We start from the raw sequence: 144,179 nt of genomic DNA on the forward strand, positions 1-144,179 counted from the left end.
GATTTCTGTGCATTGATTTTGTATCCTGCCACATTACTGAATTGCTGTATGAGTTCTAGTAATTTGGGGGTGGAGTCTTTTGAGTTTTCCACATAAAGTGTCATGTCATCTGTGAAGAGAGAGAGTTTGACTTCTTTGCCAATTTGAATACATTTTATTTCTTTATTTCTTTTTGTTGTCTGATTGCTGTTGCAAGGACTTCTAGTACTATGTTGAACAATAGTGGCGAGAGTGGGCATCCCTGTGTTCTTGATCTTAAGGGAAAGGCTCTTAGTTTTCCCCATTGAGGATGATATTCTCTGTGGGTTTTTCATAGGTGGATTTTATGAACTTGAGGAATGTTCCCTCCATCCCTATACTATGAAAAGTTTTAATCAGGAAAGGATGTTGTATTTTGTCAAATCTTTTTCTGCATCAATTGAGAGGACCATATGGTTCTTCTCTCTCCTTTTATTAATGTGTTCTATCACATTGATTGATTTGTGAATGTTGAACCACCCTTGCATCCCAGGGATAAATCGCACTTGGTCATGGTGGATGATCCTTTTAATGTACTGTTGGATCCTATTAGCTAGGATTTTGTTGAGAATTTTGGAATCCATATTCATCAGGGATATTGGTCTGAAATTCTCCTTTTTGATGGGGTCTTTGCCTGGTTGGAGAAAGGGGAACCCTCTTACACTGTTGATGGGAATGCAGGTTGGTATAGCCACTTTGGAAAACAGTGTGGAGGTTCCTCAAAATTTTAAAAATAGAGCTACCTTATGACCCAGCAATTGTACTCCTGGGTATTTACCCCAAAGACACAAATGTAGTGAAAAGAAGGGCCACATGTACCCCAATGTTCATAGCAGCAATGTCCGCAATAGCCAAACTGTGAAAAGAGCCGAGATGCCCTTCAGCAGATGAATGGATAAAGAAGATGTGGTCCATATATACAATGGAATATTACTCAGCCATCAGAAAGGATGAATACCCAACTTCTACATCAACATGGATGGGACTGGAGGAGATTATGCTAAGTGAAATAAGTCAAGCAGAGAAAGTCAATTATCCTATGGTTTCACTTATTTGTGGACCATAAGGAATAGCATGGAGGACATTAGGAGAAGGAAGGGAAAAATGAAGGGGGTGGAAATCAGAGGGGGAGATGAACCATGAAAGAGTATAGACTCTGAGAAACAAACTGAGGGTTTTAGAGGGGAGGGGGTGGGGGGATGGGTTAGCCCAGTGATGGGTATTAAGGAGGGCACGTACTGCAGGGAGCACTGGGTATTATATGAAAACAATGAATCCTGGATCACCACATCAAAAACTAATGATGTATTGTATGGTGACTAACATAACATAATACAATAAAATTAAAAAAAAAACAACTAAAGGACTCTCTCTCACAAAGAAAGGAAGATAGGTATACATGAATTTGTTCCAACTGGTGATGAATTTGGTGACCAAACTAGATTCACTAAACTTATTATATACTTTCAGTTTGATGTCTTGTATGGGTTAATTGAATAAAATTGCCACTCAGGGGGGTTAATAGTGCTGGTTTAGGCAGTCACTTTATTTAGGCCCTTTTATGCACACTTGTTTGCTTGTGAGCATGTGAGGTCTTGACACATCATAGGCCTTTAATCCCATCCTTCACAATACCCTCTGTCACCAGAAAACTCCCTCTCTCCCATCTGTTGTTGAATTATCCCTGACCACTGGTCAACATGAATTTTTGGAAGTTAATGGAGCACTTTTGTAAAGAAGAAAAACATAACAAAATCTCCCTGGATTGGCTTGGAAAGTAATCTATCTTCTGACAGCAAAAATTCTGTATCAGATAGGGCCTGTTATTTGGTGGTTAATAGAATATAATTCATATTGTTTCCTTCCCATGTAGCAGCGAACATGAAACTGAGCAATGGAGATTTTTCCTAACAGGATGTGTTGTGGTACCTTGGGTAACTGGCACACTGACAAAGTTAATGAAGTAAGAATTCCAGGCAAGGAATGTTTAGAAGGTAAGGGGCCTTCTGAAAGCAAAGCTGAGGCTGTAACTCAACACTACCAGCCTAATGGATGAACCAAATATCTAAGTCAATCAAATTAAGTCCCAAGAGAAGCAGTGGAAGGAACAGGTAGGAATGCAGGGGTTTCTCTAAGCCAAAAATGGCATTTGCTGTCAGAGTCAATTTAATTCAAACAAGAAAATAGTCCATCTGGAATTATGACTTATTTTGAAATTACAGGAAGATTATTTTTTCTCCTGTTACTCCCCATACAGTAAGTTAGTCCTTAATGATCCTATTTTAAAATCCTAGTAAATACACATTAAGAGATTGAAGAGATTCATAGTTTGTTTCAATACCTCTATATTTTTTTCCTTGTGAGTGAGGCAATATTATTTCTGGAAGCTGGGGGGAAAATTGCAATGAACTTTTTCAGTGATGGTTTTTGAAAGAAACTTCCAACAGCAGAGCTTTTATAATCTCTAACACAATGATAAACTATGGTTTGATTCTTCCAGCTACATATTCCATTGTTGTCCACTTATGAGTAGCATTGAACTCCCTCCTTCAGAAGGAAGCCACTTTGGGTAGACACTTTATTGAGCCCCTAGTGCGGGCAAAATCTCCAGGCCAGGTTATAATACGCAATACCACACAACTCTTGTTGTGTCCATAGTTTGCTGTTGCATTTATTTGTAATTAATGTTGAATGAGGGATAGGAATATTTTGATCTGATCTAATTCCATCAAGAAGATGAACTGCAACAAAGTCACTATGTTTGCTATGATATAGTGAATAATGGAAGATACAGGTGAAAAGAAACTGCTTATGTATCATTTCAAATGAAGAAATAAGAAATGAAGATGAAGATTTGCAAGTACTGCTAGAGTCTCTATAAGCCACAGTGAAATAAATTAAGTCTATTCAGAAAAGTCTTCGATAGATCAGGAGTACCAATTCTCAGCCTCCTTTATTGGTTTCTCTTTGCGCCATCTCCCACTCTCCCTACCCAAGGTATACATGGGGCTGAGTTCTACCTGAATTCCTTTTCTTCATTTAATACTTGGGAAAGGGAAAAAATACACTTAAAAGGAAGGCTTGTTCCTAGCCTTCTATAGGAATGGAATAAATTTACTCTTTTGAGCTTCTTTCTCCTGTCAGTCTCCTGCCCTGCTTTCACCTGAAACCGAAGAAGGGACTCTTCAGAACTTCCCATTTTCAGTCTTGAGCACCTACACTGTCCCAGCCAGTGTTTCCGATTCAAAACCATCTTACATCTACCCTTGCTTTGGAATCAGAAATGAATAATTTAGGGACTGGGAGATTTAAAAAAAGAGACTCTTTGTTGCAGCATTATTTACAATAGCCAAGATATGAAAGCAACCCAAATGTCCATTGATATATGAATGGATAATAAAGAAGATATGCTGTGTATACAATGGAATATTACTCAGCCAAAGAAAAGGATGAGATCTTGCCATTTGTGACAACATGGATGGACCTAGAGGTTGTTATGCTGAGTGAAATAAGTCATACAGAGAAAGACAAATACCATATGATTTCGATTATAGGTGGAGTCTAAAAAACAAATGAAAAACAGAATAGGCAAACAAAAAGTAGAATCAGACCTGTAAATACAGAGAACAAACTGATGGTTGCCAGAGAGGAAGGGAGTGGGGGAATGGGCAAAATAGGTGAAGGGAAGTGGGAGATACAGGCTTCTAGTCTGAATGAGTAAGTTACAGGAATAAAAGGTATAGCATAGGTAATATGGTATTGTAATAGCAATATATGGGGACAGATGGTAGTTATACTCGTGGTGAGCATAGTATAATGTATAGGGTTTTTAAATTGCTATGTTGTACACCTGAAACTGATGTAACATTGTGTGTCAACTATACTCAAAGAAAATAATAATGGTTATCATTATAGTCATAAAATTATCATAAAATTGATAATAAAATGATAATAAAAAAGAATCTCTGTCACCCCTGCTTCTAAGTTTGGGAGCTGGCAAGGATCTGAGCTATAGGAGGTCAAGGCATAGATAAGATTGCCCAAGAAGAGCAAATTTAAAGTGGTAAAGGATAACTAGTCAGAGAAGGCAAGTGGGTGTTATGAATCCAAAAGAAGAAGTAGGGAAAGAACTAAAGCGAATGATGGATCTATTTGTCTATGTATCATCATATTGATGAAGAAATTTGTTTCCCAATGATATGAAACACAACAATAAGACATGCAAGGAGATGATAACTTACTAATGTTTTCTGAGAAAAACACCATGACATAAGGAAGCCCTTCTGACATCTGTTAGTGAACTCTGTCTTCATCACAGCCCTGGTCTCCTCTTCCCTTCCTGAGCATCTTGACACTTATTTCCTGCTAACCATAAGGCAATGTGTGTTGAAGGTTTTAGCTGAACAACATTATATAAAAAAGAGAGAGATCCTATAATTTTTCTGTTTTAGAGAACTTGGGTGTGGTGGTTACCAGCTTCTGGTGAGAGGGCTCTCACTTTCTCCCTTCACTATAGAAATTCAAATGGGAGTCTTAGTTCTAATTTTGATTCTGAAGTCTCTTACTTTCCTCAATATTACCTATATTCATGCCCACTACACTAAAAAATTTTTTTAAAGATTTTATTTATTTATTTGATAGAGAGAGAGAGAGAGCACACAAGCAGGGGGAGCAGCAGGAAGAGGGAGAAGCAGGCTCCCTGATGAGCAAGGACCCTGATGACCTGAGCCGAAGGCAGACACTTAACTGATTGAGCCACCCAGGTGCCCCTAAAATTTTTTTTTTTTTGAGGAAAATCAGCAGTCAAAATATCCTAGACCTAGCATATTTCCACAGAAAAAAATAAAAAAAGGGTTGGAGGAAGGATGAGAGAAAGAAGGGAGGGGTGAGGGAGGGAAGGAGGTAGAACAATCATGGAAGAGCAGATCTATTGTTCTGACTGCTGAGTTAATTAACTTTAAGTACATTATCCTCTTTGAATCATTGTAAGATTTCTAAGCTAGATGTGACTATCTCTCTTTTATAGACAGGGAGGCAAAGATTTAGAGAAATTAAATTTTCTCAAGATTATAGACATTGGGACCAAAGGGAAGAGGAGGGGGAAGAGGATTGGGAAGTAGTTGTACCTCCGAGAACACTGCCCAAAATTGATCTTTCCCAACAATGGTCAAAGTTTATGATTATTGGGTGCCTGGGTGGCTCAGTCATTAAGCATCTGCCTTCGGCTCAGGTCATGATGCCAGGGTTCTGGGATGGAGTCCCACATCGGGCTCCCTGCTCGGCGGGAAACCTGCGTCTCCTTCTCCTACTCCACCTGCTTGTGTTCCTGCTCTGGCTATCTCTGTCTCTGTCAAATAAATAAAATCTTTAAAAAAAAGTTTATGATTATTGAAAGACTTATGGAGAGGGGAAGCTGAGTGAACTCAAGGGCCCCCCCAGTAGTCACAAGGCATGAACAATGGTGTGTGGAAGAGGTGCTAGCGTGGTCAGGAGGCAAGGATAAGACAAGTGACTCCTATTCTGGCAGCCCACACAATCCACTCTGGTCTTCCCTTCCCCCAGTCTACCAGACCATCAGCATGCATGTCAGCTTTGAGGTGTGTGAAGACACAGCCTTTCTACATCTAATGAAAGGGAGGGGAACAGTGACTGCAGCTAGGCCCAGCTACATAATTTGTGGGGTTCCATATACAAAAATGAATTTCACCACAGTGACAGTAGAGCTTTAACCCAAGTGTAGGCTTTCTGAACACAGGCTCTTGTCATCTTCATATGCATGCCCATGAAGCTGACCTGGATGCACATGGTTTTTGGTTAGCAACTGCTCAAGAACTGAGAAGGACTATCCAGGTTTCATCACATTCAGATAACAAAGCACTTGACAATTTGTGGTTCCATCATTTGTCTACAATTATCTGATTCCTCTTTTCTAGTCTGTGAGAAAGGGGTTGACATGAACATCTAGCCTTTGTGCCTTGGCCTGCTCACTTTCATCTGCCCCCTTTTGCTCAATTTATTCTTGCTCCCTTATATAAAATTCTATTTTCCTTATAAATTTTCCTGGTAAAACCAGGCAATTGGATCATTTTGCCTCTCATCTCCTGCTATTTTCTATATTATGTATGTTTGTTCCAGATGGTATCCCCTCTAACAGTTTATTTGCTTAACCTTATTTATGTCTAATTATTTATTGTATGAGGCTTGTGTATCCCCCAAATGTCTGTATATTTCCTTGAGTCTGGGTTTCCACCAAATACTAGCGAGGGAATGAGGCTAAGGGAGGAAAGGGTAATGGGGGGCTGGGCTTCCTCATATCTTCAACAGGTTTTCCGGGAGTTGGGAAGTGCCACCGTGTGGATGTCCCAATGGCAGTGGTTTGAGCTGTATGGCCCTAACATAATTTCTGAGTAGTCTCATACAGGAGTGGGCTGATTTCCCTAGAACTGTCCTTCTCAGTATGGTTCACTATGAAAACACAGAAGAGGCTAATTGCTTTCTGACAGATTTATAGTTCTACTTAATCAAATGTCACTGTTAAGACCAGATAGAAAGCTGTGGATCAGCCCAGAAAAGAGAAATATGGGCCTCAGCTCTCCTTTTCCCATCTTGGAAGACAGGCAAGCCAGAGAGGGAGCCACAGGGAGGTGAACTTGGGTGAACTGCTGCTGCCATTTCCTCATATGTGGGATGATGGGGAAGTGGTGATATCATGTGGAGTGTGTGAATATATATTTAATATATTAAGCAACAATGCTGTGTTGCATATTGCTCTGTATTCTCTTCCAGACACCACACACTGTGGGTATAACAATAACCGCTCAGCTGTAGAGCTACTTATAATTATACACAGTTGAAACCTCTCTGAGCCACTCTCCTTCCCTGCTGCAGTCTATGGGAGGCAAACGTATAGTGCCTTTGGTTCTTCCCATTCATTTTGACAACTTTTTTAAAAGGCATCAGGATAATGTTCGCTTGTATTTTGTAGCTAAAAGAAAGAGAACTCCATTACAAGATCTGAAATTACGATGCCTCTTAAATTGACATAAATCGGGCCCTTTGGACATTACCCTTTCAAGCACTCATGTGGCAGGCACTGGGCAGAGTATGCAAATGCAAAATGTTGCCTCCTAGTGACTGAGAGGGTGAATCTTCAAACAGAAAGATTTAGAATGCAGCCACATCTGAAGCCCAAAGATATGAAAATATGCTTCCTCTCTTTGGACACAAGTGAGTGTTTTTGGCTATTTTAACTGCCAATGATCATAACGGCTTCATGGTGGCTTATTGATCTGAGGGTTTAATATCCTTATCTAATGGCATGCAGACCATATGAGATGTTCATTACCCCTGCACTTCCCAACAGATAGTAATGTACACTTGGCTATAAGTAATAAGGCTAGAATTCCCTCATGGGCTTCCAGCACATCCTAACTTACAAGAAGCTCCCATGATTTAGTAACACCATCAGCAATCTGGAGTGGAATTATTTTTATTTTTATTTTTTATTTTTTAAAGATTTTATTTATTTATTTGAGAGAGAGAATGAGAGATAGAGAGCACATGAGAGGGGGGAGGGTCAGAGGGAGAAGCAGACTCCCTGCTGAGCAGGGAGCCCGATGCGGGACTCGATCCCGGGACTCCAGGATCATGACCTGAGCCGAAGGCAGTCGCTTAACCAACTGAGCCACCCAGGCCCCCCAAGGAGTGGAATTATTTTTAAATATGCAGTTGTACACATGATTGTTTATATTCTGCTTTGTTAAAATTTTAATGATAATGGAGTATCACTTTCCTGCTTCAGCGGTACTTCTTTATTTGCTTTAAAAGGTGAAACTATCTGTTTAATTCTTTTTTTTTAAGCTTTTATTTATTTATTCATGAGAGACAGAGACAGACAGAGAGAGAGAGAGAGAGAGAGAGAAGCAGAGGGAGAAGCAGGCTCCCCACTGAGCAGGGAGCCTGATGCGGGACTTGATCCCAGGACCCTGGGATCATGACCTGAGCCGAAGGTAGACTCTTAACCATCTGAGCCACCTAGGCGCCCTATCTGTTTAATTCTTTAAAACATTTTCTACTGGTAGTTTTACCGCCTTAAAAGTTCAAATCATAAAATAAACTATTCTAGAAGCTTATGATTTCTTAATAGAACATAAAATCCCAAAGCCAAATATTTTGGATGAAAGTATTGATATAAAGCTTCTAGTGTGATCTTTTCAAGATGATCTTGGTCTGAATTTTCTTTTCTTTTTTTTTTTCAAGAGAATATTAAATCGTTTATTGATTACACATGATAATGGATGATACACAAGCTTTAAACCCATCTATAATTTTATCTGATACCATAATTCAATTTAGATATATTGCATAGGATGTGCCAACAATCATATTAATAACCAAATAAACTCCAAGACTTTGCTTGGGTGACCCTTTTAATGGTGAACTCCAGGTCACAACACATTAACTGTCAGTTCAACTACACCAAGGTTTGTGGAGACAATGGCTTCTGTGCCCAAGCAGGTTGCAAATCAATTTCGAATGGAACCTGGCATCACCCTGAAGGAATTCTTTTTTTTTTTTTAAGATTTTATTTATTTATTTGAGAGAGAGAGAGAGAATGAGAGATAGCATGAGAGGGAAGAGGGTCAGGAGAAGCAGACTCCCTGCTGAGCAGGGAGTCCGATGCGGGACTCGATCCCGGGACTCCAGGATCATGACCTGAGCCGAAGGCAGTCGCTTAACCAACTGAGCCACCCAGGCGCCCACCCTGAAGGAATTCTAACTTCACCCTGTTGGGGTAGTATACCAAGATGGCTTCAGAGTAGACTAACTTTACACAACACATTTAAAAAAAGACACATTTATTCAGCATCATGATCAGACTATTACATTTAGCAATCAACAGCATGGGTGCAAAAAAAAAAAAAAAAAAATCTACATTAAAACCCTTTATTGGAATGCTTTATACTTTCCACAGAACAGAAACTAAAATAACCTGTTATACAATTAGTCACAAATACAGTCCTCGAGTTTTTTGCCCATACACATGAGTATTGTCTAAAACATGTCTTCTTTGTAGCAGCTAGGCCCTGCCACCACTGTGCTTGGCTGAGTTCACAAATCTGTTGTAATCTGTAGCTTCCCTGTCACTTCTCTGGCTCTCCTCTCCTGCTAAGCTTTGTTTCCTGGCAGTAATTAAAACCGTCTGCCACTGCTGTAGCTCCTGCTGCTGCTGGAACCACCATAGCCACCTTGGTTTCGTGGTTTGGCAATGTATTGGCCTCCACCACCATCGGGCCAGAGCTTCTGCTTCCAAAATTTCCTCCTTTCATGGGTCCAAAATTTGAGGATTGATTGTTGTAATTGCCAAAATCATTATAGCTTCCGCCACCTCCAAAGCTGCTTCCATCATTACCAAATCCATTATAGCCATCCCTACTGCCACCATGTCCACCACCACCTCGACTCCCACCAAAGCCACCTCGACCACTGAAGTTCCCTCCACGACCAAAGTTGTCATTCCCACCAAAACCACCTCCACGACCACCACCAAAGTTTCCAGAACCACTTCGACCTCTTTGGCTGGATAAAGCACTAGCCATCTCTTGCTTAGATAGGGCTTTCCTTACTTCACAGTTGTGGCCATTCACAGTATGGTATTTTTGAATGACAATCTTGTCTACAGAGTTATGGTCATCCAATGTTACAAAAGCAAAACCTCTCTTTTTGCCACTGCCTCGGTCAGTCATGATCTCGATCGCTTCAATTTTCCCATACTGTTGAAAATAATCTCTTAGATGATGTTCTTCAGTGTCTTCTTTAATGCCACCAACAAAAATCTTTTTCACAGTTAAGTAGGCACCAGGTCTTTGAGAGTATTCTCTTGGGACAGCCCTCTTTGGTTCCACAACTCTTCCATCCACCTTGTGTTCATGGCTGCATCCACCTCCTCCACAGTGGCATACGTGACAAACCCAAAGCCTCTGGAGCGCTTGGTGTTTGGATCTCTCATTACCACACAGTCCGTAAGCGGTCCCCATTGCTCAGAATGGCTCCTCAGACTCTCATCGGTTGTTTCAAAGCTCAAACCTCCGATGAAGAGCTTCCGCAGCTGTTCAGGCTCTTTGGGAGACTCTGACTTAGACATGACGGCGGTGGGAGGGGAGACTTTAACAATGCTTACTCTGCGGCGTCCACGGGCAGAAAGCTGGTCTGAATTTTCTTAATATTTCTGTTCTTTACCAAAGATATATAAGTGAACATTATTCTGTTGGAGTGTGTGTGTGTGTGTGTGTGTGTGTGTGTGAGAGAGAGAGAGAGAGAGAGAGAAAGAGAGAGAGATGTCTTAGTACCAAATATAAAGATCATCTTTATTTTGAAATACATTTTTACAATAAAAATTAGAAAATTAAAGTAACAAAAATACTCCCTTAGCTATTCAGTTTCTTTTAAAATTAAACATACACATTACTTTCATTGTTTTAAAGGACAAAATCAGAAAGGCTAAGTTAATTTCTACAAAGACCTTTTAAACTCATTCTTCCCTCAATATTTTATTTGTTTAGCCATAAACAAAACAAAAAACTGAAGTAAGCTCTGTGTATGCACATTATCATGTGTGCACAAAAACATTTGTGAGTATACTTGTGTGCATATGTATGAATATCTGTGCTTTTGCATGTGTAAAAATTATTGTGTGTGTGCCTGTGTTTCTGTGTGCACAATTTTATAGTTGTGTGCATGTGTAGGCACATGTGTTTGTGTTCATGTGAGCCTCTGTGTTTGTGCATATGCATTTGTAAACATGCATATGTGTGAATCTGTACGTATAAATAGAAACAGCTTGTGCAGATCACATATTGTTAATTTCCATGTCAACATAAATTCACTGAGCACATACTTATGTCCCTAGCATTTTGTAAAACACCTAAGATGCAAAAGTGAGTATGACCCTGTTCTGGACCTTGAAAATGTCAGAACAGAACAAGAGAAATAACTTTGCATATAAATAGCAATAAAGCAGTGGAATGCGTGTTTTACTAATTTAATCAACGGAGTGCTAGTTAAGCTAATAGGATGGAATTATACATTCAGAAGAAGGATAGACAGCAGAGGAAGATGATGAGTGAGATAGCCTTGAAGCTTGAATAGAATTTGCCCATTGGAGAAAGGAGAGGGAGGTAATTTAAATAAAGGGAGTTAGCAGAATGAACAGGAAAATGGAGTTGTGAAAGTTCATGTGCGTTGCAGGGAGGAATGGGTATTTAAATGACAGGAGCATAAGGTACATGGAAACAAAAAGAAAATTAAGTTCCTACTGCCAAGTAGGGAGATACCATGGTGAAAAAGTGGGCTTAGGCATCAAGTTGCCTGGGGGTGAATCTCATCCCTTTCATTTACTAGCTGTGTGGTTTTGTGAAAGTGACTTAACATCTCTGAGCCTCAGTTCCTTTTTCTGATGGTAACTATAGTGAGGGTTTGTTGAAATAATACACTTAATACAATCACCGGTATATAACAAACATATAATAAAGGTGGTTATTATTATCTTGTGCTTGGCCTGGAGATAATATTAAATTGACAAGATTATTGAGCATACTACAAGACAGACACCAAATTATACATCGTTCCATTTAATTTTCACAATAGCCCTTTGACATGGTTACTATTACAATCTCCTCTAATGGATGAGAAAACTTCTCAGGGAGGTCACAGAGAAGAGCAGGACCAAACCTGGGTTTGCCTGATTCCGGAAGCTTGCCATCATGTCTCAGGAGGAGGACACTGATAAGAAGTAAACTATAATGGGACCGTGGGGCTCAAATGGTGAAACACTGTGATAAGGCAGAGAGTTTGGATTTTCTTCCCTTCGTGGTAGAAAAGAGTGAAAAAAATTTTTTTGAGAAGTGACATTATCATTTGTTCATTAGTTCACTCATTTAACAGCTACGTATTGAACTCTAAAATATACATAGCATTGTTTTAATCCTTTCAAATACAAAGTTCTCCTGTTTGCGATAGTCTGACATTCTTGAGTCCTGACTTGTATTTTATTAATCTTTGCAACCCAAGTTACTATATACCAGACACGATGCTAAACACTGGGGGGAAAATGGTGAGCAAAAGCAGACGCGGTCTCTGCTGTCATGGAACTAGCAGTCTGGTTGGAGGGTGGATATCTAATAAGTACACAATGGTAGAATTGCCCCTGTGACAAATGCTACAAAGGTGAGGTTCACAATGGTGTGAAAGCAGATAATAGGAGAATTGAACCAAGACAAGGGGGTCAGAAATGTTTTCATTGAGAAAATGAGGCTTGAACAGAGAGCTGAAAGATGAGTAAGAATTAAATGGGAAAAGATTAGAAAGGGATAGGAACAGCACATGCAAAGGCCCTGTGGGAGAGGAAGTGCCATGAATATAAGAGCAAAGAGGGAACTGGAGTATCTAGAGGAAACAGATCTAAATTAACACTGTCCAATAAAAATATGAGAGCCAGATATGTAATGTAAATTTTCTAGTAGCCACATTAAAAAAACTGAAAAAAACAGATGAAATTAATTTTATTAAAAGTATTTTATTTTAACTTAATATATCCAAAATATTATCATTACAACATAAACCCAACATAAAAATTATTAATTTGATATTTTTACCTTCTTTTTCTAGTCCTAAGTGTTTGAAATCCAGTGTGAATTTTAAATTTAATAGCACATCTTAATTCAGATGCTAAATTTTCATTGGGAATACTTGATCTATATTTAGTTTATAGTTGAAAAAAATAACTGCACACACCAAGTTGTTCCAAACATACTTAAAGTTTTCTGATAACTGGATCAAGTATCTATTTTTAAATTTAAAATTAGTTGAAATTGAATAACTTTAAAAATTCAGTTCCTCAGTCACACTAGTTACATTTCAAACGCTTAGTAATTGCAAATGAAACTGGTGGCTACTCTGTTGGACAGTGCAGAATGGGAGTGTGAAATCATGCCAGATCCTACGAGCCTTCTAAATCCCATTAAGAATTTTATCTTTCTTTCAACATCAGTGGAATACCACTGAAGGGTGCTAAGCATGGGATGACATTAAGAGATTTGAGTTTTGAAATCAGATCACTTAGCTAACAATGTGGAGAATGGTTTGGGGTTAAGCTGGAGGCAAGAAGAAGAGGGCTGACCAATAAGAATGCCATTGCCATAATTTATACTAGGTATTTACCCAAAAAATACAAAAATACTAATTCAAAGGGATACATGCACCCCGATGTTTGTAGCAGCTTTATCTACAATCATCAAATTATGGAAACAGCCCAAGTGTCCACTGAGTGATGAGTGGGTAAAGACGAAGTTGTATATATATATAATGGATTACTACACAGCCATAAAAAAGAATGAAATCTTGACATTTGCAAGACATGGATGGAGCTAGAGAGTATTATGTTAAGTGAAATAAATCAGAGAAAGACAAATACCATATGATTTCACTCATATGTGGAATTTAAGAAAGAAAACAAATGAGAAAAGGGGAAACACAGGAGAAAGGCAAACCAAGAAATGGACTCTTAACTATATAGAACAAACTGATGGTTATCAGAAGGGAGGTGGGTAGGAAGATGGGTTAAATAGGTGTTGGAGATTAAGGAGTGCATTTGTTGTGATGAGCACCGGGTTTTGTATGGAAATGTTGAATTCTGTATTGTACACCTGCAACTAATATTACACTGTACGTTAACTGGAATTAAGATAAAAACTTAAAAAAAAAAAAAGAATGCCATTGCCATAATTTAGACCAAAGATAATGGTAATGTGGACAAGGATGCTATTGATAGAAGATAGTTCACAGATTCAAAAGATATTTAAGGGACAAAATCCACGAGAGTTGATGATGGAATTGAAACAGAGGGAGACATTGAAAGAAGACCAGAGTTGCTGTCTACTAAGGCATTACCAATTGGCCAAAAAAAAAATTTTTTTTAGAAGTAGCATGATTTTATTGAAATGTTTTAGTACAGTGTTGGATGATCTTAAAATCCTATATTCTAAACCAATACAAGCACTGCAAATGATACATTCCCGAATCTAGTGGGCATCTAAACAAAGGTAGGTTCTAATAGGAGTATCTGCAAGTTGATTAATACACTTTCAGTTGGAAGATGAGCAGCTTTGGTGTATGTGTATTTCTGTGGCTCTCCTTTTCAGCTAGATACACATAAGTCCAGCCCCCATTCAGCAGAGCTGGACAGAAATGAGACATTTGGTGGTTTCACAAGGTGGCCAAGTATCTTGGTAAGTCTCAGCGGGGATGGCTTTTCTTTGTTCCATTGGTATCTGGAGTCTTAGCTGGGAAAAATCAAATGGCCAGAAGTGGTTTGAATGGCTGATCAGTGGAACCATCTGCAGGTTTCCTCTTTCCTCTCTGTAGGTGGGTTTGAGATGACTCAATGATTTAAGCTCAGCCCTGGCTGTCTAGAAGAATGACTATACATGTCCTCTACATACTTTGGGATTCCTCATATCATGGCAACCTTGTGGTTATTGGAATTCTTATACAGTAACTTTCCATAAGCATTTCATCAAATAAGGTGAAAACTTGAAGACCTTTTATATTCTAGTCCCAGAAATCACATACTTTCACTTCCAATGTACTGTATTAGTTGAAACGGTCACAAGATTACACAGATTCAAAGAGAGGGGACAGAAACCACACCTCTCAATGGGAAGAATTTCAAAGAATTTGCAACCTGTTATAAAACCACCTAAGTGCAATTTGGGACATTGTCATTTTAAGGTGCCTTGGAATCATTTAAGAGAGGTAGTTGGATATTCTTGTCTGGAGTTCAGAGGACAAGTCTAAGATGGAAATAAAAGTTTATAAACCATCTGATGGGATAATTAAGGTATGGATGAAACCCCTACGAAGAGAATCTAGGTTGACTAGAGTGCCTTGAGGAATTTCAACCAGTTACTGTTCTACAGGATGAGCAAAAATGGAGAACCCAGAGTAGCAGGGAGAAGACAGGCTCATGTCTTGCCCTGGAAGCCAGGAGAAGCATGTGTTTCAAAATAGAATGAGTAGTAACAATTTTGTATCTTCTGAAATGTCAGGAAGGGTAAAGGCAGATAAATGTCTGTTGTTTTTATTGACAGGGCAGCTATGTTTATCTCTTAAGAATGATTTTAGTGTTAAAGAAAAAAAAATCTGTATGCAATATGAAAGATGAGTTGCTATAGGGAGAGCCTGAAAGCTGGAAGAGACGGGGGACTGGTTGATTCTTGCTGAAGAGTGGTAGCTGCATTTCATCAAAATGACAATATTAACTGGTTTGCAGAGAGGTACAAATAGATGGATAAAATGCACATTTCCCCCTTGTCTTGGATCTTAAATAAATTTTTATCCATAATAGTTAGAGTAAATAAAATTCTATACTGAGTTCTTTTCATACAATATTATAGACTTGAAACTTATAAATACTCTTACAAATCTGACTAAATTTTGTCATCAGATTTGGAAAAAATATCTAGATACTGTGGGTTTGATTCTGGATGTAACCAATATAAGACTGCTAAAATAGACCAGAATTTTTAGATATGACTGAAATAATGCTTTCCATATCTAGATTCTGTTCATCTGAAAATTTTGTCTGTAGTAAAAGTTTCCTACAGTTTTAAAAGAGGACTCAAAGCTTAGTTACTTAAAATATACATGTTCAGCACGTACATACACAAGTCTAATATTGTGAGATAAGAATATTTTATCTCAGCATAAATGTATATATACTCTTAATGTACATTTTGATTTGACATTTTATATGCACATAATTATTCAATGAATTTTAAATATCTGTCATTAATTCTTAGAAACCTAAATTGATATCATCTCCTATTGGAATACAAGAATTTAAAGAAGATTCTAGAAATGTAACTTACTTCTAAAATCTTTTAAAAACTTGTTATACCAATATGAAATGATGTTTAATGCACTGAAACTGAAGTGTTTTCTGTTTTATTATCAAGATAAAGCCTTCAAATCCCTTTTGCCTCTGTGACTACTTAGCTAGATGATGCTCTATCTGATCCAATTTCATAATTTGTCTTCATGATCTATATTTAGAACTGTTGCTGAATAAATACCGGTTCCAAAGAATGATCATAATGGTCATGATGACTGTGTCGTGTTATCTTATATGTTTGCTTTAAATTCACATTCCTGCCAAAACCTGGAAGGGAAGTCGTAGAAGTGGAAAATGACAGTTTAATTTTCTGGATAGACTGGCTTCTGTCACAACAAAAAACATAGCTCAGTGAAAAAAAATTAATTATATACTGAACAAAGAGTCATCAAATATGTTTGTGTTATAAAGATTAATCAACCATTTGATTGATTTTCAACTTGTTTTCCTTGATACACAGGCTCAGTTTTCCTTTCTTTTTTCAATCCCTGTGAAAAGAGAACATTTTTGTCTCAGGAGATATCCCTAAATGAAGAAAAACACAGATTAATGAAGCTATATTGGGCACTACATCTATCTCCATTCCCTCTTTTCCTTTACTAAATCACTTTTCTTCTGCTGTTTTCTTTTATAATTTGGCTTCGTTACTTTTACCCTGTTTCTTTTTTTCTCTTCACTCTGCTTCCATATCCATTAAATTTGGCAGTTCATTGAATCTTCCTATTGATAATAGATTTGTCTGTAGCTGATGACTTTTCTTCTAGTGATGCTAAATCCTGAATATTGCATGATATAGATTACTGCCTTTTAGCATTACTGGTCAAAACTGGTTATTTTAGGATTAAGCCACTATTCTCTTTAGTCTAAAAAGATGAAGGTAGTATACTGTACTACCACAGTGTCATTTTGCCATGTAACCGAAGTTTTGGTTTATTAAAATAATTCAGAAATTAAATTCTTTTTTGTGGAAATATCTGTCGAATGTGATTACTCATGTAGAGGAGACATTTTATATTTATTTCTAGTAAAATGATTCAGTATGAGAACAGTAACTTAGATCAAATCTGCTGTTGGATCCAGATATATTCACCAAAAGTTAAATATCCTTATGATTACTTGCCACAAATATGACTGTAAACAAATACAGAAATATGGACATCAAAATCTTGTGGTAAAACTTGGTAATAAGATGATGATCCAGATAAAGTAGAATAAATAATTTTTAAAATAAATTTTTAATTTTAAGGTAGTTTTAGATTTTCAGAAAAATCGAGAAGATAGGACAGAGAGTTCCCACTATACCCCACACTCAGTCTCCCTTATTGCTAATATTTTATATTGGTATGGTACATTTATCCAATTAATGAACCAATACTGACATTATTATTAACCAAAGTCCTCAGTTTATTCAAATTTTCTTGGTTTTGCCTAATTTTTGTTGTGGTTGTTCCAGCTTCCCATCCAGGATACTACATTACATTTTATGGTCATGTCTCCTTAGGCGTCTTGTGGCTGTGCTGGTTTTAAGCACTTTCCTCGTTTTTTATAACCTTGACAGTTTTGAAGGTACTGGTCATGTATAGGGTGTCAGTGTATTGGAATTTATCTGATATTTTTCTCATGAATAGTCTGGGGTTAAGAGAGAGTTTTGGTGGGGAAGACCACAAAAGTAAAGTGCCGTTCCTATCATATCATATCAAGGGTACATACTATCAAGATGACTTATCACTATTGATGTTAATCTTGATCATCTCACGGAAGTAACATTTGTCAGACTTGTCTACTTTAAAGTTACTTTTATCTTCATTTTTATACGTTACTCTTTGGAAGGAAGTCACTATGTGCAACTCACACTTAAGGTGTGGAGAGTTATGTTACACCTCCTTGCACATCAATTATTTGTAATTCTGCACAAGAGATTTGTTTCTTCTTCTCTATTTATTTAATTATTTATTTATTGTAGCATGGATTCATGAATATTTATTTTAAAATCCAATAGTATGTTATAATCCAATAGTATTTTATTTAGTTCATTGCTCAAATTATTTCAGCTTTCACCACTATGAGCTTCCAGTTGTTTCTTGTGTCTCTTTGATATGTTACCACCATTGTGTTTTTTTGTTTATTTTAGCATTTCTTTACTTCCTGGAACTATAAGATGCTCCAGGGTAGTCTTGTATATTTCCTTTCCCAGTCCTAGAAACAGGAATATGTTTGTCCAAGGAATCTACAGTCCCAAACCTGCTATCTGGGTCCAGTAGTACTAAGGGGTATCATTGCTACATGGATGTCACTGCTTCTGGGCCCTCTCAGCTGACAGAGCAAGGAAATATATGTATGTATGCTAATCTGTGCACACACATATTTGAGGGCATGGAATGCATTCTTCCCTAGAGCCTGCAGAAGGAATGCAGCTCTGATGACACCTTGATTTTCACCCCATAAGATCCATTTTGGACTTCTGACCTCTAGAAGTCTAAAAGAATAAATTCGTGTTGGGTTAAGTCAGTAGGTTTGTGATAATTTATTACAGCAATAATAGGAAACTAATACAGCTAAAGACAATGTTGAACATCTTTTCATATGCCTATTGACCTTTGTATCTTCTTTGTTGAGAGGTCTATTCAGATCACTTGCTCATTTATTAAATTGTGTTGTTTTCTTGTTACTGAGTTTTAAAGAGTTAAAGAACTTAAAGAACTTAAAGATTAAAGAACTTAAAGAGTTCTTTGTATTTTTGCAAATTCTATTATACAATTATTTTCACAAACTCTTTTTATCTTTTTATATTAATCCCTTATCAGATTTGTATTTTGCAATTATTTCTCCCCCCCCAGTCTGTGGTTTGTCTATTCATGCCACTAATATTATCTTTTGTAGAGCAGACAATTTTCATTTTATTAAAGTCCAATTTTTCCTCATTGATTATGCTTTTGATGTATCTAAAATTCATAAACAAATTTAAGATCATATAGATTTTCTTTTATGTTTTCTTCTAGAAATTTTATAGTTTTGAATTTTGTGTTTAGGTCTATGAGCCATTTTAAGTAAATTTTTGTGAAAGGTTTCTGCCTAGGTTCATTTTCTTGCATATTGACAGACTCCCTTCTTGACCAAACTTTAGTCAGACACCTCTGAGCCTCCTTCTTGACTAGGTCCTGACTTTTCCCACATCATAGTTTTTAATCCCATCCTCCAATAAAAACAATTTTATTTTTTCTTTCTACTTTGCCTAGTTTTTATTTCTTTTTATTTTCTTATTGCACTAACTAGAACTTCCAATATGATTTCAATAGGAATAGTTCCATGTTCCTGATCCTAGGGAAAAAAAATCTCTAGTTTATCACCATTAAGCATGTTGTTACTTATATCATTTTACATATTCTTTATCAAGTTGAATAAGGTTTCCTTTTTCCTAATTTGTTGAAAGTTTTTTTTTTTATCATGAATTGGTATTAGCTTTTGCCATTTGCCTATTTTTTTTTAAAGATTTTATTTATTTATTTGACAGAGAGATACACAGCGAGAGACAGAACACAAGCAGGGGGAGTGGGAGAGGGAGAAGCAGGCTTCCCGCTGAGCAGGGAGCCTGATGCAGGGCTCGATCCCGGCACCCTGGGACCATGACCTGACCTGAAGGCAGACGCTTAACCATCTGAGCCACCCAGGCGCCCCATGCCATTTGCTTTTAATGCATCAATTTATATGACCATACAATTTTTCTTCTTTAGCTGGTTGATATGTAAATCATACTGGTTGAATTTGGAGTGTTGAACCAACCTTGCATACCTGGAATAAATCCCATTTGGTCATGATGTATGATTCCTCTTATACATTGTTGGGTTAAATTTATAACATTTTCTGGAGGATATTTGTGTTTATGTTTATGAGAGATATCAATTTGTAACTTCCCTCTCTTGTAAAGACTTTATCAGGCTTTGGTATTACAATAATGCTGATCTCATAAAAGGAGTTGTGAGTTAGTTGTGAGTTAAAAAGTGGTCTCTCTACTTCTAGTTTTTTGGAAAAGACTGTGGAGAATCCCAATTCTCCACAGTGCGTGGTAGAAGACTGTGGTGATGCAGTCCTTCCCTGTGAGAGAAAGTACCTTCCTCATGTTTCATGATACTTATAGATGAATATAATACCTCATTATATTTTCAATTGTGTCTCATTGTATGTAATTAACCTATGTGTAAAGTTATCCCTTATTAATTCATGTTTAAAATGTATACAGGCTATATTATCTATTTTTCCTTGTGTGAGTTTTGGTAGTTTGTGTCTTTCAAGTAATTGGTCCACTTCATCTAAGTTATCAGATTTGTGGGCATAGAGTGTAACATTCTTTTCTTATCCTTTTAATGTCTATGGGTGCTGGAGTTTAGAATTAAAGTCTATTCAATAGATTAGTCAAGAGCATCTCATCAGTTGTTTCTATTGGATGAGATAGAAATTGAGTGAAGACCAAAACACCCACATAATTGATAAACACAGAGACAGCTCAGGTCACTGACCCTGCAAATTATTTTTTAATGCATAGACACATCAGTTCCTCTGATTTTGTCTCCTTGGATGATTTCTGGGATGTGATTTCCATTGGAGTGGAAAAGAAATCATATTTGACTGAATTCCAGAGAGAGATGTCTCTGCATTGTTCTGTATATATGGGTGTGTGCATGTGTGTATGTATGCTCGTGCACACACATACGTACGTACCCACCTATGCATACGTGAACAAAGGAAAAGTAAGATCCACTGCTTTGTGCTCAACTTAAATGCTTCACTATTACTGCATTGAAATGGATAAGGGTGTCATTCACCAAAAATACCTCAAATCTTTTTTTTGTTTGTTTTTGACATCACGAGCCTGATGAACTAACACCTAGTGTTTCCATGAGGTAAGAAGTAGACTGAGGAAAGTGGCCTAGGGTTAGAAACTCAGAATGGGACTGATTGCACACTGGTGATAAGCATGCAATGACTTGCGTGGAAGCTCTTGCTGATGGTTTTCCTCCTAGGCGGACCACCACAACAACCTCTTATAACTTGCTTTAATTTTTCTCCACCTGAAACTATTTGTACCACTTTTATGGTTTTTGCCATGTCTGTGTATCACTTCTAGCATTATTTATTTAACATATCTTTTTATTTATCTCATAAATATTTAATACATGTATTAGCAGCAGTTAATATTATTACAGGACATTTTGTGTTACTTCTGCCAATGTGAAACCAATATCTCATGGCCTTCAAAGAAGAATCTCATTTTAAGATTTTCCCCCAAATAAGCAAAATATCAAAAAACACCTAAAATTAGTTCATGTTCCACTACCAGCACACAGATAATATTTTGAGAAGTATGGACATATAGAATAAGGTCCACACTAGCAAAGCACACAAAACTTCAGTGATCTGGCCCTGATTTCTCTCCAGCTTCATTTCTTTTGTAACCATGCTTCACTTACCATTATTTGGCTTGTTTGAATAATTCGTATTTTCCCAATTCATCCTATTTTAGATATCTGGCTCACAACAATTCCTAGGTGCCAGAAAACATTTCACTCCTTTGTTTACTTAGAAAATATCTGTGCACCTTTTAGACTTAGAGCATCATCTCTTCCCTGAAGCTTTTATTGCTACCCTAAGGTAAATTTGCTTATTTTTCTGTGTCTCCCCCGTAACACTTAAATGATTTCCTTGTTTGGAGTCTCTCTTCCTCTACTAGATTACAAATGCCTTTGGATGTCTTGTAGGCATGCAATGTGTATAGAATGAGAAAATGAAGGCCGGATAGGTGACTGACAGCATGGGTTGATCTCTGTGGTACCCCCCAAATTAGTGATTCTACATATTTGTCCAAGCCTGAAATTCTGCAAATGGAAATACAATTCCTTACTTGAAGAGTATATGTTTGCTGTTAAAGTTCAATTATCCTTAGGATCAGAATCACTCAATCATGTCAAAATGTTTGCAGATTCATGTGACGGTTCTACACACCCTCTCCTGAGAGTAAGTTTTAACAGGAGGGGATTGGGAGAGAAGTAGAAATAAGGAGAAGATGACACCAGAAAGACATGAAAAAATGTGGAAAGAGATTGTCCATTTTGAGTGTTTACCTATGGACCATCATATTGGTAATTTCAATCAGAGCAGACTAGGACAATACGGAGCTTAGGTCATGGGGAAAGTGTTAGCCCCCCACTTCTACCTTGACCACAAGCTCAATCCTGGTCCAAGATACAAGTGGCTGCAGGTTGGAGGAAATTCCATGGAAAGAACACACTGTCTGGGCTAGTAGGAGGTAGAGTAACACATACCTCAAGGAGACTTAATTTCTGATATTTTGACAAACAACAGAAACTGTATTCACTGAAATTGACCAGAAAGGCAAAGGTGTGGCACCATGAGATGGCAAAGATGTTCACTATTCTTTAGATATGCTTACAAGCTCCTATGTAAGAAGGGAACAGGAAAGAAAATAAAATATTATATTGGAAAATCTAAACATAATTTCACGGTATCACAGCTGAAGACCGGACAAGTCCATGGAATTGAAATAATGTTACAGCAAATAGCCTGTGTACCTCTTCAATATGATTTTCTTAGACCTCAGGCAGAAGGAAGTAATTCTGGCCTTTACTGAGCATTGGAAGGTATAATGCTTCCAATTTAGAACAAACTCGTATGTCTGTTTGCCACATGTTTTTGTTTTTGTTTTTTAATAGTCATTTAATTTTGGTGAAATAGCTTTGTGGAGCTATTTCTCTTGTTTCTTTGCTTGCCTTTTTGAGACCATTAATTTTCACAACTAAAATAAGATCCTGGTATGTCATAGAACATATTTAAAACATATAGCATCTGAATTATTTCTATAGTGAAAAAGACATAAAGCCATGAAAGAGCCAAGGCAAAACTTTCCCCAAATTTAAGGAGATTATGGCTATTTTTTCTCTTTAGGTAAATTCACTCCTTTTCTACAAAACATACAGTGTTTCCTTCTGTAGTCATAAGGAAGATGTGAGGTTTCTGATGGTGAGGTCTATAAGGGAGAATGTGGTCTTAATTAGAAGACCATGTGAGCCTGTGATAGATATTCTTAGCTGTTATATGGATTATGTTTCTCCCCTTTTTCTCTTTCAAGAATCCTGTGCAGTGTGAAAAGAATTGTAGAATTGATAGCTTTCTATATACCTATGTATTTCAATGACCTGAAACTAGAAATGCACTAGATTATAGAAGCAAATGTCTAAATTAATGAAAGACACTGGAAATAGCAGTTTGGTTACCATCCCTGCAAGGGGGCCAGCTGTCATAATTCTGGCTCAGTTGGGTTTTTAACTTGGGGGGTCCTATTCATTATCTTTGGAATGCCACATAATAAGTGATTCTCTGAGGATACCATCTAATAAAAATACCAACCAGACATGTTCTGTTATTTTTGCCTCTTCCTTCCTTACTAGTTCAAGTCTCTAATTACTAACAGCAACTAAATTCAAGAGCATTTTTACCCTTACAGCAGCTGGTAGCATCTAATCTTTCCTGTTTGCAATCACAACCTAAACAATGGAAGAATAGCTTATATTTTTAAATAAGGTTATATTATACAGTTGTTCAGAAAATGTAATGCTTGCCTCAACTTAAAGTTTCAGAGAGGCATACTGTGCTCTGACATGTCTAGGCATTATCTTAGAGTGATACTTTGCTTGGACAGTATTTTACAGTGTCCAGCTTCTTTTCATTGGCAAATCCCTTGTCACTATTATTATTTCACACCAAGAGCCCATATCCTGCTACAAAACACAGTAAATAGTAGCATATGAAAAAACAATTTGTGTTGTGGAATTTATATCCTAAAATTCTTTTCCTTTGAGATAAGTGAAATCTGAGCTTCAGAGCTTGATCCTGTGACAGATATTTGTGTGCTTGTGTGTGTTTGTGTGTGTGTGTGTGTTGGTGGCGGGGTGGCAGAAAGGCAGTGAAACAGTTTGGGTTGAAAAGATTCTTGTGACACATGGGCTGATGGAAGTGAAGCAGTAAATTCCTGGGCATTCTGGGGCAGCTTTCCTCTGCGTTCAAACTCCTAGAGATTACCATAATTTTTCAGAGGAGAGATGATTTTTATTTTCAATTTCCGAAATAGTCAGAATGATGCAAAAGCCCAGTGGAACTTTACCAGGTTGAACAGGGGGAGGGCATCTAAACAGAAGCCCTTCATCATGTCTTGTGTTTTATTATATGCTACATGGCATGAACATAATCCTTGTTTCATTAAATTCTAAGCATGTTTCCCATACAGAGAAATGTGCAGTCTAGCAGATATTTTAAATAGCTGTAGCATAAAAATATAAAAAGATTCAATGTATCTATCTAATCCAGAAATGTGGAGCTATGGCTTATACTGTGTGCTTCAAGATGAACAAGGAGACAGTTCCCAGAGCTGCACCACAAAATAAAAAACTTCCAGGACGTTTTCATTTCAGCAGCACTGTAAGCAAACACCTACTAACCCTTCCTCTTCTGCTGAATTATAACTTCATTTTCCAAGCACCTGGAAAATTCCCAGGAGTTTAGTTGGAACAGTTGTGGCCCAGAACTCCTCAAACAATCCCAGGGAGCAAACTCTCTGGCCTGAGAAACCCCAGTGCTGGAAGAATCCAACTCTACACCTCCACATCTGTGCCCACACAGTCAAGCACGGACAGAAACCAACAACAATAAAACCGGGGGAGATTTGTGCCATTTGAAATCCGTGGTCACCCATCTTAATAGGAGCTTTTAACACTTCATAGAAATTCTAATGAGATTTTTTGTTAGCTTGCTTCCCCACTCTCTGGAATGGCAATTTAAAACATTTTCCACTCAACTCACATCTGCAATTTGCTTTCTTCTTGTTCTTAGCAGATGTCTTACTTCACAGAAAATTTAAATAGAAACCATGAAAGCAAACCACCTCAACTTCCTGCCAGCATATCTAGGAATCTACCTCAATTGCCCCTTTCCTCTTCTCCTCCACTCCTGTCACAAAGTAGGAAGTGTCCCTTCTCCAAGTTACCTTTCCAGGGTATGCTCACCTTAGCCGCAGTCTTCAGAAAGGAAAGCTGGGCTCTGCCCAGCAAACCTCTCTGCTGGATTTCAGTGGAGGGCTCCTCCATGGCACACAGTCTTTTCTTGCCCCTCCACTCTATCCAAACTGCCACCACAATAAACATGTAAAGCAACACTGGGGCCATGTCACTGCCCCGTGTTAAACCTTCTGTCGTAGGCAGAATTGAGTCCCCCTCACAAAATTCATGTGTTGAAGCCCTCAATCCTTGTACCTCAAAATGTGACTATATTTGGAGATAGAGTTTTAAAAGTGGCACTTAAGTTAAAATCATGGCATTAAGGTGGCCTGTAAGTCAATGTGGCTGGTGTCCCTTAGGAAGAGGAGAATAATAAAAAGAAAAGCAGGAGAAGACAGACTCATATAGAGGAAAGACCACTCGAGGAAAGCCAAGAACGGAGGTCTCGGCAAACACCTCTGCTAACACCTTGATCTTGGACCTACTTCCGGCCTGCTGAAGTGTGAGAAAATCAGCGTCTTGGTTAAGCCACGCAGTCTGTGGCCCTATATTGTGGTGGCCCTAGCAAACCAATATACCGTCCAATGACTGTCATCTCTAAGGTAAAGTCCATAAACTCTATAATGTGGTTTCTAAGGCTCAGGGTGATCTGGCTCATGCTTGCCTCTCCCACCTCATCTTTGGCCACTCTCTGCCCTTCATTCCACTCCAGCTACACTGACTTTGTGTAGTTCATTGAAGAAGATGCCATTATCTTCCTTATTCTGGAAACTTTTGGATGTACTGTTCCTTCCACTTGGAATGTTCCTACCTTCTCATGCTACTTACTCATCTAGGCAGCATGTTCATCTTTCAAGTCTCAACTTAAATATCACTCCTGGGAGAAGCAACACTAGCTCCCTAAGACTAGATTAGGTCCCTCTGTGGTAATCTTCCATAGAATTCTATGGTGTTCCTTTATAGCCCATATCACTCCCCAGTCATTTGGTCAAAATACATCTTCTCACAAAATTGTAACCTCCACAGACTCAGGAACCATTTCCATCTTGTGCACTGCCTACTCACAGTATGTGTGCCTATATCTATCATATATTGGATATTCTATTTGTGTTTGAATGAAGCATCAGAAGGAACAGGCAAACAACTGACAGGATCATGACTTCTAGAAGAAAAAATAGGCAACTATAGAACTGCTTTGAACATGGCATTAGTAAGCTTTCCAACGCTTAGCAAAATCCAGTTAGGTGGATATTTGTTGCTGAAGTTGAAGTAGTGAAGTAATTACCTATAAAAAAAAAAGGAGTGTTATCAATTCAATTCAGCTTATCAGAGACAAAGGTTATTTTTTAGTTTCTCAGGAGAATTTATCAAATGTCCAGAATTTGTTGTGCTAAACATATACTATGTCTAATTTATTTTGGGATATAGATGAAACAATTCTATGAAGGACTGATTTTATTTTCTCACCTGGAATTTCACATCTTTACAGAAACATCCACAATGTGTAGGAAATTTGGGCACCATCATTAGAACATATAGTGATGCATATCTTCCTATCACTAGAGACTGGGTTTATTGCTGCTCTTCATCTCTGGTTTCTACCAGAAGGTGGAGACCCTTTAAAGGAACCACTTAGAGGTTCAGAATTTTTCTTGAGGTGTACTGTGGGAGGTGCTAATCATATAGGAGTCACTAGTATGCAACTGTGGAAGGAGTACTATTAGGGACCATTTATTTCGGGGTGACCCACAGTTACTGGAAGAGGGAACTTGTAGAATATGTGTCTCACTCTTATGGTCAAGAGGAGGGAGGATGTGACAGCAATACCATGTTAAGAGAAGCCTTTTATGACACTTGTGTAGTAATAATGGTGCCATCTATTTGTGACTGATATTTTTGATGGGGTTGACTGTTCCCGAGTGGGTTGGGGACAAAAAGAGTAATGTAGCCTGCCATCATTCGCACATTTATTTACATGTCAGGGCTTTTGTTCGGATTGTGACTGAAGCCCATTTGTAGAGTCAGGCATAATGAAGTAAACCTCATTGAGATTCACTTCAGGACATATCCAAACAAACAAGATCTTCATTCTGAGCCCATCCAAATGTCCGTAATTTGGTAAATTACTCATTCTATTTGAATGCATTAGTCATCATTTATGAATGTCAATGAAATTGAATGGACTTCCCTCAAAGCACTATCGAACATTTCCATCATGTTACACATGCCTGTTTTTTTTTTTTTTCCAAGACATATTTTTCTCCTGCATTTAAAATTTCTGGCCCATAAGCCAAATAGGCATTCTGAAAAATAAAAAATCATGTCCAAATAGCTAATGGGTCTTTATAAAATATATATTTTTTAGATTTGAGCGGATTGAGGTCGCACCATATATTAAAATGTATAAACCTTCATAACCTTTAGATTAGGCAGTATTTATTAAGCACTTTGTAAATCTTAGTAACCTTCAATATAAACAGCTGTCAGTGAGAAATAAAACAGGAAGCATCTTAAGAAAGACAATGCCTCAATGGTTCATCTCCTTGAAAAAAAATAAAAAAAACAATTTTGGAGTGATGAAAACTTTTAATTGAGTATATGACTAATAGAAAAAATTAAATTTAAAATAAAAAAGGCCCTGAAAAGAAACTTTCCTGATACTTTGACATTTTATGTTCTCTTTAAAGGCGAAGAGTTTTAGTAAAACAGCAAAGAGAGAAATTTGACATTTTGCCATACATCAAATGTTTACAGTATTTTAAAGTTATACCAATTAAAATGTACTATGCCAACACATTTTACTTGCTGTATGTCAGCTGTAAGTATTTATAATGTATTGCAAATGTATGGTGAAGACAGAAGATTGCCAAGCTTACCATTGCATTTCCGAGTACATTTATGGCGATTCCTTAAGTTCTGAATTATATGGGCCAAAAGATGTCCTGAGTTCTCTTCTACATTTATTTAAGACGTATAATAGAGTCAGTGGTGTCTATAAAGTATTATTGCTCAAATGACTAGAATTCTTATTAATTTAGCAAGGAAACATTCTTCTCAGGAAATGATCTTTTTAACTGTTCTCTTAGAAAATTTCATAAATCAGGAGCTGAATTTTTAAATGAAGTGTGAACAAACTGTCACAGGTATACTAAGCCAAAGATGGACTTTTGTCCTTATTCTGTATTGCGGAATTTTCCTTATGCTCTACCCGGGCACTAATTTTTCTAAGGGGAATGAATGCTTTTTATTCTTTTAAAATCTCTTTGCAGAATATTTTATTTAATTCATTTATTATATTCCAGCTGCACATGTGCTGTCCACTCTCCTTACGCATTCCATGTATTTTAAATCTTAGAGGGCTTTCAATATAAGAAACATGTCTCCATTTTAATAATTCAGACTTGAAGATGATTTGATTCATCATTATATGTATAGTTTGCATTTGTATTTAAGCATGTGTGTGTGTGTAGCAAGTATTTATTAATGTACCATATTTCATCTTGAAATTGAAAGCCTAGATAATTCTTGGAAGGGATATTAAACTTCCTCATGCAAGCATTCTTAGACTCAAATGCTTCAAGTTTCCAGAGAGGAAAGGAAATGAATAAAATGATTGTGGACACAGTGGCTGAAGAGCACTTGCCTTGTCTTAATGCACCAGCATCTACTCAGCTGCAGTCAATTGCTGCCATGCAAAAGTGGTCCCGATGTTGTAAAATCATCCAGGTTACACGAGTAGTCAAAAATTTGGATTTTCATTTGAAATCTCCCAATACGTAAATTTTGGTAACTAATTCTACTTAAAACACTGTGTGAGCCAAACAAATAAGTTTGTGGGTGCCCAGTATGCAATCACTCCTGTAAAACAAAGAGAATATCATATCTAGAAGGAAAATACTATACCATAAGACTTACCAAGTTCATTTAATAGCTATATAAAAGGTCTATAAAGAAACATCAATGTAAAATGCATACCTAGGTAACATGTTTTAGAGAAGTATCTTGAGTAAGAGAAGAACTCCTTCCCTCTACCCCTGCCATTGAAAAGTTCTGTTTCTGGGAACTGGTTCTATTGAACACCACCTAATTCTTCATCCCAACTCCCACCAGCACAGGTTCAGGGCCTTTACATTTCTTCAGTGCCTTCCTCCTTGCTTGCTGTGCAGGGAAACATGTTTTTTTTTTTTTTTTTTTTTTTTTGGTTTATAGATCTCTTGGAATGGGAGTAAAAGAGGTTACTCAAGGAAATTTTCAGGTTATGAACAACATCATTCATGCTGGGCACACACCAAAGGAAGTGATAGCAGAGAAGAGAACTCCCTACCAGACAGCAGCAGGGAATTGGAAAGTATAGTCCTTAGCCTTGTTGGCCTTAATTCATAGGGGGCAAGCGAGGGCTGGACATATGACAATTCAACCCTCTGGTAGGCCCAGAGCACTGGTTATCATTGGTGCAAAGCTAAGAATAAGGCCCTCTGCAGCCATATCCCTCTTTTCGGGGTCTTTATCTCCCTCCAGACTTCTCTCTCCACACTACCTCTTAAGAGCTCTGCTTTCACCATACTCCTTTTTTGTGGGAAGAGAATTCATTCTCCCACACCAGATGTTTCTAACTCACATTTTTCTATGTCCTAAGTTTTCTCCATATCCCTAAGGCCTTAGGATTTTGGAAATAAACTCCAGAAGTTTCTCCTTTTTTCACCTTTTCACCCTGTCACATCCATCTGAGACAATGGACACACTGAATAGGCTGCTTGAATGGAGAGCAGGAAAAACTCTAAACACCAGGATTTAAAAAAACAAAAACTGGGGCACCTGGGTGGCTCAGTTGTTGAGTCTGCCTTCAGCTCAGGTCATGATCCCGGGGTCCTGCGATCAAGCCCCGCATCGGGCTCCCTGCTCCGCGGGAAGCCTGCTTCTCCCTCTCCCACTCCCCCTGCTTGTGTTCCCTCTCTTGCTGTGTCTCTCTCTGTCAAATAAATAAATAATATCTTAAAAAAATAAAATAAAAATATAAAAAACAAAAACTATGAATACCTCAAAAAATGTATCCTGACACACAAAAATGTTTAAAGTTATTTTAAATTTTATTTGTATTAATTTACAAATCTGGTGTAGTGATCTTTTTGGCCTGTGAAAGAAAAATCACCTATTCAAAATAAAATTCTACTTGAATGGATGAACTTTCTCTGCACTTCTTCCTCTTGGCCCCTTTACAAAGGATGTGGAGGTTGCAGACAGTCTTCAGGTTTCTGCTCTTCCTTCTGCTCCTAAAGCAGAAGCACAGGAGAAATACATTTGAAAATAACTAACTTTAAGCATCATCTTCTAGTAAGAGTATTAGAAAGCATCAAGTGCTCTTAAACCAATGATTAATGAAGTCTGAGTGATTTTAGTACCATACCACAACTGATCATCTAATCGAGAAGAAGCTACATTTTTCTTTTTTTCCAAAAGAAGATACATTTGGACCTATTACTTTTCTGGAAAGTAACTAGAACTCTCCCTTGATGATAAAAAAGAAAAAGAAAGATAGGTCGATTTGGCTCCACTGTTTGTAAATTTGTGTCAGTTTTAAAATAAGAATTCAATAAAATTCTCACCTTGGTTACTGTATCATCAAAGTCATCATTTACATTTCTTTAGCTTGCCAGTAAAAACCTCTTAGGAGTTGTTGCCTTAATGCACAAGAAGCTTTAAAAAATGAATAAGTGAGACGAGGAAAATGTCTTCTGATGTTTTTAGAAACACTATGGTGTGACTGGGGAAAATAAAAGAACTTTGTTTTAATGTTCGTAACTTTGGTAATTCTCACCGATTTCAGACCCTGTGTTAATATTCAGCACCATTATGACCCCTTTATCTTCCACATCTTTCACCTTAAAATATTACTTATTTCACATAATAATAAATTCTTTGTATAGCTCATAGATATCAAGAATTTTAATGTTATAGAGTATTACATTATTATAATTACCTATTAATTTATTCAAGTTATTAAACAATTATTATGACACGTATTATATACCAGGTTTTTGACATAAGAAACAGAAGACTAAGCGTTCACAGTAATAGATTTGAGGAAGCAGGATGTGTAAATATGGTTATAATATGCTGTTATGTGTATTGTAGTAGATATAAGCTGGTTGCTTACAACTACTGGTTGCTTTGATAGATCATAAGAAGGAGTTAAATAAGGCTCCCCTTCAAGATAGGTGGTCATTAGTCAGAGCGAGTGGAGGTGTGGGACTAGCACATCTTAAATTAGAAGGGTTATGTCCCTGCAAGTACATCAGTATAATAGAACATTGAGTGCAATGTGGAGAATACTGCAAGGGAATGTTTACAGGGAGATCAACTATGAAAGACCTCATATTCATGGTAAGTCTTTATGGAATTAGAGGAGGAGTTTAATCAGTAGAATACTTGTTCACATTATCACAGTGGAAAACACTCTGTGGCTGCAGTATAGAGATTGTGTTGGAAACAGGCAGGAGTGCTAATGGGAAGGCTGGCTGTTGTAATCTAGGATGAGGCCTGAGTGAGGCAGTGGCAACAGGGATGGAGAAGAGGGGGCAGAGTCAAGGACTATTTAGGAGGTAGAATGGTATACATGGTATACATGACTCAGTGATTTGAGAATGTGAAGAGTGAGGAGGGGTGAGAGTCTAGTTTTCTGGCTTTGACAGCAGGGTGTACAGTAATGCCAAAAAGCAGTACATGGAATGCAGAAGGGGATGAGATTTTACATGGAGAACAGTGAGGTTATTTCGACACACCTAGTGTAAATACCTGTGGTTAATCCAAAATCAGACATACCCTGAGTAGCTGAGGGCTTAGTTCAGATGTGGGTGAAAGATGCAGATCTGAGATTTATCAGATCTTAACTGAAGCTGTGAAAGTGGATGAGAATAACCAGAAAATGCATAAAAGATGGGCTAAAAAAATATAGAACTGGGAAAAAATTAACATTGAAGGAGTAAACAGAGGAAATGGAAACTGCAGGTAAAGTTAGATTTAAATCCAGAAGAGTAGAGTTCTAAAAACCAAGAGGTAAGAGGATGTCAGATATAAGTGAGAGAAAGTAGAGTGGTCACTGGCATCAAATTCTGCAGAGAGAGTGGGCAATAGAAGAATGAAAAAGAGTTGCTGAGGTTTAGCATCCTCATGGTCATTGGTGACCCTTGGGTGGTGCTTTCAATGTATAGTAGAGACAGTAGCCAGACTTCAGGAATTTGAGGATTGACTGTGTTGTAAGGAGTCATTGAGTATTGTTACCCAGGGAGTGTATCGCATGAGAACTCCCAAGCAAGTAGGTAGGTGTAGGCACTCAACACACTACTTGGAGTCCACTTGGAGTCATATGCCCTGGCACAAGGTAGTATACATCCTAAGGGACAGGCAGCTTTTTCTAATTTTTACGAAGGCATCAGTGGGTTAGCTGAAGGCTAAGGGAAGATGCTGTTTTCCAGTAATATTAACTATGAAGAGGAAAAGGAGGATAAAAGCTAGAGGGATATAAAATTTGTTTGATTTTTAAAGATCAACTAGACTTAAGTCTTACTTAAAGATCAGCTAGACTTAAATAGTTAAAGGCCAGAGGCTGAGACATAGTAAAAACAGAGTTTAGAAACAAGTAAAAAGAAAAAAAAAAATAATAATACACAGAGGGCCCCGAGGAAGCAGAAGAGAATGAGATCTAGAGACAGTTAAAAAATAAATTAGACTCAGTTGGAAGAAGAGATTTCTCTTTTACTGACATGGAGAAAAAATAAGAACGGGAGGAGATGCAGATAAGCTTCGGAGTGAAGGGAAGTAACAAATCAAACAAACAACAGTGAAAACACCACTAAAAACAGGCAGAAATAAAACAACAAAAGTGGCCAAAAGAAACCAATTGGAAGTACTAAAAATGATATCTCTGCTAATTAAAAAGACAATAGACGACTCCAAACTGGACACAAAGTGAGACTGGATAGATAACCCAGCCCTTTGTCCAGAATGTAGTGAGGGGGACAAAGAAATAACTTCAAAAAAGAAAAAAGCTAAGACACATGGCAGGTAGAGTGAAAGGTTCACAGATGTTTAAAAGAAATTCCAGAAGTTAATAAAAAAGGATGGCCTATAAACAAGATTGAAAGAGATAATGCATGGAATTTTCTAGAATTGAAGAAGTCCGTTTCTCCCTCTCCCTCTGCCTGCCACTCCCCCAGCTTGTGCTCTCTTTCTTCCTCTGTCAAATAAATAAACAAAATCTTAAAAAAAAAAAAAAGAAGAAGAAGAAGAAGAAAATGGGGGCACCTGGGTGGCTCAGTCGATTAAGCATCTGACTCTTGATTTCGGCTCAGGTCATGATCTCAGGGTCCTGGGATCCAGTTTCCCCTTCCAGCTCCCAGCTCAGCAGGGAGTCTGCTTATCTTCCTCTCCCTCTGTTGCTCTCTGTCTCTCAAATAAATAAATGAATCACAGACCTGTACCTCTGAAGCAAATAATACATTATATGTTAAAAAAAAAAAGAAGATAGTAGGAAGGGAAAAATGAAAGGGGGGAATCGGAGGGGGAGATGAACCATGAAAGACTATGGACTCTGAGAAAAAAACTGAGGGTTCTAGAGGGGAGGGGGGTGGGGGGATGGGTTAGCCTGGTGAAGGGTATTAAAGAGGGTACATATCGAATGGAGCACTGGGTGTTATATGCAAACAATGACTCATGGAACACTACATCAAAAACTAGTGATGTAAAGTATGGTGATTAACATAACATAATAAAATAAAATTAAAAAAATAAAAAAGAAGAAAATAAAATTAATTCATGGTTTAAAATATATCACTGCAGTTAAAAAGTACTAAGAACTAAAAGAAATGGAAAATATTATATAAAATATCGAGGGATGCACCTGTGGACCAGAGACTCCATCTGTGCCCTAACTCCAGCTCTTAGAAAAAGACTTATAACTTTAAGCTATATTATTTAAACTCTAATAAAATTGGAAAATAAGTTATTTAAGTATTCAAGAGCTAGAATCAACTCAAGATCTAGAACACAGAAAATTATAAAAATAAATGTATAAATTATGGAAACAGAAACAAAAACCAACAATAATAGGACTGAGAGAAGTGTTTAAAACATACCTCAAATTTTGAAGATGAGCAAAATAGACAAAACTATCATAAGATTAACATGAAAAAAAGTACAAGAGTTATAACTATAGAGTGGATATTTTAAATGTGTCATAATTTTATATTATTTTTAATTTTTTTAAGTAATCTCTATGCCCAGTGCCAGGCTCCAACTCACAACCCCAAGACCAAGAGTCACATTCTCTACCAGCCAGATGCTCCTAAGATAAATTTTTATTTTTTTTCTCTTTTTTTCCCTAAGATAAATTTTTAAAATCAAGATAATTGCACGAATAAATTAGCAAATTAATATAAAATAATTTTCTAGAAAATATAAGTAAATGAAATTGAATAGAGGAAAAGTTAACTCATTAGTTAAAAATAATTTACTTCAAAATAAACTAGTTTTAAATTGTTCTAAAGGTGAGTTTTATCACACTTAAAAGGAACAGACAATCCCTATATTATAAAATGTACTTTCAAGAAGGAAAGAGAGAAAATGCTATTAAATTAATTTTATGTAACTTTAACATGCACCCTAGATTAGGACAGCATGAGAAAATTCAGTCTCATTATTGGACATACATGCAGAACTATTTAAGAACTCATAGTCCACAATTCAAATGTTTGCAGGCCAGCAGGTAGATCAGAGAAATGATTGAGGCAAGGTGGATGGGAATCAAAAGGGTGGTGTAGGGACTGTGGCTTATAGGAAGACATACATAAACATGTTGTGAGTTTGTGAGAATATATGCTTAGTTTTGTCCGACTGGCCAAATTTTTTTAAAGGTGAATCTGGAAGTTTATATTTCTGTGTATAATTTCCCGATTTTTAAATGTTGACGGCATATTCAATTTTTGTTTCCCAACTTTTTGTGGGCCAAATATAAGTGCCTATGGGCTGGATTTAGTTGGAGGGCCAGAAACAACTCTGGTTGACTTTTCCAACTTTGCCATGAGGATCTGCAGGGAGGCTTGGAGAGAGAGTAGATCCATCCATTCTCCTTGACCTCTCCTTGCTCAGGTGACCGCCAGAGCCTCCAGCTGTGACTGGAGCCCAGTTTCCAACTGGGAGCCAGGGATGCCCGGGCCTCGTCACTGCCCTCCTCAAAGCTGTTTGCTTACCTTATGTGACCCAACCACTTTTTTTCTTTTTTACAATTTGACATTTCTGTTCAAATGTGTCTATCAATATTTAAGTCCAGTCCTAAATATTCTTGCCAACATCTTGTAGATTCTCTTGTTCAGCCTTATTTTTTAAAGGTGATGGGAATGACGTTGTTCTTTTCCTTTGGGTTAGGTGTGGTCTGTCACTGACTTTTAAAGTTATTTTATGAGCTTTATGGTAAAAAAACTAATGTTTGCAAACATCTTCCTTCAAATAAGGATTATCTTTTTAAGAGAACACATAGCCAAAATACTCCCTGTAAATTGTTCTTTATCAGGAAAATCTGGCATTCTTCAAGGCTATGATGTCGACTCTGTAGTGAGAAGAACACATGAAACCGATATTCTGGTTTGTATTCAGTGATCGCTGTCCCATTATTGGTCTGTTGCTATATGACCCAATGTTGTAGTTTTATTTAAAAGATTTTGGTGAGTTATTTTTCTTCTTGTTTTTGTTATTCCTAGGATGTCCCAATATTGACATATAAGGTTTCTCTCCACATTTGGAGCTGTGCCAGGAACACAATACCAAGATCACAATCAGAAACAACTTAAATATAATCTGTAATAATGTAGGGGGCCCATCAGAGCTGGCTTCTAGCTTGCCAAAACATGTCAGCCTTTTACACAACAGGAAATCAGGTTACTTTTAAGGCAATCCTCTTGTTGGGAATTTCCTAATCAGATGGTGTCCATACACAGAAAAGAAAGGAAGACTGAGGCATTTAGTTTAATCGTTTTAGCTTTAAACTAGCTTTGGCTGATGCATTAGGATAATTGACACCAGGGTGATAGCCAAAGGCCTCAGTTATCTACTTTGTTTTCTCATTTCTGCATTTTACTTTGTCCATTGTGACACACTCTGCCAGGAAATAGGATGGAAAGTACGGTTCTTATTTGAGGTGTATCGCAGGGAATCTAAGGGAGTCTGGTACGTGCACTTCCCCCCCCCTTTTTTTTACCATAAAAAGGAAAGACTTTTTAAAAATTAGATTTTCTGGCCAATGCTTCTCCTCAGGTTTGACACTGTCTACTCTGTGAAGCCTGACACTATTCTGCCTGCAGAATAAGACCTATATGAACTATGAACATTAATGTCTAGAAATTAACTTAAGCAAGTATATTTTCTCTTTTATTTAGCATTCATAACCAAAAAAGGGCTATTTTTGATGACTACAATCAACTGCCTTCATGCCCAAGTCTAAGCTTCCTAAATCAGAAAGTGCCAGAAATTACACTTTGAACCTCCAAATAGTGTGAGTTGAACAGAAGTGTATTTTTGGATACCAAATGTGCTCTTATATCCTTCCAACTCTGCAAAATCAAACAAGCAGGAATTTCATTATCTGGGCGTTCAGCCTTTATCCCTCACAACTGGCCCTGTCTTCCTGTGACCCTGTTCCACTGCACCAGACAGAGCCATAACTGTTTCTCAGTGTTCATTTCCATCACAGCACCACCCCTTTCATCCTCCTCACTCTCCCTCTCCCCTTCCAGCAGCGAAATGCTTCAACAGAAGGGAGAGAAAACTCAAAGAATCCCCCTTTACTAACTAGAACTGAGATGAATTGTGTCAAGAGTTCAGAGCCCCGTTGTTGCTTTGGCATGAAATCACTGCCCTTGGTTTCTGCCAAGGCGGGTGTCAGCTGGTGAATTATAACACTGGCAGACAGGACTGAGATAAGCAAAAAATACAATGACGGCTGCTACCCAGAACTATTCTTTCTGGCCTAGTGAATACAAAAATACATTGTGCAAATAAAGACAGACAGCTTCATTATGCAATTGTCTGCTACTGTGTCACTGCTAAAGAACAAGTATTGATCCTGAAAGATATATCCAGACTCTTCGAGTTAATATGGTCTTGCTCTTGGCATGCATGGGACGTTAAGGAAAGTAATTCATCTAATCTAACTTCCTAACCTTAGAGCTGAACCAATATGTAAATTTAATATAACGTCTCATTTCTTTAGATAGTTGAAATTTAGCTTTTTTGAAAAGCTTATTTTGTATTCAAATTCATATGTATATATATATATATATATATATATAAAGTAAAATCCTAGGACTTTGATTGGGTTTTCATGAATTACAAAATTAAGTGGGTGTGTTAATCTGTTCAGGTTGCCATAACAAAATACCATAAAGCAAATACCAAATACCATAGAGCAAGATACCATAAAATACTGGATAGCCTTAAACAACAGAAATTTATTTTCTTATAGTTATGGATATTGGAGTCCCAGATCGAGATTTGGTAGGGTCACTCATTTTCTGATGAGGGCTCTTCCTGGCTTGCAGATGGTCTCATTGTGTCCTCACGTGGCAAAGAAAACAAAACAAAAAAAGCATCTCTTCTTATAAAACACTAATCCTGTCAGATCAGGGCCCCACCCTTATGACCCCATTTAACCTTAATTACTTTTTGTGGAAGCCCAATTTCCAAGTATAACCACAGTGGGGATTAGGGCTTCAACATGGGAATTTGTGGCGACACAGGTATTCAATCCATAACAGTGTGTTTGGGCCAACTTGATTTTTGTTATAAATAAACTGCTTAATGAACCTAACCATTTGTCTTCTGGTTGGTGATTCCTAATATACTAAATAAGTAAGATACTATGTGGTGACTATCTTTTCACATTTATAACACGAGAAATTAAGAAGGAGAAGCAAGATGTGTGGACAGTGCAATAGTCTTCAAAGCACGGTTCATGGACATCAGGGGGTGCCCAAGACCAATTTGGCAAGGTCAGACGTATTTTCAGGACAATACTCAGTTGCTATTTGCTTTTTCATGTGTTGACATTCACACTGAAGGTGCAAAAGTAATGGGGGCCAAACTGCTGGCACATTAATGAATCAAGGTAGTGACAGAAAACTACACTGGTAGTCATTACTACCTACCCATGCAATTTGGTGTCTCAGTCTCAATTCAGGTCAAGGTGCCAACAATTTTACTCCATAACTTTTGCATATCAGTGTAAATACATATACATGTATGTATGTATATGTACACACACACACGTACATATATATTTGCTTATATACAAATATATATGTGCCAATTTCAGTGAAGACTGTCCTTGATTAAAAGGTGAAATTAATAACTTTTATTAGAATTTTACCCTTAAGTACTCATCTCTTTAAGGTTTTGTGGGTCAAAATGAAATGTATAAAGCCCTTGCCGCTTACTGAAGTATGATGGTTGATAGTAATCCTGAGGAAAAGCATTTGTGTGATCGTTTGAGTTGTAAGTCAAACTGATCACTTTTTTCATGAAACACTGTTTTTACTTGGATGAACAAATCACAGTTATTCAGACTTGGGTATTTGGCAGACATTTTCTTGAAAACTAATGAAGTCACTAATGAAGCATGTCATTTCAAGGAAAACAACGGACAGAATTTGTTTCCAATGATAAAATTCAAGCTTTCAAGGGAAAATTCAAATTTTGGAAAAGTTGTTATTTACCCTTGTAGCTTGAAAGTACTTAAAAGACTTCAGTGATGTTAACAGAAGCATTTCTTTTTTTCTTTTTCTTTTTTAATCTTATGTAAAGAAATGTGTCCACATTTAGAAGCTGCATAACTCAGTGAACCAATATTTTCTATATGGTCAATGATTCATGTTACACAATCATTTGTGAATAAAGGAGTCATTTAGCATACCTTATAGACCAATGGATTTCAAAATGAATATAAAAAATTCCCTGATATGGTTTCAAATTCCACTGGAGCTAAACTTCAAGGAAACACCTTTGATTGAGTTTTTGGTATAATATCCAAGAGGAAGATATACAATACCTACAAAGGCTATTGACATACTCCTCATTTATCTATCCACATGTTGGTATGAAGCTGGGCTTTCTTTGTATATTCTAACCAAAACAATCCTTTTGACAGATTGAGCAGAAGCTGATTTGAGAATCCAGGTGTTTTCTATTAAGTGAGTTATTCAGGAGATTTGGCAAACATGGAAAAAATGTCACTCTTCCTAGTAATTTTTTTTGGTTGTTTTGAAAAGAAAGTTATTTTTTGGTTAAAAATCTGTTATCTATGTTAGCATATAATGTGGTTTTTATTCTTGATTTAGATGAATTAATAAATAATATTTTATAACATTTTCAGTTTTATAATAAACTTTGAGAGAGAGAGCCCACATAAACAAAACTTCTTTGGGGTCCTTGATAGTTTTTAATAGCATGAAGGGTCCTGGGAACAAAACAATGTGAGAGCCACTGGTGCAGTAGAAAGATAAGAACATATGACAACTGGAAACTGCTTTTTTTCCCCCCCATGTAACTTCTGCTGGTTTTTTTTTTTTTGTGAATTGGGGCAAGTTATGTAATTCTGAGCTGTAGTTACATCTCTTATAAAATAGAGATAATAAGGTGTACTTCACATAGTTTTTGTAAGGATTTATTTAATGAGATCATGAATATGAAAACACTTTATAAACTGTGAAGTGCTAAACAATTTCAGTTACTACTGTGTTGCCTCTAGTGTAGATTTGCAGAACTGGCAAGATATTAAAAGCACACAGATTTTTCCATTACCTTTTTATTCTTGATTTGCCCCTCTTAATCCTGCTTCAACAACAACAAAACAAAGATGATACATGTTACTCTTTTATTCAAGGATCTCTTCAACACAGCCCCAACCTAACTGTCCCCAGTTACCTTCCACAGGGGCTGTGTAAGACCAGGACTCAGAGAGGCTCTGAAAAAGGAGTTCTTCTTGCAGGTCCCACCTTGTGTTTTCTGCTCATGCTGTTCTCTCTGCCTGGGATGGTACATAGAACTCCTCCATCTTCAATACCTCCCTCAAAATCCTTATGAAGCTATTCCTGCCACTCCTCTCCTTTCCTGAATTCGAAAACGATTTTCTCTTTTTTTTTTGAGTCTGAATATTAATTTAGCCTCTTTACAGGTGCTTCTTCTGGTCTCCTTGCCTTTGCAGTTATTTAAGCTCAGGCCACTTCCCTTGGATCTTGAGTCTCATCAAAAGGAATTTGTTAAGCTCACCCCTATTATTCTCAGCAGAGAGTACTGCTCATGGGAGGTAATTAATAAATTTGCATTGAGTAGAATTGAACATGCCAAGGGCTTTTTTATGTGGTGGAGAATAATTTGTTTATAAGGAACAAGGTGGCATATGAGGCTCAAACTCTTTTGAAGTCTGAAAACAATTCTCTTAGCATGTATTGTAGAGGGAACATCAAAAGATTATTTGTGGTTTTCTTACTGAAGTGAGTAAATATTGCTTCCCTCATATCTCTCTTATGACTTTCTGTCACTGGTGATACATATGTCATGCAGAGCTTTGTAGCACACCTGCAAGTTTCCATGGGGCAATTTAATGAGTTGATTCAGTAAATTGAACTGAAAAAACAAAACTCATTCAAACTGTTTGCATTCCATTTTGGAAACTTTATTTTGCTTTTGTTTTTCTTGTTTTGTTTTTGATTTTTACTTTTCAGGAATCTATTTGTTTTTTTAAGAGATTATTAAATTTTATTTTTTCAGGTCTTAGAAGATCCTTAGCCTTTAATTCATGTATAAAGATGGCCATACAGATTCCCTATCCTTCTTCATAAACTACAAGATTAGTGCAGAGTAGTGCTGACTAACAGGACTTTTTACAATAATGAAAATGTTCTCTACCTGGGCTATCCAACATAATAGCTACTAGCCTCAAGTGGTTTTTCAGCACACGAAATGTGGTTAGTGAAATTAAGGAACTCAGTTTTAATTTCTTTTTAGTTAAATAAATTTAAGTGGCTAGTGTCACTGTATTTGACAGGGCAGATGTAGTCGAAACCTTTCGCCTACCTGGTACAAATGGCCCATGAAATGGTAAATTGAGGTAAATAATCTAAAAGTAACTAAATTTACTCTTTTTTCTTCAAGAGGCACAAAACAGGAAATGTCTTTTATTTTTAAACTGAAGGAACAAGGAAGAAGAATTTATGGTGAGGGACAAACAATAGAGAAAATAGAAACACATAAACAGATATGCAAAATAACCAGTATACACTTAAACCAGAAAATGAGGGGAAGGAAAAGGTAGACAGGACACTCCAGGGATTGTGAGAAGTTAATTAGATAAACTTCCATTTTACCCTGCATTGCATTTGGTTGGTGTCGTCAGATTATTATCACTTCTAATTTTGCCCTTTTATATTTTTATCATTCCATGCTCATTGTTCCCTATTATAATTGTTTTCTTTCATCAAACTTAAAAAGACTGATGCTCCCTAAGATCATTCTAGAATCTCACTAAGATGAAATGAATTCACTGTGATGACACAGTAATGTCCAGAAAAATATTATCCTGAGGGATGCATAAAAGTAAGTCAAGAGCAGTTGTAGGTATGCATTTATTTAGAAGAATGAATAAAAGAAATATCAGAAAAAAAATATGCTTATTAACCGAGAAAGAGAAAAAATATTATTTTGTTTATTGGCAATTTGGACATAATTTTAGAGAACCCATTACTTCCTTGATTCCCTCATTTCTTTATTAAATGATCTATGAAACTATAAAATTTAAGGTGTTGACAATTGGCAAATGTGTTAGGAAAGGTCATTAGGTTCCATAAAGAAAAGTTAATAGTATTCGCTCCTTAGTAATCTCTAGACTGTGAGGAATATTGACTCAGCTACATCTGCTAAAGCAGGTGGTAGGCCTAATGATCACTTTAGCCACAAATCAAATCCACGTTACTGTAACAACTGATAATGTCTTAAAGTCAAGAAAGCAGTGAATTGTTAAGTATTGATCACTATCTCAGCTAAGCAAATTGTATGTTTGAAAATAGAATAAACTTAATTTATGCTCCTTATTTCTGAGACTACTCCTTCTCAAACATTTTCAACACTCAAAACACTTTAAGCAGTAGTAATCTGTAATATTGCCACGATTTCACTAGTATTAAAAAAAAAAACTCAGTAAAAAGGAACTTTGAAGTAAGTTTCATTATGTATTAAGTCTAAAAAAGGCAGTGTTTCTTAAACTTATGGCCCCAGAGCACTGTGAAATCAGTTTAGAGGATCTCACTAGCAGTGTTTCTCTGCTTAAACAAAATAGGTTGGGATAGACTGGGGTGTATTGCGTGTAGCAAAAGTATGTATATTATATAGTGAAAGTTTGTTTCCTTTAGATAAATATATATTTATTTGTATTTGGTTATATTGTATCATGTTTTCTGTTGTAGTTTACCTTGCCAAAGTCTGTTCTAAATAAATACTCCATTGATTGAGCCCTAGTTCAAAATAGGGCTAAGCTTTCTACACACAGGAGCACACATTTTTTTTTTCCCTTGGCAATGGACAAAATTTTTAACATACTGATGGAAATTTCCTTGTTGATATTTTTGGATTAAAAAGATTGTAAAGTTATGAGAATTTATTGAATTAAAAATATAAATATATGATAAATCTTATTATTTATCATTGGGTGTCTGTAGTTAACTGGTGCTGGGCACTCTGTGGGCTCTTTCAGTCTTGAAATGCATGCCATTCATTTCTGTGAAGTTCTCTTGAATTACTTCTTTGGCAATTTCCTTCTCTCCCTTTTGTTCTCCCTTTCTGGAACTTTTATTTTGATGTACTCCTAATGGACTAATTAGCTAATTTCTCATCTTTTGTAGTCCATTGATGTTTCAATGTTTTTGCTCTATCTTCTGGAAGATTTTGTCATCTTTATCATCTAAACCTTCCACTGGCTATTTTATTTCTTCTACTGCCCTTTTAATACACAAGACTACCTCTTTTCCATTTTTTTTAAATGTTTCTTTTTAGTGAGCCTATGCCTCTGAACTGTGAACTTCACAAGAACTTCTCTGTGTCCTGCCCGCCCCACTGCACCCCCTTAGGTGGGACAAGATGCCTACAGCTGACTGGAGTTGAGTATTTTCCCTTCCCCAACCAGTTAGGTTCTGATTAGAAGCCATTGGGTTATGGTCTGGTTACTTAGTTTCTCCTGAGGTCAGGCTTTAAGAAGAAGAACAGAATGCTCTGGCATGTTTTCTCCTTTCCCCTGAAAGCTGGAGGGGATTTTTTCACCACTATTCACCATGAGTGCCTCCTTGAGCTCCAGTAGGTAAAACTCACAAAACTATGGAGGGAAGGTTCCCCCATGACTGGATCCCCCTGGTGCTTTTACCTCTCATTTAGAATATCACTTCTTAAAGCATCCTTAGAGATTTTGATATGAAATAAGCTTCCTCATGAATATTTGTGATGAGTGAACATTTTCTCCAAAGCAGTAGTAATGTTGGGTGATCATAGTTTGTAATGATTAGGATATAGCTTTTGCACTGTATTCATAAGGATTCTTAAGGAAAAAACAATGGTCATCTGGGCTTGTAGTCTAGGACAGTGTTTATAATAGTGATCAGGTATGTAGTGTGTGCTGCCTGGTATGCCAACCTACTTACATGCAAAGTCTCTTTTAATGTTCATGGGTAGCCGCATAAAGGAGGGATTATTTGACTCCTTTCACAGATGAGACAGCTAAGGATTACTGCAGTTAAGCATCTGACTAAAGTCAGTTGAGTAGTACTGAGATTGAAATCCAAGAAATCTGACTAGAGTGCTCATTCAATGCATTTAAAAAAATACAGAGTGAAATATTACAGTTCTCTATTATTTAAACAAATGGCATCGTGAAACTTAATGTTACCTTTTAGGTGAAATGTATTTATGGCTCTTTGATTACCATTTAGAGCTTTCTGATATTTGAGATGATCTTATATATGGAATAGATTTTTCTGAAGACATTTGATAGTCAAAGATACTGCTGAGAACAAATAGCAAGAAGCTTTTTTAAGAGTCTGAATATTTAGAAAATGTGCTAACATTGAACAGTGTTATAGTTATTTTTGTTGACCCCCCCACCATACACACACACACACACACACACACACACACACACACACACAAACAATGACCTTGTAACATCAACAATAATGATTTCTACTCTTTAAATATATGGTTTACTTCAACACCTGGATTTTTGCTGTTGCGACATATTTTAAATATATTTGTAGGACAAATGTGCAGGTGATACAAATAATTAAAATGACTTAGAAATCCAGGGGCACTCAATACAAATAAAGCTTTATATCTAAATAAAACAGAAAAACCCCCACAAAATTTAACCTTCTCTCAATGGTCACGTCATATTCAAATGTTTACTATTTCCTGGAATTTCCAGACAAATAATTTGACTCATTTTAAGTTTTCGTTGTGTTTAGGGTAAGAATTGGCCCTCATTAGGTAAGGCTGATGGAGTAAAACTGTATCCCACCCAGGAGGCTCTTCTTTTAATACTTTCAAAAATGCATTTTAAATGCATTTTAAATGCATAAATTAAAAGTAAATTGCTGAAAAGGTGGTGAAAAGTTTAACCATTTTGACAATATGGACAAAAAGGAATGCAAAACTTGGTAGGGAATTATTATTATTTTTTTTAATGCCAGGGTTATATAATTTCAAACTAGTTTTTCCATAAAGATAAGGAATTCCCTTCTGAAGCATAAAACAAAATGTCTAATAGCACCCCATAGGATTGCTTTTTGCAATCTCGGTGTTTTTATGGCAGTGAAACATAAAAATTAATGTTCTTGGATTCTTTTTCTTGTTGTTCATAGCAAAATCGGGTGCTGTGTATGCATGGTGTTTTCACTATGCCAGTATCTCAGGCTATCCATAAAGTGAGTTTATTATAAAGCATATATATCTTCTTCTAACTAAATTGGAGAGATGAGATGTAATCATCTCGGGCAATTTATTACTATTGTAGTCTCACGTGATCACTCAATGTGGAATGTAGTTCACATGAAGACTTCATATAATTTCTTCCAAATTTACTCAATTCGTTCTGCTCTGGAATTCACAATGCCATGGCTATTATTCTTAAATATCTTTACCTCATTTTATTCCCAATCCATCTCCAATTTTATATCCTTCTCAATCTCCTCATAAAATAAAACCAAAACAAAGCAAATAGCTAAAAAAGAACATTACTTGCAAGTGTCTGTTGTTGTAATAAATGAGTTGTTTCACTGTCAATTTTAAGGATATCCAAACAGGAGTAACAATAAGCTAAGCGATCAACATGCTGCAATTGCATCTGTTCTTTGCTGTACTTTATTGAGAAGCAAGCAGGGTCAGAGTCTACAAGCCTTTGCTTCTAATATATACTAGTATCTTAAAATCGGTTTATGTTCAGTTATATTCTGTCCAAATATATATAGGTTTTACTAAGTTTGTATTTTAGAATGGAAGAGCTGGAAGGGCTTTGTATTTCAAAGTTAGGGTAGTGGAGCTTAAAGACATGTATTGTGACTCACTCAAGGGCTCTCAACCACGTGGCAGATCTAAAAGTCAACCTAGGGTTCCAGACTCCCAGTACTTTTGCTAACATCATGCTGCCTTCACCAAGAATCTGGGATATGTATTAATATGTACACATTCATGCCCTACCATGTATATAAATACACTCTGTGCTTCTCTATGTCTGTAAAGGTAGATATATTGGCACAAGATTAAGCAAGTGGTTAAATCAGAGAATGTGAAAGCATGGAATTTAACCAGTATTTTTAAGGTAAAAAAGCAAGGACATACATGGTAAGTGAAATGTATTTTAAGCCAGAAGGTCGTTATGAGCCCATATTTTGTCAACGACAGTTTTGAGCAAACTGCAAGGAAAAGAAAGTATATATATCCCCAGGAAATGCTGGTAAGTTGAAAAGTTTGAGCTAGAAATGAACAAAATACAGTGTTTACAAGAAAAAGTTGGTCCGATGTAATCTTTGATTAAAAAAAATTGAATTGTGTGTTTTTCTTCTAATTAATAATTGAAATAATTCATAATGCAGTGTTGAACAATGAATATAAAAAATAATCAATTATTTATGTGGACTCTAAGAATCACTGCTAAGAAAATATAAAAATGTTTATATTTTATTGTTTTTCTTTTCTCAAGAGATAATCTGCTTAAATAATTCATTCAACCTAGTACTCCTTTTTACCCTTACCTGGGAATATGTCTTACTGTCTGAAACACCAAAAAATTGCTTTTTTCTAATTTACATGTATACATTAAATATACATTTAAGCTATATCTTGTATTTTTTCCCGATATCTATTATCATAACAACAACTTTTTTCCAACTTTTCATTTGAAAATGTTAAACAGCAAAAGCACTAGGAGTGGTAATGTATAGATAATACTAACAAAGATGTCTCGAGGACCTTCAAATTTATCATTTTTCTCTAAGTGATGTAAAAAGTATCTTAAACTATAAATTAGGAGACACAATATGATATTCAATGAATTCTACAAATTTCAGGATATTTGCAATCACCAAGTATCCCAAGTATAACCAAATTTTTACCTTTCAAGCTTTTGTTTTTTAAGATACTCAAAGCTATTAAACCGTCCCCATCTACAGAGAAGGATGATTTTGTAGATTAGGCATTGTTTGTGTTGCTATTATTTAGAGAGGTGGTGGGAAGTTCCTTGCCCAATTCCTGCTTCCTTAGGGTCCCAAGTAGTTATTGTTTCCTCTGGACACAAATATTCTGAAGGTCTGCTCTGTCGCCTTGTGTATGCCTCAGAGGAAGGGAGGGGACACTCTTTTGACTCCCTGATTGTACAAATCATTGAAATGGTGGAATGTGTAGAGGAAAGCTATGTGTCAGAGAGCCTGCTTACCTACACAAGGAAATTTTCCATCTGCCGTACTTTGCACTCTCCACACTGTAAAAACATCTCAAATTCTTGCAAAACATTATCCCAATTGTTTAAAAACCTGCAACCAATTATGTTTTTCCAAAATCTAAGCTTGTCCTTTAAAGGGTATAGATTTTTATTTTCTTTAAGATTTTATTTATTCATTTGACAGAGAGAGACACAAGTGAGAGAGGGAACACAGCAGGGGGAGTGGGCGAGGGAGAAGCAGGCTTCCCTCCGAGCAGGGAGCCCAAAGCGGAGCTTGATCCCAGGACCCTGGGATCATGACCTGAGCCGAAGGCAGATGCTTAACCACTGAGCCACCCAGGCACCCCAGATTTTTTTTTTTTTTAAGAAAATAAACTGATCATGTAAAACTCTTGGTTGGAAGAAACAAATGGCTCAGAACATCTGTTTTCTTCTTATAAACTATATTATATTTGACATCATTTTTGAAGCATCTAAAAATAAATCAAAAAGTATTATTTTCTGATGCTGATCCCATGACATTTATTTTTTTCAAAACATTTGTAACTTAGCATAGGTAAAATGTTTCTTTTTATAACATTTATCTGAATGACTGGAAGCAGTACTTGATTTTTGTCTTTTTTAATTTAATAAGCCTTTAAAAAAAAGATTTATTTTGTTATTTTTGGGAGAGAGAAAGCACAAGTGGGAGGGGCAGAGGGAGAGGGAGAGAGAATTTCAAGCAGGTTCTGTGCTGAGCACAGAGCCTGACATGGGGCTTGATCTCACGACTCTGAGATCACAACCTGAGGTGAAACAAAGAGTCGGAGCATACCGACTGTGTCACCCGGGCACCCTGTCAATTTAATAAGCTTTTATTGAACTCTTGCTATATGCTAGGCACTATTCTGAGTGCTAAGAATGAATATGAAGAAAACCCTGGCTCACAGAGCTTTCTAATACAAAAGACAAACATTTACACACTAATAATACAGGTATAAAATAAGAAATTATCAATCAGCAGAATAAATGTAAGGACACAAAGGCATAGAGGCAGTCCAGAAGAAAGAGGGGAATAGTGATAGTCAAGGAGGGCTTCCTAAGGATGACATGTCTGAATAGGTTTTCCATAGTTGAATAATAATTTATCCAACAGAGAAAAGCTGAGGGGGTGGAGTAAGCCAGCAGAAAGATGGTGTTATGGGTTGAATAGTGTCCCCAATATCTCAGGATGTGGACTTCCTTATTTGGATCTTTACCAAATTAAAATGAGGTATTAAGGTATGGCCTAATATTATGTAACTGGTGTTGTTATGAAAAGGGGAAATTTGGAGACAGAGTGGCACACAAGGGAAAACACCATGCAAACATCAAGGAGAGATCAGAGTGATACATTTAAATTTTCCCTCATAGTCCTCAGAAGGAACCAACAACCCCGGTGACACTTTGATCCTGGACTTTCTAATCTCCAGAACTGGGAGAATACACGTTACTGTTGTTTAAACCACCCAGTTTGTGGTACTTTGTTATGGCACCCCTAGCCAACTAATACATATTGGTGAAGTCATGGTGGTAGGGAGAAAAAAAATAAGTTGAGGAACTACCAGTAGTTCTGGATGCTAGGCTCATAATATCATGTGATGGCCGAATACCTAGAAGTCAGGTCCTATTAGTTAACAGCAATGACTTCTAGAGGGCTGTGTCCAACAGTTGGCCTTTATCAAATGGATAGTGGGGAATCATCTAAGAATCTTAATAGAGTGATGTTACCATATTTTTGTTTAAAAAAAGACCAAACTGGCAGCAGTGTGAATGCTGTTTGGGGGAAAAAAAGAGTAGTAGGAGATATTGTAAACAGGGGTCTCCTTGGTCACACTGACCTGATTCTAGTGATGCCTGAATAATTCAAAGAAGTCTGCAGGGCAAATTGCTGATGGTGCCAAAGAATCTGTCTTGCAGAGACCAAAACATCAAACCAAACCAGTGGGAAGTTCATTCACATTTGTGTCCTCCACATAAACTAAAATCAAAGAACAAGGAAAATGCTGCTTGAGTCTTAGAAAAGATCAGAATTTCTTTCCCCCAAATTATAGTGATTACACTCTATGGAAAATACTTACCGGATAGGGATGTTTCTTGACTTGTGAGGAATAAGCTCCGTATCATAAGGTGCATTTTGCTAATCGCAAGCTCTCACATACTAATGGACAAGCTCCCAAAGGGCTAACTTTTGTCTTTGATTGGCTCTTTATTAAGTAGCCTGCAGTGTAGATAATCATTTTCACTGAATTTGAAATGAAGCCTGGTTGAATCAGCCTGGAGAAAATCGTAGGTTGAAAAGCCAAAGTCTTAGAAGTGAAAATGACAAAGCTGCGAGTACTTTGAGCCAGTTGGTCTATTCAGCACCATCTTAGTGTTTGACAATATTATAAAGGAGCATGAGTGAAAATAAAAACAACTCTAAAAACACACTTCTGTGTTCTTGGCAAATTATTACTTTTAGTGTGGCTGCTTAAATACCTCTTTGTGCTTTTTTTTTTTTTGGCATAGGCTTAGTACATACAATAGTATATTGACATTTTCATCTGTGGGGGTCACTGAACATCTGTGCAGAGCCTTACACACTGATGATCATAAATTTTCTTGTCCTAGAATCATTTCTTATCTATATAGATATATTTATATATTTATTATTCATATATATTTATTCAATCATGTCCTATGTATTTGCCAGAAGACAACTCCCCTCTTAGCTGGACAATGGCCTCTCTGACTATCATTAGAAATAAGACCAGAATCTCATGTAAACTTTGGAGATAGGGAAGATTTCTGAAGAGTTTACTACAAAAAAATGTATAATACAAAAGTAAAATCCATGTAATAATAACTAGGCTAAATTGTCCCTTGTGTTTAGAATATTATTTCTCCAAACCTTTTCAGAAGTGAAATAGAACTGTCAGACAGACAACCATGGTTGCAAGGCTTATAATAACAATTTCCAGCATTTACTGAGTCTTTATCATGTACCAGCTATTTTACCACATATTTTGTCTGTCTCACTTTAATTCTGATAACACTGCATGACATTGTTATTATCCTTATTCCATGTGGGGAAATAGTCTAAAAAGATTTAGCAAATTACCTAACAAGTTTGGTAAATGGTGAAACTGATTTTTCATGAGAAGAAACAATCACGAGGCAAAAAAACGTGTCAAATGCTCATAGGAGATGGCATGTGTGTATTTGTACGTGTGTATGGGGTTGGGGTGTGTGTGTATGTGTGTGGTGCATATGCACGTATTTATATTTGTGGTATGTGAAGGTGAGCATGTGTTGCACGTGTGTGTGTATGTCTGTGGTATGGGAGGGTACGGGTGTGTTTATTGCATGTTGGGGTCAGGGGCTGAGGGAGGACAGAGGAGGATACCCTTATCTTTACAGAGCTTGTGTTGGTGTGACCCATCCTGTAATGGAGGTAATATGCTTTATTCTGTACATGAGGAAATAAATCAGTATTTATTAAATTATCTGAAATGAATTGTGGTTTGAAAAACATATTTATTTGTAATCATAAATATATGTTGCATAGGCCTTTTCTTTGTCGTTCATACACGCCATTCCCACAGGGACAAGCACATGTCATCTGTGACTTTATATAAGGCCACACACCAAATGATTCAGTTCTTAAAAGGCCTAGTGAGGAACTTCCTCAGAAACTGAACAAGAGGGGCGTCTGGGTGGCTCAGTGGTTAAGCGTCTGCCTTCGGCTCAGGTCATGATCTCAAGGTCCTGGGATCGAGCCCCACATCGAGCTCCACATCGAGCTCCCTGCTCTGCCGGAAGCCTGCTTCTCCCTCTCCCACTCCCCCTGCTTGTATTCCCTCTCTCGCTGTGTCTCTCTCTGTCAAATAAATAAATAAAATCTTTAAAAAAAAAAAGAAACTGAAGAAGAATGCCTACATTATAATTAAGCATACTTGGGGCATCTGGCTAGCTCAGTTGGTAGAGCATTTGACTCTTGATCTCGGGGTTGTGAGTTCGAGCTCCAGGTTGGGGGTAGAAATTGTTTAATAGATAAAAGTTTAAAGTGAAATAAAATGAAGTGTACTTGGTAACCCTGTATGGAACTATAGACTGCACCTAATTATGTACCTAGAGGTGCATCTTGTACCTGTGGATTGTGTAATGTATAAGTTTAGTTGGGCTTGATTTATTCAAAAAGGGAAGACAAGACCACAGCTTTAAAGAAGACATTGTTTCCAACAGGTCTCCAGGGCTTGAAAATAGATAGCCTCCTGATTCCAAAATTCCTCCCCCTAAGCAAGCCTATTTTGGTAGTTTAACACCTCTACATTTCTGATGGAGGATTATTTTCCCTCAACTTTGGTCATACTAAAACTTGCACTTCTATTTTTTGGTCTCCCTTTATCCAGATGGCAACTTTGACAGGACTGAACTTACTAAATGCAAATATTAAACAAATATGGCAAATATTAAGTGTCAAATATTAAACACAAATATTAAACTTTAAAATAAAAGACCAGAAATCTATTTCACTCTTTAGACGCTCCAGGACCTTGAAAGATGTCTGCCAGTTGGCAGCAGCAGCTTCATATAATCAAGCTGTTGACCTCGGCTGTGCTTTTCCAAGAGCTCAAATGGTAACAGAGCTCTTAAATGGGAGTGGGACTGCTCAGTTTAAATATTTTGTTTTTAATTCCCTCACACCTGCTACTGGACCCAGGGAGGAGGTTTGCAAACACTGAGAGATACAGTGAGAGAGCTCTTAGGTCAGGGCTACAAAAACAAGCACTGTTTGTTTGTTTTGCAATAACAAAAAATGGGCACTTCCTCTCTGAAGAGCAGTGATAAGCACTCCTGGAGGCGTGTGTTTGGCTCTTAATGAAATTAATCTTTCTATCTTAAGTCACAAAAAGAGCCTACAGCCTTCATAGTTAACGTAAGAGTTCACACCCCATTTCCTCAATACCAGTCCTTCTTTTTCATAAACCTTCCTCTTCCAGCTCCAACAAACCCAAAGAGGGTAAAGAAGAAAAGCAATGCATGCACAAGCCCTCACCCCTCACAGCGATACCAGTATTTTCAGAGATTAACAATTCAGCTTGCAAATGGGTTATCTAAAACAAGGCAGAGAAATATAAAATACCTGCAACTCTTCCTCTCCCTCATGCCCTTAGTGTAATAATACCCTTGAGTCTACCGGTATGAAGAAAAGTAATTTCAATCCTATAGAAATACTCAGTGCAAGTACTTGTTTATTGCAACAAATACTACGTGTAGGAAATTTGCTCGCTTTGTATTAGAAGAGTGGTAATTTAACTTTATAACATGTACAAATAAATAAACTAGCACAAATTTGCTAATTCTCAGAAGAAAGATAGCTCTTTTAAGATGTAGATTTGAATATATGAGGTTTAATTATTTCTGAGACAAATCATTTGCTATTACATCCACCTTCCTAAAAGACCGTTTCTGAGGTAAGTTAGGCCTTCAGGGCCATGTTTAACCTTCCTGGGAAGGAAGAGACAAAAAGTCTCATAGCTACCATAATGTAATTGGGAAAAGAGACTGGCTTCCTAACAGCACTTTTGTGACTTAAAACTGTTTTGTGGGCTTATTTTTGACTGTACTTTACTGATGTTACGGGGTGGGAGAGTCTACATAGTGTGAATGGAGGTCTCCATTGTGGGATTCCCCATGAAATATTTGTGTGAGGAACCACGGGCTCCAATAAAGGTAGCCCAAAGGAAAGTAGCAAGCACAAAGCAGTTTATTAAGGACAGTACACTCTCAAGGTAAGAGAGTGGGCAGCCCAGAGGTGGCAACTGCTCTGAGGCTACAGGGGTCTTTTCTTTTTATGTGAGAGGGGGTCTTGGGTCATGGGGCTGGTGGTCTGAAATGGAGGCTGCTTCCAACCATTCGGGGGACTGCTCCCACAGGTTGGGAGGGGGAGATTTTGACTCCTTCTACAAGAGGGTACCTAGAAAGTTTGTACAGAAACCATCATGGCATTCTTCCCCCATTGGGGTGGTAAAACCACAATGCAAATGAGTTATAATGAGTCTAGTGTTACCTTGGGGCAGAGGTAGAAGAGGAGAGTGCATGTTCTGCCCTGTGGCTCTTGGTTTGTTAGCCCTGGTGTCTTGGAAACCCCAAGGCCAGGATGTTTGAGGGGTCTTGGAAGCCACAAAGTCAAGATGTTGTACCCAGGTTTTTAATGTGTAACCTATTTGTTACTGTCCTTAGTTCATGTCTAATTAACTAACTGCCTACTCTATCACTAGGAGATCACAAATACTGAAAAAGGCAATTCTGTGATTGACTCTAACATCATTTCAAAGAAGAAAAAGTACAGTTTAAAACTATTTTAAGCCATTCTTGTCACCATTTCCCCAAAAACTTGAGCCATTTTTTCTTAAGACAATTATCATTCATGGAGATAACATTGGCAGTATCAGATTTTTATCTAACATGTATAGAGAAAGCACAGTTTTCTGCTAGAAAAGTGTACAATATTTTGTACATACTTTTTAATATAAATTACATGCTGATAGTACTTTGGATATACTAGGTTAAATACGATTTATTAAAATTAATTTTATATGTTTAATGTTACTTTTTAAAGATATGGCTGCTAAAAATTTTATTACATATGTAACTCACATTCTATTTCCATTAGGACAGTACTGATTTAGGCAATTCATCTTATTTTCCATACCATGTGACCAGCTATAAGAACATATTTTATGAAACAGAGTTTTAAAATTTTCTTTTCCCAAAAATACAACTTTAAATTCATGGTTAGATGTTTGATGTCACTTTTATTTCTCTTTACAGTACTCAGTAGTTATTCAAGGTAAAAATATCAAATATAATTTTTTATATGTTTAATATTTCATTGTTATATGTGTATGTGTGTTTCCAGTAGAACTAATGGTTACAGTCTATATTGTCAGATTAAGGTTTTACTCAAAAATACGATCTTATTTTAAGGCTGCCAACCTAGCTAGCTCATTACCTGGCACCAATTTTTTAAGATTTTTAGAAATTCTTTTAATCCTAATTTGTATTTTTGAAATAGTTTTTTTGAATATTAACTCTATAGAGAGTAGACTGCTTTGTCCTGGGAAGGGCATAAACAATGAGCAATGTCTGTTAATCAACAATATCCACTACAGGCTTTCTTTAGGCATGGCTCTCAGCTAATGCTTTTGAGTAAGTAGAATGAAAGTCTTGGCTCCTACTCTCAAGAAACTAATAGTTTTGTAGTTGAAGACACAAAACAACTTGTACTAATCTTGAGTGAAGTAATATATGACAGGAAGATTTCATATTATAAATCAGCATTTTTGGCTTCTCTTGAAAAATAGCAACACTACTGGCATTATTGCAATGGCAACCACTGAAGCCATATAATTGCTGTCCACATTAAATAGGCATAGATAGTGCAATGTGTTACTTTAATTATCTGTCTGGTTCATATAGGTACTTGACTTTTCAATTTCTGGTCTAGGTAATTATTTATGTCCTTTTCAAGTCCCAGTTTTAATTATGAGATTCTTGACCCACTTATTTAAAAATCTTCCTCAAAGGACTGTATTGTCAATGTGGTCTCAGGTTCATTACCATACATAATCTCTATTGAAAAGGCATAAGCCTGGGACTCCTGGGTGGCTCAGTTGGTTGGGTGGCTGATTCTTGATTTCGGCTTAGGTCATGATCTCAGGGTTGTAAGATCCAGCCCCCCCTTGGGGTCCAGGCTGAGCTGCTTGGGATTCTCTCTCTCCCTCTCCTTCTGTCTCTACTCACCCCACACCCACTCACATGCTCGCTCTCTCTCTTTCTCGCTCAAAAAGAAAAAAAAAGGCATAAGCCTATAAACATTCCTTTCTTCCACTTAGAGGTAAGAAATATATCAGGTGGCAGTTCAAAAAGTAAGCAGTATGGAAAATATTTTATCTTGATAAACTTTTTATGATAGTAAAATTAACTCAGTATTTGAGAGATCTTGTTTCTCCTGTTAAGTGTGAAATGCTTTTTTTGGGTAAATAAGTACTTGTATGGAATTATTAAGTGTTACTCATGTTATTTATGGTATCTAACAAGTGGAGACAGGATGAATCTGTAGTAAAACATTGTGATATTATTCTTTACTAGTCCATTCAGTGCTGAGAGTTCTAAGATGCCATGTTGGAAAACCGAATTGCCAATTTTTTCTTAGGTTCTTAGATATCAAAAAATGTGTTTGTCACACGGAATTTCCTACTCAGAACTGAAATAAGCCAGTATTGCTTTTATCGGGCATCCCAAGGAAAACAATATGTTAATGGTTTGTGGTATTCTTTTAAATACTGGTGGATGATGGAATTCCATCCTGAAAATAAAAAAAAAAAAATGATAGTAGGAAAAAGGACCATGGTAATACGTAGAAATAAATGTATTATTACAAGAAAATTAAGAAATCTCAATTTTATGAACTAAATAAAAATAAAAAATTATTGGATCAACATTATGTCCCTTTAAAAAATGGTAAGTTACATTTTCCACAATGTAGATCAGAGTATTTTAAACAATTCGATATATGATTAAAAAGGACTTTTTAGAATTTTCTATCATGAAACAACAAATGGCACTGTATTGACAATTCAAAGCCAGGTCAAAGAAAGCTTTATTAATAGAGAAAACGACATTCTAGGCAGATGAGAATTGTCTGAGGGAGAGAGCATGACCAGACCAGATAGGAAGAAACTGAACTCTAGTTTGTATTTTCTTTTTTTTTTTTAAGATTATTTGTTTATTTATTTGAGAGAAAGAGATAGAGAGAGAGAAGCAGGCTCCCTGCTGAGCAGGGAGCCTTATGTTGGACTCAATCCCAGGACCCTGGGATCATGACCTGAGTCTAAGGCAGATGCTTAACCAACTGAGTCATCCAGGCGCCCCTCTAGTTTGTAATTTCTGTGTATTAATTTGCTAGTTCCTCATTAGTGAAGGACTGACAAATTAACAACTGATTTTTATGAATTCTCCCTATACATTGAATTGCTTTCTAGATTATGTGGGGGATACAGTGAAATACAAATCATAGTCCCTACTTTCAAGAAGTATACACTATGTCTTGGGATTCAAGTTGTGAACACATAACAGACACTACTTGATAATATATTATTCGGTCATGTAGGACGTTAGAAAAGTTCAGTGAAAATTCTGATACTGGAATAGCCTGGGAAAATGTCACGGATGAGGTAGGACTTAATGAGGATAAAGTTGAATCATAGTGCTTGCATATATTAGAAGTGAAACAAATACCAGGAAATTTTAGGCAAAAATTTCTTTTTACTCACCATCTTAACATTTTATGTTACTTTTTAAGAGGATGACAAATTATGCATTCAAATTCTGAATCTACTTTTAAATCTCTGCAAATGAGATAAAACTATAATTTATTTTCCCTATAATTCCTTATAATATAGAATATTAGGAAATCAACCTAGTTCCAACTCAGTTCTTTTATTGGTGAAAAACTGAGGACCAAGGAGATGAAGTAATTTGACCATGATTTACTCAGTTGCTTCTAGATGTCCATAAAGAAAATATATTGATAACTACTATCCTGGCTGGATTATACAATTGACAGATTAAGTAAATTTACAGGATACAATCAGATTTGACCTTAAATATTTTTGGAGGGATCACAAAGACTTTTATGTTGATGTTGAAAATACTATCAAAAGAAAAATCCAATTTTGTTGGATGTTCTTATTTTATGGTTCAGTTTTATTTTAAACTTATATAGATGAGAGGTAATGAGTGGGCATCATGATTTTTCAGCATGTAGGACTTCTTAAAATCTTCATATAATTTTTGTATTTTATACTACTTCAGTCTTTACTTTAAAAACCATCTGTACATTTTTACCATAGAGTCTCACATGAACTTTACATAATTTATTATTCATGTATAAGTCTGTGTGCTGCTCCCTGGCCTAGCTTCTCTGGGCCTTTCCCAAATGTATGTGCTCTCTCTGTGATGAACACCTGGACCTTTAGAGCGGCACTTCATTTCTTTGCACACAGCATGGGTGGGGACAGAACCAGGCATGCAGATGGAAAGGGTCAGGCCACAGCCATAGGTGAGTGTTCTGTAGCCCCACTTCTGGATTTTGCTCTACCTGTAACATCCTAAAAGGAGCAGAGCTTTTTGGGGACCCATGGAAAAAGGTCACACAAAAATAAGGAAGGAAGCAGCTCTACCCATCACTTGCACTCACACTTGCCATGTTAGAATGTACTTTTATTGATCATGTGCCCCAAGGTCAAAGGGATCATGGATCTAATCTTTGTAAAAGACCATATTACCAAAAGTTGCTTTTAATGGGAGCACTGTTATGGAAGAATTGCCACACTAGTGAAAGGAGATGGAATTTTGTTACCCATTCCTTTGAATGATACATTGCTCTCAGTTAAGGGGATGACTTTTTCTCCTTCATATTTAATTGAATAGATTAATTGAGCCATATATTGAAAATCTTTCATTTTCTGTCTTTGGTTTGATAGCACTTTTTCCCCCACTATTTTATTTATTTATTTATTTATTTATTTATTTATTTTTGTGGTTTCAAGTTTTTATTTAAATTCCAGTTAGTTAACATATAGTGTAATACTAGTTTCAGCAGTAGAATTTGGTGATTCATCACTTACATAAAACACCCAGTGCTCATCACAACAAATGCCCTCCTTAGTACCCATCACCCATCACCTCCAGCAACCATCGCTTTGTTTTCTACAGTTGAGTCTGTTTTATGGTTGCCTCTCTCTCTCTCTTTCTTCCCCCCATATTCATTTGTTTTGTTTCCTAAATTTCACATATGAGTGAAATCATATGGTATTTGTCTTTCTCTGACTTATTTTGCTTAGCATAATTAGCTCCATCCAAATAATTGCAAATGGCAAGATTTCATTCTTTTTTGGTGGTTGAGTAATTTCCCATTATGTGTATATATATATATATATATATATATATATATATATATACACACACATATATATATACACACACACGTATATACCACATCTTCTTTAACCATTCATCAGTTGATGGACATTTGAGCTCTTTCTATAACTTGGCTATTGTCGATAATGCTGCTGTAAACATTGGGGTACACATAACCCTTTGAATCTATATTTTTGTATCCTTTGGGTAAATACCTAGTAGTGCAATTGCTAGGTCATAGGGTAGTTGTATTTTAACTTTTTGAGAAACCTCCATACTGTTTCCCAGAGTGGCTGCACCAGTTTTCATTCCCACCAACAGTGTAAGGGGGTTCCCTAAAGGGATGACTTTTATCTGTATCTTTGATTCATCCAAAAGATGGCTAGTAGAATGAGAAATAACATGAGATATTTGAAATCTGTGCCCCTGGCATTATTTGGAAAGGTTCTTGTAATATCAAAAACAAAATAAATTAAAACTTGAAATTTAACCATCAGTATTTTTTTTTAGACAATTATACTGATGTGTTTATTTAAGTAAAGCAAATCCATTATGCAATAAAAGTTTGCATTTTAAAAATCTGTGGTAGGTCGCCTGGGTGACTTAGTCAGTTGAGACTCCGACTCCTGGTTTCAGCTCAGGTCATGATCTCTGGGTCATGACATTGAGTCTTACGTGAAGCTCCATGCTCAGCGGGGAGTCTGCTTGAGATTCTCTCTTTTACTCCCTTTGCCCTTTCCCCTGTGCTCTCTCTCTCTCTCAAATAAATAAATCTTAAAAAAAAAAAAAAAAAGACCTGTGGTGAGGGGCACCTGAGTGGTGTAGTTGGTTCAGTGACTGACTCTTGATTTGGCTAAGGTTGTGATCTCAGGGTCATGGGATCCAGCCCTGTGTCAGACTCCCTGCTCAGTAGGGAGGGAGTTTGTTTAAGATTCTCTCTCTCCATCTCCCTCTGTCCCTCCCCACTGTGTGTCTCTCTCTTTCTCTCTCAAATAAATGAATAGATTGTAAAAAAAAAAAAAAAAGTGGTGAGGTAAGTTTTCTTTCTAGCTGGTTGAGGGGTTTTATCAGATATTGAGTTAGGTAACCCATTTGGTAATGATTTCTGCTAATCACAGTGCTAAGCTTCTACCACGTGCTAAGATGAGGTGAACTAATGAAGATGGCGTAATTCTACAGGGTTATGAGGAGACTGAAAGCCAGAACTTTATAAGACATAAAAGCATACCTTTACCAGACTCAGCTAAGTTTTAGCTTAGATTTAACATTTTCTTTGGATGACTCTTGCAAAAGATAATGAATATAACTTACTTGCATCTTGCTTTTTATTACACACAAATATCCTCTACAAAAATCTGGGGGAAGAGTGTCCCTATAGTAGAGGCGGGTGTCTGGCTACATTGTTGGAGACTACAATTGCATTCTCTATTCTACCTGTGGTATTGCTTAATTGAATTATGGAATTATGGGGACAGCAGCAGAATTCCCTGCTACAATTAGGCTTTTCATAATTTGTTTATGTTGTATGTTTCATCAGAAACACACTGAGGAAATAGGTTTTCTGCCTGCATTATTGATGAACTTGATTTCTCTGTTGATAGTTCATGAATATTAGCCATTGAGTGACAGATTTTGTGTATGTGTTTGTATTCATTGCTCTCCAGAATGGTTGTTATATCTTGAATATGCCGGCTGTCTCTTGGGACCACTTCACAAAATGAGAGGCTTTTCTCAAAGGATAGTATTTTTCTCCACAAAGCAGAAGTCAAGTTCTATTTTTTCCCCTTCATTATTTGATAAAATTAAATATTGTGTAGGAAAAAAATTCCTTTTCAAATTATTTTTTTCATATAAATGACACTTAGTTCAAAGATTTTTGCATTTTTCCCCAAACAGAGATGAGTAGCACAAAGAAATCTGTCTTCAAGTTAGCGGATTTACATGACAAACACTGTGTAACACACAGAATTGTCTTCCACACAGAAGATCTTTATATCAATAAAATACTATAGAAGAAAATCTGCAATTCCTAGAAATTCTTTATTCTTTAAATTTACATCTGCAACTAAGAAATGGATATCTTGTTGAGGAACTGTGAAACATTGAATCTGGACAAAGATAATTATGCTAAATAAGCATATCCTCATGTTTTCCCCTGCCATAAAAAGTAACCATGAACCCTAAATCAGGAGTCACTTATATTGAAATCTACTTACATTTCAAGATAAGTGAAAATCATAGTTTAAAGAGAGGATCATATCTTCTGGTCATGTACAATGGATAAAGGACTGAGACAGCAATTTCTCATGACACCACTGACACTAACACACTTGGGGGACATCAGGAAGAAGACCACAGCCTGCTCAAGAAGGAGAGATTAGTGAGAATGGATAACTTCTCAAACTGTCAGATTTAATGTGGAGGCGTCATACTCCTCGGCATAAATTCATGACTGACTGATAAAAGGCTCTATAACCAGAGGGTGAAAATATCATCTCTAGAGCCCAACTCCTAGTACACGTAGGAATGAATTCAGTGTATACTGCAAGCCTAACCCATAAGAATTCAGCCAAAGGAAGACAAAGGAAAGTGAGCTATTTAGGAATATGATTCAGTGCAAATTAAGGCTGCCTTCATGGGAAAAATCTTGGCAGGATTTGCATATTAAAAATCATTCTGACTTGCAAATCCTTTCTCTCAAAGACCAATTAAACTGTGAAGCTTGTGTTTCAGAAAGCCATCTTACTTGGTTCTTCAGAGCAAGGGAAAAAAAGTCTTGTGCATGGCTCTATTTACATCCAGAAAGGTGCCATCTGTCAATTGATAAGAACCAAACGTCCACGTCCACTGCTCCAACATCCAAGCAATTATTTGGACCTCTTCCAGTTAGAAGATCAGAATGGGTCTTAGAAAGCTTTATTCTCTGAATCAGGGCCACTGATGGTTGGACCATATGATCTAACTAGGAAATGACTACTTCCCTTTATGTCCTTCCTCAGGGCCACACTGTATGAAGTGCCCCTTCTTTCACCAATATTGCATTCTATTTCTCACCAGGAGCTGGGATTGATTCTGTCTACAAAGAATTAACTGTCTCTTTTTGTTAAGATTCCAAAACCACTCTTGTTAAGATATACATTTTATTTTTATTTTTTATTTTTGTTTTGGAGATGACAAAAAGGATAGTAAAAAGACCATATGCTTCAGTTAGGCTAAATGTGCAAGTGTTTGCTAAGATACCAAATATTGAGTACAACATCATTAAAATATGTTAATAGATCTCAGAACCTCCTACCCAATCAGTGATATTCCCCAGGAAAACCTTTCTTAGCCATGAGGGGTTCCATTGGAGCCTCCAGCTCAGGAATGTGGCCAAGAAATTGTCTTTGATAACCAGCTGGATTATATCATATTAAAAAGCCCAGAGAATTCCTCTCATGCCATTTGAACAATTAAGAAAACCGTAAATAATGAAAGAGCACTTAAAGGCAGAAAACAATTATCATCCTCATAGTTATAAAAGCTAAAATTTTTGGGAATTTTTTGTGTGTCAAGTACTATGCTAGACTCTTCATAAGCAGAATGTTATCTTATTGTCTCAACAGGTACTAAAATCCATCCATTTTTCATATGAGAAAACTAAGGCTCAGAAAGTTTAAGTGACTTGCCTAAAATCAAACAACTGCTGAAAGCCAGAGCCACATTTCCAACTCAAGACTGTTTCCTGAGTCTGAGCTCTTAACAACTTTTATAAGTTAACTGTTCTAGAAACCATAAAAATAGAGGTTTGGTTTTAAAACTTGATCAGTGCCTGAATATTTAAAACACTTCAAATAATGAAAATAATAATTATTATTAATTTTGTACTTGCCATATTGCTTAATATTTATGCCCATAACAGGTTTTCCGTCCCCATTTTATATATGATAAAGCTGAGTTTTAGTGAACCATGGTGGCTTATTTGAAAGAGAAAGCAAAGAGAAATAATTATTTATCAATAAACAAATCTTAAAAATCAACATGAAGAAATCAAAAGAAATGCAAACAAAAACATCTGAGCTAAATAATTGAGCCAGACTTCTTATTTTATTTTTGAATATCCAGTTACAGGGTATATGTAAGAAAATAGGTATTCATATACAGTTAACCCTTGAACAATACAGGGGGTTAGGGTGTCAAACCCCTAGGCAGTCAAAAAATCTGCATATAATATTTAATGCCCCCGAAACTTAACTATTAAGGCTTCTGGTCAACAGTAGGCTATTAGCAATAACATAAACAGTCAGTTAATACATATTTTGTATGTTATATGTATTACATATCATGTTCTTATTAAAAGTAAACTAGAGAAAAGAAAATATTATTAAGAAAATCATAAGGAAGAGAAAATACATTTATGGTAATGTATTATATTCAAAAATATCTGTTTATAAGTGGACCCACACAGTTCAAGGGTCAACTATACAGTGTTCATGGGAGAGTAAGGTGATATAACCTTTTAAAGAGAAACATTTGGCAATATTGATCTGAAGCCCTAAAAATAGATATTGACTTTGATTCAGTAATTCCATTATTAGGAATTTATCTTAGGTTTCACAGAGACTTGGTGTAATAGTAATTATAGCATCTTTTAGAATGGTGCAAAATCTGAAGCAAAGTAAATGTCTAGGAATAAAGGTTGGTTAAATAAGTTATGGCACATTTATAAAATACAATGTGGTGCAAATTTTACAAACAATAGTACAAATGTATATGGCTTGATTAAAATTATAGACACAGTATAACAGAAAATAAAAATATTTAAAAAGTATTTACATTAATGCCATGTTTTGTTAAAATAAGTTTGTTCATAGAAAATTCTAAATACATAGACTCGAAAATACTAACAGGTTTTTTTTTTTTGAGAAGTAGATTTCTGAATGATTTTTTTTCTACACTGAATTTCTCATTTTTCTTGGTTAAGAACATTTAACTAAAATATAAAGTAAAAAGGGTCTAGTATGTACATATACAAGAAAATTTCAAATTTAGTAAGGAATATAAAAATTACTACCAGATATTCCCAGATAGAAAAAAACATTCCATTCCTCTGGATTTCCATATAATTTAATGTCTGGTAAATTAGCTCCTAGATAGAATTTAAGTAAGAGTAATTTACCTCAATATTGAGGGGCACTAGAATATTATGTTTATTAATTTTAAGAAGACAATTGAGATTAAACGTATAGATGCTTCTGACTAAACATTCATTTGTTTAATAAAAGGAGAAACCATTGCTAAGATGAAATATATCCCATAGACAATAGTAGAGTGGGTCAGTTCTTTCTTATTTGGATGATTAATCCTTCTCAGGTTCCCCAATGTACAGATTGTCTGAGCATTGTTTACCAACATTGTTCACTGTTCACCAACAGTGGATTAATTTATTTAAACAACTAATAATTATTGCATTGTAAATTAAAAATAATTTGATATATAGTCCCCAAATGATTTTTTTTTAACTTTAGGAAAGCAATAATATTACTGGTTATTTAAGTTAATGAAAAATTTTCTTTGTACCATTTTTAATCCTACCCTTATATGGGAGATCTTGATTATATATTGTAACTTGTTTGGTTTGATAGTCTCAGAGTAGTTTTTTGACAATAATTCAGATTTTAATCAATATGCTTGTAGGGATAACAGAATAATGAAATTTTAATGTTCAGGTTTTTAAATTCATATATGCACAAAATGACAGCTAAACCAAGGATAGTTTTGGTCTCCAATCCCTCCCTCAGCTGTCAAGACTTAGCATCAATTTCTCTATTCTATTATCTATCATCTATCTATATTGCCTATGTAACATTTATTGAATGTCAAGAAATAAACGGACATATACACTATCCTACTAATTTGAAATACAGTTACATACAAAACATTCATTTTCAAAATTTTATTTTATGGACTAGAACAAAAGTTTTAGATTTGAAGAATATAATCATTTTTTCCCCTAAAAGCCTGTACTTTTTTCCTCTCTAAAAATAGTAGAGATTTTTAAAAATATATTTTGTCATTGATTTATAATGTGTCAGTTCACTTTGTCAATTTTGGAAATACGTATTTTTCTATCACACTTCCTGCCTTTCCTTTCTACTTAAGAATTATTTCTACAGGAAAAAAACCTTTTTTTTGGTATCTGTATGAGATAATGGCTATTAACTAAACGTATTGTGTTAATTATTTCACAATATTTGAATGTCAAGTCATTATCTGTCTACCTGAAATTTATACAGCGCTATATGTCAATTATATCTTAATAAAACAGGGGAAAAATTATTTCCTAAGCATGAACAGACTTCAGAGGAGGAATGTTCTGAGGATTTCTTAACTTAAATGAAAATCATTCCTTCTTAAAAAAAAAGGAAAAATACAAAAATAGAATGGTATCAGGAGGAAGACTTGGTCCTTAATAATAATTCTTATCATATCTTAACACAAGGTCAGAGAAGCCATACTTAACCTCAGCCTTCTAACTCACCGTTTTGAACAATTGGTCTTAAATGGCCTCACGTCTATGATATTATGTCTCGTTCAGTACAATAATAAAACTGAAACTGTTCTTCCACAGTCAACTATCTGCTCGGGTTGAGACCTCCTGAAGCTCATAAATGATTTGTTCCTCTTCTGACACTCACTGTTAGAGACAATGTCTTTTCACCGTTGCTGAAAAGTGCTGTGTCGACAGGCAGTGTTTGGGGAGTGCAGACTGTGCTTTCCTCTCTAGCTGAAAACAGACAGAGGAAAGAAACGTGTCTTCCTGCGGCCCTGCGCTGCCCTCCTGGTAGGACGCTCTGCAGCTGCACAGCGGACCACCTGGGCCGGCGGCCCTGTTCAATAGCTGGATATCCTGTTCTGCTTTTCTGCTGCTGAGCTGTCCAGGAGGATCGCCTGGGAAGTGAATTGTGACTTTCCAGGGTTTTGAGCTTGCCAAGATTACTTAGGAAAACACAGTTTGGGGTTATACAAATTCCAAATCTTCTGGCACTCTTGTTGCCTGAAAATTGAGAGAAGGAAGAAGTGTTTGTGAGAGTTGTGAGCTAAAGTGCAATTTAAAGTAAAGGTTTTTGTTAGAAATATATGAATTATCAGAGAATAAATTTTATGTGCACACTTAGGCACCCTATTGGGGTTTTGTTGTTGTTGTTGTTGTTGCTTGTAATGATACATTTAAGAAGTATGAGCTTTCTCTGGAAGTTGTTCTCAAAGGCAGTATGGCAAAGTAAATGCTAATTTGAAAGGCCAAAGACATCTTTGAGACTTGGTTGAATATTAAATGCACTCAAGTTTTACAGGAATATTCTTACTTTGGAATTGTTTTAATGCTTCAGAAGAAAAAAAAGAAAAAAAAAAGAAATATGTTCTGAGGGGAAACGTTGTGTGTATATCTCCTCACTGGCAATCCTGATACTTCTCACAGAGAATTCTGTTGCTGAATAAATTCATGTGACAACTGGTTTGAGAAGACCTTAGATCACACAACATCAAAAAGTTGGCTTCAGCCTCATCTGAAATGGATAAACTCATGAATCTGTTATGTCAGGAGACTGAGTTTGACCAAATTCTCTCCATTTTATATTGACTACTTATAGCCCTCTTTGTAACTGCCTTTCAGGGAACATTCAAAATTAATGTTTTTGTTTGGTTTCAGATTATGTTTTGAAGTCCTGAGCTTTCTCACTAAAATGTCTAATATTTTTTGTTTGGTTTAAGATGAAGAATATTTCTTTTTTTATTTTTGTTGTCATTTGGGGGGATATTATTAGTGAATGAAACTATCTGTAACTTGAAGATGTTGGCTTATGCAATTGAGCTGGACCCGTTTGGAAATACAAGTATATCATTTTATCACAAAATTAAATCATTAATGTCACATGTCAGATCTTATAATAATCAGCCTCATAATTTAAAAATTACTTGAACATTTTAAGACTAAGAGAAAGAAAGTAAATGTATTACAGAATAAAGAAAACACATACCCTTCTTTTATCAACTGTCTTCACCCGCATCATCCTCCATTCACCCATTATGGTTCACTACCAAGCAATTTCAAGAAGACACTCTATGAAGATATTTATGGGAAACTTTTCTTCCCTTTCTGGATCACCACTTCACTGTTTGCTGTGCCAAATCAGACTCATAATGACTGATATTTTGAGAGGTATATAAAATTTAAATATATCAAGAAACTAAGAATTCACTGAAAGCTGGTATTAATTTGGAAATGTGCATTTTTACATGTGAGTCATATAACCAGATCTTCATCTAAACATTACAGTTTGCTTTACCAGTCCTAAACCATAGAATATGAAAGCTAAAATTTAGTTGGAGAACAGAGCATTTAAAGTTTCACAGGCTTAAAGAGGAACAGTGATTGTTTACTACCACCAAATTTCATACACTTAATTCTCGGACTAGATAATTGGCCCCCAATGTTCTTTCCACTAAACTTATTAAAATTTAAAAGGTTAAAATATCTAAGTATTTTTTTAATTCTACAGTATTTTAAAATCTGCACTTCAGCTGAAAATTTACTGCAATTGTGATACATTGTTATCAAATTTTCAGATTTACCTCTTAAGTTTTATCTTTCGAAAAGTTGAAGTATAAATGTAAACTTCTTAGAGACTCTTGCCAAGAATGAACTTTTGTATCCTATCGTACAAACTATGCATGGGGTTAACTCAAAGCTCCAATTTGAGTTCTGAGGAACTGTTCCCTAAATGTGTATATACACACACACATACATACATATGTGTACAAATGTATAAAATCTCAGTGTGAATCCTCAAAGAGGTCAGATTAAAAAAAGTATTCTCTTATTTTGATTTTATGCACAGTTGTGGTTTTTCCTTTTATGCATTTAGTAGGGGCCTATCTTCTGTTCTTAGTGAAAACAAAACAAAAACAAACGAGATTAATTTATGGTGAGACTGAATCTTAACATTCAGTGTTTAGTGTGTGTGTGTGTGTGTGTGTGTGTGTGTGTGTGTATTTAATTTCATCTACCATTACAGTTAACCATGACATCAAATGGTTTTCAAGGTGAATTCTAGGGTTTTTTTTAATCTAACAGTCTTGATTTAAGTTTTATAATAAATAGAATTAGTTTTAGAATAGCAACATAAGCAGAGGTACTATTTGCTCAGCATTAATGTAGTGTGAGTAATATAAGTCACCATGTTTTAGAAGCCTAATTCCTAACATACTGTTAGATAATCCACACTGAGTATTTGGCTGCCAAGCTTCATTCATTTCATTCATCCATTCAGCAAATCTTGATTGTCTGACAAAAGATTAATTCAATGTACTCAATAAATTGACCATAAAAACAGACAAAAAGTTTGAATATTTCTATATTAGGATTTAATTTATTGCTTATCCTCTATTGTTGATAACATGAAGTTAAGAAAAAGATTATTTTAAGGTTGATTTTATGGTTGATTTAGTGTTGAAAGTAGCTATATTTTTCAGGCACATGCATTATATCATTTTGATAACTTTAGAACTGTGAAATATTTCCCATAAGCCACAGTCTCTTAGCATGTTACAAATGTGCAGATCTATTATAATACAGGTAAAAATCTCTATATAATTCTCAAACAATGTAAAAGTATAAAATAGAACATTTCAGAAAGGTATTTTTTGATATCTTAAATATGTATATGAATATATGGCATATTTCATTTGTATGCTTTGTATTTCATATCAAGAATAAAATTATAAAATGTGCACATAATATGGTTATAAAAATTTTAGAAGGATTAATGCTGTAGTTTTAATATATTGTAATAGATTTAAAGAAGAATTTAAAGATGATTAAATTGATTTAGTAGATTTATAGAAGAATTAAATACCTTCCTCCTAAGATTTTTCCAAAAATGAGAGTGAACAATTCCATACTTACTCTATGTGGCCAACATCACCCTGATACTGGACAAGGACACTACAAGAAAATTAAAAGCCAATATTCTTGATGAACATAGGTGCAAAAATCCTCAATAAAATACTAGCAAACCAAATGCAACAGCATGTTAAAAGGATCATATAGCATGACCAAGGGGAATTTACACCTGGGATTTAAAATAGGCAAATCAATAAGTGTGTTATACCACATTAACAGAATGAAGGATAAAAATTACATGATTAGCTCAATAGATGCAAAAAAAAAAGCATTTCATAGAATGTAACACACTTTCATGATAGAAACTATCAATTGATTAGGTATAGAAGAAATGTACCTCAACATTAAAAAGATCATATATGACAAGCCCACAGCTAGCATTTTACTTAAGAGTAAAGAGCTAAAACTCTTTTTCTTAGATCAGGAGCAAGACAGGGATGCCCACAGTCACCATTTCTATTCAACATAGTACTGGAAGTCCTAGACAGAGCAGTTAAGCAAGAAAAAGAAATAAAGGGCATCCAAATTGAAAAGAAAGGAGTAAAATTTCTCTGGTGCCAGATTACATGATTTCTTCTATTTAGAAAACTCTAAGAGAAGATTCTACCAAAAAAGTATTAGAACTAATAAATGAACTCAGTAAAATTATAGGATACAAAATATCAATATAGAGATGTAATATATATATGTATATACATATATATACACACATAAACAATAAACTATTCAAAAAATAAATTAAGAAAACAGTGCTATTGAAAATGGCATCAAAAATAATAAAATAGGAATAAACTTAACCAAGGAGGTGAAGGATCTGTATGTACACTGAAAACTATAAATATTAATGAAAGAACTTTAAGAAGGCACAAGTAAATGGAAAGATGTCCTGTGTTCATGGATTGGAAGAATTAATATTGTTAAAATGTCCATACTACCCAAAGCAATTCACAGATTCAGTTCAATCCCTATTATAATTCCAACAGTATTTTTCACAAGAATAGAATAATCCTGAAATTTGTATGAGATTAGAAAAGACCTCATAAACAAAACAGTATTGAGAAAGAAGAACAAAGCTGGAGGCATCACCCGTTCTGATTTCAAATCATATTACAAAGCTATAGTAATCAAAGCAGTATGGTACTGGCATAAAAAATGGACATAGATGAGTGGAACAGAATAAAGAGTCTAGAAATAAACCCACACATACATGATCAATCAATAATTTACAAAGGCACTGAGAATACACAGAGGAAGTAATAGTCTCTTCAATAAGTGTTGTTGGGAAAACTGGCTATCCACATGCAAAAGAATGAATTTAAACCCTTACACCATACACAAAAAATCAACTTGAAATGAATTAAACAATTTCAGGTAATATCTTAAAGCGTAAAATTTCCAGAAGAAAGCATAGAGGAAAAGCTCCTTGACATTGATCTTTGTAATGATTTTTAGATCTGACACAAAAGCAGAGACAACAGCAAAAATGGAGCACTGGTTGTTATATGCAAACAATGAATCATGGAACACTACATCAAAAACTAATGACGTAATGTATGGTGATTAACATAACATAATAAAAAAATAAATAACAAAAAAATGGACAAGTGAGACTACATCAAACTAAATTCTTCACAGCAAAGGAAATAATCAACAAAATGAAAAGTCAATGTATAGAATGGGAGAAAATATTTGCAAACCATACATATAATAAAGAATTAATACCCAAATATATACAAGGAACTCATATGATCCAAAAACAAAAACAAATAACCTGATCAAAAATGGGCAAATGACTTGAATAGACATTTCTCTAAAAAAACAAAACAAAACAAAACCCCAAAAAACAAAAAGTACAAATGGCCAGCAGGTATATTATGAAAAGGTGCTCAATATCACTAACAATTAGGGAAATGCAAATCAAAACCGCAATGAGATATCACCTCACACTTGTTAGGATGACTATTATCAGAAATTCAAAAGATAATTCTTGGTAAAGAAATACAGAAAAGGAAACCCTTAACCACCATTGGTGAGAATATAAATTGGTATAGACATTTTGGAAAACACTATGGAGGTTCCACAAAAAATTAAAAATAAAACTACCAAAAGATCTAGCAATCCCACTTTTGTGTGTATAACCAAAGGAATTGAAATTTGGATCTCAGAGAAAGATCTGCAATCCCATGTTCATTGCAGCATTATTTATTATAGCCAAGAGGTAGATGCAGCTTTAATGTCCATTGAAAGATGAATGGATAAAGAAAATTGGATTATATATGTACAATGGAATCTTATTCAGCTATAAAAAAGAAATCCTGCCATTTCCTACAACCTGGAGGATATTATGCTAAGTGAAATAAGCCAGACAGAGACAAATACTGTAACATTTCATGTATCTGTGGAATATAGTCAAACTTACATAACAGAGATAGAATGGTAGTTAACAGGACCTAATGGCTGGAGAAACAAGGACAGTTGGTCGAAGGGTACAACATTTAAGTTATAAGATAAACAAGTTCTGGAGTGCCTAACATATAGCATGGTGACTATAGTTAATAATGTATATTTGAAATGTGGTAAGAGAATATGTCTCAAGTATTCTCACAACCCACAAAATTTTTTTAATTATGTGAGGTGATGGATATATTAATTAATTTGATTGTATCATACAAAATGATTGTAATCATTTCACAATATATACATATATCAAAATATGTTATACACCTTCATTATATATAATTTTCTTGTCAGTCATACCTCAATAAAGCTGGAAAGAATTTTTAAAAATGAAATAAATAGGTTTGAGTCATTCTCATAATTTTTTGTTAGTTTTGTACTTTTAATATCCAGTTTTAAATCAGGATTTATACTTAAGTTAACTGTATACATAACTGATATGTACATGTAGTATGTAATATGTAAATAGGTTGGAAAAATCCCTGACACATAGTCAGTTTTCAATAAATGTTAACTCATGTTTTAAAATAATGAGAAAAAATATGAAGAAATACATTTTATGAAAGAAGCTCTTTCAATGGGAAATAAAAGTTTAAATGAAAATGAAAAAATCAAGATCAGGAAAATAAATGAAAATTTTGTCCTCATGTATATTTTGTTATTATATTGACACATACAAGAATATTTCAATGTATAAAGTACAGGAAATAGGTTTAAAAGCTCAGCATGGGATACTGGACATGGTTCAAGGATCCCAGATGTGGAAAAAATCTGTCAAATTCAGGCAAAAGTCTAATTGTCTGGATGATCTATGACTATGTCTTTAAATCAGTTGAGAAATATTTGAGAGAGTGTCTACATATTTCTTACAGAGTGTATGCAAATAATTTCCTTTATTATTTACTATTAGTAAATACTGGTAGTTTCAATGAATTTAGAAATACCAGTTGTTTTAATGTATAATTTGTTTTTATTTTATATAGGTTTGTTTTGGTTATATATCCAGTAGTTTTAATTGATTTGAATATCTTGGCAACAAAAATTGTCAAACTAAACTGTGCATATAGACATTGTTTGTGTCTCTGAATAAGATTCAATTAAATCCACCAAACAGAAAATTTATCTCAACCAATATGTAGAAATCTTTTTTTAACCTAGAAAATAATCCACATTGTAAGAAATGTACAGTGACTTGATTAATCATCTACTAAAAAATTTCTTTTAAGTAAAACATTGTGGCCCAGTCAGAGTTGTGATTATTTACTTAATATTTACTCATTGTTTACAAAGGAAGAAGGAGAGGGGGTCAGAGGAACAGTGTCACATACATATTCAACTTCCAATAATTAAATACTCAGCAAATGTTAGCTATGGTATTTTATATATATATATATATATATATATATATAAATATATATACACACACATACCTATAATGTATATATACATATACATTATATATGTATAGAAACACAAGCCCATATATGTTTTTACTTTCTGTCTTATTTCGTTAGTAATTGCATATCTGTCTCCAAAGTGTACCATTGGAAGACATCTTTTTCATTTACAGAAGAATCATGGTAACAGTATATGCTAGTTAAGGAAACTATTGAAGACTCCTAAGCATTTTAAGAATACATTCCAAACAGTGCTTGGCAGCAAAAGTCTAATTCATTAAAGCAGCTTTAAAAATTGCTAGTGAGTAATTATTTTATTTTTTTAAGGATTTATTTATTTGTTTATTTGGGAGAGAGAAGGAAAGAGAGAGAGAGTAGGGATGAGGAGCAAAGGGGAAGGAGAGGAAGAGGGAAAGAATCTCAAGCAGACTCCGCACTCAATGCGAAGCCCAACACGGAGCTTGATCTCATGACCCTGAGATCATGACCTGAGCTGAAACCAAGAGCCAGACGCTTAACTGACTGAGCCAACCAGGTGTCCCATGAGTAATAATTTTAAGTGTTTCTTTTTAACACATTACACAGGCTAGTTTTCTAAAGTTATATGTGGTTAGGTTTCTCCTAAAGAGCTTAAAATTTTGAAATCTGTGGAAACAACAAAGCAAAGAATTAATAAAGCAGTTGAACATAGCACAAATTATATTGAAAACATATATATATATATATATATATTCTAGGTCTAATAACTTTTGTGTTAATTTGCTAGAGTTGCCATAAGTAAACTGCACGTATAAGGTGGCTTAAACAGAAATTTATTTTCTCAAGTTCTCCAGGCTAGAAGTCCACAATCACAGTATCGACAGGTCCTAATGGCCTCTCTCCTTGGATTGCAGATGGCTCCTTCACTGTTGTGCCCTCCTGTTTTTTCTCTGGGTCTTTTTGTGTTTCCAAGTTTTCTCTTCTTTCAAGGACACCCTAAAAGCCTCATCTTAACTTAATCATATCTTTAAATGACTCATCTCCAAATATAGACACATCTTGAGATATTGGGGGTTAGGGCTTCAAATATGTATTACAGAGTGACACAATTCAGCTCTAAACAACACTCTAGTCAAAAGTGAGAAAACGTAGGTACTTTGAAAATTTTGGTCACAATACATTTAATGATTGAGATTATTTTATTTGAAGTTAGCAACATCGCAAATCAAGTACTTAATCCTCAAACATACAAAGGAGGCAGTGCTCTGATAACAATATGATAAAAAGTAATTTTAGCATCAGCAACAGGAGAGTAACTGTAATAGTACTAGTAATAATTGTAGTAAAGGCATTTATTTATCCTGTACCAGGGGCTCTCTTTACAGTATTTTTCTGTTGACAAACACAAAATCATTATCTCCGTTTTATACAGAAGAAAGTATGAGAGAAGTAAAATAAGTTATTTGATGTCCTTTGCTATTGAGTTTTAGAACAGGGATTAGCTTCAATCACTAAAAGCAGTGAAAGGAATAGTCAGATGTTGATTAAATGCAGATGACACACGAGGTTCTTTATAGAATATTGCTGATGATCATGAGATGAGAGTACATTCACTGGATGATATTTATTTGTGTAGCTCCTTTGTGCCAGGTCCTAAGCTAGACACAATTACTAACAAGACAGACTTAGCATTTGCCCTCATGAATTAGGTACTAGAGGCGCAATGCAAAGTGCCTCACTGGAGAGACCATCTCCAGTTTCTAAAAGACATTTTTTGTTATTTCTTTTTAGCAGTGGTTAGCAGATGTGCAATAGCATTATTTTTATAGTTTGCTATTACTGACATATTTCAATCTTAGCCATTTCTTTGGTCTTGGGTCCTTTTTAACTTCTATTGTTTTGGGTTTTGTTTTTTAATTAAACTTGATAATTTTAATAAGTCAATCTGGTCGAAGTGATTTTCTGTTGATACATGAAAATACTTTTTAAATATTTGTTAAAATAAATGTATATTTTGGGGACTGCAGAGTTGGGGGAGTGAAGAAAAAACTAAAACAAAACAGTCTATAATTTCAGTTTCCAGGGTTTTTTTTTTATCAAGATTTTTTTAATTGTGAAAAAACAGGACAAAAGATTACATTATGTATATATGATTGAAAGGAAATGTAAAAAGAAAAAGCCATCACAAGCGTTTTCATTTGGAATGGAAATTATCACCAAGGATTTGTCCTTGTCTCATTTCTTATTTTATTAAATTCCTGACGTTAGTGAGCATTGTGTCTTATTCCCCTGACATTCTCCCGAATGAAAAATGATAGAGCTCGGCTAATGATTTGATTACGGTATAGAATTGTACCTGATATGTCAAGATAAATGTTAACATTGATATGGAATTTATGGATTTGTACACAGTATTTAATTTTTGGAAAGAAATCTGTTATCAAAATTATGAATCATTTATTATTGTCAACAGAACTATGTGGCAGTTTTCATTACACTGCAATAAAAGATGTTGAATGTAAAACCTCTTTCTAGCCTGACTGTCATGCAACACCCAAAGCATTTTGAAGAGGAACAGTTTTTATCTGTCTTTCACAAAGATTTATACCATCATCAGTTTTATATAAAGAGAAACCTTATGCCTAGTGAGCAAAGATACCTGCCAGTAAAATGTGCATCTGTGTAAATGTGCCTCCATGAAACACTGGGGCCAGGGAGCAGATTACTGAACTGTTTTCTATTTATGGCAAGATAGAAAAAAAAAAGAAAGGTACTTACCTCCTAAACATAAAAAAAAAATGTTTTTTATGAAGTTGCTTTAATGCAAAATTAATTTATAAAATATTTTCCATATTTATTGGTTTAAAAATAAGTTCTGCTTTTATTTCAGGTCAGATATAGTAAGGATGTGTCTTTTCAACATCAAACATGCCGATTAAAATGTAATGGAGTTTTCAAAAACTAGAATATTTTAGATACAGTCCTATCCTTCCACAGAGCAAAAGGCTAGGTTGAAATGTAGCTTTTCACTCAGTCGTTTTAGTAATCGGTACAGTTGCTCTATAAGTGTAGTGACATTTTTCTTATCAAATTAACTCTAGTTTACGCATAGTAAAACAAATACACAAAGGGCAGAAAGAAAAGGATTATTCCTTAGTAACCTAAATTGAAAAACCTCTGCTATTATCTTAAAGAAATAACTAGTTGTAACAAGCAGAGACAAATGATTTGATTCCTCAAGATAATTCATCTTGAAACAAAGTGATCCCACAAATATAAGATTTAAGTTGTATATGCTAAAATCATGTGAATTGAGTGCTCTGGTGAGTCATTTGAAAAACAATGGCTTCAACATACTGAAAACTAAGCCTTAGTGTTCAAGGAGTTAATGTGTTTTTAAGAAGGGAAAACAAAAACAACTCCATTTACTCCCAGGGAATAATTTATGTACTGGGAAAATTGAGTTGAAAAATGAAAACTTGTAAATGAAAGCTGATCTTTAATGAGCATTACCACAAAAATGTGTTGAAAACACACAAGATAGCAATTCGGGTTTTAGTTGAATTCTTTTGAAAAGAGACCATCTTGACTAGATCTAAGAAAATGACTCAACAGGGAAATTATACGTATATATTTTGAAACAATAATTTATTTTAAATTACCCTCTGTATGACATAAGAAAAAGTAAAACTGAAGGATTTGAGATTTACATTGAATATAGACTTGGCTTAATTTTTTGTCCAGTTTATGACCTCCTAATATGGTGAGCCTTAAACCTATCTCCTTAGGAACAAATGTTCCCTGAACTCTCCTTTGCTGTCAGTACCAAATGAAATGGATAGCAATGGAAGGAGATGTAAACCATTTTCCTGCTATAAAGTCATTTATGTAGGAAGTATTAATATTAGTGACAATATCTTGCTTTTAATAAAAAATGAAGAATCAGTGTCTACCCTAAGAACCGGATAAACAGTAGATTTAGAAGAGCACAGGGAAAGCACTATTTACTAAAATGACAATTCCACAGAATTATTCATGTCCAACATGGATGTTTAATCCAGACCAACATGTCCATTTTTATGCCTCCTCACAAAGATAAATCACACATCTGACCACTATTGCAGGTCTTTCCCTGAGTGTTCTGACCTATTTTGAGTTTTTCCCTAGCTATACTCACTTCTAATCTGTTCTCCATTTCTTCTGTATGGTTTAACTCCTTCCTGCTTATTGATTTCCTCATCTGTATCTGTTCTTCCTTCATTAATTCGTAGACCTCCCTTAGGGACTTAGATTAACCTTCATACTGATTCTTGATGTTCCCAGCTCCACATTCAACTGGTCATGGACTCATGGCAGTTTTCCTATTAGCTATCTATAGAATGTACCACCTGCTCTCCACCATTATTACCAATTTCTTAGTTCAGAATTTCATCTTCTCTCATTTCAAATATTACAATGCCCTGCTCACCAGTTTTCTTGCCAAAGTCCTTGTCAACTTCCATTCAATCCACTGCGCTTTCCTTGTCAACTTCCAATCAATCTACTAGACTAAAATAAAACTTACTATATAAGTTTCCTGTTTAAAACCATTCAGTATCTCCCTCTTGCCTTTTTGGATGAAATGCAGACTACACTGCATGATATACAAGGTCCCTCATGGTTTGGCTCCTGCCTGACCTGTTTATAACTATCTCCTACTAATCTTCAAAAGGAACACAGTATCCAGCCATACTGAGCTACTTTTTTCTTCTTTGAACATGTCATGTTGTTTCATAACTTGTTTTTTTCAGCTTTATTAAAGTAGAACTGACAAATACAATTGTAAGATATTTAAACTATACATCATGATAGTACATTGTGAAAGAATTTCCCACAACTTAGTTAATTAATACATCTGTCACCTCACATATTTCTTTCTCTCTCTTTCTGGTAAGAACATTTAAGTTCTAATCTATTAACAAATTTCATTTATACAATATAATGTTATTAACTATAATCACCATATTGTACATTAGATCCTTAGATCTTATGCATTTTAGAGCTGAAAGTTTGTACTCTTATATATTTTACAGCTCCATGCCTTTGTATTTATTGTCCTCTCTACTTGTATCCTTCCTTATTTGTCTGCAACAAAAGTAAATCAGGTTCTGATAAGTGGGGAAAATCATGAATGAGTTGAAACTTGAATGGTCCCCAAAGTATGAATAGCATCAGTCAAGACTATCAGAAGGTAATAGGAACCCAGATCTTGCCTGAGAATTAGGGTGACCACTGTCCCAGTTCTCATGGGACTGGGGGTTTCCCAGGACACAAGATTTTCAGTTTTATTTTTTTCTAAGATTTTCAGTTCTAAAACACAATATTCCTGAGCAAACCAGAATGGTTGATTCACCTGAGACTCAAGCACCGGACACAAATCTGTCTTCCTCTTATACATCCCCAGCGTTTGCTGAATCTCTATTCTAACCCTTATTCTCTATTGCAACTGCTCTATAATTGTGTGTGATTCCTACACCAGGCTCTGCATCTTCAGAGACTGGGTCTTAGTCACTTTTGTATCTTTAGCAACTACTTTTTTGCCAGTCACATGTCTTGTTCCCAGAAAATGTTCCATAACTATGAATAAAAGAATTGATGAGTTAAATAAATGAATGATTGAATGATAGAGAAAGATTAAAAAAGAAGGGCTAGGACTCATCTCCCAAAGGTTCTGGAAAAAGTAACAGAATTGATCAAGGATATAAGACCTGGAATGTAGATTTCAGAACCAAGCCAGAAAGCCACTTCTCAGATTCTATTGTTATTGCCACTGGTTTTTTTTTTTTTTTTTTACATTTTTGTAATATAAGCATTTCTTCTGATTCCAAATCTTCAGTAAATTCTACAACTTTGTGAATGCTTTGAGTGAATGGGTTGTTTGTGGAAACCATAGGCAGGACTAGTTTTTCATCTGTTTTTGGCTGGTACAAAAACAATGGTACTTGAAGACAGATGTGACCATCAGACCACCCCCCAGAACTTATGAATTTATTGGAGAGAGATTTAGACTCCCACAAAATGTGGGAGCCAGAGTTCAAACTAATACCCCTTGCATCTCATGAGTCCAAGAGACTTATGTTGACCTAAATTATTCTGTTAATATTTGCTTTATATAATTACCCACTCCTATATAGGGTGCATAAATATTTACAAATGTTACATACTCTTCTTGAATTTTCCCCTTTATCATTATGTAATATCATTCTTTGTCTTTTGCTATGTAGTCTTTGTTTTAAAATCTATTTTTTCTGAGTATTGCTACTCCATTTTTTTTCATTTCCGTTTCCATGGAATATCTTTTTCCATCCTCTCAATTTCAGTCTTTGTGTCTTCAGATCTGAAGTGAGTCTCTTATAGGCAACATACCATGGGTCTTATTGTTTTTATTTCTGTTTTGTTTTTTAATCCATACAGACACCCTGTATTTTTTTATTGGGCCATTTGGTCTATTTACATTTAAAGTAATTATTGATAGGTGTGTACCTATTGCCATATTAATTGTTTTCTGGTTGTGTTTAGAGTTCATCTCTGTTCCTTTCTTCTTTTCTCGATCTCTTCCTTTGTGGTTCAGTGGTTTACTTTAGCATTGTGTTTGAGTTCCTTTCTCTTTATTTTGTGTGTGCCTACCAAAGTAGGCTTTTGGTGTGTGGTTACCATGAGGCTCATATATATTGACCCATATATATGGCAATTTCTTTTAAGTTGATACTCACTTAAGTTCAGATATACTCTAAAAGCACTACATTTTTATCCCCTCTCCCCATGTTTTATGTTTTTGATGTCATATTTTACATATTTTTATTTTGTGTATCCCTTAACTACTTATTGTAGTTACAGTTGATTTTACTATCTTTTATCTTTTAACCTTCATATTAGCTTTTAAAGTGGTTGATTCACTGCCTTTATTATATATTTGCTTTTACCATTGGGACTTTTACTTTCATATATTTTTTTTTAATTTCTAGTTATAAGCCTTTTGTTTTCTGCTTAAGAAAGACCATTTAACATTTCTTGTAAGGCTGATTCTCTATGACAGGAGAATTTCTGGTAACCTTCCCCCTGAAAGCCCCCTCATCCCACAGTAACTCGGTGGTTCCTAATCCCTCCTTCTTATCTTTTCTTGTTTTTCTTCTCTCTTCCACCTTCACAGAAATAAAGAAATTTCTCCTTTTGCCTCCTGCCAAGCAGTACAACCTTAGTTCTTTTGAACGTCTAAGTTACCTTGATCCCTCACTATGCCATGTAGCTTACCAAGGTGTATTTCTATAAAAAAGATGATAGTTCCTACCCTAAGGAGAAGTTCTGGCCAATCTCTTTGGTGATTGCATTTCCATCTCATTACCAAAAGTCAGAAACAGATCAGTTACAAGGATGCAATGATGATGAATTTAAATGTTGGACAAAGGCTAACAATTTATTGTTATGTAATGATAGGCAGGACAGGTCATGAGTGGAATTAGATTCTAATCTGCCTGAGGGGAGATACCATCTGTAACTTATCCGCTAGTGTATCATTAGCACTTAGCCCAGTGCCTGGCACACAGTACTCACGAAATGTTTTTGAATTTTGAATAAATATAAATGAACTTGCAAGTTTGATGACACAAACATTTGATCTAATGAAGTCATTGGAATAAATAATCAGTTCAGGAAAAACAGTTAATCCACTTAACAAAAAGAAATGGCCAGTTTATTAAACACAATCTGTTGTTAGCAGTCCTGAGACTTAGCAATGCAATTTCACAATTGTCTGAACAGTAGATAAAGAAAACTACTGAATAACCCTTTTCATTTCACTTAAAAAAATAGACATTAACTAAATATTTATATGTTAATTCTTACTTCACAAAATTGTATAGGCAGAAATAAATCCACAAATAAGCATTTTTGCCTGTGTGTACTCCAACAGAAGACATACCATTGGTTTGGGCTCAGAATTAATATTATGAGGTTAAATAAGTGTACATAATACTTGGAAATTTATAATTGAATTATTGAAGTAAAGTAAACAGGCACATGACAAAAAGCTTTAATATTGTTAACGCCATTTATTCAGAATTATGTAGAATGGCAAAGGCCTAATGTGTTTCAACAAACAATTCGTAAATCCAGAGTGATGTCAACATTAGCAAAGATGGAAGAGTGATTTCTTCCCATTCCAGGGTGAAAATAATACCTTCACTGATAACAGTAGTAAATTCAATCATCGGTATATGTGAAATACATAAAAAAAAAAAAAAAACAGAACAAGAGTTTTAACTGCACAGTCACAGTTACATAAAAACAATACTTTAACAGCAGTGGTTTCAGAGGATTGTGTCATTTAAAAAATACTTGTGTCATTTAAACTTACACATATGTTAGAAATATTTTACTTTTGGGAGCCCCAGAAACAATGTTTTGGTATTTTATTTTATTTCAGTTACTCTTCTCATGGATGGTTTTTACATTTTTTAAATTCAGAGTCAAAGAAACAATTTGAATGACTTTTATTATGTTGTTAACAATTATATGTTATTACATAATAAATTCTGGTTTCTAATACTCTACAGAAAATTTAATGACTATTAGTAAGAGACAGTGATAGAGAGTCTAGATATTGTTTCAGAACACTAAGTCTACAATTTGAATACTCATGAAAACACTTACAGCCTATTGATAGGTTCCCTCATAAAATGGTCCTTTCAAGTGTTTATTCTTCTCTCCTATTTTACAGACTTCAAAAATGGGAAAGCACATGACTTTCTTTGGTTTTGTCTTTGTTTTTCAGTAGCTCCAAATGTATCTCAGACAACACAGCAATTTCAGCTAAAACATGAGCTTATTCTGTAATGTGAATAAACTCAGATTGTTAAGCAGCTCCAATTACAAAAATTCCCATTTTGCTATTCTTCTCAGGGACGGCAAGAGTTGCTAGTATTTCAATTTGAAGAAAGGAAAAAAAAAACATAAGGGGAATGAAAACTATTCCATTCTGTTTTTTAAAAGTCTGGTGTGGTGAAAAGGAAAAAAAAACCCAAAACTTTGATTTGTTGAGTGAATCATTTTTATAAATCTTTTGAATGACTGAATTCCAAATATACAATATATTCAATTTCATGTGTCATTTGTTAGAAACTTACACTTTTATAAATTGAAATAATTGCAAATATGATGCAAAATGGATGATTTAATTTTTTTTTCTTCTGAATGGCTCTCCCACTCCCTGCTTTGCTTCACATCAATTATAGATCCAAGGAGACTGTTGATTTTACTTGGATTATTTATGGGAACAAAGTCTGTTTCTGACTTCCTTTGGTGGAAAGATCTCCAGGGAAAATTTTTTTTATAGTTCTTAAATTGCTATATTATCTATTTCTTTTTTTCTAATATGAACACTTTAGTTGTGTCATACCATATGTAGCTAAAATTCAATATTTCAAAGTAGGATAATGCTATTGTAATATATATATCCATATATATAAAACAATATTGACTGGAGGAAATAATATGTATATATTTATTTATTTACTGGTTCGCTTTGTTTTCTTAGCCTACTCAAGGCCTATATCTTGAGCAAACAAGTTGCCCTAGTTATGCTACATAGATACTTTAGGAGTTGCATTCAGTGGAAGGGAGATAATGTGAAATGCTTTCCAGCAAGTTGAAAGAGTTCAAGCAACCTCTAAAGGTACCTCCTAGGATGTAATTTATATGCATAAAAAATCCATCTCATTTTTCTTAAAGACAAAAATGTAGCTTTTATCCCCTAACATATTTTTAATTGTTATTTATTATCATAGATGTTGGAAAAGGAAACACTTATTCATACTACCATTTTCCCAAAAGTATATTCTTTCAAGATATCCTGACAAATTTGCCTACTCAAACTCTAAATGATTCCAAGGTTTTTTGTCACAGACTTGAAAAAATTTCAAATTAGCACTCCTAAGCTTTTCCCCTGATATCTCTAATTAATTCCCCAACCTTACCTAAATTAGTCTTCCGTACTGATAATCTTCAACATTTGTGGGGTAGAACAACAAAAATTATTTTGTTTTTCCTTCCATAGAAATTTCTTGGTCATTTATTTGTCTTGAGTGTTTTTCTTCTTCGAATTGTTAGATACCTTTTGCTACTTATTTATTTTATTTTATTTTTTTGAGAGAAAGAGAGAGAGAGTGTGTGTGTGCACAAGTGGGAGGGGCAGAGAGAGAGAGAGAGAGAGAGAGAGTCTCAAGCAGGTTCCACACCCAACCATCACAGAGCCCAGTGTGGGGCTCATCTCAGGATTCTGAGATCATGGCCTGGGCTGAAATCAAGAGTCCCATGTTCAACTGAGTGAGCCACCCAGGCACCCCCATTTTGCTATGTTTTCAAGTCCAGAGTATCTGTGCTACATTTAATAGTAGAAATTTCATTATTGTTTTGCTCTCAAGAAGTATTATTGAATTATGTACAGGTCGATCTGTTATATTCTTATAATGAAAGTGCTGGTTAATGCATCTTTCTAATGAGGTGGTTTAATCTTAAATATAATTTTATTTTCCTTATTTTCTATAAATTGATTAAAAGTTTAAATGTATTCCTTGCCTATATGTATACACATATTAAATAAATTGCTATCTTTTATTTATTTAACTAATATCTATTGATGGCTAGCTATGCCACTGTTCTAGGCATTTAAGAGATATCTCAATAACTTGAGAAAATTCTTTTGTCTGTGATAGCTTCTAATCATTCTTAAAATTGCAGATAATTACCTCATTGTATCATTGTAAATGAATTATATATTATTTATTAATCTTATGCATAATAGGTGCTTAAATAACAAATGTATATTCCATATAACTTAAAGGTTCATTTACAAGCATCCATAATGTGCTCTGTTAGTTGTATTTGCAGTGAATATGCAAGGGAATAACAACTTTCCACTGGGTCATAAGAGGTGAGGAAGTAGGCAAGTTTTACTAAGGAAAGGTAAAGACAAATTGCCTTTTCTTTGCAGTGCAAAAATTGGAAAATACAGATATGTGGCTCTTTTGTCCCATTGTGCATTTTCAATCGGTACTGAAATATATTGGATTTGGAAAGAAGAATCTGACTTCTTAAAATTTTTAAAATATATCTGAAAACTATGCAATTAAATTCTTTCATCTTGAGTTGTTCACTAGAACTTGGCAAGCCTTGGTTGCAGATAGTTTTTCTTCTTGCATGAAGAAATAGTTTTTTAAAAAGGATGATTGAGAACAATTGTAGATAAAATACTTTTCATGCTAAGAATTCCAACATCATAAAAAATTAAATCATAATGTAAGTTGTTAGTTATTGTACATTGTGTCAGTTACTATACTCTAGACAACAGGTCTTCTTTGAAAAGAGTATTGAAATGAATAGCTCACTTCTCTGGCTACCTAATCTATTCTGCAATATCAAATCCATTTACCCAAGCTAGAACTCAAGTAAAAAATGGAATGAAACAAACAATTGTTTACATATAACACCCAGTGCTCCATTCAATACGTGCCTTCTTTAATACCCATCACCAGGCTAACCCATGCCCCAACCCCCCTCCCCTCTAGAACCCTCAGTTTGTTTCTCAGAGCCCATAGTCTCTCATGGTTCGTCACTCCCTCCGATCCCCCCCCCTAATTTTTCGCTTCCTACTATCTTTTTTTTTTTAACATATAATGTATTATTTGTTTCAGAGGTACAGGTCTGTGATTCATCAGTCTTACACGATTCACAGCACTCACTATAGCACATACCTTCCCCAATGTCTGTCACCAGGCCACCCCATCCCTCCCACCCCCCACCACTCCAGCAACCCTCCATTTGTTTCCTGAGATTAAGAATTCCTCATATCAGTGAGATCATATGATATGTCTTTCTCTGATTGACTTATTTTGCTTAGCATAATACCCTCTAGTTCTATCCACGTTGTTGCAAATGGCAAGATTTCGTTTTTGTTGTTTTTTTTGATGGCTGAATAATATTCCATTGTATATATATACCACCTCTTCTTTATCCATTCATCTGTTGATGGACATCTTGGCTTTTTCCATAGTTTGGCAATTGTGGACATTGCTGCTATAAACACTGGGGTTCACGTACCCCTTTGGATCACTACATTTGTATCTTTGGGGTAAATACCCAGTAGTGCAATTGCTGGGTCGTATGGTAGCTCTATTTTCAACTTTCTGAGGAACCTCCATACTGTTTTCCAGAGTGGTTGCACCAGCTTGCATTCCCACCAACAGTGTAGGAGGGTTCCCCTTTCTCCACATCCAGGCCAACATCTGTCATTTCCTGACTTGTTAATTTGAGCCATTCTGACTGGTGTGAGATGGTATCTCATTGAGATTTTGATTTGGATTTCCCTGATGCCAAGTGATGTTGAGCATTTTTTCATGTGTTTGTTGGCCATTATGTCTTCTTTGGAGAAATGCCTGTTCATGTCTTCTGCCCATTTCTTGATTGGATTATTTGGTTTTTGGGTGTTGAGTTTGATAAATTATTTATAGATTTTCGGTACTAGCCCTTTATCTGATTAGACATTTGCAAATATCTTCTCCCATTCTGTTGGTTGTCTTTTGGTTTTGTTGACTGTTTCCTTTGCTGTGCAAAAGCTTTTTATCTTGATGAAGTCCCAATAGTTTATTTTTGCCTTTGTTTCCCTTGCCTTTGGAGATGTGTCCAGCAAGAAGTTGCTGAAGCCAAGGTCACAGAGGTTGCTGCTTGTGTTCTCCTCTAAGATTTTGATGGATTCCTGTCTCACATTTAAGTCTTTCATCCATTTTGAGTCTATTTTTGTGTGTGGTGCAAGGAATGGTCCAGTTTCATTCTTCTGCATGCAGCTGTCCAATTTTACCAACACCATTTGTCATTTTTCCATTGGATATTCTTTCCTGCTTTGTCTAAGATTAGTTGACCATAGAGTTGACTGTCCATTTCTGGGCTCTCTCTTCTGTTCCATTGATCCATGTGTCTGTTTTTGTGCCAGTACCATGCTATCTTGATGATTACAGCTTTGTAATAGAGCTTGAAATCCAGAATTGTGATGCCACCAGCTTTAGTTTTCTTTTTCAACATTCCTTTGCCTATTCGGGGTCTTTTCTGGTTCCATACAAACTTTAGGATTATTTGTTCCAGCTCTGGGAAAAAAAGTTGATGGTATTTTGATAGGGATTGCATTGAATATATAGATTGCTCTAGATAGCATGGACGTTTTAACAATATTTGTTCTTCCAATCCATGAGCATGGAACATTTTTTTCTAAGATTTTATTTATTTATTTGACAGAGAGATAGAGAGAGAACACAAGTAGGCAGAGTGGCAGGCAGAGGGAGAGGGAGAAGCAGGCTCTCCGCTGAGCAAGGACCCGGATGTGGGGCTCGATCCCAAGACTCCAGGATCATGACTTGAGCCGAAGGTAGCTGCTTAACTGACTGAGCCACCCAGGCGCCCCGAGCATGGAACATTTTTCTCTCTCTTTGTGTCTTCCTCAATTTCTTTCATGAGTGTTCTATAGTTTCCTTAATACAGATCTTTGCTTATTTGGTTAGGTTTATTCTTAGGTATCTTATGGTTTGGGGTACTATTTTTTATTTATTTATTTGAGAGAGAGAGAATGAGAGATAGAGAGCATGAGAGGGAAGAGGGTCAGAGGGAGAAGCAGACTCCCCGCCGAGCAGGGAGCCTGATGCGGGACTCGATCCTGGGACTTCCAGGATCATGACCTGAGCTGAAGGCAGTTGCTTAACCAACTGAGCCACCCAGGCGCCCCTGGGGTACTATTGTAAATGGGATTGATTCCTTGATTTCTCTTTCTTCTGGCTTGTTGTTAGTGTATAGAAATGCAACTGATTTCTGTGCATTGATTTTATATCCTGCCATTTTGCTGACTTCCTGTATGAGTTCTAGCAGTTTTGGGGTAGTTTTTTGGGTTTTCCACATAGAGTATCATGTCATCTGCAAAGATTGAGATTTTGACTTCTTCTTTGCTGACTCAGATGCCTTTTCTTTCTTTCTTTCTTTTTTTTTTTGGTCTGGTTTCTGAGGCTAGGCCTTCTATTACTACATTGAACACTGGGTGTTAGTGGACATCCCTGCCATATTCCTGACCTTAGGGGAAAAGCTGTCAGGTTTTCCCCATTGAAAGTGATATTTGCTGTGGGCTTTTCATAGATGGCTTTGAAATATTTTTCAAATATTTTGAAATATTAAGGAATATTTTGAAATATTGAAGAATGTTCCCTCTATCCCCACACTGTGGAGAGTTTTAATCAAGAAAGGATGCTGTATGGAATATTATGCAGCCATCAAATGGAATGAGATCTTGCCATTTGCAACGACGTGGATGGAACTGGAGAGTGTTATGCTGAGTGAAATAAGTCAATCAGAGAAAGACATATATCATATGACCTCACTGATATGAGGAATTCTTAATCTCAGGAACAAACTGAGTGTTACTGGAGTGGTTGGGGGTGGGAGGGATGGGGTGGCTGGGTGATAGACATTGGGGAGGGTATGTGCTACGGTGAGCGCTGTGAATTGTGCAAGACTGTTGAATCACAGATCTGTACCTCTGAAACAAATAACGCAACATATTTTAAGAAAAAAGAAAAAGAAGAAGATAGCAGGAGAGGAAGAATGAAGGGGAGTAAGTCAGAGGGGGAGATGAACCATGAGAGATGATGGACTCTGAAAAACAAACTGAGGGTTCTAGAGGGGAGGAGGGTAGGGGGATGGGTTAGCCTGGTGATGGGTATTAAAGAGGGCACATTCTGCATGGAGCACTGGGTGTTATACACAAACAATGAATCATGGAACACTACATCAAAAACAAATGATGTAATATATGGTGATTAACATAACAATAAAAAAATTAAAAAAAAGAAAGGATGCTGTACTTTTTGTTTTGTTAAAGTCTTTTTTAATTTTCACCTTTATAGTTACATTCTATCCTTTCTATGTATTTAATTTTATTTTTGTATATATATGTTTTTTTCTTTACAATTTTGAGATGTAGTTTCTTCTAACAAACCAACTAAAATACACTCAAGATATAGTATATTGCTCTGTTTTGTTCACCTGTTGGTTTATATTCCTTCTTTTGTTTTTGTTTTTGTCTCTCTCTCTCTCTCTCTTTTTTTTCTTTTAATTTTCATTTTTACTGTTACATTCTATACTTTCATTGTATTTAATTTTATTTTTGTACATGTATAAGTTTTTCTTTCTTTACAATTTGGGATCGAGTTTCTAACAAACGGACCAAAATACATACAGGAACCAGTGTATTACTCTGTTCTGTCCATCTGTCTGATTCTATTTATTTATTTATTTATTTATTTATTTATTTATTTATTTATTTAGGTTTCGGGTCTCATGTTCTTTGTTTAGTGTATTTTCTTTGGGGTCGTTGGTGCCATTTTAGCATTTTATTCTCTCATTCATCCATTTTTCTTTAAAAAGAAGGACAAGACAGAAAAACTCACCTCAGAAAAAGAGAAGAGGCAGCACTGACTGCCAGGTATGTAATCAGTATGGATATAAGTAAGATGTCAGAACTAGAGTTCAGAATAATGATTATAAAGATACTAGCTGGACTTGAAAAAAGCATAGAAAACACTAGAGAATCCCTTTCTGGAGAAATAAAAGAACTAAGGTCTTTATAGATTTTTAAATTTTTGTGGTGTGTGTGTGTGTGTGTGTGTGTATGTGTGATATATATCATGGGACAACTTGTTAAATTCTCCTAAGCGTTTAATTTACACTTTTTGTGTATTTTCAGTCAATGTGAAAGTCAGAGTGGGCCTAAACTGATCTTAAACTAATTCACAAGTTAAAGTTTTATTATTAACATAGCAAGTAATTCTAAATAAATATAACCAGTAAATACATATAAAAAGCAAAGCGTAAGCTCTTAAAAATTAATATTATATATGTGCTTGCTAGATTTCAGCGTTCACTGGACTTATTTAAGTTTTTTGTGATGGAATACCACACACACACAAGATCTTGAATATTTAGAATATCCTCCCAAAAGTCAATCAGTTTTCAATAAAAATGTCTCAACCCAAATACACTTAAGTATTAACATCTTTCACTCTTATATTACTAGGTATCTCTGAGTAGTATAAAAACAATTTTGTATTTGTTGTTTTATGAGGTTTAGCACACTAGGAAAAATACTGGAGACCTGCATTCTTTCCTGCTTTTAAATTTGTGAGACTAGTTTTATGCCACGTAAGATTCAATTTCATAGTCTGGAATGCCCCCAGAATTGTTTGAGATTCATTCCCCAGACAAGACATATTGTCTGTCCTCACCCGGCTGACAGACCCATGCTAAAATATTAGTCTTATTCAAAATACTAAGCATAATATTTTTCAGACAGCTATAAAATACCTTGTTTTCTCACAAGGAATCCATTGAGATATTTAAGAATCTTTATAGTCAAGCTGTGTCATTGCACATTTAGTTATAATCCTTAATGTTGCAACTAAATCTCACTTTTTTTCTTGTGCCCTCAATAGAAACAAAGTTTCTGACACTCACTAAACTCTTAATATATTTATTAAATAAATGAATGCATGAATAAATAGCTAGTTACAGTATTTTGCTTATGAACCTCTTTTGGCCAATATATATATTTTTAAGAGAATTAACATAGTTTTATTTATTTTTTTTAGTTTTACTGAGAAATAATTAACATAATTAACATAAGAAATAATTAACATAATTAACATTCATCACTGTTTAAGGTGTACAGCATGATGGCTTGATTTACATATATTTTGAAATGATTATCAGCTAACATCCATTATTTCATATAAATTCAATATAAATTGATTCAATATAAAGAAAAGAAAAAGAAATAGAAAAAAATTCCCTTTGAGATGAGATCTCCTAGGACTTACTCTTAACAACTTTCTTGTATACCATACAGCAGGGTTAACTATAGACATCATGTTGTACATTATATCCCTAGTACTTGTTTATCTTATAACTGGAATTTTGTACTTTTTGACCATCTTTCTCCAATTCCCCTCCCCCTTCCCCCAACCTCTGTTAACCACATGTCTGGTCTATTTTTATATAACTTTTTTTTAGATTCCACATACAAGTGAGATCCCACATGTTTGTCTTTTATTTATTTATTTGAGAGAGAGAGAGAGAGAGAATGAGAGAGAGCACAAGAGCAAGGTGAGGGGCAGAGGGAGAGGCAGACTCCCCACTTAGCAGGGAGTGTGATGTGGGACTCCATCCTGGGACTCCAGAATCATGACCTGAGCTGAAGGCAGATGCTTAACTGACTGAGCCACCCAAGCATCCCATATTTGTATTTTTTAATCTGACTTATTTCACTTAGCATGTCTTCAAGGTCTGCTTATGTTGTCACAAATAATAGGACTTCCTCTTTTTTTATGGCTGAATAATGTTCCATTATATATTGATATTGCCGAATAGATTAGGTAGCCAGAGAAGTGAGCTATTCATTTCAATACTCTATCCAATATTCCATCATATATGTATATATATTCCATTATATATTTATTATAAATAATGGAATTATATATATTATGTATAATGGAATATATATATAAAAATAAGATCTCACAACTTCTTTATCCATTCATCATTTTTTTTAATGATTTAATTTATTCATTTGAGAAAGAAAGAGAGCAAAAGCAGGGAGAGCCACAGAGGGAGAGGGAGAAGCAGGCTCCCCACTGAGCAGGGAGCCAGATGCGGGACTCGATCCCAGAACACTTAGATCATGACCTGAGCCGAAAGCAGTTGCTTAACCAACTGAGCCACCTAGGCACCTCTATCCATTCATCCACTGATGGACACTAAGGGGTGCTTCCATGTCTGAGCTATTGTAAATAATGTTGCTATGTACATGGAGGTACAGATATTTTTTTGACTTAGTGTTTTCATTTCCTTTGGATGTATTCCCAGAAGTGGAATTGCTGGATCATATGGTAGTTTGAGGATCTTCCATAGTGGCTGTACCAATTCATAATCCCACCAACAGTGCACAAGTGTTCCTTCTCTCCACACCCATGCCAGCATCTTTTTCTGTTATCTTTTCTATAATGTATTGGTCAATATTTAACTATAAAACTGAATAACTGAATGTTTTCATTCTATTTTTATTGCATTGAGCTCTGTGGTAATGTGCTAAATATAATACAGCAGTATATAAAGCTGGGCATTTCATGTATGAGATAAAGATGCTCCATTTATTTCCTATTCACAAACCTATAAACTTCTTATTTGTGCTATCCTGGTCTCCTTCCATCCTTTCTTTCTCTAGCCCAAGTCAAATATTACCCATGTACTGCATTTTGCCTTTTCAGCTCCTGAGGGAACTTGCTCCAACAGTGATCCTGCTTCCTCTCTTGTGACTGTACTTTATCCTTTGTGTATCTGGGGACATTTTCAACATCAGTGCCACAGCTTAAGACAACAGATATGGAGTGGTTGACCCTTGTTGCCTCTTCTTCCTTCGTTGCTCTTTGTACCTTTGTACTTCAACTGACTAAGATCTATGCTCCTTTCTCATCATGCCATTCAAGCTGTTCATACATTTTCATTACTGGCCACTTTACTATACATTTTCCCATTTTTATCTAATTAGACTTCTCAGTACCATTGACAGGATGACCCGTAACTCTATCTTCCTTGTTGGAAACTTGCTTTCAGAAAAAACATTCATTCTGTGTTGTTTTACTGATTTGCTAGGTATTCCTTCCTAGGTTTGGGTAGTCTTATTTTTTCTAAGCACTTTCTTCCCTTTTCCCAGAGTACAGTTGTAGGTTTTCTCATGAATATCATTGTGGGTGTTTAGTTCTTCCCATCCTGCAAACACTCTCTGTGAAATTCATCCATTTTGACAGCTTCCACTGTCACTGAAAAATAGATGACTTTAAAAAAATATATCTAAATTTTGAGGCCAGAATTTCTCCCCAGGATATTTGTGATAAGCTGGAGTCCTGTGGTCCCAGAAGTATCTCTTGGCTGACCCTTTCAGCTTCTAGAAGGTAGTTACTATAGTTCTCCTAATTCCAACTGGCCTGCTTTAACTCTTCATGTTTGTTTAATTTTTTCCTACTCATTTGTGTCATTTAAAATAAAAATAAAACTTTTGATTTAAATTGTTGAGCCTGGGATGGCTGGATGGCTCAGTTGGTTAAGCATCTGCCTTCAGCCCAGGTCATGAGCCCGGGGTCCTGGGATCGAGTCCTGCATTGGACTCCTTGCTCAGCGGGGAGCCTGCTTCTTCCTCTGCCTGCCGCTCCCCCAGCTTGTGCTCTCTCTGTGTCTTCCTCTCTGACAAATAAATAAAATCTTAAAAAAAATAAATTGCTAAGCCTATCAATATTATGATTTTTAATTCTATTTTATAAATAATAGTAAATTCTAAGGATTTAATTGAATAAACACAAGCCTAGATTAGAGTATATAATGTTACATTTATATCATTTTATTGTTTTCTTTTTTTTTTAAAGATTTTATTTATTTATTTGAGAGAGAGAATGAGATAGAGAGCACGAGAGGGGAGAGGGTCAGAGGGAGAAGCAGACTCCCTGCCGAGCAGGGAGCCCGATGCGGGACTCGATCCCAGGACTCCAGGATCATGACCTGAGCCGAAGGCAGTCGCTCAACCAACTGAGCCACCCAGGCGCCCCATTTTATTGTTTTCAAAGGATATTCTCATAGTCAATAAGTTCTCCTAACCATCACGTAATTATTATTATTTATTTTATTGTAAGAAACTTAAGCTTCTAGAGTTTTGGAGGCTCACCAAAGATCACACTTATAAGTGACAGAACACAGATTTGAGATAGTTAGGAAAAATTACATATCTTCGCTTAAATATCACATAATCTTTAATTTTTACCAACTACAAATTAATCAAATTCTACTTCACACTTGAGAGTGTTTTTTTTAAAGATGCTACAAAGACAGAAATATTGTTTAAGTTTTGTATTCTTTACCAGTCCTTTTTTTGAATAGAAGTAATAATTTAGTTCTAAGGCATAAGACAAAGTAGAAGATTAAAAGATAAATCAAAGTCCATTTATTAGCTACAACTTGTTTTATATTTTAAATAATAAACAGTGACTGTATATATTCTTTCTTTTGCATGAAATTCACAATGAATACGAGTGAGACAATTTGTATCTAAAATTAGAAAATAGATCTTACTTTTTTTTTTTTCCTTAAAGAACTAAAAAGCTACTTCCTAGATTCAGAGAAATCTCCTATTCCTAGTGCATTTTGCTCAGTTCTCTCATATGGTGATGGCCTTTTGACATTTGCCTTAAGGGCCTTTTCTGATTTTACCACTCATTCCTCATGTTTAAACAAGACCTGTGGTTTTGCCAGTGTCCTGCCACCAACTGGGAAACATAACCTCTAAAAGAGGCAGGAGTCAAGACCCCAGAAGTTCTTAAGAATTATGCTAGTATGAGACTTGACTAGCAATGAGGGGCACTAACATTCCTCCCTGGCGCCTGCTGAAACAAATTTCAAGAATGGTAACAGGCTTGTTTTAGGGTTTTAAAACTATCAGTCTGGGATCAGCAGCCTGTTCTGAGAGGCTGTGGATGCCAAATTCCAGCTGTCACAATTTACTTCTGTGAGAACCTTGTGCTCAGTCCATCAGAGACTTGGAAGATGAACTTCATTAAGACTGTGCACCACAACCCGTTTTATAGACAGACCAAACCCAAACCACAAATCTCCCTCTTGAAAACCCCAGCCCTTCCTTCCTGGTTTGGAATACAAGGTCAATACAAGGTTATCTGTAGGTTGGGTGTGAGCACCCAAACAAAATATTTAGCCAACTGTATGACTAGTTTGTGGTTTCAGGTTTTTATTTCAAAATCTTTGCAGCCCATTAATCACTACCATGAAAGAGTCTTCATCAAGAGTTCATACTCAGTTCACTCATTGGGCTACAGAATCAGAGTTTGTATTTTCATAGCACAAAGAGAAAAGCAATAACTGACTAAATGGAATCACAGAACTACTTAGAATTTGGGAACTCTAAGCAAAGATTTTTGTCTGTATAAGATTTTCAAATATCTGTATGTAACTACACAGTAGCTACTTGGGTGATATTAGTTTTCTTAGGGAAGGAAAGGTGTGTGGTTTCTCAGGACCAGAACCATGACTAATAAATTGTTCAACAGAAAGAGCAACTGATATTCAAAAAGTTGAATGTTTAGCTTCATAGCTGCATTGAACCTTATACATAAAGTGTTTATTGGGTCTGAGTGGTCTCTAATTACACTCCTTAATCAGAATTTCCTAAATTGTTTTCAGAATCAATTAAGTAATAGTTAACAATGGTTGAATTCTTAATAGTTTGGGGGCACTAGTCTGAGTCTTTTTTTCTTTAATGCATTAAATCCTCACAATACAATGAGGTGTCTATTTTCATTATACCTGTTATATTGATGAGAAACAATAGCCCCAGGAAAGTTAAATAACTTGCCCAAGATATCATGGTTAGAAGGTGGAAGAAACAGTTTTCAAACTTGGTGTTATGCCTTGAATTAATCGAAAGTAATGGGTGGAAGGCTACATTTATTATTACAGAACTTATTCAATCCTTTGGCTTCCCTCTAAAAAACTGTAATTGCTACTTATGCACTAAGCATTTCTATGAAATAATAGTATGGTTAGATTTTTAGTAACATTGTTCTTCCATTATTTTGGTTTAGTTTGTTATATGAAGGGTCATTTTCAGTAAGTCACCTGCATATTAATACCTTTGGATGGTGCACTAGGTTAGGAGTCAAAGGCCTGGGTTGTAGATTTATTGCTGCCACTGACATATTCTGTGTCTTTAACCATTTTGAGTCTGTTTTCTCTCTCCATCCGGTGGTAATAAGGTTTGTCTTGTTCTTCCCAATTAACAGAACTGCTTCACACATCAGAGACAAGAAATATGTTAAAATTTTGTGTGCATAAAACTATCATATGTATGTTAGCTGTTATTAATTATTGATAAAATAAACACTCATTAGTCTTAAAGCCATATGAGAGACTTAAATACTAATAGGTATTTACTTATAAAGCTGGCAATTTTGTAGGATTTTATAGTACTTAATCTTGATAAAGTACAATTTACTTATTTTTAGTGCTTTCAGGGTTGTGTCTAAAAACTCATAAACACAAAGTTACCTATATTTTATCCTATGTTTTCTTTTAGAAATTTTAGTTTTAGATTTTACACTTAGGTCTACAATGCAGTTTGAATTAACTTTTGTGAAAGGTGCAAAATCTGTGTCTAGAATATTGTTCCTTTTTCTATGTGGATATCTGCTAGTGCAATTTGTTGAAAAGACTATCCTTTTGCTCCTTTGTCAAAGATCAGTTGACTATATTTGTGTGGGTCTGTTTCTGGGCCCTCAATCCTGTTTCATTAATCTATGTGTCCAATCTTTAATCAGGCAACCCATCAATCAGTACTACACTGTCTTGATGATTGTAACTTTATGGTAAGTCTTGAAATTGGTGGTATGAATCCTCCAACTTTGTTCTTCTCCAGTATCATGTTGGCTATTCTAGATCTTTTACCTTTCCATATAAATTTTGGAACAGGCTGTTAGTATCTACGATATAGCATGCTGAGATTTTTATTGGGATTATAGTGAATTTGTACAACAAGTTGCAAAGAATTAATATTTTTACCATATCAAGCATTTCAATCCATGAACACAGACTATCTCTTCGTTTATTCAGATCTTTCTTTCATCAGTTCTAAAATTTTGTGTATATAGATCCAGTATATATTTTGTTAGATACCTATTTTGTTTATAAAGTAGTTATTTTATTTGTTGACACTCATTGTAAAATGTCATTGTTTTTTTAAATTTCAAATTTCAATATTTCACTGCCTATAAGAGGAAAGCAATAGACTTTTATGTATTTATCTTTTTTTGCATTTTTAAAATTTTATTGTTATGTTAATCACCATACATTACATCATTAGTGTTCCATGATTCATTGTTTGCATATAACACCCAGTGTTCCATTCAGAACGTGCCCTCTTTGATACCCATCACCAGGCTAACCCATCCCCCCACCCCCCTCCCCTCTAGAACCAACAGTTTGTTTCTCAGAGTCCATAGTCTCTCATGGTTCGTCTCCCCCTCCAATTCCCCCCCCTTCATTTTTCCCTTCCTACTATCTTCTTCTTTTTTTTAACATATAATGTATTATTTGTTTCAGAGGTACAGGTCTGTGATTCAACAGTCTTACACAATTCACAGCACTCACCATAGCACATACCCTCCCCAATGTCTATCACCCAGCCAACCTATGCTTCCCACCCCCCACCACTCCAGCGACTCTCCGTTTGTTTCCTGAGATTAAGAATTCCTCATATCAGTGAGATCATATGATACATGTCTTTCTCTGATTGACTTATTTCGCTCAGCATAATACCCTCTGAGGGTATTATATATTTATCTTGTCTCTTGCAACCTTGCTATACTTGATTATTATTTCTAAGAGATTTGTTTTTTGTTTTTTATCAATTCTTTCACATTTTCTACATATAAATGTATGTCATGTGTAATTCTTTGTATACACTGGATATGATTTACTAATATTTATTGAAGGATTTTACATCTATATTCATGAGAGATATTAGTTTGTAGTTTTCCTTTCTTATAATATTTTTATTATAGTATTTTAATGTAACAAAGAACTAGTTCCAATATAAATCAAGATGCTGACTCCAATAGGCAAAACAAATTTATGGGTCCACTCCATAGCAATTATAAGCATTTTTTTTTACCTGCTGGTCCATATTACTGTTAACATTTACTTGGCATCTTCAAATCACTAGAACATAGCTTAGAACCTAAAGGTAAGTAAAGGAAGTCTTTGATGGCCTACAATATATATCCATGAATAAATATACATAGGAAATCACCATCACAGATTATTTACTCTTCCTTTTGATACTAAATATTAGCAGTCTTGGTAACACGGCCTTTAAATCCACAGACTATCGAAAACAAACAATTTGATTTGGTTGAAGAAGCACCTAAAGAACTGTTATGTACAGAAATGAAAATTTATAGTTGCTGGTTTTAGAGTACTGGCCACATGAACACCAGCACAAGAATGCCAGTCACAAGAACACAGAATTGCTGTCGCACAGGTGTAAGTTCAACATATCATTAGGCAATGAAAGTACTACTGTGTTATAACTATATACATTCATTGCTTTCACAATGATGTCACTGAGTCCTCAACAAAAGATTGAATTGCATCTATAATGTTTCCGTTCTACATACCTATACATTTTAGAAGAGACAAGTACTTGATGTGGGTCAAATAAACAAAGAAACAAAACTGTCATAAGAAATGGTTAAGCCAATAGACAAATTGTTATGTAATAATTTTCAGTTTTTATTAAAATCCAATATAGAGCACCACATTCCCTAAAAATGACAGAACAAGTAAATTATAATACATTATAGTACAGCATTTGACTTGCAAAAATATTTTTGAACACACCATTTCTTAGCTTTTTATTCCTGGGGAAGCAAATTTGAATCAGGGATATAAGAATGGGCAGTGAAAGGCCAGATTAAACAGTACCTCTTAGTCTTCACTCACATGGGATTAAGTCATATGAGTCAAGTTTCTTGAGGCCATATTTGGCACTTGATGCCTTCACTTTCTAACTTCTATTTCTGATTAACCAACAGTGATCTGGATTTTACTTCCTACTACTTTAGTGAAAGTACTCTCACTGTTGATTCCAAAGTGCATTTTTCCATAATTCTATTACTTGAATGCTTATTTTACACTATTGATCACCTTCTTTCTTTAATCTCTATTTCCTTTGGTTTCTTGGACATTAGGCTGTCTTGATTTTCATAACCTACCCTGGTCAAATCTTTTTGGTCATCTTCACAATCTCTGTTTCATCCTCCAATTCGTATATACAGTTGTGTATAATAATATGTATATATACATATGTATGTTTGTATGTGTATATACCTATACATATATACATACGTACCAATCCACTGTGTATAATTCTGGTTTAACTGTCTCTTTCATAGCCTCCTGAAAAAAGGAACTTTGGCTTCCATTTCTACTATATATGTACACACAAACATACATATGTATATAATCACTCTTAGCTAGAATTTTATCCTTGTTCCTCTGATCTTTTCAGTACACTCTACCAATGAGTTATTTCATCCAAATGCATGGTTTCAGTGATCTCCTCAGGTGTACAACACATGCCTCACTTTGGCCTCCTGATTTTCATATTCCACAATCTTCTGTACAGCCTCACCTGGAAGCTTCATAGATCAAATATCTGAGACTGCCACTCAAGGCCTTCAGGCCTGGCTCCTGCAAACTTATTCACCCTCACCCACGACTCATATTCTGCCATGTGCCCCATGTTCTAGACACAACATATTCTACTTGTTCCTGATTAAGTGATGCTGTTTCTTGCTGTATTTGCTTTTGCACTTGCTACATCTTCTATGTCAAATGCATATGCTCCTCTATCATCTTTCTTTTTTCTAACTATCTACACTCACACTTCAAGACTGCACAAATGAATCCTCCTTCAGAAGACCTCTTGCCCTCTCTGAGTGGAGAGCTAGCCCTTTTCTATACTCAAAGAGAACTGCGTTTCGATGAGAATACCCAATCTACTGTGTATAATTCTAGTTTACTTGTCTTGCTCCTTCATAGCCTCCTTGAAAACAGGAACTTAGGCTTCCATTTGGTACCATCAGAGCTATAGCATGATTGGTAAAAAGCAGAGACACATAAACTGTTTCATGAATGAGTCCTGGGGATAATAATCTATTCTAGGAGCTAAAGGAATATTACATCTTCATCTTGCTGGAATTAATCTAGTCTTCTAAGTTTTCCCCAGGTAGAAGCAGAAACTCTAATCCTTAACATCCTAAGAACTGGACCAGAATTTAGATGCTTCTATAAGAGGGGTCAATTTCCTTTGGCTCTATTTTAGAGCCATAGACCATGAAGGAGGTTTATGAAAGGCAGCAAGAATGCCTGCACCAGATAAATTTTATAGGAGCTGAAATGACATTTCCTTCTTGTCTCAATTCTTAATTGGCTGCTCATGGTCACTGAGGTGTTTATATAGCCTCAAGGCTGGCTCCATTTTGCTGCCATCTGTCTTAGTTATAAGTATACTACAAGTTCCATATGGCTCCTTAATTCCAATGAGCCTAAAGCATTCTAATGTTTCACAAGGCCGGTTGAGACTAATGACTTACCTTATTTGTTTTGGGTTTGGAATAATTAGGAAATGGAATTAACAGTAGCCCAAATCTTTCAAAATGCCTTTCCTTTAATAGAAGAGGCTACTGTAGACAACCAACATCTTCATCACAACTTTTCATGTTTATCTACTCTCTAGAGAAGACATTTTGCTCTTAAAATAACGTAAAGTTTATATTTTTATTTGTAGTCAATAAAAGTATCATAATATCCACCACATTGATGCTTAACTTATTATTTCTGTCATAGTAAAGATCATTATCCTTTTTATTTGATGATGATGGTATGCTCTTTTGCTGTACCTAGGCACCTCATGATTATAAATTACATATACATGTATTCAGTCAAAGATTCTTATTCAGTGCAAAATTTTCTTGGTTAAATACCTGAGTTCTTTCATGAAGACCCTTTGAATCTTCATTTCCATTGCTCTTTTTTCTATTTTATAACTGCGCTTGCAGAGTACTAATCCTTAATCTGTGCAACCATCTGCTTTACCAATTATAACTGAACAATGCTGGAGAATTTATGAAACCATGCAACTTGACCTCAGTACCCAGTCACTGTTTCCCAGGCCTGATGGGACTTCACTGTATTTTATCAGTTTCTTTCTTGTCCTTCAAAATCTTCTATCCTATTGCCTCAACAAAATTCTGAAGCTTTACCATTATTCTCTTCACAATCCAAACTCTTCCCTTCCTCTCCCATACCCCACACCCCCACTCAACTTCCTACCTCTTTTGGCCACAGACTACTCAATGAAGCCACCTTATCTTTATCCTCTATATTATAATCCAAAAGGGTTGATTATTCCATTGAAGATTAATCCCTTAAAGTGCTCTCCAATGCAGTTCTTGTCTTCTCAGAAGGTCTTGCATTGTCAGTTGCTTGCTCTGTCTTGAATCATAATCTACTCCTCTTGTTTTTTTTTTTTTAACTGGATCCTATCCTTTCTCAATAGAACATTCAGGTCAACATATCCTCCTTATGTAAAATACAAAACAAAGATTTTGCTACTAAGATTATCTTAGATTACACCAGTCTCTTACATTCCTTTGTCATCAAAAGTTCTTGAGTCCATTCTCTGTACTCGCTGTCTTCACTTCTTCCCTTTCCCTCCTCTTACCTCCTGCTCTATTACCTATATTAAAAGATGTGCTTTTATCTTTCATGGAACTTCTGGCTTTCCTTATACCATCTGTATCTATCATCTGTGTGGGTTTCTTTTTCTCTGTCCCTTAAACTATAAGTATTTCTAAGATGTTGCAAACTGACCTAAGTTAATGAGGTAATTCATGATCCTAAGTTTAATTTTTTTTAGGTAAGCGTAGTTATTCCAAGAGTTTGAGGTGGTAAGAGTTAGTTACTTCAGCAAACTTGCTACTAGAATATAATAAAAGCAAGATACAGACCAGATTCTATGCATACATGACAGACATTTATTTAACAAATGTTCACTAAGAAAAAGCAGACATTAAGTGGTTCTCTGTAAGACTGATTTGGTCTTTAATTTTTATACTGAAACCCATCTTCTTCTTTCTTTAGTTGCATTAAATACCATGATTTGAATTATTTCATATGTGTATGTACTGGGTGAGTAGGTTTGTGTGTGAGTCCTTATGTGTTCATGTTGTCATGTCATGAAACAGGTGGAAAAATTCAGTGACAAAATCTCAAACACATTTCCCACATTCTTCTGTGCTAAGTGGAGAGGGAGGAGAAGGGGAGGGTGGTAGGGAGAAGGAAGAGAAAAAAAATTTTTTTTTCAGTTCCATTCATTTAAAAGTACACTAGCATTCAGAACTATTTTGGAACAAGCTGCAAGAACATCTGATGATATTTGGTAAAAAAAATCTTGGGGATCTAGGAGTTAATTATGATACCTTTTTATTTCCTCTTTTTAAAACTTCCTCTTTTAAAGCAGATCATAATTATTTTATCTGAGTAAAATTTGACCTCATTTAGCCATATTCCACTTTTATAGAAATTTGAAATGATTGAGTGGGGACATCATAGATTTATAAATCAGAAATATTTACAATACAGATAACATTCTGGCATAATTAACTGAAATGATTATAAAATGACTCATAATATAATTTACCAAATAAAATGGCTTTCATTTTTGTTTCTTTTCATACTTATACACAACATATCATTTTTTACAGTAGTAACCATAGCATAGATAAAATTTCTTTTCTAACATTATTCTAATATGTATTTTTCCATGTTGCTTCATACTCATTATAATAACTATTTCTGGTTGTAACAAAATATGTCATATAGTAGATAAACATCCTCTTTCTTACTTCAGTCATATTCCTATTTCTTGGCATTTGCTTCTTCCATTATTTGCTATTATAAATATGTTATAGTAACATCTCCATAGATTATATTTTCTTTCCTATTGGATTATTACTTAAAATAAATTCCCAGAAGTGATATTACTGGATCAAAAAAATGTAAATGTTTGTGATTCTTGCTGCATACTATAAATTATTTCCCAGAAAGTTCAAAAATAATAGTAACAATCATTTATCGATTATACAATAAATTCCAGGAATGATATTGCTGCTGGACATAAAGATATTGCTGCCAGACAGAAGTAAAAAAAGGAACTAATTCTATATTCCTCTCCTTGGGTGATCCATCTATTGCCATGCACAAGAAACCATTTATCAAATTTTAGTGGGCTTAAGAATTATATGGGATGTTCAATTAAACTAGAGATTTTAGGGCCACTCTCCCAGAGATTCTGAATAAGTAAGCCTGAAAGGGCATCTAGGTTGTCAGTATTTTTAACAATCGCCCCCATATGGTTCTGATACAGGCAATTCACAGACTACAATTTGAGAAATACTGATCTATGTGTCAGCAGTATCCAAACCTGAATCTCTGGACCTGAGCTTCCCCAAGTGCTTCATCTCAACTGACTTTAGAGATAAATCCAGCATATCCTAAGCTGAACCCTCCTTCCCCTCCCCTTTAAACAATGTCCCCTCTTCTACTTCTAGGATAGTAAATATCTTCTCCCTTGTTGCTACATCTAGATTTTGTCATTTAATGCCCATTTTTTTTAAATTGGAGTATAATTGATATATAAAGTTATGTTAGGTATACAACATAATGATTTAATATTTGCTTATATTGCAAAATAATCCCTATACTAAGTCTAGTTAATATCATAGTTACACAATTTTTTTTCTTGTGATGAGGACTTTTAAGATCCACTCTCTTAGAACTTCCAAATATGCAATACAGTGTTAAATATAGTCACTATGCTGTATATTACATCCCATGGCTAATTTATTTTATAACTGGAATTTTGTACCTTTTGACCACCTCCACCCATTTTGCCTAATTCCTACTCCCACACTTTGGCAACCAAAATCTGTTCTTTGTGAGCTTGTTTTGTTTTTGTTTTTTAGATTCTTCATATAAGTGGGATTATACAGCATCTGTCTTTGTCTGATTCATTTCACTTAGCATATTGTCCTCAAGTTCCATCCATATTGTCACAAATAACAAGATTTTATTTGTTGTGTTGGCTGAATAATATTTCGGTGTGTGTGTGTGTGTGTGTGTGTGTGTGTGTGTGTGTGTAATGTATCCATTCTTTATCCATTTTCTTTATGCCTTCATCTTTGATGGATGCTTAGGTTGTTTCCATAACATTATTATAAATAATGTTGCAATAAACATGAAGGTGCATATAACTTCTTAAGTTAGCATTTTCGTTTTCTTTGGATAAATACCTAGAAGTGGGATTGCTGAATCATAAGATAGTTGTATTTTTAATTTTTTGAGGAAACTCCATACTGTTTTCCATGGTGGTTGTACCAATTTACATTCCCACTATCAGTGCCCCAGAGATTCCTTTTCTCCACATTTGGACTGATTGGTTATGTTTTTGATAAGAGCCATTCTAACAGGTGTGAGGTGGTATCTCATTGTTGTTTTGGTTTGCCTTTCCCTGATGATTAATGATGTTAAACATCTTTTCAGGTACTTGTTGGCTATCTGTATGTCTTCTTTGTAAAAATGTTTATTCAGAACTTCTGCCCATTTTTTAATCAGATTGTTTGTTTGCTGTTGAATTATATGAGTTCTTTATATATTTTGGATATTAACCCCTTATTAGATATATGATTTGCAAATATTTTGTCCTACTCAGTAGGTTGAATTTTCACTTTATTGATGGCTTCCTTTGTTATGCAGAAGCTTTTTAGTTTGATGTAATCCTGCTTGTTTATTTTTGCTCTTGGAGTCAGATCCCAAAAAATCAACATTGAGACTGGTGTTGTGGAGCTTATAACCTTCATTTTCTTCTAGATGTTTTATGGTTTCAGGTCTTACATTTGAGTCTTTAATCTATTTTTTTTTATTTTTTTATTGTTATGTTAATCACCATATATTACATCATTTGTTTTGGTGTACTGTTCCATGATTCATTGTTTGTTCATAACACCCAGTGCTCCATGCAGAACGTGCCTTCCTCAATACCCATCACCAGGCTAACCCATCCCCCCACCCTCCTCCCCTCCAGAAACCTCAGTTTGTTTTTCAGAGTCCATCATCTCTCCTGGTTCGTCTCCCCCTCTGACTTACTCCCCTTCATTCTTCCTCTCCTGCTATCTTCTTCTTTTTCTTTTTTCTTAACATATGTTGCGTTATTTGTTTCAGAAGTACAGATCTATGATTCAACAGTCTTACACAATTCACAGCGCTCACCGTAGCACATATCTTCCCCAATGTCCATCACCCAGCCACCCCTTCCCTCCCACCCCCGACCACTCCAGCAACCCTCAGTTTGTTCCTGAGATTAAGAATTCCTCATATCAGTGAGGTCATATGATACATGTCTTTCTCTGATTGACTTATTTCACTCAGCATAACACCCTCCAGTTCCATCCACGTCGTTGCAAATGGCAAGATCTCATTCCTTTTGATGGCTGCATAATATTCCATTGTGTATATATACCACTTCTTCTTTATCCATTCATCTGTTGATGGACATCTTGGCTCTTTCCACAGTTTGGCTATTGTGGACATTGCTGCTATAAACATTGGGGTGCATGTACCCCTTCGGGTCCCTACATTTGTATCTTTGGGGTAAATACCCAGTAGTGCAATTGCTGGATCGAATGGTAGCTCTAATTTCAACTGTTTGAGGAACCTCCATACTGTTTTCCAGAGTGGTTGCACCAGCTTGCATTCCCACCAACAGTGTAGGAGGGTTTCCCTTTCTCCACATCCCCGCCAACATCTGTCGTTCCCTGACTTGTTAATTTTAGCCATTTTGACGGGTGTGAGGTGGTATCTCATTGAGGTTTTGATTTGGATTTCCCTGATGCCGAGCGATGTTGAGCACTTTTTCATGTGCCTGTTGGCCATTTGGATGTCTTCTTTGGAAAAATGTCTGTTCATGTCTTCTGCCCATTTCTTGATTGGATTATTTGTTCTTTGGGTGTTGAGTTTGATAAGTTCTTTATAGATTTTGGATACTAGCCCTTTATCTGATATGTCATTTGCAAATATTTTCTCCCATTCTGTCGGTCGTCTTTTGGTTTTGTGGACTGTTTCTTTTGCTGTGCAAAAGCTTTTTATCTTGATGAAATCCCAATAGTTCCTTTTTTCCCTGGCTTCCCGTGCCTTTGGTGATGTTTCTAGGAAGAAGTTGCTGTGGCTGAGGTCAAAGAGGTTGCTGCCTGTGTTCTCCTTTAGGATTTTGATGGACTCCTGTCTCATGTTTAGGTCTTTCAACCATTTGGAGTCTATTTTTGTGTGTGGTGTAAGGAAATGGTCCAGTTTCATTCTTCTGTATGTGGCTGTCCAATTTTCCCAACACCATTTGTTGAAGAGACTGTCTTTTTTCCACTGGACATTCTTTCCTGCTTTGTCAAAGATGAGTTGACCATAGAGTTGAGGGTCCATTTCTGGGCTCTCGATTCTGTTCCATTGATCTATGTGTCTGTTTTTGTGCCAGTACCATACTGTCTTGATGATGACAGCTTTGTAATAGAGCTGGAAGTCCGGAATTGTGATGCCGCCAGCTTTGCTTTTCTTTTTCAACATTCCTCTGGCTATTCGGGGTCTCTTCTGGTTCCATAGAAATTTTAGGATTATTTGTTCCATTTCTTTGAAAAAAGTGGATGGTATTTTGATGGGGATTGCATTGAATGTGTAGATTGCTCTAGGTAGCACTGACATCTTCACAATGTTTGTTCTCCCAATCCATGAGCATGGAACGTTTTTCCATTTCTTTGTGTCTTCTTCAATTTCTTTCCTGAGTATTTTATAGTTTTCTGAGTACAGATCCTTTGCAGGTTGGTATTTTTTAACTTTGTGGTTTACTATAATAATTGTCACATTCTTGCCTTCTTTCCAGGTAAAACAATGAACATACTAAAGGTATTTGATAAATTATTTATAATACCCTCCATAGGCAAGAAAGCAACAAGAATAATGGGCTCCATTTTTCAGAAAAGCAAATAAGTCATGGTGACGTTTTATGACTTACTCATGGCATATGCCCTACAGATCAGTAACAACCAAGGAAGCAAATTGGCAGCCACATAACTACTTGCAGATTCCTGAACATACCAGACCCAATGGCAGGCATGGTCATAAATCACTGAGAGTTAAAAACATTTTTTTTCTTCAAATATTCCCAAATGGAAATTTCCTAAAATACAGATTTTTGGGGGCACCTGGGTGGCTCAGTTTTTAAGTGTCTGCCTTCTGCTCAGGTCATCCTGAGTCCTGGGATTGAGCCCCACATTGGGAATCTCTGCTCAGCGGGAAGCCTGCTTCTCCCTTTCCCACTCCCCCTACTTGTGTTTCCTCTCTCGCTCTCTCTCTCTCTCTCTTTCTGTCAAAATAAATAAATAAAATCTTTAAAAAAAATAAAAAAATACAGATTTTTTTGAGAAAAAAATAGGTATGAAGAATAAGATTTTATCACAGACATTAGTTTTATTTATTTCTGTGTGTTTTTCAATGTATTTATTTATGTATTCATTCTTTTAAATAGATAACGCATGCACATTGCTGAATAAATCATAAAGTACACGGTGTATACCATGAAAATATGTCTTTATCCCATCCATTTCCTGTCTCCCATTTCTCTCCAGAGTCAATCAGTTACTGGTTTCTTGACTGGTATTTAAGACCTGTGTTTGTACTTTATACAGGTATTTTTCCTTAAGAGACTTACATACTTTCTAGTTCAATTCAAAATTTTTGGAGCTGAAAGAGGGCTGATATTAGAATAATATCTATTTTCTTTTCAAGAAAACCACAAATTCAGAGCCATTATCAATCCTAACCAGTTATCTTGCTTTAAAGAGAAGCACATTTTTTTCAGTCAAAGCTGGCTGTACTTGTAAGGAACACATAAATATTTAAAGAAACAGCAAAAGCTGCAAAGTAAAAATAATGATATTGGTTGAATTCTTATAGTACATCTTATGTTCAACATTAGATACCTCTTTTAGAGTCATTCTGGAAAGGTTTTTATAGAGGCCTATTTACGAAGTAAATTTTAATGCTTACTTTTGGAAATACTGAATGTTTTTAACTGTATATTAAAGAGGAAGTTGTAAGAGTGGTACAACATTATTGTCAAGATACAATAAAGTGGAATCGAAAGATCATTTCATTTTTCATTTCAAGAAGTCTGCTGCTTAGTTGTGAGTTTCTTTTGTTTTCATATCTAACGTGAATCCACAAGTCAAAATTCAGTATCCGGAGAAATAAAGAAGAGGGTGTTATGCTTGCTTTTATCATCTTCTAATTCCAAATATTTAGGATAAAAAATTACTCAGTGGATGCCTTGCATAGAAGTATAATTGCATTTTGGAAAATAAAGAGTTTAGAAAAGAACATCAATTTCATTGAAAATCTCTGCATTTAATCAGAAGGAAAATGGGTCACAGTTAAATTTTAGTTCTGTGCTCAGGGTATTGGTTATGATGGCTAACAACACATTCACTCAGGTTATTTTAGGTAGGTTTACTTTTTATTAGTTTTATATAATTATGCAAAATTACTACATTAATTTTGTTATAATTTGTTAATCTATTTTGCTAAAAGTGTAATTACTCACATAATTTAAATAGAAATTTAGTAAATAATATTTTCCTTATAATGTCTTCTTTCCCATATATTCAATACTTGACATAAGATATATCCTCTTCATGAATATTCTTTGTGATCCGCTGATATGTATGTGTGATAAAATTATGAAATTTTAATTATTTTCATTAATAATGAGTTGCAATATGTAGCGAAGGGATATTATAAGTTTTTTCTTGATAATTCCTTTAAAATCCATTAATGTGATAGATATGTGTGATAGCATTATAGCATTTAATTGTTTTGTGGTGGAGCTATAGCTCATTGTTGCTTTGTTTTTAAATACTTTGAAATTTTTATTTGACAAACTTTTATATTCATAGTTTCAGATAAATTCTAAATTAATTTTATTTTTTTCAGGAAAAATACTATTATATTAAGTATATACATTCAATTTAGAAGAATAAATTACATGTATAATTTATGCATCAAGGAAAATGTTGGAAATCACTAACATAGTTTTTTAAAAGTTAGGGTTCCTTCCTAAGAAATTTTAATAACTTGGAAAATGTTTGATACAATACCAAGTAACAAGAAAGAAGTTATGGTTCTTTGTAATCATGTTACCCTCTATGATTATTTAATTTTAATTAAATTTTCTATTTTAAGATCATTGTAGATTCTTAGACAACTGTAAGAAATAACAAAGATTCTATGTATCCTTTAGCCAGTTTCCTCCAAGGATAGTGTCTTGCAAAACTATAGTGCAATATCACAACCAGGATATTGACATTGATGTAGTCAACATACAGACTATTTCCATTGCCATGAAGATCCCTCATGTTGCCATTTTATAGCCACACCACTTCCCTCCCAAAACAACACATCCTTTATCCTCGGTAAACACATCACTGTTCTGGTCTCTATTTCTGCAATTGTTAGATATTATATAAATTGAGTTGTACAGTACAGAAGTTTCTGGAATTGACTTTTCTCTCCCTCAGTGTAATTCTGTGGAAATTCAAGAGCTGTGTTTATCAATAATTTGTTCCTTTTTACTGATGAGTAGTATTCCATGGTATGGATGTGCCACTGTTTGACCATTTATCCATTGAAGGAAATCTGAATTTTTGCCATTGTAGGGCTATTATGAATAAAGTTGCTATAAACTTTTATGTAGAAGTCTCTGTGTGAACCTGTCTTCATTTCTCTGGGATAAGTGCTCAAGAATGCAATTGATGGGTTGTATGGTGGTAATGTATTTAGTTGTTGTGTTGTTTTTTTTTTTTTAAGTAAGCTCTATGCCCAATGTGGGGCTTGAACTCATGACCCCAAGATCAAGAGTTGCATGCTTTACTGACTGAGTTAGCCAAGCACCCCACATGTTTAGTTTTTAAATAAATCACTAAACTGTTTTCCAGAGTGGCTGTCCATTTTACATTACCACCAACAACGTATGAGCAATCCAGTTTCACCACATCCTTGCCAACACTTAGTGTTCTCCTTATCTTTGCTTTAGTTTTTTTTTTTTTTTTTAATGTAATGATATTCCTCCTTGTGGCTTTAATTTGTATTTTCTGAGTGGCTAAAAAAGGTTGAAAAATTTTTCATGTACCTATTTACTATCTGTATATCCTCGAGTGAAATGATCTTTGTGTCTTTTTTTTTTCTCATTTTCTAATTGATAGTTTTAAAATTTTATTTATTTATTTGAGAGAAAGAGCAGGAGAGCATGAGCAGGGGCAGGAGCAGAGGGAGAGGGAGAAGCAGACTCTCCTGTGGAGCAGGGAACCTGATACGGGGCTCAATCCCAGGACCCTGGGATCATGACCTGAGCCCAAGGCAGACGCTCAAGCCTGTACTGTACTGTTGAGTTTTAAGAATGCTTTCTATATTCTAAATTATATTTTTCTGTCAGATATGTGCCTTGAAAATGTTTTCTTTCAGCCTAGCTTGTCTTTTCATCCACTTAACAGAGTTATTATAGAGCAAAATTTCTTAATTTTGGTTAAGTTCAATTTATCAAGTTTTTCTTTTATGAATTTTGATTTTGATGTCAAGGCTAACTCTGCCTAGTCCTAGATCCTGAAGACTTCCTCATAATTTTCTAAAAAAATATATTGTATTAATTTGTGTACTAGATGTGAGACTTAAACTCATTTTTTTGCCAATGGATATCCAATTCCTCCAGCATCATTTGCTGAAAAGACTCCACTGAATTCCCTTTTCACCTGTTTTTCAAAAATCAGTTAGGAATATTTGTGTGGGTCAATTTGTGCATATCTATTCTCCATTGATTTATGTGTCTCTTCCCCACGTAATATGACACAGTTTTGATTACTATAGCTATACAGTAAATATTATAATCAGGTAAACTGATTTCTCCTACTTTATTCTTCTTTTTCAAAATTGTGGCAACTATTTTAGTTTCTTTGTGCTTTCACATAAATTCTGGAATAATTTTTGTCCATATCCTAAAAAAAATTCTTCTGAGAGTCTGACAGGGATTGTGTTAAATCTGTATATTAATTTATGGAAAGTTTTTATCTTTGCTATGCTGTGTCTTCCATTTATTATTATTTTTATTTCTTTCATCAACATTTTGTAGTTTTCACCATGCAAATTCTATACTTGTTTTGTTAGATTTAGGCCTAAGTACTACATTTTTGAGCCATTGTAAATAGTATTGTATTTCTAATTTTTGTTTCCATGTGATTGTCTCTAGAATATTGAAATATGATTGATTTTTACGTGATCTTATATTCTATGACTTTATTGAACTCATTTATTAGTTACAGGGGTTTTTATGTTCATTAATTAGACAATTGTTTTAGACTGAATGTTTTGTACTCTCAAAATGCATGTGTTGAAATCTAATCCCCAATGTATTTGGAGGTGGGACTTTTGGGAGATGACTAGGTCATGAGAGTGGAAACCTCATGAATGAGATTAGCGTCCTTATAAGAAGAAAACAAAGAGCTAGGTTGCTTTGTTTCTGCTATGAGAGAATGCAAGGAGAGGTAGGCAGTCTGCAACCCAGAAGAGGGCACTCACCAGAACCTAACCATATTGGCACCCTGATCTAAGACTTCCAGCTTCCAGAATTGTGAGAAATAAACTTCTGTTGTTTGTAAGCCACCAAGTCAATGGCGCTTTGTTATAGTAGACCAACTGACTCAGACAACAATCATGTTACCTGCAAATATGTACAGTTTTATTTCTTTCTGATCCATACACCTTTTATTTTTCCTTTCTTGCATTATTGCACTAGCAAGAACTTCTACCACCGTGTCAAATGAAAAGTGGTAAGAATCGACATTTTTGCCTTATTTTCAATCTTAGGGAAAACACTCTCTCACCAAGAAGCAAAATATTAACTGTAGGTATTTTACACATGTTCTTTATCAAACTGAGGAAATTTCTTTCTATGTGTAACCTGCTGAAAATGTTAATCATGAATGTGTTTTTAATTCTGTTAAATTTTTCTTAATAAATGGATATGATTACTTGATTTTTCTTCTTTAGCCTGTTACTATGACAGTGCATGTTGGTTGATTTTTAAATTTTGATCCAGTCTTGCATTCCTGGATAAAAGTTAGTCACAGTGTATTCTTTATAAATATCGCTAAATTTTATTTGATAATATTTTATTAAGGATTTTGGTCTGAGGAATATTGGTCTGTATTTTTCTTTGTTTTTACTGTCTTTGTCTAGTTGTGATATCAAGGAAATACTAGCTTCATAAAATGACTTGAAAACTATTCCCTCTCCTTTTATTTTCTGGAAGAGATTGTATGGAATTGGTGTTAATTCTTCTAATGTTTGGTAGTAATCTTCAATGAAACTATCTAGGCCTAGAGTCTCCTTTGGGGGAAGTTTTCATTACAAATTAAATTTTGGATGAGATATCGTCGTTTGTATTTTTAAGGACTTTTCCATTTCATCTCAGTTGTCAAAAGTTTGTGTGTAGAATTATAATATTACCTTATCATTTTGATGTGTATAGGGACTATAGTGGTAACCTCCTGTTTTACTCCTGATATTGGTAATTTGTGTCTTCTCCCTTTTACTTTGTTAGCTTTGGGAAAGACTTGTCAATTCTCTTGGTTTATCCAAAGAAAAAGTTATTTGTTTCATTGTGTCTTCTCTATTATGTTTCTGTTTTCAATTTCATTGATTTTTGCTCTTAAATTTGCTTTCTTCTGCTAATTTGGGTTTATTTTGTTAATCTTTTTTAGGTACTTGAGGTAGGCACTTAGATTACTGAATTGAGATTTTTACTCTTTTCTCATGAATTCATTTAGTGCTATAAATTTGCTTCTCCACTCTGTTTTAGCTAGCTCTTTGACTCAAGGAATATTTAGAAGTGTGTTGTTTAGCTTCCAAGTTTGGAGATAATCTTCTTAACTTCTTGTTACTGATTTCTAATTTGATTCTATTGTGCTCAGAGAACATATTTTTTAAGATTTTCAGTTCTTTTAAATTTGTTGTCTTATGGCCCAGCACATAACTTATGTTAGTATACATTCCATGGTTGCTTAGAAAAATCGTGCATTCTGCTGTTATTGGGTACAGTGTAGAAATATTGATTATATTATGCTAGTTGATGATGTTGTTGAGTTCTTGTATATCCCTGTGCATTCTACAAGTGTTAAGAGGAGAGTGTTGAAGTCATCAACTATAATTGTGCATTTGTCTATTTCTCCTGTCATTTCTATCAGTTTTGTTTCATATGTTTCGCAGCTTTAGTTTTTTGGTGCATACAAATTTAGAATTGCTATGTCTTGTTGATGGATTTCCTTCTTTTTTTTTCTTTCTTCTTATTTATTTATTTTTACTGTATAACATATACCCTGCCTATGTTAATTTTCTGTACTCTCCAGTCTGCTTTCTCCAATATTAATGTAACTTCTCCTGCTTTCTTTTCATTTATGTTTACATAATAGATCTTTTTCCATTATTTTTACTTCAACTTGCCTATATTTTTATATTTTAAATGAGGTCCTTATAGACAGTATATATTTATGATGTTTCTTTCTTTATTTAGATAATTTACATTTAATGTAATTATTCATATGCTAGGGCTTAAATATGTCTTTTTTAAAAAAAACTTTAATTCCAGTATAGTTAAAATATAGTGTTATATTAGCTTTAGGTATACAATATAGTGATTCAATAATTCTACATGTTACTCAGTGTTCGTCATGGTAAGTGTACTCTCAATCTCCTTTGCCTATCAGCCATCCCCCACCCACTTCCCCTCTGGTAATTTGTTCTCAATAGTTAAAAGTCTATTTTTTTGTTGCCTCTTTTCTTCTTTGTTTGTTTGTTTTGGTTTTTAAATTCCAGAAATGAGTGAAATTATATGGTATTTGTCTTTTTCTGACTTATTTCACTTAACATTATACCTTCTAGATACATCCATGTTGTTGCAAATGGTAAGATTTCATTCTGTTTTATGACTAAGTAATATTCCATGTGTATATATGCCATATCTTCTTTATCTATTCATTTATGGATGGTTGGGCTGCTTCCATAATTTAGCTATTGTAAATAATGCTGCAATAAACTCGGGGTGCATATATCTTTTTTAATTAATATTTTCATCATCTTTGGGTAAATACTCAGGAGTTGAATTTCTGGATAATATGGTAATTTTATTTTTAATTTTTTGAGGAACCTATATACTGTTTTCCATAGTGGCTGCACCAGTTTGCATTCCTACCAAAAGTGCATGAGAGGTCCTTCTTCTCCACATCCTCATCAACACTTGCACTTTCTTCTGTTTTTGATTTTTAGCCATTCAGACAGATGCGAAGTGATGTCTCATTGTGGTCTTGTTTTGCATTTCCTGGTCACGAGTGATTTTGAATATCTTTTTGTGTGCTTGTTGGCCATCTGATGTCTTCTTTGGAGAAATGTCTCTTCATGTCTTCTGCCCACTTTTTAATTGAATTATTTGGGTTTTTTTTTGTGTGTGTGTTGAGTTGTATAAGTTCTTTTGTATTTTGGATACTAAATCTTTATAAGATATGCCATTTGCAAATATCTTCTCCTATTAAATAGGTTGTTTATTAGTTTTGTTGATTGTTTCCTTTGCTGTGCAGAAGTTTTCTATTTTGATGTAGTCCCAATAGTTTATTTTTGCTTTTGTTTCCTGTGCCTCAGGAGACATAGCTAGAAAAATGTTGCTATGACTATGTTGGAGAGATTATTGCCTCTTCTCCCTTCTAGGATTTTTGTGGTTTCAGGTCTTACATTTAAATCCTTAATCCATTCTGAGTTTATTTTTGTGTATGGTGTAAGAAAGTAGTCCAGTTTCATTCTTTTGCATGTAGCTGTTTAGTTTTCCAAACACCGTTTGTTGAAGACACTGTCCTTTTCCCATTGCATAATCTTGCCTCCTTTGTTGAATATTAATTGACCATATAATCATGGGCTTACTTCTGGGCTCTCTATTCTGTGTCATTGACTTATGTGTCTATTTTTGTGCCAGTATCATAATGTTTTTATTACTATAGCTTTGTAGTATATCTTGATATCTGGGATTGTGATACCTCCAGTTTTGTTTTGTTTTGTTTTCAAGATAGTTTTGGCTATTTGGAGTCTGTTGTGGCTCCGTACAAATTTTAGTATTATTTGTTCTAGTTCTGTGAAAAATTATGTTGGGATTTTGATAAGGATTGCATTAAATCTGTTGATTGCTTGGAGTATGGATATTTTAAGAATATATATTCTTCCAGGGGCACCTGGGTGGTTCAGCTGGTTGAGCATCTACCTTCAGGTCATGATCCCAGGGTCTTGGGTTTGAGTCCTGCATCGGGATTCCTGTTCAATGGGGAGTCTGCTTCTCCCCCTCCTTCCTGCTCATGCTCTCTCTCACTCTCTCTGTCTCTCTCAAATAAACAAATAAAATATTTAAAAAATTAAAAAAATAAAAGAAGTATATTTATTCTTCCAGTCCATGAGCATGAACTGTCTTTCCATTTGTTTGTATTCTCTTCAATTTCTTTCATCAGTGTTTTACAGTTTTCAAAGTACAGGTCTTTCACCTTCTTGGTTTCGTTTGTTCCTAGGTATTTTATTGTTCTTGGTGCAATTGTAAATGGGATTATTCTCTTAATTTCCCTTTCTGCCACTTATTAGTGTGTAGAAATTAATGGATTTCTGATATTAATTTTATATTCTGTCTTCCAGTTCACTGATTTTTTCCTCTGTTTCTTTCTTCTGTTGAGAGCATAAATTGACTAATTTTATTATGGTTGTGATATTTTCAGCTCTAAAAGGTCCATTTCATTTGTCTTTATATCTTTTATTTCTTTGTTGATGTTTTCTTTTTTTTTCATTTATTTCAAGTGTATTTATAACTGCTATTGAAAATCTTTATGATGGCTACTTTAAAATCATTTTAAGATAATCCTAGCACCATTTTCATCTTGGTGTAGACATCTATTGATTGTCTTCATTCAGTTTGGATGAATCATTCATCCTCCTGGTTCTTGATATGATGTGTAATTTGCTACTGAAGCTTGAAAATGTATGGCATTATGTAACAGACTAGATCTTATATAAGCCTTCCATTTCAGCTGTTTTTTTCTGACATGGCTCCATCAGGGAAAGAATGAGGTCTCTGCTTCATTACTACCAGGTGGTGACAGAAGGCAGAAGTTCAGATTCTACCAGTAGGATTTGAGTTTCCCCACCCAGCCTTCGTTGATGGTTAGTGGAAGGGACTTATCCTCGTGTGTGGGAATGAGATTTTTGGCTTCCCAGTAAGCCTCCATTGATATTACCCTGGCTGAGAAGGGATGGGATGCTTCATTGATGCTCCCTATATAGCCACCATCTACATAATGGGGGCAGGGGGCACTCCTTATTGCTGGGTGATGGTGAAAGTCCTACTCTCTTCTAGGTTTCCTCCTACACTGCTTGAAAAGAGAGAGGGAAGAATGGTTTATTACTCCTGAGTGACAGTAAAAGCACAGAATCCCCCATGGCCCCCACTAACATCATTCACTGGGGGCAGGTAACCTTGCTAATGCCAAAAGAGATGAAAGTGCTCTACTTGGCCTTCTCTGACACTACCTCAGTGGTGGAGGAAGGTAGATTAGATCATCTCATTATAGCCAGGAAAGGATGGAGATCTAGGCTTACCATTCAGCCTTTGTTGACATGGATGGGGATGAGGCCGATTTTTCCCCCTATGGTGTTAAGTTGGAGTAGAGTGGTTATTGTCCAAAAGTTTTCTGTCTTGTTATGTTGTTCTTACCTGTTCTTTAGCTGAGAGAGTAGTTTTTGTTGGCGTATGTTTATTTGTTTTGTCTGCACCTGTTGGTGTTTCTGGGTTGTCAGCTTCTTCAGCTCCAAGTCTGGTGTATATGAGATAAAAAGGAAACAGAAAGAACTACATGCCCACTTCTGGGTGGTCTGCCTTCTCTTCTCCACATTTCAGAATCTTATGTTTTATACATAATGTCCAGTGTTTTTGGTGGTACTTAGCAGGAGATATAGGAATGTATATCTATTTCATCTTCCCAGAAGCAGGTCTGAAAGTCTTTAAGACTTCTAAAATCTGTAATGTATAACATTTTAATATAATTTTTTTAGATCCTTAGGAAAAGCTAAATGAATATTTCATTAGTGTATTAATCAATATTACTTCAGATAACAAATCTGTCACAGAATTACTAATCACCAATGAAATAATCAGAGACCTTATTCAGAAATTCCCTGCTTACTTCAATTTGGAAATGACTTAATGAAAACTTGACATCAGGTCTACCATAGAAAGTGTCCAAAGGCTGGAAAGTATTCTGATGAAAAAAATCTCATGGGGGTAAATTTATCTCTCTTCATTTCTCTGTCTTCTTAAAATGATACTAACATTCTTAACTTGGTCCAATATGATTTCATTTGGGAGGAGTACAACTGCAAAGATAAAAGCTCCAGAATTTTTTATTTAACATGTTTTATTTTATCTTTCCTTTAATTTTTTTTCCCCATTCCGTAATTGGGCTGGAGTAAGAGCAAAGACTTGCTCAGTGTTGCTTAGATTAAACCTCCAGGTTGATGACAGAGTAAGTGGTAATAAAGCAGCAGCTTGTTTGAGAAATAAAGATTAAGCATGGTGCCTGTAGAGGTCTTTCTCTTTTTTGGCACATGGACACAGGCTTGTGGCTGTGTGGGGTGTGCACATTGGGGCAGTGGAAAATATTGCCTTTGAAGGTTTGTGTCTAGAAAATATTTGTCTCTGGTTGAAGGCCGGTACTTAAATATGATGAGCCCGTGGGAATGCCCACTTTCAGGACCACACCTAACCTTATTCCGATGGCTCTATTTCATCAGTGTGGAATATTATTATCTCATTCCCTGTCCATTTTTCACCTATTTTCATTCACTTAAGAAAACACTTTTATTTTAGTAACAAACAACTTTATTCTTAACCAGAGGAAACAAGGCATTTCAATAATTCCTTTAGAAAAAAATTAGTAGCTCAAGATAAATTCAGTCTTGCTACCTTAGATGAATTGGAAAATGGAATAGTTTGAGACTGAGTCATGAACACACACACACACACGCTTGAGTCTGTCACATCACCTATACTTAACAACATCTCATAAGAAAACTTCCAAATACTTTTTAGAGACATTTTCCTAGAAATTGCTAACCATTGCCTATGCTAATTTTCCTTCTTGCTCAAAACTTCAAATGTTTATTTAAATTAAGCCACTTTAGTATGCATAGCAGATTTTCCAAACAATGAGCTCTTATATTTCTTTTCCATATGCTCACTATGCTTTTGGGAATCATCAGTATTTACATTTTCCTGATTGAGAAGTCAGTTCCTATTGAGATAAACATAAGGAAGTCATATCTGGCCTTTTATCTTATATCTGTGTTGTTCTGCTAAGAACTACAATAGAAAACAGAATAAAACACAGTATTTATATATTTCATGCAATTTATTACTTTAAGCTATGTTGGCATCTAACTAGTATGTCCTACTTTCCAGCCACAGATGATCACCAGATATTACTTTTTAGTAATGTTTTTTTTTAAAGATTTTATTTATTTGAGAGAGAGAGAATGACAGATAGAAAGCACGAGAGGGAAGAGGGTCAGAGGTAGAAGCAGAATCCCCGCTGAGCAGGGAACCCGATGTGGGACTTGATCCCGGGACTCCAGGATCATGACCTGAGCCGAAGGCAGTCGCTCAACCAACTGAGCCACCCAGGCGCCCTTTTTAGTAATGTTTATTTTCAGAAGTATCACAAGAGAGGGAGAATGTATAATATGGATTCTATTTTGGATATTTTAAGGTAATTCCATATATATTTCAGAAAAGCCATATGTGACAGATATAACTATTAAGATAGTAATTATAAATAAGGATTAAAATATTTTTAAAAAACTATACATATAAAGAGAGAAGGGGGGAAGACTAATTATGAGTAACATTTTTTCTTTTCCCCAGAAAATATTTCTGAGAAAAGAACATTATACCAGATTAATGGGTAATTGAATCTGAGAATTCAATGACACTCTTTTAAAAGTGATGAGACGAACCGTGAGAGACTATGAACTCTGAGAAACAAACTGAGGGTTCTAGAGGGGTGGGGGGTGGGGGGATGGGTTAGCCTGGTGATGGGTATTAAAGAGGGCACGGTCTGAATGGAGCACTGGGTGTTATATGCAAACAATGAATCATGGAACACTACATCAAAAACTAATGATGTAATGTATGGTGATTAACATAACATAATAAAAAAAAGTAAAGATTAAATTAAAAAAAATAAAAGTGATGTTTTGAGTATGGAGTTTCCTCAAAATTTAAAAATAGAACTACCCTATGACACAGCAATTGCACTACTAGGTATTTACCCAAAAGGATACAAAAATACTGATTTAAAGGCACACATGCACACCAATGTTTACAGCAGCATTGTCAACAATAGCCAAATTACAGAAAGAGTCCAAATATCCATCAACTGATGAATGGATAAAGAAGATGTGGGATAGCTAGCTAGCTAGATAGATGGATAGATAGATATAGAGAGAGATCAGCCATCAAAAAGAATGAGATCTTGCCTTTTGCAATGAAATGGAGCTAAGCATATTATGCTAAGTGAAATAAGTCAGTCAGAGAAAAACAAATGCCATATGATTTCACTCATATGGAATTTAAGAAACAAACAGATGAACATAGGGCAAGGAAAAAAAAAAAAGAGAGGGGGCAAACCGTAAGATCCTATTAACCATAGAGAACAAACTGAGGGTTGCTGGAGGGGAGGTGGGCAAGGAGTTGTGGTGAATAAGTGATAGGTATTAAGGAGGCACTTGTGATGAGCACTGGGTGTTATATGTAAGTGATGACTAATTAAATTCTAATCCTGAAACCAATATTACAGTATATGTTAACTAACTATAATTTAAATAACAATTTGAAACAGAAAAACACGCACACAAAAATAAATAAAAGTGGTGCTCTGAACAATAGGAACTCAGCATAAGCATAGATATGTCCCTCTGTTTTCGCTCAGATTATATTTCATGCACTGTTTTGATCTTGCATCAGTTACGGTAGTCAGGCATTACATTCTCCATTATGTGAGCACTTATATTGCTGGATTATCACTTGATCAGAGAAATCGGTATCTGTCCTTTTCAGTGGGCATCCTGGAAAACAGAGTTCATGATCTTTGATGGTTATTATTATTACAGTATATAACTAACTGAATTGTTGCTGTTTTGTTTTGTTTTTCCTTCATAAGAGTTGCAAGATGTTAGCAATCAATTTACAAAACATTCCTTCACTCCTGAAAAGGAAAATGGAAATGTGCTCCCTTTATAGATAAAATGGGGTTCCATTGGCCACCAGAGGTTCAACTTTATGTCTAGCACCAGTGTCTTATCAGGAAAAGGCAGAAGTAAAAGGCTTAAATTAACCAAGAAAACTCATTCTAGTTATGAGGCATATTAGAACAAGTTTCTATTTGCCTTAAAATAATTTCCCAGTTTATAGAATTCAGTAATGTATGAATAATTAGATGTCAGGAAATTGTAACTTTTTGAAGATAATAAAAATAACATAGTAAAATAATCTTATTGTATAGAACTTTCCATTTTCAAAAGTACTTTCATGGGCATAATCTCATTTCCTCCTCACAATATTGTATTGTATAGACTGGAAAAGATTTTCCTCATTTTTCAAAGGACACTAATGCTCACAGAGTTGATTGACACAGACAAGAAAACACAGAATCAATCTGATAGCCGGGGCTACTGATTCCTACCTGGTCTAATGCTTTAATCAACAGATTAATTCTCATCAATTTTAAAATACAATTGTTTAAGGCCGAGTTCCCTAGAAGAGTCTAAGAGAAAAATTATTTTGTAAATAATTTACTGAGGGAGTATCATCAGGAGAAACTTTTTGAGTTGTGAGGAAAACAAGATAGAAGTCAAACAGAGATGGGGTCTCAGAAAAAGTCTAGCCCCAGCCTGATCCCACGGGCAGCCCTGGAATGTGAGTTGCACCCAAGGTTTTTCGACCCAAAGGTGAGAGAGCTATTATTACCACTTTCTCCTCCTCAGTCAGTCATTAATTATGGACATCCCTGAAGGTAAGGTAGGTTAGGGCCTCCCAGGGATAGCCAGGTGAGATGGTTCCCAAAATAAACTAAGGACAATACTCTGAAGAAGGATGCACAGGAGAGCGGTAACCAGGAATGGGGCACCAGACCATAAAGTTACACTGACAGAATCTGCTACAGATAACTAATTATCATTCTTTATGAAAATTATCATTCATTTTTTGTGAATAATTTAAAACATAAACCAAGATGGAATAGCATAATGAATGCCCATATACACATACTCATCATTTGTAGTAATCAACATGTGACCAATCTTGTTTCATTTGTGAGAGGTGAGTTTTGAAATAAAGTGCTTCTTATTCTCTGTATTTAGGAACACCAGCATATGCAAGATAGTTTAAACAATTATTTTGCATGAAATAGTTTTGTTAAGGAACAATTTAGTGTACTGAATAGGGGTTAGGATTTATGATATATGTGTTTCAGTCTTAGTTCTGCAAAGTTAGGGGACTGGATAGATGTTCCCCATGGTCCTTTATAGCTTAAACACTTGGTACTCTTCTAACCAAAGGTGATGTAGGATAAATATCCTCAAATGCAACCAGACGTTTTGCATTAGTTCTCTAGTGACAGTTGAACCTAAGACAGACTACTGAGTGCAGCTTATACAAAAGTGACTTTCTTCAGACCACGAAGGACAGAGGGACATGCCAATTAGAGCCCTAAGGTGGATTCTTGTTGCTCATAGGATGAAGTCCACACTCTTAAGTAGTATGCAAAGGTCTACATGACCCAATGTACCTTTCCTGTTTTGCCCTCCTAAAGTCTCCTACATTCATGCTGTGTTCTCAGAATACTGAACTGTTGCTCCTAAGTCACTATGCCATTTGGTGTAACTGTGGGCCTTTCACCTTCCTGTCCCTCTGCCTAGAACTGTGAGTCACCATGTTCTGCATGAAAAAATTAGCCATGAAACAAAGTACATTCATATGTTGTCTACCCTCAGTAACATTTTTTCAGCCTCCGTTATTTCCTCTTTCCATATTTACTTTCTCCTTATCCTCTCTTCTTTCCACTCATTCCACTCCATCTCTTCCTAGGCAAAATGATTTCTCTGTCTCTAGTTAGTAACTTACATTTCTATAAATATCTAGGAAAGTGCTTTGGTGCCTTTGTTTATATTTATACCAATTGGGGGCATAGAAAATGGTGCCCAGTAAATTACTCTTATTTGAACCAATGAATGTAGTACCCACCTTTGGTTCCCATGATGGTGTTAGATATATTTACTATGGCTCATACCACATTTTTTTTTGTGATTATTTGCTTCTACACCTGCCTTTTTATTGTGATTGTTAATTTTATGTTTCAACTTGACTGGGCTAAGGGATGTCCAGATAGCTGGTAAAATATTATTTTCAGGTATATCTGTGTGATGTTATAATTTTAGCTCTGTGCCACAAATGGACAAATTTGTACTTATATTGGTGTTTGTCCCAGTTTCTGGTACAGACCTCCTAAAACTATTGGAATTTCCTAAGCGTTGTGAGTGACAAAGGTGTCTTTTGTTATGTTAATGAGGTGACCCCCTGGGACCTTACTTAAGCACGCCCAAGGAGAATCAACCATATGATTAGAGGGTTGTAACCTTTAGTCACACACCCCTTCTACCTCTCAGGAGAGGAGAAGGGCTGGAGATTGAGTTCAATTGCCAAGACCAGTGATTAAATCACTGTGCCTATGTAATAATGTCTTCATAAAAAAACAAAAGGATAGGGTTCAATGAACTTCTAGGTTGGTGAACACATACAGATTTGGGCAGAGTCATGCACTCCGAGGACATGGAATTTTCCTGTCCTTCCCCTATATCTTGCCCTATGCATCTCTTCCATCTGGCTCTTCCTGAGTTATATTTTTATAAGAAAGTGGTAATCTTAGTGAGTAAAATGTTTTTCTGAGTTCTGAGAGCTGCTCTAACAAATTAATCAAACCAAAGGGGATTGGAACTTCTGATCTATAGCCTGTTGATTAGAAGTACAGGTGACAACGTGGACTTGCAACTGACTTCCGAAGTGTGTGTGTGTGTGTGTGTGTGTGTGTGTGTGTGTGTGTGTGTGTGTGTTGGGGAAGCAGTCTTGTAGGACTGAGCCCTTAACCTGTGGGATTTGACAATTATCTCCAGGTAGATAGTGTCATAATTGAGTTGAATTGTAGAAAACCCATCTGGTATCTGAGAATTACTTGGTGGTATGGTAAGAATCCCCTGCCCCATGTTGGAATTGGGTATAAAATCTTTAGTTTGTGAGAATGTTTACAGAAGAGATTAGCATTTGAATCTGTAGACTGAGTAAAGAAAATCACTTTCACCAATGTGGGTTGGTATCATCCAATCTATTGAGGGCCCAGCTAGAACAAAAAGGCAAAGGAAAAGCAAATTATCTTTCTTGAGTTGAGATTATCATATTTTGTTCTCAGACAGTGGCGCTCCTGATTCTCAGGTGTTCAGATTCAGACTGAAATGATTATACAACCAGCTTTTTTGGTTCTTCAGCTTATAGATGGCATATTATGGCATATGGATAGTATATGGAGGCATATCTCAACCTCCATAATCACATGAGCCAATTTCTATAATAAATCCCCTTATATATCTGTATATGTATCCTATTAGCTTGGTTTTTCTGGAGAACCTTGACTAATATATTTATTGTCTTAATTTGGGCTTTCCAAGAAACTGACCCTAAGATAAAGATTTTAGGACAAGTCTCTTATTTGTAGCATTATGTCAGGAAACATGAGTAGGAAAATGGAGGAAACAAGATAGGGAAGAAAAAAGTGACATTGTGGGTAACTGGAGCTTATACCTGGTAGGGAACTCTAGACTCTGAATATGGACTTCAGTGTTATCTCATCTGCAGGAGATTGGCTTAGGGCTGTTTTTAAGTAGAATTCATTTTCAGCTCTTTAGCCTACTGCATATGGGCAAAACAGAATTTGGTGGCCAGAAAAAGACCTCAGAAAGAGATTCAGGTACTGGATGTTGGAAATTAGTCTGGCATGCATGAAAATAGTAGTACCAAGATGATATGGGTGTGACACTCAGAACATCTATTATACTTATGAATTGTGGGAGTCATTGGATTTTAATCAAGATCTATTCTTTTGCCTTATGTCTTTAAGCTAATAATAATGTAGAGCACTAATTAATTAGAGCCCTAATTAATTAAATACTATACAATGAATAAATTGATAAATGAAAGGTATAATGAATGGCTCTACTAAATTACATAATGCTAAGTCCAACTAGGCTTCTGAGTCCACCAAGAATACCTCAGGCCAGTATAACCCTATCCTGAAATATGATATACTCTCCCAAACTGACAGATTTTAAGACTTTCAAGCTGAGTCCTTTTCAATACATGCATACCACTGAAATGCCACCCCTGCTGTATGTGGTAATTCTACTCTCCAACTGTGGCTTGTTAACTGAAACCATAAAACATAGTCATAAAAGACCTTGATATTGGTACCTAACACATTCCAAAGTGTTTCCAAGTCCATTTTCCATTAAGTTGCCAATATGTGGTTATTTCAAGTGGAATGCAATCCATATGGCTCATTTATATTTACTTCTCTAAATATTGCTTTATAAAAATAAGTTAATGTCCTGAGAAGCATTTTCAAAGGTATTTCAATTTGAATATATTTCTCTTTACCTGAACAATAACCTGACCCAGAAAAATGAAGTTGATTTTTGTGGGTTTGAGTATCAGAAGGATTGAGTTGGGTATGCACTTAGCATAACCCAGATTCTACCATTAATGCTGTATAAAGGAGTGGGAAGTTTTGGTCACAATTACCATATTTGGAAAATAAATGTGATTATAGTGATCTGGTGTTAAAAATCTGACTAGGAAAAAGATGTATTATGGCAAATCTTCTATAGTGAAAGAAGATTATCTGACTTTGGATTCTCTGAGATATTTGATATAAACTTATTTATTAACATATACTAAGGATATTAAGAAAACACAACAAAACTGTCCATGGACCTTTAGACATTAGTATTAAATTAATTTAATTAACTAATTAAATTAACATTAATACTAATGTTTAAAATTGGTAAAGGTAGTAAAGATAGTAAAACATTAGTATAAGTTTGTGATAGAATCTGTAATTTTATTTTGTTTGTATTGTGCTGTTTTATGACATATATATGTTCATAAACATATTTAGTGTGTATATGCATGTGTGTGAACATGCACAAACATACATACACACAGGGGAAGAACTTGTATTTAATTTCACTTGTGAATATAATACTGTTGTTGTAGACTAAAATATATCATGTGTCATGTAGTCAATATGCTTAGTAACATCATAGATAATTTTTTTATTTGCTAAAATCTATGAGAATTTAAGACTTTATGTTAAAGTTTTTCCCCCAAAACTTTCTTATAACAAGTTATAAAAATACAGAAAAGTTAAAATAAGTTCATAGTGAATACCCATATATCCATTATGAAGATCCAGCCATTAACACTTTACTATACTTGATTTATCATATAACTACCCCTCTTTCTAGCCTTTCCATCCATCAATGCTCTTAGTTTTTTGAAAAATTTATTTCAATATATATTGCAAATCTCAGTACTTCTTCAATACTTCAGGACAATAGATTCCATGATAGATTACATTTGAACAAAATCATGCTTTAAAAGGTAAATAATAATAATTTATATTATTGTATTTTATAGTTTTTCATAATTTACAAAGTCTTACCTTAAAACAACTTAATAAAACTCATGATTTTATATTCTCATTTTAAAAAATAAAGAAAAATGAAGATAATGTAGCATTTGTCTCAGTTTCGAAAACTAACATGTAATATAGTCTTATATTAGAGGTGGGTCTTGTGTTACTCAATCCAATTCACTGCCAAATATACTATCAAGTTGAGGTATTTATACTAAAGATATATGGGTAGTTTTGTTAAAAATATATATATTTAGACAATGTCATGATTTATCCTTCAACCATGAGTCATAATTTAGAAAACTCAAAAGGAAGAGGAAGTCTATAGTATTTACCTATATTTTTCACTATTTCTTCCAGATGTTTCAAGATTCTTTTCTTTATTGTTTTCCTTCTTTTTCAAGAACTTTTGTTAGCCATTCTTTTAGGGCAGGTCTGCTGTTGACAAATTCTCTTCATTTTCCTTCATCTGAGAATTTCTTGATTTCCTGAAGGATACTCATTCCTGAAGGATACTCTTGCTCGATATAAAATTCTAGGTTGATGGTTATCAGCACTAGAAAATGTAATGCTACTTCCTAGCCTGTGTGGTTTTTGATGAGAAATCTGCTGTTATTCTAATTATTTTTCCACTTCTAAACTGCTTTTGAAATTTTTTCTTCATCTTAGTTTTCAGAGTTTGATTATGATGTTATTTGGCATGGATTTCCTTTAGTTCATACATATTACGGTTTGCTTAGTTTCTTGAGTTTGCAAGTTTGTGTCTTTTGCCAAATTTGGGAAATTTTCAGTCACTATTTTTTCAAATATTTGTTAGTCCCATGTTCTTTCTTGTCTCCTCCTAGGGCTCTAGTGACATGGGTATTAGGTATTTTTTGTAGTTCCTATGAGTCCCTGAAGTTCTGTAATTTTATTTTCTAGCTTATTTTTCAATTTTTTTCTAGCTATTTTCTCCATTTGTTTATTCAGATTGGATAATTTCAGTTGTTTTACCACTGATTTTTTTCTCTGTCCACTCCATTCTATTGTTGAGCTATTCATTTCACTTATTTTTTAAATTTCATGGTTTTCCTTTTTTATTTCTAGAATTTCCATTTGATTTTTTTTTATATCTACAACTTTTTGCTGAGATTTTCATTTTTTCATTTGTTTCAAGTATTTTCATAATTGTTTATAGAAACATTTTTATGAGGGCTCCTTTAAAATCTTTGTTAGTTACTTCCAATGTCTGTATCATCTTGGTTTTTGTATGTGGATTATCTTTTCTCATTTAAGCTGATATTTTTCCTGGTCTTGGTATGATGAGTGATTTTTTTTTTATTGTATCACAGGCATTAGACTATTTTATTATGAGACTCTGTATTTTATTTATATCTCTGATACCACACTGGAGGGGAAGAGCACGCTGCCTTGATACTTCCAAGTGGGGGTGGTAATTGAGTTCCCTTCCCCTTCATCTCTATTGATACCCCAGTAGGGGAAAGATGTCTCACTACTGCTGGACTTTGAAGGAGTTCAGGCTTTGTGCTAGATTTCCTTTTTTAAAATATTTTATTTCTTTATTCAATAGAGAGGTAGAGAGCACAAGTAAGCAGAGTGGCAGACAGAAGGAAAGGGAGAAGCAGGCTCCCTGCTGAGCAGGGAGCCCAATGTGGGGCTTGATCCCAGGACCCTGGGATCATGACCTGAGCCAAAGGCAGATGCTTAACCGACTGAGCCACCCAGATGCCCCTTTGCACTAGGTTTCCAATGACACTACCTTGGTTGCAGAAGGGAGACATGACTAGTTATTACACCCCACATGACCTCCATTAACACTATGATCAAGGGAAAAACTCATTATTACTGAATGATGATGAAATCCCTGTTTCCTACTTGGCCTTCTCTGGTACTATCCTAATAGGGAGGTAGAAGTTCAGGTTCCCCTTGTTGTCTCCAATGACACTATTACTGGGGACCCCTTCTTATCCCCCAGTGGAGATCAAAATCCCTCCTCCTTACTTGGTCTTTTTTGATTTCATAGCTTTGACATCACCCTGGTGGGTAAGTATGGCTTGTTATAGTCAGGGCAGAGGTGGAAGTCTAGTCTTCCCATTTGACCTTTGCTGACATGGAAATATAGCTACCTGTGTGTATGATGGGGGTGGGGAATGGTATTTTGTTGGAGTAGAGCAGTTACTGAAAAAAATTTTCTGTCTTGCTAGGCTGCCCCTTTACTGCTCTTACGGCATTTTGTCTGAGCCATTGACTGGCATTTCTATGTTACTTGCTTCCTCAGTACCTAGTCTGCTATTAGAATAAAAAGGAAAGCACGGGGTTTTACTACTGGTATTTTCTTGGGTCTTGAGAATTCTAGCCAGTCAGCTGTCAAAGTGCTGTTATGTTTATCTTATTTATAATGTCCAGCGTGCTTAGCTATATTTAGTAGAAAAGATAAGAAGAAGTGTATTTACCATACTTCAAAGGAACTCAAGTTTTTTTCATTTTTTTAAAAATTTATTTATTTGAGAGAGAGAGAGAGAGAAGTAGGGGGGACAGAGGGAGAGGGAGAGAGAAACCCAAGCAAACTCCACTCTGAGTGCAGAGCCTGATGCTGGGCTCAATCTCACAAACTTGAGATCAGACCTGAGCTAAAACCAAGAGTTGGATGCTTAACTGACTGTGCCACTCAGGCACCACAAGTTTTTTCATTTTTAAAACAGAAACATAGAAAGAAAAAAGTAAAAATGCCTCTTAATAATATTATACAGATAATCTCTATTCACTTTATCAAAATTGTAAAACTTCTGGGCAGAATGTTTAGAAAAAACAAAAGAAAAAGATATAAATAATAATTAGAAATCACTATACTTGATGTCTAGTCCTTTTAAGATAAGTAACCATTATGAACAGATTGTTTTAATATGTGTATATTTCAAGGGAAAAAATCCATAAACCAGAATATATAGATATAGAATCAAATATAAATACCACTTTCTGGTATTTTAAAAAAGAAAGGATCATGTTATACACAGAGATACATACCTATATCTTTTTCAGTAAATGTTTTAGGAAACAAGACATAAATACACCAACTTCTTTATGGATTCTATTATAGGACTACACCTTTAATTTTTCCAATCCTTTATATCACTTGAGCTTTTTTTTGTCATTATCTTAGCTATTCAAAAAACTTAGTTTTATTGTCATTTCCATAACATAACTTAGTAACAGTGGATTTTATTTGTCAAAGGGCATGTACAATTTTAATTTTGATAGATAATTTCTTAAAAAGTTGTTCCGTTTACACTTCCAATGATAAATTAAAGTGCCTGTCCCACAACCCCACCAACAATATTATTAAGCCTAAACTATGTATTTTTAAATGCTTATGTATGTATCTAATGGCTAAAAATCACATATTAGTCGAATTTAATTTTTACTTAATTATGAGTAATAATATATTTTTTTTCACTATATGCTCACTTGTAGCCCTTCAACTATAAACTACTTATTTGACCATTTTAAAATTGAGGTCTTTATCTTTTTAAATTTATTTTTAGGAACTCTTTTTCACTAGAAAAGATAATCTTTTATTTTGATTTTTAATGATATTTTTGCTGAACAGAATTGTTTTTTTCTAATCAATTTGAGAAACTTAGACTTCGTGGCTTCTGTGATTTTCTTCAAATATATATTGAGATTTTGATTGAAATTATATTGAATCTTTAGATCAATTTGGAGAGATTTGACAATATGATAAATATTTCCCTCAAATAATTTTCTCAATAATATGTTGTAGTTTCTAGTGTAGAGACCTTGCACATACTCCCTTAGATCTATTCCTAGGAACAAGATTTTTATGATATTATGTTATCATTTTTCAAATGTAATTTTTGATAATTTTTTGCTATCATATATATGTACACATATATATAAAATTTTTACTTGTTGACCTTGTTTTCAGTATCTTACTGAATTTACTTTTATTTTAATTTAATTTAATTTTATTACGTTATGTTAGTCACCGTACGATTCATTGTTTTTATATAATACCCAGTGCTTCATGTAGTATGTGCCCTCCTTAATACCCATCACTGGGCTAACCCATCCCCCCACCCCCCTCCCCTCTAAAACCCTCAGTCTGTTTCTCAGAGTCCATAGCCTCTCATGGTTCATCTCTCCCTCCCTCCCCCCATTTACTTTTTAATTTGTATGTTTTGTTTTTAGATTCTTTTGCATTTCTATATGCTAAACATACAAACTGTAAACAATAACTCTTTTAATTATTCTTCAATCTTCATGTCTCTTGGGTGTTCTTATTGTACTGGCAAAACCCTCTGGTACAATGTTGAATGGAAGTGTTGACATAAGGTATAGTTATTTCTTTAATTTCAGAGAAAATGCATTTAATAACTACCACTAAGTATAATGTATGTTGTATTGTTTTTTTCTCTAGATATTCTATAACAGATAAAGGACAATCTCTTAATCTTAGGTGGCTATGGGTTTTTATCATGAATGGTAGTAACTTTTGTCAATTACTACTGCATTTCTGAAAAGTATATTTTTCCCTTTTTTCTGTTAATGTGACAAATTGCATTGATTTCTTTTTCATATATTAAGCCATCTTTACTTTCATGTAATAATTATAATATCTTACTGATTTTTTTTTTCCATATTTGGATGTCAAGGTCATACTAACTTTATAAAATGTGTTGGAAAGTGTTTCTTCATTTTCTATATGGAATGTATGGAACCACTTATCACTGAAACCAACAAGATCTGAAATATTCATTTTAGAACAGATTTTGATAATGAACTTAGAATTTAACACATATAGGTTCATTCATATTTTTTATTTTTCTTGTCTCATCTATGGTAAATTTTATTTTCAAGTTATTTATCCATTTGACCTATACTTTCGTATGGATTGCTGTAAGGTTTATGATAATATTCCTCTGTGTGTGTGTGTGTGTGTGTGTGTGTGTATGTCTGTGTGTGTGTGTGTGTGTGTGTGTGTGGTTTGACAGTTTTTTCTTTTGAAAAAACATTTTTTTTTATTAATGCAGTCTAATGATACATGGCACAGATAGGATTATCACTGCATTTTCATAACAGGAGTCTCCTTTACAGGCTATCATTGGATTTTGATAAAACATGTTACTTGTTGCATAACATAATATTATAAAATAAATGTGACCATTTGAATTAAACACCTATTTGATCGATTATTCTTTCTGATTTAACAATTGCAATTGTTTTGCTTCTATAAAAACATAAAAATGCAATGTTTACATATTGGATAACTTCATAGAAAAATAAAACTTTTCTGCAGCTTTTAATTACGTTTTTAATTAAAACTTTGATGAAGCTTCAAAATAGATTTGGTTATAGAAAATATCAACCTTGTATCATTCTTACTCTCCATTCACTTTTAAAAGTAGTTTCCTTTTTAAATTAATTAATTAATTATTTTAGTTTCCTTTTTTTGAAAAAAAATCTTTATTTAAATTCAATTTAGTTAACATATTCAGGGGTAGAAAAAAATTTTTTAAATAAAAGTAGTTTCCTTTATTTTTCTAGCCATTGACCCATGACAAATATATCTTCCTATGAGTTACTTGTATTACTTATTATAAAGTTTTATTATTATATTACTTATTATATTACTTGTTATATATTACTTATATATAGCCACATTATATATTACTTATACATATTATATATTACTCATAAATAGCCATATTATTTATTATAAAGTTGCCTTATAAGAAACCACTGGAAAGGCCAAAGGAGGGGCACCTGACTGGCCCAGTTGATAAAGTATGAGACTCTTGATCTTAGAGTTGTAAGTTCAAGCCCCATGTTGGGTGAAAGTTTAAGCCCCATGTTGGGAGTAGAGATTACTTAAAAATAAAATCTTAAAAAAAGGAAAAAAGAAAGAAAAGGAAAAAAAAGGCCAAAGGAGACTTCTGCAATTTGATTCCTAATCAGTCAAGTAGTATTTTAAAGATTTTATTATTTTATTTATTTATTTGATGGAGAGAGACACAGTGAGAGAGGGAACACAAGCAGGGGAAATGGGAGAGGGAGAAGCAGGCTTCCCGCTGAGCAGGGAGCCCGATGTGGGACTCAATCCCAGGACCCTGGGATCATGACCTGAGCTGAAGGCAGATGCTTAATGACTAAGCCACCCAGGCACCCTAGTCAAGTAGTATTTTAAAAGTTGCTATATTGTTTGTTTTTTCCTGGATTCTAAGTGAGAAAAAAAAAGCTGTTATATTTGTCTCCAATGGCCTATTTTATAAATCTGTTATCTAAAATAGAAGATAAAAGAGAATACATGAAAGTATATTTTCTCTTGGAAGGTATGTTAGAATGTGGGGCTGGCTAGAGTTTTGGAAAAGACTTGAGACTGCTTCAATAAATCATTTAAGAAATGCTATGCCTACATAATACCAGAATAATATACTGAAATACAAAGAAATCATTCATACTTTCTAGGTACAAACTGGGGGCCTATTAACAAAAATGGTGTTTCAGTTCAATATTTTCTTGAAAATGTCAATCAAATAAGATATGTTGCTAACAGTTGGTTAAAAATTGAAAAAAATGTCTAGGTAAATAATCCGTAAATATTTTTGTGTACATTAGTCTAGATAAGAGGTTTGGATGATTTTTGTTTTGTTTTACTAAATTAAGTAATTTTTATGGACCTGAATAAGCATAATATCAGTAGCTCATAATTTCAGTAGCTCCTGAACTATTATAATTCATTTCTCACCCTAGAGAAGACTTCAGGATGATCAGGAGAGTATTCAGTGATCAGGGTTAATTCCAGGGTATGAAAACAAAGAGCCTATGTACAGAGCCCTATGGTTTTGTTTGAAACCTGGAAAGTATATACAGATACTTCCCTCAAATTTAGAAACATGTAACCTCTACAAATGCAGAGTTTATAAGAACTGTATCTTGAAATTGTAAAGTCATTGTTCATTTAACTTTTTCTTGGTGTTTAGATAGAAGATAAATATGAGATACTTGAGAGCATTTAGTAGAATTAAAATAAGCATGATTCTTTATCATGTCACATGATGAAAAATGATTACCACATATAATGTGGATACATAATCTTCAGAGCAATATTACACAGCAATTTTATAAAAATATTTTATTCCTAAAATAAATTTGAATTCTGTGAAATTTAGATGGTAACATAAAATTTATGAAAAATAGTAGTCTTATCTACCATAGTTTCAAATTAAGTTTTGGATGTTAAAAATGTTAGGAATACAAACTGTTCTACATTTTAAGGTTAAATTTAAAAAATAACACAGAGCACAACATCTTCTGTTAGCAAGGATGCAGACATTTTGACCTCATAGATTGTTGGTACAAATATAATATGATTACTTTGGAAGTCTGTGTGGCACTTTCTAACAAAGTTTGACACACCTACCCTTAACCACCCAACAGTTTCACTCCTAAGTATATACTTAAGTGGAATGAATATGTAATTAATACACATATGCACACACAATGTGTACAAAAGATGCTTATGGAAATTTTATCCATAATAGCCCCAAAGAGGAAACAACTCAATGTCCATCAACAGGAGCATTGATAAATAAATTCTGACATATTCATACAATGGAATATTACACACCCATAAAGAGCATACTACTGATACACACAATGACACGTACTTTTTTTAATATATTTTTTAAGATTTTATTTATTTGACAGAGAGAGACACAGTGAGAGAGGGAACGCAAGCAGGGGGAGCAGGAGAGGGAGAAGCAGGCTCCCCGCTGAGCAGGGAGCCCGATGCGGGGCTTGATCCCATGACCCTGGGATCATGACCTGAGCCGAAGGCAGACGCTTAACGACTGAGCCACCCAGGCGCCCCACACAATGACACATATTAAGATGAAAAATACTATGCTAATTTAAGAGTCTGAAACAAAAGTCTGAAAACAAAACAGACACTACATATTGTGTGATTTCATTCATATGAAGTTTAGAATCAGGCAGAATTAATCAATGGTGATAGATATCCAGAGTGTTTAGCAAGGGATTAACTTGAAAGAGACATGCAATTATATACATGCGATGTATATCTTGAGCTGGTTGATGGTAAGAAGCAGGGGTGTCCTGGCTTTCTGGGAAGCTGGAATTGGGGGAAGTCCTGCTTTGCAGCACAGGCAAATGTCCATGCTGTAAATACTGTCACCATGGTCTATTTCAAATTACCAGTGTTTTATTAGTGAAGCAAAACCAGGAAGAGATGTGCACAACAACTCTTGTGAACCATTGTGAGTGGGCTTTAGTATACTACTAGTTGCAAGGGTGTAAATATTTGTCAAAATTCATCAAGTTGTACACTGAAGATATTTTAAAACACTGTAAGTAACATAAAAAGAAGAAAAACATGGAAATTTTCTCTAACCCTTTTAGTAACCTGAAATGTAACATTGAATGGGTTACTCACTAACAGTGACATATTTCTTCACCAAAACATATTTATAAAAAAAATGTAAGTTTGCTACATTATGTTAAATGGATTATACACAGATGTATAAAACTTGGTCATTAACCCCCCAGGGCAATTAGAGAAATAAAAGGTGCAATTAGATAAATTAAAAAAAAATACACCAGTAGTTGCAACATATATAAGAAATGTAAATTCAAAGTAATACACACATACATACATACTTCCAAGTACCTGGTGTTATGGTACATGTCTAGTGAAAGAAGAGAAGTCTTCACAGCATTTTCCCCCTAATTTCTTGCTTTAATTGAAAACTTATTCCCAAATTTATCTGAAAGTGGCTTGACATTTTTTTTTTAGCTCTCTGGTGATGTTACGTGACCAATATTCTTGTGCCTCCATGCACCATGATTTTTATTTATTATTCTATACTTCTTAAAGTACCTACTTTAATGCCATATGCTATATTCACTGAGGACTTTCTCCTTGCTTACAATGGCCTTCTACACCCCAAATCTTACCATCATAGAAAGTGATTTCAGCAACTATGAGAATGGCAGTCCAACTGAAGATGAACCTAATTTCTATGACTTGCACCTCTAAGGTAGCTTAGCCACCCACCCTCTTTCCCCTGTCTTCTGCAGCATTATTAGCTAAAACTTCTATAACTTTGAACTCTAGTGGCCAACTTCTTGATCTCAAACTTCTATTTTTCCAATTTTTCCCTCACCTCATTCCTTATACTTACTAAAATATCTTAGATTTCAAAAACATTTCCAGCCCTTGCCCTTATCCTTTATACTTTCTCTTGGATTTATTGTTCTACTTTAGTCTTTGTTCCCCTCCTCCTCCTTTCTGTCTGGCTTCAGAGGTTGATTATTCAATTCTTTCATTATCTGGCACTGGAATATACTAAAGTTTTAATAAATATTAGTTGAGTGAATAAATGAAGAACCTCAATGCTCATTGTCAGAGATAAGCACACAGTGTCTTTGCTAAAAATGGTTTTAGGAAGAAGCCATGAAAAATTTAATAAATTTTAAGTTAAAGTTATAGTCTATTTAACACATTGTGCTAAGGTGAGTAAATAAATCATTACAGGGAAATTACAACATACCTCTTTATATTATTCATCTAAATTGTGATGATTCTTTCAACCTTATATAATAATCTTAAAACTGGTTGTCCTTTTTTGTGTTCTAAATATTTGCAAGTTACGGTAGAAATCTCTTTAAAATCCTCAAACGGAACTTCATTATATTTTGATACCATATATTTTCCAGTTTTAAGTTGTCGGTGCCTAATCAGGCTCCACAATCTTCTGTTAACCATTCAGGAAAGGTGGTTATTTCAATATTAATGAACAACAATGCAACTTACTGAAGAGGCACCTTACCAACAATTTTGTATTTCCTTTCTTGTTTTTTTCTTAAACACCTAGTGCTAGAACATAATATATGAGTGATTTTAATTCTAACATATGAATTGCCTATCCTAAAGTGATACATAGATTTAAAATGCATTTGTGAGGTTACTCTCAGTAATTTAGATATGATTATTGGAGCTACTTTCCATTCTGTGTTTCAGTATCATTTATTTTGAAACTGAGTTACTGTATTGTTTAAAAGATATGGTTAACTCCCATAACCCACATTTATGTGATTAGATACCTAGAGATATATGAAATTTGTTTATTTATTGAGGAAAATTAACATTTGTTAATTAAGAAATATTAAAAAGGAAAATCTATCATTTACAATATTTTTCACTTTCTCAGAACATCAAGTACAATAATTCCACTGTATAAAAAAACTTTTTAAAAAAGATTTTATTTATTTAACAGAGAGAGACAGTGAGAGAGGAAACACAAGCAGGGGGAGTGGGAGAGGGAGAAGCAGGCTTCCCGCTGAGCAGGGAGCCCGATGCGGGGCTCAATCCCAGGACCCTGGGATCATGACCTGAGCCGAAGGCAGACGCCTAATGACTGAGCCACCCAGGCGCCCCAAAAAAAACTTTTTTTTTGGTAATAAAAGTATATTGGAGTATAACAACCTGAAATAAAACTCCTCTACCTCAACAGCTGGTGAAACTTGACTTAGTGTATAGGAATTGGTCCTTTTTCACCACGAAGTGATGCATCTGGAATAAGCTACAGATTTGGTAAGAAATAATCAAGAAAAATCCATGTTGTGCTTCCACAGAGGGTGTCCAGGAGAATTCATTATAGATATATTTTTTTAACAATTTGTTTATTTTTGTTTTGTGTAAATAGGACTTTTGTAGTGACTGATAAAATGCTTATAGGCCACTTTTTGTGTATGTTACCTAGCTATATTGAAGAGCACATGATCAGTCATTTCAATTTCTTTGTATTTATTTTTTGAATGAGGAGAACGTATAAATAAATAAGATACTAAATCAACCACTTAAGAACATTCATGATTATTGGATTTTCTTTTTTTTTACTAAAGATTTTATTTATTTATTTGACAGAGAGAGACACAGTGAGAGAGGGAACACAAGCTGGGGAGTGGGAGAGGGAGAAGCAGGCTCCCCGCTGAGCAGGGAGCCCGATGCAGGGCTGGATCCCAGGGCCCTGGGACCGTGACCTGAGCTGAAGGCAGACACCCAATGACCGAGCCACCCAGGTGCCCCTATTATTGGATTTTCTAAGTATAAATTTAAGGAGCTTTATTTTTATATTAGAAATGAGAGAACTCTGTGATATTTTAGGATTGGTCAAGAAATTTAACCTTGTTCAAACTGTGGTTTAAGAGAGAATTGTAGGGACGCCTGGGTGGTTCAGTCAGTTAAGCGCCCTACTCTTGGTTTTGGCTCAGGTCGTGATCTCAGGGTTTTGGAATCAAACCGCACACTGGGCTCCACACTCAGTGGGGAGTCTGCTTGAGGATTCTCCCCCTTTCTCCCTCTCTCTGTCCCTCCCCCTGGCTTGTACTCTCTCTCAAATAAATAAATAAATCTTAAAAAAAGAGAGAGAGATAAAGAGAATCATACACTTTTCATATTGAGTCAGTATTAATTCTACCAAATTTTCGAGCAATTCAGAGTCTATTTCACATGTCATGTGCTTTATATTTGAAAATTAATACCAAAATATGTTTATATACATCTGATAGAATTGGATGAGATCAAAGGATTGGATTATCTGGTCTATCTTGACAACTGATCTATTTTGACTCCAGAAATTGATTCCGCTTCTAACAGGCCTATCTAGTGAACTGTTGGTACAAGTAAATGAGTTCACACCCAATAATGTCAGGGTATAACGACATGAATATATTCAGCAAAATGTTAAAATGGTGCATTTGGTTAATGGCCAAAGAATTTATTTATGAACATTAACTGGGTGTGTCCTATAAAAATGTCATTATTTTGTTTGTGATGTGTGATACGTGGTTTAGATCATTATAGAAAGAAATCATTTTATCACTAAATGTACTTTCAAATATAACAATTTTCAATTAAACACATGACTACAAAGTTTACCATATATATTCAAGGAAAGTTTGTTTTGCCATCCTCAAATTATCATAGTACGATTTTATTCTACTTTTAAAAATTTCAATCTGTAACTCATGAGTTAAATGCCAAAAACGTTTTTGTTTTCTTTTGCTTTGTTTTAAATGTTAGTCTATGTGAATTGCTTAGGTCTGCAAAATTCAGAAGGAAATCTCTGGGATACAGATTTTGTTAAAAGAGTTCCAGTATTTCCTGCATCTGTTGGGTGGAAATGGTACCCAATGCAGTTTTAACAACTATTTCAATAATAATAATAATAAAAAAAAAACAGAGGTGGACAGAATCTAAGTTTAAAACAATGGGGGAAAATTGTTGGTTATTTTTAAAGTTAAAAAAATATGTTTTAAGACTAGTTCCTGAAAAGGTTAAACTATTATTTCTTACCCTATCTGAATTCCTTTAGTCCTTTAGTCCTTGAATTGAAAGTAACTTCAAGGAAGTAAGGTTTAATTTATTATTACATGTGCATTCACATGTAAATCTCTTAGTTTCTAGCAGTTTTAATTTCTGGGTATTATTAGTTTTTCTATTAGTCTATAAACCATAGTTAATTAAGGAAAATTTTACTTGATTATATTATGTTATATGCTGCACTGACATTCCAAATCACAATATTTAAAATGCCACTTGGAATTAGGAATTAATTGGGGCCCCTGGGTGGCTCAGAGGGTGAAGTGTCTGCCTTTGGCTCAGGTCATGATCCCAGGGTCCTGGGATCCAGCCCAGGTCATTGGTCCTCCTCAGGCTCCCTGCTCAGTGGGAAGTCTGCTTCTCCCTCTGCCCCTCCCCCCACTTGTGTTCTTTCTCTCTCTGTCTTTCTCTCTCAAATAAATGAGTAAATCAAATGTTTAAAAAAGATCATCTTAAAAAAGGAATTAATCTGCATAGGTTCATATATATTTTTTAAATCCTTTAAAAACCATAACAGTGGGGTGCCTGGGTGGCTCTGTGGGTTAAGCAACTGCCTTTGGCTCAGGTCATGATCCCAGGGTCCTGGGATCCAGCCCCACTTTGGGCTCCCTGTTCAGCGGGGAGCCTGTTTCTCCCTCTCCCTCTGCTGCTCCCCCTGCCACTCCCCTGCTGCTCTCCTGCTCTCTCTCTGTCAAATAAATAAAGTCTTTTAAAAAAAACATAACAATAGAAAGAACACTCTTAATAGAGAGTCTGACTTTATTTTTTTATATTTGATCACTGACAGCTTTCAAGCGTGTCTGTCTTCCCCTTGTACCATCTGGGCACACTGATCAGAAAGTTCACACACACTTCCTCTTTTGGTAGCAGCAATAAATTTAAACCTTGCGACCCTCCAGCTCAGGCTGTGGAATTTTTCCCCACTTCCAACCCCTAGCCTCTGTAAATGGTCAGCCTCTACTCTGTCTCACTCAACGGAGCCCAAACCTGCTTATGTCTGCCTTGTTCTGTTCAGGAGTCTCTCCTTACACTGACCCATGGAAGGGACACCATACACTTCTATCTAGCTATCCACAGGAGTACTTCTAGAGCCCTGCCATGGCACAAAATAATTGCAGATAAGATCTTAATCACATCCAACTTTCTCCAGGAACACAGGCATGGTATTACCTTGATGACCTCAGCCCCCCTGCTGGATTTACCCCCACTCTCCCATGATGACCTTAGCCCTGTGGGGGTATTAACTTTTCAACATATCATCAGCTCCACAGCTGGATTTACCTGAATGAGGACCTCAACTCAAAAGTTGGAACAATTGGACTTATTCTGGGTAGAATTACGCACAACCTAAGTCCCATTATAAAACCTATGAAATGTATTTCTGACTTCCTATATTCCCTTCTATTCCCCATCTTCTTTCATGATTCAGCCCTAACCACTGTAAACTACCCTTCCTCCTTCCCTTTTCCCTTCTGTTCCTGACCTTTGCTTTCCTAGCCCTACCTCCTGATGTAAAATTATCAACAATGAAGGCATTATAAAATCATTTTTATGTAAGCCTTACTGAACCAACAAGTTCATAAACTTAAAGCATACTAAGTGTTGGGTATGTCCCCCTTTCAATTACCTGGCCAAACTACAGTTTCTAGAAGATCTTAAAGAAAGCTTACAATAGCACAATCCACCCCCTGTCAATCTGTTTTACAGGCCACATCTTTAAACCTAAGCCTGAATTGTTCCAGCCTTCCTTTTAAAATGGTCAGCACTGAGTCTGTTTGAGATTCTCTCTCTCCCTCTGCCCCTCCCCCTGCTGGTCCATTCTTTCTCTCTCTCTGAAATAAATAAAGTCTTTAAAATAAAATAAATAGGGGCACCTGGGTAGCTCAGTTGTTAAGCGTCTGCCTTTGGCTCAGGTCATGATCCCAGGGTCCTGGGATCGAGCCCCACATCGGGCTCCCTGCTCAGCGGGAAGCCTGCTTCTCCCTCTCCCACTCCCTCTGCTTGTGTTCCCTCTCTCACTGTGTCTCTCTCTGTCAAATAAATAAAAAATAAATAAAATCTTTTAAAAAATAAATAAATAAAATACTAATTCCAACTACTCAGGATGACCCTCTATAATAACTCTTAATCAAAAATAACTACTGGAATATATTGGTTCTTAGTTTTCCATGCAAAATGCAAAGTCTAAGATTTTAGCCACCAAGGGTTAAAGGGTTATTGGCATCATGGACCCAAATGCCCCCAATTTTATACTTACTGATTGCTCTACCTCAGACATCTCCTCTTTATTGACTTGCATCCTTTGAATTTTGGGCTAAATATAACCTTAATATTAAGCAGAACATAAAATGGCCTGCCACAATTGAGTGTGGACACATGTAATTGTGCTAACAATTCACTAATCAATCCCTGGTGCTGTAGCGATTAAATCAATGGTCAAACACATAGGCTTAGTCCAATCTTTTGATTGCATCTTATTCTACCATGTATTTTTGTTTTGTCATAGTTTGCCAGTCCTTTAGTTTTTGAATTCTGACAACTGCAAAATCTTGTCCTTTTCTGCTTCTTACACAAAATATGAAAGCACTAGTTGTCATATCCCCTCTTCAGTTTATTGTTTTAGCTTCCTGCTCATCTCCTGCACTGTCTGACTCTTTCCCTTGGCTTTTAGCTTCATCTGCCTAGTCATTCTTCTATGTATATTTCTCCCCTGTCTCCATGTGCTTACACAGGACATACTTGACACACTGCTTTCTCATCTTGGTCCTTTTTCTTTTTCAAAACCTCATGTTCTCTCAATAATCACTGAATTTTGTCACCTGCCTCTTTAACTTCTCTCTCTCTCTTTCTCTCTCAAATCTTGGCTGTCAGGAGTTAGAAAGTGTAGCTATCTCTTGTGGTATCACAGTGTTCAGGGGGCACTGTTATTTATGCCTGCCCAGCCGTCATTCACTGTTCTTTTCAAAAATTCCCACTTTTCTGTAAGAAAACACCTCCTCCAATTCTTAGTCCATGCAGTTTGGGAAAAGTTGATCACACCTCCACATCTTGGAGGACTTATGACTCAAGAGAAGTCCCTTGGGGATAATAATGTTTAAAGGAAGGGGTTTTGTGGTAGTATGGGAAAATGAGTAATTTCTTTTCTGTAGGGCTTGCAGTAAGATTAGATATAAGCTTGAAGATTCCTTGCAATCACCCCTTGGAAGGAGCTCTTCCCTTATGTCTTCACATGGTGAGAAGGGAGATCTGGACTGGGTCCATAGATTTGTAAATCATTATCAGGTGTGCTGCAGTGTAAGCCAAGGGAGTGAGCTCATTGAATGACTATTTGTAGAGTGAGAAAACTTGCCAAATGGAACTTTGGGGACAAGCCCAATATTTCATGGTTAGGTAGAAGAAGAAAAATCCACGGAAGAAAAGAGAATGGCCAAAATAATTAGGAGGAAAATTAGGAGCAATAGCTGAAATAAGGCAGAAGAATATTTTGAGAAATAAGATATCATCAGCAGAGTTAAAATCTGCTGAGAGGCCAAGTAAATTGGAACTGAAAACTGAATGGTCTTTGGTGATCTTGGCAAAAGATATTGAAATAAATCAAGGAGGGGATTGGGCATGGGGAAATGGAAACAGCTAGTACACCTACTCTTACAGAAGCCTTTGACTCTGAAAGGAGAAAAAGGTAAGGGAGCAACTATAGACCAACGAAAGGATCAAAGAGAGGTGTTTTTGAAGATGAAAGAGATTAACATATGTTCATAAGTGATAGAAAACAGGAGGGGAGTAGAAGGGGGAGGGGCAGAGAGAGGGGGAAGAGAGAAAGTTGAGGAAGAGAGGGAAGAAGGGAAGAAAAGAAAAAATGTGGGAAAAGGTTACTTTGTGGAATGAAGTCTGAAGATGCTGGGTGGAATAGATGTCAGAACACGGTTTAAAGGAAGATTCTCTCTCCTCTCTACCCTGCATTACCTGTGCCCACCCTCCTCCAAGATTGAGATTTATGACTAGTAAAATTTATTTTGTAATTACTTAAAGACACCTCAAATCTATATGTACTAAATAATTTACCTTTTCTCCGAAAACCTACTTTCCCTCTTAATATTGCTTATCTTGGTACTGGTATCACTAAATACTTTGCATCTACTTTCCCAAGTTAATGATCTCACATTCTTTCTTGACATTTTGATCTGTCTTACCCACTAGCTCATTAATCAACATTTTTGGTTCAAGTTCTTATTAGTATTTACTGAAGGTAATCATTTAAAGGGCATCAAGAGCCTCCTAAGAATATCCACCCTCCTTTATATCTCTTCACAGCAATCCTTTCCTTATACTGCTGCCAGAATAAAATATAAACAGAACAAAACAAAACAAAAAGCACATTACCCAGCTTACAGATCCTTCAGAATTTACTGTTACCCTAAGGATAAAATTCAACATACCTAATCTGAGTAGTCGATAAGTCTTACTTTGAATGTTTTCTTCTATCCAGTATGTCCTCCATATAGAACTTCTTGCTTTTCCTAAATTATTCCTTTCTCTGAGACTTTACACCTAATTCCTTCTCTGCCTGGTTTTTCCTTTTCTAACTTTCCTCATATATCTTTTTAAAAAAGCTATTTTACTGAGATATTATTGACATATTAAAAAGCTGTAAATATTTAATGTTATAATTAGATGAGTTTGGGGATAAGTATATATCCACGAAACTATCACCACCATCAAGACCATATACATATCCATCACCTCCCAAAGTTTCCTTCCACTCCCCTTAGTTTATGTTTATTTTTTGTGGTAAGAACCCAAGATCTATTCTTTTGGCAAATTTTACTACAGAATATAGTATTGTTAGATGAAGACATTATACTTATAGCATTATAGATCTACAGAACTTATTTATCTCGTATAACCGAAACTTTGTACATTTTAACCATCACCTCCCCATTGCCCCCCTTTGACAGACCCTGGTAATCACCTTTCTGCTTCTGTGAGTTTGACTGTTTTATATTTCACATACAAATGAAATCATACAGCTTTGTCTTTCTATGTCTTATTGCACTAAGCATAATGCCTTCCAAGTACATCCATGCTGTCACAAATAACAGGATTTTCTTCTTTTTAAGGCTGAGTATATTTCACTGTATGTATATACCACATCTTCTTTGTCCATTCATTGGTTGATAGACACTCAGGTTATTTGCATATTTTGACTGTGGTGAATAATGTTCCAATGAACATGGAGGCACAGATCTCTCTTTGAGATCCTGATTTTAATTCCTTTGGATATATACCTAAAAGTGGGATTGGTGGATCATATGGTAGGTAAATCTATATTTATTTGAAGAACATTCATACTGTTTTCCATAATGACTGCACCAATTTACATTCACAAAAACAGTGTACAAGGGTTGCCCTTTTCTCCATATCTTAACCAATATTTTTTATTGTTTTTCTTTTTGATAAAAGCCATTTTAACAAATGTGAAATCACATCTCATTGTGATTTTGATTTGCATTTCCTTGAGCACATTTTTATGTACTTGTTAGCCATTTGTGTTTTGCCCATTTTTAGTTGGATTTATTTGGCATGTGATCTTTTTAATGTACTGTTGAATTAGGTTAGCTAATACTTTGTTCAGGATATTTGCTTCTTTGTTAATCAGGGGCATTAGGCTGTAGTTTATTTTCTTGTAGTGTCCTTGTTTGACCTTGTTCTCAGGGTAATCTGGCCTCATAAAATGTTTTTGAAAGTGTTTCCTCTTCTTCAGTATTTTGGAAGTGTTTGAGAAGGATTGGTATTAGATTCTTCTTTAAATGTTTGGTAGAATTCACCAGAGGCCATCTGATCTGCACTTTTGTTTATTGGGAGGTTTTGATTGCTAGCTAATTCAATCTCCTTATTAGTAATTGATTTGATCAGTTTTTTTTTTTTATTTCTTCACAAGTTATTCTTGGTAGGTTGTATGTTTCTAAGGATTCATGTATTTCTTCTAGGTTATCTAATTTGTTGGTGTATAATTGTTCATTGTAGTTTCTTATGATCCTTAGTGTTTCTGTGTTAACAGATGTATTGTCTCCTCTTTTATTTATTTTATTTACTGAGTCTTATCTCTTTTTTTCCTTCACTAATCTACCTAAAGTTTTATTAATTTTTCTCAACAAAAAGAGCTTTTAGTTTCATTGATCTTTTCCATTTTTTTTGTCTCTATTTTATGTATTTCCACTCTGATCTTTAATTTTTTCCCTCTGCTAACTTTGGGCTTAGTTTGTTTTTTCCTTTCCAGTTTCTTGAAATATAGTCTTAGGTTTTTTACCCGAGAATGTACATTCTGCTGCTGTTGGATGGAATGATCTGTGTATGTCTGTTAAGTCCATTTGGTCTAACATGTAGTTTAAGTTCAATACTTCCTTATTGATTTTCTATCTGGATGATCTATCCATTGTTGAAAGTTAGGTATTGAAGTCCTGCTATTATTACATTGCTCTCTATTTCTCCCTTCTGATCTGTGAACATTTGCTTTGTATTTTAAGTTCTCTGATGTTGGGTGGATAAATATTTACAATCATGATATCCTCTTGGTGAACTGACCCCTTTATCATTATATAATGACTTTCTTGTCTCTTGTTACAGTTTTTGGCTTAAAGTCTACTACTCCTACTTTCCTTTGGTTTCCATTTTCATGGAATATATATATATATATATATATATATATATATATATATATATTTATTCCTTGACTTTCAATCTATATGTGTCCTTAAAGCTGAAATGAGTCTCTTGCAGGCAGCCATCTTTTTTGATGGGTGAATCTTGAATCTTTTTTAAAAAATTTATTCAGCCATTCTATGTGTTTTGATTGGAGAATTTAATATATTTACATTTAGAGTAATCATTGAGAGGTATGGACTTACTATTACCATTTTTAAATTGCTGCTCTTTTGTAATGTCTTTTTTCCTTTTATCTTTTCTTGCTATTTTCTTTGTGATTTGATTATTTGGTTTGTGTATGCTTTGGTTTCTTTCCTTTTATCTTTTGTTTATATACTATATGTTTTTTGCTTTGTGGTTACATAAGCTAACATAAAAAATCTTGTAACTTTTGACATTTTAATTATAATGCGTTTCGGTGTGGGTCTCTTTAGATTCTTCTTATTTGATACTGTTTGGGCATCTTGGGTCTGGATGTCTATTTCTTTCCCCAAATTAGGAAAGTTTTCAGCCATTTCAGTTATTTCTTTGAATAAGATTCCCACCTCTTTCTGTTTTCTCTTTCTGCAACCTGTATTTTGTGTATATATTTGTTCTCTTGATGGTATCCCATAAGTCCCTTAAGCTGTTTTCACTTCTTTATTCTTTTTTCCTCCTCTGATTGTATGAATTCCATTGCACTGAGTTTGAGTCTGCTGATCTTTTCTTCAACTTCATGTAGTCTGCTGTTGAAGTCTTCTATTAAATTTTTGAGTTATTGTATTCTTAGGCTCAGTGATTTCTGTTTGGTACTTTTTAATATTCTCTATCTCTTTGTTGAAATTGTCACTTTGTTCATGCATTCCTCTCCTGACCTTGGAGAGCATCTTTATGACTGTTATTTTGTATTTATTGAGTAAGCACTTATATTTGTTTCATCAAGATCTGTTTCTGGAAGTTTATTTTCTTCTTTTGTTTGGAACATATTTTCCTGTTTCTTCATTTTCCTTGACTCACTCACTGTGTTGGTTTCTGTGCATTAAATACAACAGACACTTTCCTCAGTCATGACAGATTGTTCTCATGTAGGACATGAATCTCATCAATTAGCCCAGCTTTAGCTCCTGATTAGCCCTCAAAACTTTGTGATTGTTCAGGTCACGGTCTTTGTTTTTAGTGGCTCCCTATAGTTAAGGGTATGCTAAGACCCATCACTGTCCTAAAGGAGAAGATCACAGTCAGCACCTAGATGGAGACTGATAAGAAGCCAGATCCCAGGAGCAACTGGAAAAGTATCCAGTTAAACCACTTCCAGAAAGTATCTGGGGGATAGACATTTTGTCCGCTCTCTCTGCATTGAGCCCAGATTTATAGCCACAGGCAATGGCTTTATTTATTTCTTTGATGGTGTTCTTATTCTTTGAATTTTTTGTGCTCATTAAGGACTTGCATTACTGTATTCTAATTTAAACATTAGTCATCTCCTCCAGTCTTTACTGAC

The sequence above is a fragment of the Zalophus californianus genome, chromosome 7 (assembly GCF_009762305.2).
Source record: "Zalophus californianus isolate mZalCal1 chromosome 7, mZalCal1.pri.v2, whole genome shotgun sequence".
In the NCBI taxonomy this organism is placed as follows: Eukaryota; Metazoa; Chordata; class Mammalia; order Carnivora; family Otariidae; genus Zalophus; species Zalophus californianus.